Source organism: Strix aluco, chromosome Z (genome assembly GCF_031877795.1).
Source record: "Strix aluco isolate bStrAlu1 chromosome Z, bStrAlu1.hap1, whole genome shotgun sequence".
NCBI lineage: Eukaryota > Metazoa > Chordata > Aves > Strigiformes > Strigidae > Strix > Strix aluco.
In genome coordinates, this window is record NC_133971.1 from 84,621,845 (window position 1) to 84,743,713 (window position 121,869).

Genomic DNA, 121,869 nt, shown 5'->3' on the forward strand with positions numbered 1-121,869 from the left:
GGAAAAAATCTGCCTTGCAGAACTCCTTTGCTTAACCGTGCACAGGAATAGAGAGGATATGCAGTGGCACCTGGAGTGGAGAAATACCTTGAAGTTGGCGGTTCACAGCACACACAGCAGTTTCTGGTGACAGCAGATGCTGTGCAAGTCAGGGAAAACTTCTGACAAGTCCCAGAGTTTCCCAACTAGGAGCCCATCTATCGTTAGTCTTCTTCTGAGTACTGGACAACATACCAAAAGGATTAACAGCTTAATTGTAGCTGATTCATAGACAGGGATCTGCATTATTTATTTATTTAGCTATCAGGTTCTTCCTGTTACAGATGGGGGAAACTGAGGCACGGAGCAGTGAAATGACTTGTTCAAATGTTGCCTGTGACAGGGCAGAAGATAGAAGGGGAGTTGCTCAGGTCTTCTTACACCCCTTTATTACTTCTGCGCTGGCTTAACAGAGGAGTTACGGTTTGTTATTTTCATATCCCTGACTTTTCAGGCTGTAATAATATATGAGTACAATCTGTTGCTCACATTTCCCTGATTTTTCTGGCTGTAAAACGAAGTTATTTATACTACAGGTGAAAGTGCTAGTAAGGTTGATTTCACACCCTCATTTCCCTGAATTCTTTCATACTTGCAGGAAGTTATGTGGTGATCAGAGCCAACGCATCGGCCAAACACTTCGCGAGGGTATCATCATTTTGCAGGTTTGCTCCCCTGGTCCCAGGCAGTTTAACCATAAAAACAGGCTATGGTACAGTGGGCCAGACCTGATGCACTACTTTATCAAAGTCTGTTGTTGTTAATCTGCTTTTTATGAATGGCGGGGAAGTGGTGGCCGTATGCAAGGATAAACAGTCGTCGCAGCAGAGATGCTTTGAACTGCTCTGCTCTTTTGGGAAAGAGATTTAAGATAAAGCCCAATCTGGAAAGCATCAGTGATGGTGCACCGAGAGCCGCTGCTCACCCCCCTCCCCCACTCCCCCCCCCCCCCCCCCCCCCCCCCCCAAGTTTCGTACCTTTCCATCCCTTCCTGCCCCGCTCACCCTGGGGCGGGCACCCCTCCTTCCTCCGTGCTCGCCGCGGTCCGGGGGGCCGGGAGGGGACCGGGGGGACGGGGCGGGGGGGAATGCTGGGCGTGTGTTTGGTGTCCCCTCACCCCCCACCGCACAGCTGCCGCGACCCCGCCACATCTGGCCGCCGCCCCGCCTTGCCCCGCCCCGCCGCGGGGCCGCATCTGCCGGCACATCTGGGCGAGCGCGGCCCCTCCCCGCGGGCACATCTGGCGGCCGCGGGGGGCGGCCCTCCGCCCGGGCGGGAGGAGCGGCGGGTCGGCGCAGCCCCGCCGCCGGCCGGGGCGGGCAGAGCCGGCGCAGCGCGGCGGGGAGAGGCGGCCCGATGGGGCGGCCGGCCGGCAGCCTGGCCCCGCTCCGGCTGCTGCTGCTCCTGGCGCTGGGACACGCCTGGACCTACCGGGAGGAGCCACAGGACGGCGACAGGTGGGTGTCGTCCCCCCCCCCCCCGCCGCGGACCCCCGCGCATTTCTCTGCGTTTCCACCCCCCCCATCCCACCACCGCCACCTTCTTTTTTTAATTTTTTTTTTTTTTTTTTAAATAATCCGACTCCCCGCCTTGCAGGGAGGTTTGCTCCGAGAACAAAATCGCCACCACTCGCTACCCCTGCCTGAAGCCCACGGGCGAGCTCACCACCTGCTTCAGGTGAGCGCCGCGGAGAGCGGGGACGCGGGGGGGTGCGCGGAGCTGCGGGACACACGCGTGGCCGCGGCTCGGGGCTCGCAGCCCGCGGGAGGGTGTGTGCGAGGGACACACGCGTGTTGATGTCAGGCGCGGGGACAGCAGCTGTGACATCTGTTTGCCTCCCCCCTGCTCTGTGGTATCCCACCCCGGCGTTTCTACCACCCCACGCACAGGGGAACAGATAAGTTGGTCACATCCCTCTCGTGTTCTGCATCTCCATTGGCAAATGCTGCTGTTGCCCCAGTGAAAGGTTTTAGTAACCCACTGCAAATGCCACCTCAGAGGCATCGCTGGAGAGGGTGTGTGATTGCTGTAACCTGGCCATCAGACGCTGCGAGAGAGGCTTCCTCTGACCTGGATGTCTAGGAGTGCATTGGAGCTATAGCTGCATCAGTTGTAAGATAATCAGTGAGATCAACTGGATTCATGCCACCCAAAAGACGTTTACGTTTAGGTATATGAATCATACTCTCAGAATGAGTAACTTCTCAGCAACCAGCTCTGTGGGAGACTTCATCAGAGGCCTCTCAAATTAAGTCAGATGAATCCAACCCTGAGTTTTCATTTTTTAGCTGTGTATTTGAGAAACATCATCTGTTTTTCAGAAGAATTTTAAAGCTGTTTTAATGATGACAAATGTCCAGAACAGTTGACAGTAGATGTGCTTTTGGAGAAATATACACAAAGTGTGAGCACACATGTAGTCCTTTACTGATGTCCTCTGATTAGTCCCATCCCCACTGATGAGATGCTTTATCTATGTTTCTTGTGAGAGGTTACTTTGTGGAGGCAACTGTGCTCTGCCTGTGTGTGTATGCTTGTGTGTGTCAGGGAGCCACTTATGTATACCAGAAAAATGATAAGGCACATTAATGCTTCTGAAAAGTGTTACAGAGATCGTCCATTTCTTCCCAGAGTGTTTTCTGTTTGGCACAAATACTAGAGAGCTGCAGACGCACGGTGCAGCAGCGTTGTCCCTTGTTCAGGCACGTGGGGCTGGTTCATGCCCTCTGGCAGCCACAGCCACCTGGAAAGGTGTCACACCACTGCCCAGTTCTCAGCAGCAGCATTAGCATCCTTATGGACCCTGGGAAGGGCTCTGCAGGGATTGGAGACCGCCCTTCCCTGCTTCCCTTATCTTCTCTCTCCTCTCCCTGTGAAGGTGAGGCAGAGCCCACTTATAAGCAGCTCTGTAGCATGCAGCACTTTTTGGAGAGAGGCAGGGTGTAGGTTTTGCAGGGAAGGAGAGTACTTGGTTGGACCTGCAGCGTATCTGTGGTTTGGGAGCAGAGCACAGGGGTGAACAAGGTTATGCTAGTGGGGAAGTTACTGAAAGAAAAAAGCCAGGGTAGGAGCTGCATAAAGCAACACACACACGACTGTCCTGCTGGTTACTGCATGTCCCAAAATCTGTCTGAGCAAAGTGGGTCTGCTTTGTATGTAATGGATGAGGACTTCACAGGCTCCACCGGCTGCTGCGGGCCACTGTGCAAAGAAAGCATGACTCTGTCCAGCTGCCAAGTCCCACTTGTACTTTCTTTCATCCTTTCTGAGGTATTTCTGACCTTTGGGCTCTGGTTGTGCAGAGCCCTGCCTCCCTCCCCAGCTCCCCCCCTGCACAATCCCAAGCGGTATTCACCATCCCAAACCAGCACAGACTGTGAATGAGCATTTCCAAAGAGCTGCATTGCACCCTCAGTTGTTCTGGTTCATGTTCTCAAACCTTTTCTGTATCTATGACTGCTAGATCTGCCTTGCTTTAAAAAATTAAAAAGTCAGTTTCCACGTAATCATGTGTTTTCAAGTTCTAACCTTTAAGGTTGGATGAGGAGGGCTCCATCTCCCACCCCGCGAGCTCTCTTTCATGATGTCCGTGTACATGAGAGCAGGGCAGCATCTCCAAAACAGAGGCATGTGGCTCAGCAGAGCAGCTATGCAGGGAGGACATGCCAGTGCTGCGGTGAGCTGCTGGTCCTGCCTCTTGGAGGTTTGCCACGCTCTGACGCGGACCAGCAGCATCACCCACCCGTGATGGTGAACCTTTGGGGAAGAGCAGCATCCCCGTCGCTCCTGGTAGCGAGGTGTGCTTCCAGCAAGCACATGGGATTAACCGTGGCAGAACACGTTTTAATATAAGATTCATTAATATTTTGAGGTTGAGGTGGCTGTTAACAAGATGACAGGAAACTTTGCAAGTGTCAACTAATCCTGTGGTGCCTTGAGGTGGGTTTTGTTTCATGGGACATTCAGGTATTTTAGGATTCAGTTTTCATGTTTGGCATGACAGTGAACATTTGAAAAACTTCAGCTGGACAGAAACTCAGCTGTGGCTTTAAGGAACTTTCACTCCAGGTTTCTGAGAAACTTGATGTTGGTGTTCTAATTTTTATTACAAAATTTCATTTTTTATCTTCCTAGACAGTCTTTTCACAGTATTTCATAATGGCAATAATTATGAATAATACAATAATTTATATACATTGTTAGAGATAGTTTAAAAGGATAGTTAATGTCAGCTGCTAGTTACTATTAGCATACATACCTAATTTCTTTTCTAGGTCAAAGTACCTTTTGTGTAGAAATTAAACTGACAAAAAATTTACCTCATGTCATAACACATCAGGCACGAGGCAACATGCACCACTACTAATGACCTGCTGTACAATTAGTTAAGTAAAAAAACTAAATACATTTGAAGTCAGATGTCAAAATTCCTGACCAAAATTAGTTTCCCAAAGCATAAATTCTTGACTGAAAGCAATTTCATTCTTTTATTCCTCTTGCTGGAATTTTTCAGGAAAATCGGTATGTTTGCAGAGCACTTCAATAAAAATATCATCTTTTCATCACAAAAAATATTTCTTGAATTTTTTTTTTAACCAGATTTACTCATGAATAAAGATGAGCCAAATGGAGGGCCAAGCCAAAAGTGGGGCCAAGTACTGAGAATATATTGGCATTTTTCCCTGTGGTCATAGCAACCTTGTACATAATTAGATGTATTTTTTCTTTTTGAATGTGTGCAGTCTGGCCCTTGGCTTAGTTTGATTTTTATTTTTTTAGATGTTCTCTGTATTTATTTTCATAAGAGTACAGAGGAACAGATGCAAAAAGCAGTGGGGAGCTTGTACAATGTCTTTTCAGTGCAAATCTCATTTAAACTCTTGTATGTAACTGCATAGAGTACCTGGTACTAATGGCCCCATCGTGTAGGTACAGAGAATAAGTTCTGCAGATCTGTTGATAATGTAATGGTCCAGTAAGCCTTTGAGTTCCTACTGTATGCAAAATTCATCAGATTTGATGAAATTTGGGCAGCGTGAGAATATGAGGCCCCAATCACATGTTACTGTCTTCTCCAGCTATTTGAATGTGCTGTTAACCTGTTTCAGATACACTTTTAAACAATTTGTTGGCATGGTAAATTGCATGAACGTTACTGCAGTTTTCTTCAGTGCTTCCAAGTGTGTGTCACTTGCATGTGACAATTCAGTTTGTATATTTTAGCAGCAGTTCTTTTAATTACATTCCTTCATTCATTTTCATTTTAAACAGTGCTACCATACATTGTTTCTGTGGTCCAGAAGGAACATCAGCATCTTGCTTTATCCTGATCGTGTAGTTGTGTTCCCGTTAAGGGGATGGTAGTGATTATGTCACTTGCACGTTCAGGACGCTCAGTGTCTAGTCTGGTACAATTTATTAACTGGAGTTACTCCCTTTTTAAAAACCAGCAAAACTTGATCACCTAATTAACTGCTATATGTTAGAAGAGCGAAATACTATATTCAGTTACAATTCAGAGACTGTAGTGAAAATGATTCAGAAAGACAATATAGAGACTTAACAGAAACATTTGCTAATGGGAAGCTGTTTGCCAGTCACCAGTTGGAGGAAGACTCAAGCCTCAAGAATATTTGTATCCCCTGACTGTGCAAATCTCTTTGTCTACTAGACACTTAAATAATATTGTAAATTGACTTGAAAGAAATAGTTTTGCCCCTTTTCAGAAATTTTTGATAAAAATAAAGGGCTGAATTAAGGAAACCAGCATGAGTGAATCAGACAGATGAAAACTTGAACCTGGATCTGCATAGCCTGGAAAAACAGTTTAGCCATTGCCTTCATGGGCAAAGGGAGTTTGTCTTTTTTTCTTTTATTCAGCTGAAACTATTAGTGTTATTCCCTCTCAACTTGCAAATAAAATTGACTAAATTAGTTGATTAAACTGATGGTTTTAAACAAATAGACTATTGACCTGGTGAGAGAAATTATCCATCTTTCTCTGACATCATGGGAAGCACTCTCTATTTCTTGCATTTTTTGCTGAAAATGAAGTGTGCATGTTCCTCGAAGAACATATTATACCCTAATTCTGTGTGTGTAGTGATGGAGGCCACTCCTGCTCCTTCCTTCTGCAGGACCAGCAGGGAGTAGGAGGTTTAGAATAAGAGTGCTTGGCAGAATAGTCTAGCTAATGAGGGTAAAATCTTTTTAAAGATGAGGCAAATCTTTACAACTTATATCTGCAAACAAGCCCCATGTTGTGGGGCTTAAATCTTGGCATAGAACTTAATCAGTAACGTTTTTGTAGTATTTTGCAAGCAAATGGTCTTTTAGATAGGATGAACATATTTCAGTGTAGGCTGTCAGCTTCTTCATCTGATAATTAGCAGCTACACGTATTTTGCAGAGGCCCTCCCTACATTTCAGGTTTTAAATTTTGCTGTGAAAGATTGCTCTACGCTTCATAACAAAAAGACAATTCAAATGTATTGCGGAAGAGAATGCGTGTATACTTACACCCTACTTAATTCTGATGCTAACCAGAGATCACATGCCTCAAAAAGCATTTCTTTTTACTCTTTTGAATGCTGATATTGCTGGTGGAGCCTAGTATTTTTATAGACTGTATCATTTTGCACATTCTTAAAAGATAAAAGTAATTGCAAGTAAGTTGGATTGTGGCTGTTTCACAAAGAGCAGCACTTTCACTAATATGCCCTTGGGGACCATATGCAATTCCTGGTTCCCAGATACTTGACGAGCAGTTGCAGAGCTTTCCAACAGGAAAAAAATTGCTGTATACAGTTTTGAAGCTTTCAGCTGGAGTAAGCAAGGATGACATTTTGTTGTTTTATCTTCTGACTTTTGTTTTTAGAGATTTCTTTTTTATTGTTGCCATTGTGTTTTCCCTCTGAAGTTTTGCTGACCATTTCAGTTTTAATAGAATTGAAAGAGCTCCAACTGATATAACAGTAAATGCAAGAAATTTATCTGATTAAAGTACTGCTTAATCTCCAGTTGTCTTGCAGAGAAATGCACTCCATGCTGGAATCTGCTGAAAATTTAAGAGAGGATATGATTTTGAATTTTGATTTTAGAAAACTAAACATACACAACAGCTGTAATGCCACCTTTGCCAAAAGAGTTTCTTTACATTTCAGTAAACTAACAAGTCTTCTTTTACACATAGTTCAGTGGTGAAGAGCCACGAGCTGCTAAATCTGTGATCACTCAGGGTAGCATCAACATCTGAAACGTGCCTATGCAGGCTGTGAGCGCTACTGTAAAGAGCTGCAGCAATGCTACTTGGTGATTGGATTGAAAATGAGGAGTGTCAGAACTTTTTAATTATTCACCCTATGAAGAAGCCTGTGAACAAGCACATAGTGTTGGGCCTTTTGAACTCCGTATCAAACCCTCATCATGAAAATGATGTGTTCAGCATCTCTGTGATGTGGTACATCTGTGGAAGGAGTGCTGCTCTCCAAGCCTCACTAGTACCAACTCTACTAATTTGTTGACTAGCATGGTGTTTATGAAGAGATGTAAGAAATGTAAGTGTTCCCCTAGTTCAAAAGTTTTTGTTGTCTGTTTTATATATGCATCTTTAAAAAAATCTTCCTGAAAATTGTCATCACAGGTAGGTTTATGTACATACGAATAAATAAAATTTTGCTTTAGTACACTACTGTTTTACAAAACAGTGTGTGCTACAATGATGCTGACATTTTTCCCAGCTTTCCTAGAATTTTTTCTCACTGTTGCTTTGAAAGTAGCACTTTTAAGTGTCATAGTTCTGACTGCAGTCAGATTTTTGTTTGATTCAATTTCCTTTGCTGTGATTGCCAAGGGAACAGATTGCTTGCAGTTACTGAGACACATTGTGAATATCTGCTGGTTGGGAGTAACACCAGTGCCACACACGTGTCTGTAGGTTTCCATACCGTATTTGGGTGGCCGTGATTTTCTGGGTTACTTTGCTGTCTCAGATGCTAAGGCTAAGGATCTTAATTCTGACTGAATTTCGATAAGGTTTCGATAGGGACACTTGAGATCTCAGCAGATGTGGATGCTGCTGGCATCCTGCAGCAAAACACAGTGCTGCTGTGGGTTTACTGTGCAGTGTCTCCTCTGTACAGCCAGTTCACTCCAAAATGAACCAATATAATTAGTGATCTTCCAGAACGTTGCATAATTACTGTGAGAGGTGCACTGAGGTAGGACGTGTTACAAGCAAAGGATGAGGTCTGGCAAATGGTTGTTCAGGAGTCCAGAAGTTTTTGATGTTCACATCAAAGCAGTTTGGAGAATTTTAAAACTGGCAAGCCAAGAGCTTTATGATAAGTGCCCTCCTTGGTGGTTTGATCAATAATGAAGTCCAGGTGCATTTCATTATGGTTTTCATCTACAGAATATAGGGTTAAATATGAACTGACTTTGCTGGGCATGTCGTCTAGCTCAGAGACTCCAGACAAACAAAATAGTAGCCTCAGGGCCTCCCGTGGCTGATACGAAATACGTAATAAAAATAGGCCGCCAAAGGGAATATGACTTTTGTAATTATCCTAAGTATTGTATATGCTCCCTAAGGTCAAGCTGCTTTGTCCTTAAAAAAGTGATTGCAGTCTCTCTTTCTAACAGCAGGACGTTATTAATACTTGTATTACTGCTCCCATTGTGATAGAGACCCATTGAGCTGGGTTGTTCTGTACTGATGGCAGTCAAGACAGATTGCAGGCAAGACAGAAAAGGCAGGAATGGAAGGATTAAGATACAGAGCAGCAAGGAGGAGAAAGGAGAAAATAAAACAGGCATGGAGCAGGCAGAAAAAAAAAAGAATGTAGACATAAAAAGGGAAAAATTGCAACTTGCTGGTGGTTTGTGTGACAGATACGTGTGTGATAGAAGGGAGGTAATCACTCCCCAAAGAAGTATAATTTAAATGCTTCCAGGCTTCTATTTAAGTAGAACCCAGGAAAACAAAACATCAGCCAAAACCAAACAAAAACACACACGCATGCACCCCAGGGAGGATGCCAGTTCTCCCAACTAGACTTGGAGCTAAGCTACAGGAGCTGATGCATCTTCCCTTGACAGCCTCTCCCCTTCCTTCCTTCCTCAGTTTGGAAAATCTCCCTCCCCCTCTGTACAGTGCAGGCCTATGTGGGGGCAAGAGGAACACCTTACAGATGGATATTTAAATTGCCCATTCAGTCTTTGCTCAGTTCAGATTGCCTTCGTTCATTGTCATAGCACAGAATTACTGGGAAGCAGTTGAACATGAAATATTTAAAGCGCTCGGAAAAATAGAACAGGCTTGCCAGACATCACAGATGAGATGGGACTACCCGTATTCTGCTGTGAAAGCCACTGCCCTGTATGAAGAGCATGTGGGCGACAGGTTTTCTCTGACTTCTTGTGAGACTTCTGCTATGCTTACCTGTTTTTCTGTCATTGCATGCTCAGCAGAGCACTTACTGTGTGTGTGCAACTAGGTCACACAAAGCAGGTATGTGTGAGATACCTGGTGTGGCCCGTACCACTGATTGACAGATCTGCAGAGACACTGTACCTGGAATATATCACATTTCAGATTGTGCTTGCTCTTGTGCAATGCTGGTCATTTGTGGCATGTGCGATTTTGCGTTTCATTGAGATTGTGCTGAATTCTCACAACCTTGAGTTTAATCTTTTGTTTGTGTCTCCACCGCAGTGCCCTGAGTCCTGAGATGACTTTTCTCTCAATGTGTGAGTCATTGCTGAGTGTTCAATATCAGTGTCACTTCAGCTGGAGCTGTTGGGGATGGCAGAGGGCTTGCTTTGTGCTAAGTCAGTGACAGGGAGAAGATCTGCTCTGGACACCTTTGCTTGTGTTGCTTATGTCTCCTACAGACCCATATGGGTCACTCCAGGGCTCCTCTCTTTAAAATTCATGCTTACTAAGAGGCTGAGACATGTGCCTACCATCCAAATAAGCAGAACTGACTTTGATTTACAGTAAAAAAAACTTTCCTCAAATTCTGCTCAGAATTTTTTTCTCTCTGTTGTCCATTTTCTGTTTGCTTGGTTTCAGTTTTCAAACTAATGATGGCTTCTTCTGTAAACTAACAGTAGCAAATGTCACTCTACTGCTCTACTTTGCTGTTTCTTGTATGTTGTTCCAATTGTAAGCAGAAACAATGGAGAGCTGAATCCATACAGTGCTGACTCGTTTTCTTCTTGGCCTTGGAAAAGCAAGCGATTTGTTTGCATCTCCTTGAGGGTAGCTCTGTTTAACAGTCGAAAAGAAAAACAATTTCGCTTGCAGACAGTAATCTCAGAGCTTAGTTTTGTTTGGAAAATCCTTCTCACTTGAAGAGTGTTTTCCATCATGTTGTGTCGATTTCATTGTTGATCGTGGTTCAAAAAATGAAGTATGAGACTGTAAAGCATTTAGCGTACATCCAGCTATTAAAAACATGTACTTCTGGATTTTTTGTTAAACTTAAGTTCTAACCACATCCATTTTAATTGATGATCTGTGCTGGAATTTAAATAAGGTGACATACACAGTGATTGTATTCACTGTATTAATATTACCAGCCATTCAGTAGTAAATGCAAATCAAATAGAATTTTTCTCCTTCCTTTTCAAATGAGCTGGGAGCTAAAGTGTGCATACGCAATGTTTTAAGTGGGAAAGAGAGGCAAAATCAAAGCTATAATCTGAGTTTTTAATTGGATTGTTCTTGGAGAAAGAATAGGCTTATTAGAAATCAAAGGCAAGTTACACTAGAGAGAGAGTTTGGAGAAATATAGGACAATATTCATCCGGGCTAGCAAGTGTGTGACAAACAATAGTCTTTCTATGGAGAAATTAGTGGTGCATAGCTTATGATGTAAAACAGCAGTATTCATGTTGGTTTTATAGTCTCATTACCCTCCCTTGAGGGGGAAGGTTGGCCACCTAGTTCTCTGTAACAAGACATGTAAATCCAAGAAGTTAGATCATACAGTCTGCAAAATGGATGAAGAAATACATGAAGTATTATCATAATATTTTACGAGTAATGGGTAATGCTGACAGTTTAGAAATCTGTGAAAACACACCGAAAAAAGTATGCTCAGAATTCTTTTTGTAAGAGAGAACAAATAACTTTATTGAATGCGTTATTTCCTTGTAAATAACTTCCTGCCCAATGTCTCAGTGGAATGTTAATATCTCTATGATCACATTCAACACATTTAATATATGTTGTAAATCTGACATCTTGCCTATTCAACAAGATGTTATTATCATACTCAATTTTCATTCTAGAGTTTATTATCATAGCTGCACCAAAAAAGCGGTGTCATTTCCTAAACATTGATCTCTGGAATTCTGACAAAACCCCTTAGTTTAGAGATTATTGCCTTTGAGAGTTGAAATGAGTTATAATTCAAACAAAAATAGCCAAAGGGAAAATTATTTAATCTTTGTAATAGCATCTGTGGGAAGAGAAAAAACGAGTGAAAATGGGGTTGAGGGTCTTTGGTAGATCTTAGTGGTTGAGAAGTAGAGAGTGAGAGAGACAGTTGAGGGACCGGGGGTCACTAGAGCTACTGTTTGGTAAATGCTTGATCCTCCTGGGGATATGTGCTTTTAACTGCAGCTGCCTAAGGCAGGAGCAAGGAGCAGTGGCAGACAGAGATGCTGGCAGTCTGGGCTGGTCTCTGCCCACTGCTTGAAAATCAGTAACATGATGAACCCATCTGTGGTTGGTCTGCTGATCTGCATGATGGCCCAGTCAGTCTACAGGCAGGCGTTGCCTCAGACTGTGACTCTTGTGGTGCCTCAGATGTTGGCTTCTTGATATGTTACATAATATGCTGCTTATATGGAAAACAGTATATTTGCTTAGGCAGATGCGGAAAGATTGTTTTGATGTGTGTTTGAATTTTAAAAACTCATTAGGTTTTTTGTGTTTGTTTTGTTTTTCCTGAAGAAAGTGTATGTGTACTCCACCGGACTTCCTGCTCCCAGGAGGCTACAAATGCATATCCAGAGAGCAGTTAGTGAAACTGCTTTAAGTTTCACAACTGAGAGATGAGGAGCCTATAGCAAATGGGTCATTGTTTTCTTTTTTGGAATTTTCATGGAAAAATTCTCATTTCAAGCTTTTCTGATTTTATAAATGCAGAAACACAAAATGGAATGTGATTAAAAATGGAGAACATGGGATACATTTTTATTCTACCTTGACCTGCTTGCCCTCTAGCTTGCCTAATGGCAAAACAGAAGATGCTAAGATGTTACCTCTGAGTGTGTTTTCCTGCCCACTCTCACCCTTCAGTTCCCTACATTTCTTTCTTCCAGACAAAACCCAGTAAATTAGAGATGAGTGAGGGAGACAGGGGACAACCTGACACTTCCCAGTTTTCAGACCTTTCTGTTAAGAGTCCGCTTTAGGAGTCCAGGCTCAGTCTGTTCTCTCTGTATATGACCAATGGGGGAAAGGGAAAGAGTTATCCTTCAGGCCAAGTTAACATGTCCTATTTCCTCTTAGTTTTAAAACTTCTTAAAGAGAAATTAAAAGTTCAGTGTGATCCAACCTCAGTGAAGAGCTTTACCCACAGAAGTTTTATGAAGACAGACCTGTGTTCCTGGCATCTCTGAGTTCAAAGTAGATTCAGAGTGCATTCAAATCTTCTCCTTGTATCTGATCTTAAATTAGGTCCTTTTCCTGCAGAAATTTATCTGTGTGGCACCGAAGCTCAAGAAAACTACTTGGCATGCACAAATGTGTTTGTAAGACTGGTCCCTTCTTGATTATTCTTAGAAGCTCACCTGTGTTAAAGAATGGCTCTTGGTCCCCTGCACAGACATCAAAGATGCTGTATGAAAAGATTTGCAGAGGGTTGCATTTCCGTAGCTCTACTGACTGCCCTGGATCCATACCAAAGTGCGTCAGTTTGGGAATTCTTCTTGATAATTCTTCTTTGCATTCCATGAAAAAAAAGAACGCAAAAAGTTGTTAAAGCAGATTGAATGCATTTTACCAAAGAAGCAAGTTCTCTGCTTGACTTTTCAAGCAGAATTTATTGGCTGGAGTCTTGTTTGTGCTGGTTGTGGTCCTCTCACTGACCCATATTTGAGTTGCAGTTTTACTGAGTGGGCCTGGAAGGCTCCTTGACGGTGCCCCTCCAAATTTACATCAGTGGGAGCACTCTGATCCTGGGAGGACGTTGTTTAAGCTTAGGATAGACTTGCCAGGAGTTGAGTTGTAGTTCTAGATCCTGGGCTAAATTTCTGTGCTCCTCAAGCAGCCAAATCATGCGAAATTCTGCCTTCAGTTACCCACTAAGGTTTACTATGGGATGTCATTATTAGCTACTTCTCCAGCTATAAAATTGAGAAAAAAGCCTAATTTATGCCTCACAGAAAAAAGAACTTGATAGCTTACACTGAAGATGTAATGTTCCTGTTATAGCAAAGAAGACCACCATAAATTGAATCTTCAAAGAACTTGCTAGAGTTTGTTTACTTATGGTGATTTGCTCTCATTCCAGTTCAACAAAATGCTACTGTTTGAGATAAGAAAAAATGGTCCTTTTTTAAAATATATTTTTTCATATCCACTGAGAGACAAATTAGATTTTTGTGATGTTTTCTTATGTTGCAAAAATATCCAGAATATTTCCACAGTGGGAGTAAGCTAATGGTACATCACTGGAACATCTCCAGTGAAAATAGCTGTGGTGGAGTGAAAAGAACTGCAGAAAACAAGTAGTCAGGAGTAAGAATGGCTAACATGTACATATATATTTATTTACACATCCTTGTTTGCAATATGGGCTGCTGGATATTTTTAAGTACCAGGAAGAAGAGTCTTCAGACATTTTCATTGACCTTACAGCCATTACAGTTATAAGTTGTTCCAATGAAAAGAAAATTGTTCCAAGAAATTTTCCTTAAGGAGTTGACAAAGATTTAATGCAGGACAAATATATTTTCAGGATGAAATAGAGAGGAAACTTTCCTGTGTTCAGATTCTGCTTAACTGTGTATTAGGGCTGAAGACCCTGGCTGTATTCCATATTGTCCAACTTGTTGCTTTTCTCTGTAGGGCTTCTCTTTTGGATGAAAGAACCAAACAAATATAACAATCATTTTATTAAATGGCATCTTGACCTTGCTTCTTGGAAATATAATGGCCCAGAGGATGAAAAATTACAGCAAGTGTTTATTACTGAAATCCAGTCTCAGTTGTGAGAAATTAACTGTTTCAAAAGATTCAATATCCTGCTTGCTACAGTGGGATGCACATGGAAAAAAACTGCAGAGCAACACTGGAGAACTTGAAAAGTCCATGTAATGTCTCGCTCCCAAGGCATGCGATTGGTGGGATGTGGGAAATGCTTGAGAACATGAGTTTCAGAAGTGGGTCTAATCAAATGCTACTGTCCCTGATTGCCCTGTTAGCTAAACAGGGATGCTGTGGAGAAGACTTGGACCATGAATCCTTACATCATCCCAAGCTGCCTGGTGATAATGGCAGAGAAAACCAGAGGCTTCCAAAATTTGTGTTTGGAAGTCAAGTGTCAAACAGCTGGGTATCAATATCTGAATGAAAAGCTACTTTGTTCCTTAAAACTGTAGTTCCTAAGCCCATTTATATAACATGAAAAAATCTGGTTTTGAGGAAGGCTTCTTTGGAGGAGCAGGTTCTTGATAAATACAGAAATGGCTAAACTGCTGGCTTTACATAAGTTCAAGCTTTTCTTTGTTACTGGAGACAAAATGAAGTTTTTTGAAGATACTTTTCCATTTTTTGCCCCATAGCAGGAAGACATTCCCCATTCAGAAGACTCCCTGAAACCTTTCGTGATATCTTTATGAAGTGTAACTGTTAGTTTCTTGGAGAGAATAATTTTTTTGTGCCCTTCTTACTGAAGTATGAGTTTTACAAGTAAATGAAAGAATTTTTTTTATTATTTGGTAGCAGCTGTAAAAATGACAAGACACATAGAGCATGGCAGCTTATTTGCCTGCTTCACTCAGACTAGATGCACTATTTTAAAAGACTTTGAGAGGCACAGACACCTACTGCTTTTTGCTTGCATGGTTTATAGTAAGCCATTATTGTTTCTGTTTACAAATATTTTTTTTATGTCCATCTTAAAAAGTAAATTTTCCACAATGTACCTTTGTGTTAAATGCTCCAAGGTAGTTCATATGTTACAGTTGGATTGTCAGTCATTCCCTTTGTAAAGTCAGTGTTTAAATGGAGGATTAGCCTTGGAGCCCTTAATTTTTCCTTTTATAGCATATAGCTGAAAATCAAAAGGAAGTTATTTATAAACTTAGCACCTCAGCTGTTGAAGTTAGGAAGGTTCTGGCATTGTCTTAGCTGTCTGTAATGTCAGGGCATGAATTCCGTTGGAAGAGGTTTAGGTGCAGATATGACAGCATATACACATAAAAATGCTATATAAATTACTGTCTCATCCAAGACAGCAGGAATACCCCGTGTTTGTTTTCTAGTGTCTGAACAAAAAAGAGTAAAAACCTGTTTTGTAGCACCAGTGCAAATTGGATGTAGCTCCATTGGCTTTGATTGAGCTTCTCTAGATTTATGCTGCTTTAAGTGATGGTGAAAATGAGATTCAGCCCCTGGAATTCAGCTTTCTGAAATGTCTCCCAGTTCCCTTCAGGATGACGTAATTTGATTGTATTTTACAAGGAATTGTCTAACTCAGCAGTTGTTGCATATAAGCATTTAAGTTCTGGGGTTTTTAGCACTTTTCTGTCTCACCATAGATTTTTAAAGTTATTTTTGGTTGTGGGTAATACAGAATTTAAAAAAAAAAAAACAACAAAAAAACCAAAAAACAAACCCAAAAACACCAACCAACAAAAACCAACAAACCAAAGCTTGTTTCTTGCATAGTTTGGATAGTCAGCAGTTCTGGGCTGCTTGTAAATAAAGATGTGTCATTTTTAAAATGTTGGAAATTGTCAATGGACTGGTGTATCTTCACTAGAAAGTATAAGCAGGCCTTTGTATTTATAGCCCTGTCTTGTCAAGATCAGCATAAGTTTATTCTCAGCCCTGTGATGCCCCAAGGGATATCCGTTCAGATGCTTCACTCCATCAGTTTTGGTAGGAGTCGAATGCCTACGTATTATCTGAGGACCTGTGCTCAAGTAAAGGTGTATGGAATAAAAGATTAGTAAGGATGGTTAATTCCTGTATATGCTAGCACTTTGTAACTTACTGACATGAAAAATAATTTTAAAAAAACAGATTACAAATCTAATTTTAAAATATGATCAAGTCTGTGTTCAATATCTTTGACAAGCCAGGTAGGATGATGCTCTGTATTTCCTCACCCTCAGAGCACTCTCCTAGTTCTTCTCTGAATTCTCCTACATTTATCACATTCCTGAACTGCAGAGAGCAGAAAAGACGCTTAATTTTAAGGTTATGTGCACTGCTTCCAAATGCCAAGGCAGAACATACTCTCTCTTTCCCCTTCTTGATTATCCAAGAGTCTCAGCAGTGGTTTTGATTATGGGGCTCCATTTTTTCCTTCCTAGATGTATGACTTCAACTCACACAGTTCTGTACAGATAGCTGCAAAGTTGCCTCAAAGTTTTCTTTTTTATTTGCTTGCAAATATTTTAGCTTTGTTAAACAGTGCTGCAAGTAAGCAGAGAGATGGAAAACACTTCAGCCTTATCAGGAGTCTGGGGAGAATGTGTAAGTCTGCCAAAGCAGGAATTGGATATGCCCAGAAGGGACAAGCCTCTGCCAGCACCAGGACATGGCGGGATTACTCTGTCCTCACCACAGTCCCTAGTAGTGTGCTGTGTGACATGGTACCATGGGGGTGAGTCTGAGAGGAAATTAAAGACATGGATCTGATCACAAATGCAAAGATGCACAGATTTTGAACAGAAAGTTAATCCTGGACCATTTTCATTCTGGGGTGTGTGGAGTTGGAAATGCAGAGATGCAGGATGAGCATCCCCGAAACCCCATCTGCCACGGTGGGAAAGAGGCAAAACCTTGTTAACTAAATAAGGGGAAAATTATGTCTTTGAAAACTCTGGGCTTCTTGCTAGAATTCAAAGAGAAACTGAGGCAGGGTTTCCCCTGGGGCATCCAGAACTGTGAGGAAGTGCTCTGAAATGCCCTTTGTTCAGCAGTCTGAGAAGAGCCAAGGGGTGTGCATCTCAGGGGAGAAAACTGCTTTTTCTGTCTGCTTTAGAGATGTTCACTCTAGTCAGACTTTCTCCAGTGTTTTCCTAGAGGGATATATGCAATCGCTGGAATGTTTGTGCTTTTCTAACACTCTTGCTTGGTGGATCATCACCTCTGGTACTTAGATGTTTGGGAATAAGAGAAAATAAATAGTGGCCAAAACTTGGCAGGAATTGATCCGTAACAGGGATTGCCTAAACCCTTTGCTGTTCCATGTATCATTTAAAGAGGCAGCTTGTTGTAGGTAAAATAAATTTATCTGGCCCTGTGGAAGTACTGGGGCAATTGTCTCTATGGTGCTGGAGAGGCTCATCAGCTGGCCAAGGCACAAGAGGAAAGGTCTGGTTACGGGACAGCCTGGAACTGGAAATGAGAAAGGCAAGTGTGGTGTCACAGCATATGCAGTGAAGTGTTTTCAGTAGTGGTAGAAACTTCTAATACTACTGTGCAAACCCTTGGCAAGACCTCAGCTGGAATAGCCTGTGCAATTCTAGTTGTTAACTTGCAAGGATGAGGAGTCACACCTATGACAGAGCTTTCAGAAACAGGGACAACCCATGTGATGGGAAGAGGGAAGTGGTTTAGAGATGGAAAGAAGCAACATCCCTCTTGGAAAGGTACAAGCTGGTCCTAAATTAAAAGTTATATAGCTATTTGAGTGATGTTGAGTACCAAGCTTTAAGACATTGGTCTTGTTAGGCATAGTGCCATATTCATGTGAAAATCAGCTTCTGGATTTGGAACTAGTTTGCACTGGGAAGTCTGGACATGGTGATGAGGCCTTGCAGGCATCTATATGCAAGGTCGTAACTGGGCAAAGTTGTCTTCCCTCTGCTGCGTAGCTCAGACGCGCTCACTAGCTTGCAAAACTGCACGCGGAGTAATTTTCTTCCTTACAGAATCACAGAATTATCTAGGTTGGAACAGACCTTGAAGATCATCCAGTCCAACCATCAACCCAACATTAACAGTTCCCAACTCCACCATATCCCTCAGCGCTAAGTCGACCCAACTCTTAAACACCCCCAGGGATGGGGACTCCACCACCTCCCTGGGCAGCCCATTCCAACACCTAACTACCCGTTCTGTAAAGAAATGCTTCCTAATACCCAGTCTAAACCTTCCCTGGTGCAACTTGAGGCCATTCCCTCTTGTCCTATTGCTTGTTACTTGGTTAAAGAGGCTCATCCCCAGCTCTCTGCAACCTCCTTTCAGGTAGTTGTAGAGGGCGATGAGGTCTCCCCTCAGCCTCCTCTTCTCCAGACTAAACAACCCCAGTTCCCTCAGCCACTCCTCGTACGACCTGTGCTCCAGACCCTTCACCAGCTTCGTTGCCCTTCTCTGGACACACTCGAGTAATTCAATGTCCTTTTTGTAGTGAGGGGCCCAAAACTGAACACAGGAATCGAGGTGCGGCCTCCCCAGTGCCGAGTACAGGGGTAAGATCACTTCCCTGTCCCTGCTGGCCACGCTATTTCTGATACAAGCCAGGATGCCATTGGGCTTCTTGGCCACCTGGGCACACTGCTGGCTCCTGTTCAGCCAGCTGTCAATCAACACCCCCAGGTCCCTCTCTGACTGGCAGCTCTCCAGCCACTCCTCCCCAAGCCTGTAGCGCTGCTGGGGGTTGTTGTGGCCCAAGTGCAGCACCCGCCATTTGGCCTTATTGAAACTCCTACAGTTGGCCTCAGCCCATTGCTCCAGCCTGTCCAGGTCTCTCTGCAGAGCCTCCCTACCCTCGAGCAGATCAACACTCCCACCCAACTTGGTGTCATCTGCAAACTTACTGAGGGTGCACTCGATCCCCTCGTCTAGAACATCAATAAAGATGTTAAACAGGAGTGGCCCCAAAACCGAGCCCTGGGGGACACCACTCATGACCAGCCGCCAACCGTATTTAACTCCGTTCACCACAACTCTGTGGGCCCGGCCATCCAGCCAGTTTTTTATCCAGCGAAGCGTGTGCCCATCCAAGCCGTGAGCAGCCAGTTTTGCCAGGAGAATGCTGTGGGAAACGGTATTACATATGTCATGTAACCAACTTTCTAGTTGGCTAAGCTGAGCCAGTGTATTCCCAGGTCACGTGGGAAGTGCTAGTGTCAACCTCACGTCTGACAAACCAGCAGTCCCCATGTTGTGGTCACGGTTACTCCGGCCTGGAGGTGTTTGGGGTGTTAGGGACACCAGCTCTAACCTTCACACTTGCACTAGTGCCTCTGGTTTTACCACTGGTGACTTCTGCAGGCTGGAAATCCTCCGTCTTAGAAATCATGGCCTGGTGCCCTAGAATCAGGTGCTCCTTCCTCTCTGGCATTTTGGCTGGGCTTTTAGCTTTGTTATTGAAAGAGGTGAACGTGGGAAATCTTATCTCTTGTCTGAATGACTTCCATAGCTGTACTCAACATCCTGTGATGGTGCTGTCTCTTTATGAATGTCTCCTTTGTCATTGTTAACAGGGAACAAATATCCCTGGAAACAAACAAAACAAGGAAATATAGAAGATACTTGCTATAAAACAGAATTGTGTTTAAATTGAAGGTCTTCCCAAGGAACTTACTAATCTACGCTTAGAGCAGAGCATGCTTTGTCTAGCCCTGAATGTTGACTTTTCCTTCTGAATCCTAGCGGGATAATGTAGGGCTTTTTAAATGTCAGAGTCTCTTTCATGGACCTAAATCATGATAAGTCTCTTGTACAGAATGATTTAGAAGTTGAAATTGAGTTAAAGCTTTAATGGCAGGAACGTGCATGAATTCTTGAAAAATTAGGTTTTTAATTAGTTAACAGTATTTTATTGTAGTCATTTCTGAGGGTGGAGAAAAATGTTTGAGTATGCTTTTCTCAGTACCTGATCCACAGATCTGAGCATCAATCATGTAGTATCTCCAGGGATACAGTTTTGGGGAATAGCTGATGGTGTTGTTCAAAAAACAGAACTTTTGCTCTTTATGAAATTGATCCAAGTGGTGGTTTTGGGATTAGATGTCTCAAGACACATGTAAAAAGAGAACTTTTTGCATGCATGCTGCCTGCTTAAATCTAATCCAGAGGCTGCTGGTATGCAGGTTGGGATATCTTGGCTTTGCTTTCTTTCGTTAGGAGAGTGAAGAGGTGAGTTGTCTTGTTTAGGTGACTTTCACAGATGCTTGTTAGTGAATAGTAACAGAGCAAAGACTTGACCTGGAGGTTGACTCTTCGGTGACCCTTAAAGTTGGAGTAACTGAGAAGGCAGCAGTTGCACCAATAAAATCTTCAAATGAGCTGAGGGCTGAGAAAAGGGAGATTGTTGCTTATAAGAAGAACTGAACTGATGCCAGCAGAAAGCTGATACAGCAGCGACATGAGCGATATTATCTCCCCAACAGACGTGACTGTGTTCCAGAGGCTGCAAGGTCAGACCTCGAGTTTGCTTAAGGCCACGAGAAGACAAAATACATCCTTTCTATACTACTGTAAACAGGGATTCGAAACAGGATAATTAGCATTATTAGAATGAGCTCTCTGCTTCGTGGAACTCCTCCATGTATTTCTTAGCCAATAAGAACAGAAGAGTCTTTGAAAAAGTAATTTCTACCAAGTCTGAAGTGACTCAATGGCCAGAAAAAAAGAGGCTGTGCCTGTAATTTCTGCCATGTGTAGAAATGCTCAACCTAGATGATTATTACCATGAGTAGGATCTTACTATGGAATGAGGATTTACAGGATGAAGTCAAGGCAAACACGCACTTAACTTCCAACCCAATATTCAGAGCTGTTTCCTCCTGACCTTCTGTATTTAAGGGTCATTACCACAAATAGCAGAGGTTTTGGGGCAGATTCTGCCCTTTTTATTATTTTTCAAGTCCTTGAGACATGAGTGAAGGACAGCTCAATCATGAGTCACAGCAGCAGACCATCTCCAAAGGCATTCTGAATGCTTAATGGGAAGAAGCCCAAGCTTGCCAAATATATGAGAGTTACTGACACATTTAGTCCTAGACACGGTCATGAACACCTCTTTAGAAATAGCCACAACACAAGTTGGTGACTAACTGCGAGGTGGGCTCAGGGGTACTGGAAAATAATTTTAGAGTAATGCAGTTGCATGGCTACTTGATTTAGGCATGTGCTGTAACAGTTCTGTAACTTCATATATAAAACAAACAGAATAGAAAAAAAACAAGTAAACAGTACCAACAACTTTTTCCAGATCCTGATGAAATTTTCAAGTGAAATGTAATACTCTTGTCAGTTTAACAACCTAACAACCAGGAGGTAAAATGAGCTAGATGAAACATTTTACAGAAAAGTAAACTAGTGAATTTTAGCTCATGGGGTGTTTTTGTTTGCATGCTTATTTTTCAAAAAAATTAGGATGTTGACATGATGAAGTTACTTGCTGTGGGTCAGTGTGTTCCCAAATGCAATATTGAACTAAAGCAAATCCCATGCCTAAACTACCTGAGTTTTGACAGGGACTGTCCCTGGAGCTTGTGGGGATACCTCAGTGCCACTGAGGAGCCAGCCCATCTTTTCAGATGGATTAGGTGGCTGGAAACACTTCCCACAGTTGTATCCTGTCTCATCCTCCAATTTCACTTTTTTTTTTTTTCCATCTTCTTTCCCAGTATATGTTTTTGTGGCACCTAACAAAGGAAGCTAGAAATAAGCCAAATGTTTTTGATGTAATTACTTGTTAAAGGCTAAGAGCTGTGTCTAGTTCAGGATTTGAAAGTACAGTTCCAGTTCTAAAGCCAATAACTGTATCTCATGCTGTTATTTTGGCAGGGATCTCCAGAAGGGGTACAATTTAGCAAAAATGGGTGGAGATCTCAAGAAACATTGACTTGGAAAAGTCTGAAATGACCAAATACTATGGGAGAGATTTGAAGAACACAATTATCTCTAATCTCTTGAGAAGTATCAGAAGTAAGGTTTTCTCAGGCAATGTACGATCGCCTGTATCTATCAACTGAAATGAAAATCCGAATATAAAATCAAGTTTGGGAAGCACTTTGTAGAATCTGACAATGCCTGATATCTGTAATTTATACCTGGGTTACAGGAAGATGTGATACAGTATTTTAAGCTGTGACAGCTGTAAGCTTGCTATAATTTTTAAAAAAAAGATAAAGTGAGGAAACAGCTGTAATTTTAGTGGGTTTTAGGATCTCTGTTTCACTTGCCTTGAATGTGATCTTAATGCACACTGCAGAATGAAATCAGCACAGGAAACTCTATGCTCGAAATAGAAACTGGGTACGTTTTCTTAAATCCCCAAGCAATGCAGGATTTTGGGGGAAAGAGATCGCTCCATTGTTAGCTGGTATAAAAATTGCTTTTTCCTCCAATATAGATTAGTTTTTACCATCTCACAATCTAGTCCACATAGAAGGTGTTTAGATACTCATACAGCATTTGTTCATTTGTTGAGTTGGGGTGGGTTTTTTTCCCCAAACTGGGCTGGTATTTTTAATTTCTGTTACATAGCACTGGTGAAATAAAGGAAGCGCCACAGAAACCCTGAGGACACAACTGGTGGGTGTTTCATGTTCAGGGGAAGCCAGAGGAGCTGTAAATCCTATAAGGAGGACACCGTGAACACAGTAACCTGTATTTTGAGGAAAGCTGTCCTGAGCCTCCCTAAATAAAACCTCTGGTCTGGGTGTGCAGAGCCCACTCGTCGTCCTTACATCCTTCTGCATGTTTCCCATGGGAAGGTGCCGTGGGCTGTTAGCAAGGGTGCGTGGTGGGGGCTGGATGCATCTCATTGAGGACACTATTTTTTATTTCTCAAGCAACAAGTCTGAACCATATCTGTGCCTGATAATAGCAGCCAGCTTCTGCTGATATCAGCGTCTCCCATCAACTGGCGTTAAAACTGCCTGGGTGGGGAAGATATGGGTAGGAGGTTACGTTAAGTGCCCACGATAACAGTGATCTGTTTCGAGGAACAAAGTGATGTTTACTGTTGGATAAAAACCTAAATTGCTTGCGTTTTCACTGACATTTTGCCAGTGGTGTTTCAGAGCTCAGACCACACAAGGAAAATGGTGTTCCAGGATATATTGCCTCCTTAAAGAGAGACTCTGGGACTATGACCTAATGTTTATAATTGTAAGAGTTATTGAGAGTCAATTGAAAATGCAAAATTCCCAAGTGATTGCATTTATCACTTGTGTGATTAGCATGCTTGTGGAGTATAAACAGCTGAACAAATCCAAATGGTTGATGCAGTTCATCAAGAGAAAGGAAATTAAAAATATGTCAGATATTGTTGAAAATGTAGGTAATGCATGATTTTAAGCTCTGCTTAGAGAGGATGATCAAAGGATTTTTTAATGGGCTTTTCATCATTGCTGGTGCCCATAAATGTCTGGACAAATAGAGTTTACTTAGAAACTGATAGGAATATTGATAGTATCACTGTACTCAGTGGGATTTTACACATTCAGATATGAAATCTTGCATTATGAATTACTCCAGAGAAGGTTTGGTTTTAGCAAAGTGCTCCTAAGACGAGCTTTACTTTTAGCATAAATATATTAAAATATGCTAAAATATGTAGGATGATATTTAAAATTTATATAATAAACTTTATATAATACATATATAATCTTACATATTCATCTCTTTTTTATATATTATTTTATATATTTATAAATAAAATCTCTTTATCATTCCCTAAGGCACCATTTATAGCACCGTATTTGTATGAGTGTGCAAAGGTTTCTTTAGGTGAGATTACAGTTTGAAGTCTGCAGCATTTTGAAAATTGTTTTAAAATTCAGATTTCAGTGTATGTAGTTGAAATAATCATATCTCGGATGACCGAAGGCCAGATATTTAGTGCTAGTCTGTAAAACCTGGAAGACCTGTTTTGCTGTAGTTGAAACACAATGATTTCTGCATTCTAGTTGTATCTTATTTTTACATCTTTGTTGGCTCAAGATAGAACATGAAATGATTTTTTTTTTTTAGCTTCCTTTCAGAAAGATTTATTATTTTTAGGTTTTGGCTAAGGTTGAAGTTAAGGATTTTTCCCAGCTTACTCCATTTCAGTATGCCTGCATCCTGGAAGAAGAATATGGGAAAAGAGGGGAGAAGCTAAAAGTGCAATTACAACTGAAAATTGCAGATAAGTTTCATTGACTTTGTAAGAAGTTTTGCATTGTGCTGTTTCACCCCTTCTTGTTTAGATACTATTTTTAAGACATGTTAATGTTAATTAAAAATAATTTTTTTTCTCTTTTTTTAAACTAATAAGGTAAATAGGGACATGTTCTTTCTTTAAAGTGCTCATCTGTAAAGGGATACTTAGGAAGTTGTTGGTAACTACTGCCAAAATTATTATCCATACTGCTATAATATGGGAATGTTTCACAAGCAATGCCTTACTGCTGTATCTTCGTTCATCTGTGAACGTAAATTCTGCTGATCCAGAAACTGCAGGGATGTCTACAAGGCCTTTTCTGGAAACCCAAGTTGGAAGGTGCTTGTCCAGGGGGTGGCTTTGAGACAGATTTATGCAGCTTTCTGTTTGCGTGCAGATGGAGTTTGCCGAGGGGTTAGGAACGCTGTTTTTATTGGTTTTGTTCTGTTTTTTCTTTTGGCTGACTTTGCCCGTCTTTGTTCACTCAGCCCCGGGAGTGTGCTGTGGTTGGGACCTTGCACTTAATTCACATCAGCAGTTTCAGTAAACACTTAGTAAACAGCAGATCACGCACTTAAGAAAAGATATGTTTTGGGGTGCATTTTTTAACAGCTTTAACACCTGTATTATTGGTGGTTTTTAACAACGCTGTATGTCACGTGACCATAATCCAAGAACAGTCACACATCGATTTTGCAGAGACAAATACTCACAGACCAAGGGGACCCTTTCCATCTGTTGCCTTCTGCCGAGCATCAGATCTGCCTGTTGGCATCACTTATGTTTTGAATGACTTTGTCATGAAACCCAGGGTGATGAGGAGTCAAATGCCTTGTCTGCACAGAGCATGTCAAATTTATGCAGTCATGGTGGTTTGAGGCATGGGGAATAGCCTTAAAGCCACCCTCCCCTCCTGCCAGCCAGGTGTCTCAGCTGGGCTCTACGAAGGTGGTGGTTTTCTCAGTAAAACCCATGACTCACATTTTCTCTGCTTAGATGATGATTTATTCCTCAAAATGTCCCTAACATGCATTTCTTGTAAATGGCCCGTAGCCTCATGAGAGTGGCTTGGCTCATCTGCTGTGGCTTTTTGAAATCATAATGACCATTTAATCAAGTAAATGTGAGATAAGCTGTGAGCTAGAGCCGGTTTCATGGCTCTGCTTGCATTTAACAGTGTCATGGTCTTCAAACGATATGTATCCTAAAGTGTTAAACCATCCCGCTCGATGGTGGCATTAAGCTATTTTCCATACCCACAGTCTAACTGTGCATCTGCAGCTCAGCATGAATTGCCCCACAGTTGGAGAAGTCACAAATATCCATGTACAGTGTCTTTCGTTACACAGCTTAATAAGATTTCCGCATCCCCTGGGAGAACAGCACGTCCCACAGATGGGTGATAACCACATTATTTTTCTGCTGCTACCACATCCCCAATATCTCTGAGATCCTCTCCAAAGAAAAGGTGTAGTTTTGGGTAACAGAGTCCAAAAAAAGAAGTTAAAACAGATGCCAGTATTGCAACTTCATATTGTTACAATGTATTTTAAACAATAGAGGGAAGGAATATATTACAGATTTTTTTTTAGTTTGTTTCCGTAGGAGCCTGCAGGTAATGTTGAGAGGCTGGTTTGTAATTTCTGTTCTAATGGCAGATGCCCAGCAGGAGATAATTACCTCTGAAGAGTGCCTGGCTTCTTTTTTAGGGACTGAAAATAACTGGCCAGCAGAGAAGAAATTGTTCCAAAGTTCCACACTTGGGAAGAGATTTCCTAAACTGCAAACTTATCAAGAACAAGCGAGATAATGAATGAACCTGAGGGCAACCATTTAAAATCTGACTAAAGGAAAATTCTGCTCCAAATAACACAAAACAGGAATGTGTTTTGTTGAAGTCACAATTCATTGAATTAAAATTTCTCAGAGCTGACTGTTCTCCCCTTCTCATAGAGCACAAACACAGAACTTATTTTTCCATTTTCGAACCCTCTAGGTCTGGAGTCTACATAGCCATCAGAGAGACAGGAGCTCGATCCTGTAGCTATGATGGAGAATGCAAAAGTTCTGTCAAAAGTTTCTATTAATTTACATCTGCACTGTGAAAAATGTTGGGATATCAATTAGATAGAAATAGAGCATCAACTAGGTCACAGAAATTACAAGTGACTTTTATCTTCAACAAGGTGTGAATAGATCCTTCTGCAGTCACCAGACTGCAGTCTGCATTTTACCAATCCTAACAGAGCTCTTTCTACATGATTGCTTATAATACTGATATAATATCTAGCATTAAACCTTGTATTTTATATAATCTCTTTTCAGTAATGCTGCAAAAACATTAGTTACTAAAAAAAACCCCAAACCATCCCAAATTGTAGAAAGGTAAATGTCATTGAACATCAAAATCATTAAAGATGATGAAAAAATTGTGCTCAAGACTAGTATCCTTGAACCATTTTGTATTTGCCTCTTCTTAAACACATTTTTTTCATCTTTTATCAATAAGAAAGCACAGGCTACTTATTTCTAAAATCATAATTCGAAGTTATGTAATTTCTAAGTATTTTAAAGTGAAGAAATGTTTAGAGTAATTTCCTGTTTCCATAGGATGCCATGCCCAGAAATGGGGAGAAAAATCTGTTTCTCTACTTGCACTGTGCACATCCACAGGACATCCCCGGACAGCCAAGCACTGTTCCAGGCTGTAAATAAAATGAGACTGAGAGCTAGTACAGGTCTAATAGGTTGTGTGTGCTTCAAGTGTTAATAACACAACCACATTTTCTCCAGATTAAAAATACGCTTTGCTATGCATAAGATTTTCTATGGAATTGTATTTTTTTTAAGGTGGGAGCCCAGTATTTTTATGGTCTGCATGGTATTTTGAATATAGGTGTTTAAAGGGTGTGTGATTTGATTATTTATTACTGGGCAAAGTATAGCAGGTGTTTTGTAACATCTGGTTTTGGTTTTGTGGTGATAAATGACTGCCTGACAGATATGTGCGATAGGAAATATGGTCGTGTCCCAAACAAGCCAGGACATCCTCTCCTTGGACATAAGCAGGAGTGATCTTTCCTGGTAGTGCAGAATTAATAGGGTTAAGTTCTTGACTAGGAGATTTTTGTGTGAGCAAGAACTTTGTGGCTTTAAATATAGCCACAGGAAATGAAGTAGTCATTAATGAATGTAGAGTAGATGAGTATACAAACTGAAAACTGAAGAGGACTCCCTGCCCTGAAAAAGTTAGCCAACACTGGGTAAAAAACTATTTTGTGAGGTCTTTGGTCACACTGGAAGCTGCAACATCAACTTTCGGCTGCTGTATTGTTACCCAAAGGGCTTGCTAATAGCACACAATTAATTGAGGCTACAAATAGATCCATAATCCTCCTGTCAGAAGTGCTGCTTTTTTAAATGTTGCTATATGTGAATGATATTAGTCTTTCCATTTTTGGATAAGATTATGTCCATTACACAGTCTGCTAATACTTTTCCAGTGGGAGGCAAATCCTCACAGACTAGTGTGATCTCTTGGGTGTTATTTCTCATGCAAATTCATATTACGTATTTAAAGACATTTTTAGCCTCTAATGTTGATGATGCTTGGTAAAATGACACTGTAGTGAGGAATACAACCCATTCAGTGCCTCCCCTGAGCCAGCAGGGATGCCTACAAGCCATTTTCTTACATACTTTTCTCATCTGTGCCCTGTCTTTGGTCTATGAGTTAATTGATCCAGTATCTTCTGAGATAATTATCTTAAGCTTTGACAATTTGGTCAGGAAGGCAGTTGCGCATGTAAATCAAAAATAAAACCCATCTGCTTTCAGCACTCTTGCAATTAGGCAGCAGTAGTATGGTTGACTTATCAGCAACAACAGTGGAATTTTTTCTTCTTCAGTTGAGGACAAGATTGGCACTTGATTACTGACTTCTTGGGAGTTCAAAGCTCTAAGAGAGACCTTAAGTATCACACGTGCTGTGATTCTTTGGTGCTTCTCAGTGATGGTAGATGGACATATTTGCACCCCCAAGTTTAACTAATTTCTCAAGGATTTATATGATGTTGAGAGAAAGGCTCGGTATGAAGTTCAGACCAGATCTTTAACTCGTGTGGTAGGACAGCACAGTGTGTTTGACCTCAGCAGAGCTTTAGTCTCTTTTTCCTGTTGATTTACCATAGGACTGTGTATTTGGTGGTGTCGGTGTCGAGGTTGCAGTCTGCCTTTGGAAGAGAGTTCTGGGTGCAGCATCCTTGCTGCTGTGGGGTTTTTTGATGTTTTGTACTCAATGAAAAGAAAATGCATCAAAATAATAGTAAATCAGAGGCTTTGATTTGGTGATGGTTTAGTAGTATTTATCAACATTTAGTGAGAGTGGGGACAGTCATCAAAATATAATTAAACTCCATTTAGAGGATTTAATTTGTGCTTTGGTGTTGAGGGAGTCATTCCAAAGCTTAGAATTATAAAGGGGATTTAATCACAAAAGATTAAGTAAATCCCAGCTACATTTGACAAGTATTTCACTCTTCAGTAAGTCATATGATCCATTATTATTCTCCAAAAGCCTAATTTAGCTCTATTCCTTATTTAAATTGTATCTCTTCCACAAGACTCTTCTGGTGTGGCTTGATCTGTGTTGCCTTTTTGATGTGTGTTTTGCTAATCAGACTTCTCATCCAGACAGTTCATCAGCCCTTCCCTGCCGCAAAACCCAGCTGCCATACTCCCCATTCAGCAAGATGCTTTAGACTTCTCATAACCTGGCCTCAGAAAGCTTGTGTGGCCAAGTGCCCTGGGGCAGGCAACAGCAGGAGTCAAAGGCCAGCGTGATGGAAAGCAGCATGATTTAAACCTGTCTGAAGAAACCTCTGAAGAGGTTTTAGCTGGAGGCTTTCATTCCACCTGTTGCCCTATGACCTCCTCTGCTGGGACAGAGACATGCTTCATCCTCTTCATTGAAACTTTTATTTTCTTCCCTCAAAACAATACCATTTTCTCTTCTATGTTCCTGTTCTTTTTTTTTCTGAACAGGGTTTCTAGCAGGAAAAACTGGGGGTATATTGCCTGAAGGTTAATACAGCTTCAGTATCGTACTGAGTGCGTGTCACTCTGCCAAATGTAAATACTTGGCTCAGGAAAAAATCAAATCTTTTACCTAATCAAAAATTCCTCAGCCAGAGTGCATGAACTTTTCCAAATACTTGAAATTATTAATGGAGATGCCTTCTGAAGTGTAATAGCAAACCTGCATGTTCCTGTAAGCGGATATGTAATCTGTTCACATCTAATAGTGCTGGGGAACAACATTTGTCAAGGTTCATTTGGCTACAGTTATCCCTTGTTTTTCCCCTTTAAAACTCAGTTACAGAATTTCCACAGTACTTTCTGTTGAACAACAACAAAGAAATAAAGGAGCTCTCATGCATACTGATGGCTTGCATGTTTTGCCTGAAATCTTTAATGGGTGGCTGCACCGTGCAAACGCTGTTTCCTCTGCACCAAGAACTGGTTTGGAGCTGGAGGCCAGATCTCTGGAGAAAGACTCCCACATTTTCTATGGCTAAATTCCTTTAAAGGAGGCTTAAACCTCCCCATCTGACTGTTTCTCACCCTACTTTAAGCTCAGCTGAGTGACTGGACTGCCTGGGAATGGAGGTGTGTAAACCCTGATACAGGTATTAGAGCAATGCTTTGCAATTACGTCTTAATTCCACTATGCTTGATTTCACTGATCAGTCATGTCCCACCGATTTTTTTCTTATTATTTTATTTCTTTTTTATTCTGTGATGCCCCAAGTAGATACCAAATAATGTAGCTGTCTAGAAAACCAACCCAAACCCTGCTGCTGGGAGAAGCGCTGAATGGAGCAGGATTGAGTTGTCAGAGCTAATACTGGACAACATTTTTTTCATTTTGCTTCATAAGATTGCTTGTCGAGACCAAGCAAAAGCCCAAGCGAGGTGTTCAGTCCAGTCCATGCTCACACAGCAGTGCAGTCTGCCCCTCTCTGCTGATGGTGTGTGGGCTACAGAGGCGAATTAACGAGCTGTGCTTAATAGAGGCTGCAGGTTTTCGTTTCATATTGCATAGGCTCCACATGAGAGATTGTGAGATGTCTGTCTCCATCAACCCCTTTGGGGGTCTGTTGCACCACCAGAGCTGGTGTCAACGCAGACATGGGGCCCCTGACATGACTGCAGCTCTGTACGAAACCTCCAAGGGTAAGAGCAATCCCCATGAGATGGTGATCCCTGTGGTTAGGACCAAGGAAGGAAAAGCTTATTAGCAAAGCCTGGGGCAGAAGGACCCCCTGGCAGCAGTGGTTTGGCAATTCAGAGCTGCTGTGTGCACGGCCAGCGCTCTGCTTTGATTGTTTTTCAGGATATCGACTCCTGATGTATCTGTCCCAGTCTCCTGACCTCTAGGTGACTAAACTCTGCCAGCAAAAATCTCATTCAGTATACACCAAATCATTCAACACTGGAAAGTTTCCTTAAAATCAGTCTGTGCTCTCAGACTTTTGCATAGAGAGATTTCCCAAGTGGTCACAGCAGATGTCAGATGTTCTGCTTCTAGCATCTTCACAGTTTCACCCTTCCTTAAAACAGGGATACACCAAGATATTTTTTAAGTTGCAATCTATAGGAGAGGGGTACTATTTTGCTACATTTCTGCAGCTAAAATGTTTTTCTGTGAAGGTATGATATGAACTCAGTTATAAATTTAAAAAAAACAAATTTAGAAATAAGGAAGTCTGAGTCCTGAACCTGAAGCAGTCAATGGCATGTGGACATAAATTCTCCTTACTCAGGTTCTCTTTGTTATCCTGTGGATATCCTGTGAAGTTGAATCCGAAAACAACAAAAAGTATGGCCAGACCTGAAGATGAGATACGTCACTGAGAAATAAAGAATGTTGGTTAATTTGCCTGAGAACAGCTTGTTATAGGCTTTTCTAACAACAGCTTTAAGCATGCTAAAATTTAGAACACAATTTGATTTTTTTGAGGGCTTTAAAAAAAAGGGGAAAAAAAAAAATTGCTCAAAGAAACATTCGGTGTTTAGAAAAAGCCACAGTACTGCAGAGGGCACCTCTTGTTGTGCTAGGTCCACCCTGGCGCAGATGAGGAGCAATAGCAGTGGCGTGGACAGGGCAACATGTTGCTCCTTCTGGTCCTCTGTCTCAGTGGACCATCTCCTTTGTTCCTCTGCACCTTGGGCTGTCGTTAGTCCCCAGAGAGGAGAAGTTTCTTACTCAGCCTGAATTAATGCACTCTGAGTCAAGGGTGTCCCCCTCATCCCTGTCATGCTGCAGCTATTCTATGTGGGCCAGGATTATATGATTTAGATACATGCCTCCAAAGAAGGATGGAGAGGAATAGGGACATAGTCCTATTATACCACTAGGGACACATTGTAAAGAAGGAGGACAGTATGAAGTGTAAGAGCCAGGGGAATTGGTAGCAGAAAATACAAATTCCCAACTCAGGAGAGGCATCCGATGAGAGGCACTTTACTCCCTGACACAGCATGCCTTTGCAGCTGCAGTTTAGTCCCAAATCCTGGATGAAATGTTAAGAAACTTGAGGTTTTTCCAAGATTTCAGAGTGGCTTTGTTAATGCACCAAAGCCTTTGTTTGACCTTTTCCTGTAATCCCCCAAGTGCAGCATTGTTTAATAAAAAAATAATAATGTCATTATTTTGTGAATAATTATAATAATAATGATAATTGCTATGTGATTTCTTTTTCACAATTTTTAAACCAGCTGTCATTTACCAAAAATAGCTGAGGTGTTTACATAATTGAGAGCTTTTAAAAAAGATACTGTCTACCTCATTGTCCTGGTCAGTTCAAATATTGAATAAATCCTATGCCAAAGAAAGCTACAGGACATTTGAAGTTGTGTGTGGTGGTAAAAGGAGATTAGTCTCACTGGCTTTGGTGAAGCCAAGATTTTCAAAGGCAAATGAAGTCTGTTTACTTATTTTTTTGGATCTGTAGTCATTGATAGGAGTCTGACTCTCCTGGGCTGGAGTGGGGAACATTTTGAAAACCATGGGAGCCAGGACACAAAGATGTGTCAGTTCCCCAGCCAAACTCTTTGCCTGAGCAGTGAAGAGCTGGCCAGGTGCTAGACCCTCTGAGGGTCAGCTTTGCTGCGTGAACAGGCAGAGACGGCACGTTTACTGGTGACCGTGTGGGTTGGCTTTCCATCAGCCATAAGGGCAGTTTAGGGTGCTTTAGGGAGACAGGGATGCAACTCCCTGAGGAGCAATGCTGGCCCTGAGCACAGTGTCCAGGGACTGCATATCAGGCAGGGGCAGAGCCCGTTGGGGTGTCCCAATTCTATACATTTTGTCATCTGGAAACACTCATATGGCAGAAGACAGCTCTGGTGGTAGCTGTTAGACTCCACATTGTGGATGCCACCTCCATGGGACGCCACCTCCTTATTGCTGGAAGAAGAAAGGGATGCAAAAGAAAAACCATGCAGTGCTTGGCCATTTGTAATACTCTTTCCCTAAGCTATTGCTGGAGTCAGGGCTGGGATAGATGGATTTTTGTTTTGACCTACCTATGGCAGTTTTCTGGTCTTATCATCACTGGTTATTTATGCTGCTCTTGTGTCTATTAATTTCCAGAGTAGTCTTGTTTTACAGTATTTCATCTTTCCGGGCATTTGGAGAACACACGCATGTACTTAGTGAGGTGATGGTCTGATTTAGTTTCCTAGTAAACTGAAAATAAAATATACCTCTTAAAAAATCATGAAAGATTTGAAGAGCCAAAATGCTACACTGAGAAATGGCAAAACACTGAAATTTGCTTCAGCAGTTTGGATTCACTAATACATTCCTTTTATCTCTCCTAAACTTCTTGGCTTACTTAAAAGATTCCTATCCAAATTGTCTCTAACAAATTCATCCTACAGATGGGTTGCACAATTAAAACCAATCTTATTTTTCTTTCTTAGGCTTTCAGTGTTATTATCAAATTCTGGATTGACTGTTGTTTTCTAATCTTAATTATCATGTCATTTTAAGTGCACATAGGGGTTTTAAAAATAATTTGAGCTGGGATCATGCTGAAAGCTGCATCTGGATTCCTGGAGGATGAGGGAAGCTTTGAATCAAACAGCTGGCAAGTTTGCTGGATAAAGGCCAGCACAGTGCTCTCAACCTGTGCAGATATCAATGGGAACTCTTGGCTGCTATGGCAGAGTTGCTCAACTTTGTGGTTTCATTGGGAATCTTGTGTCCAGGGCTTTCCTCAACACCTGAGCTGCTGATACCTGGCTGTCCTGTGAAAAAGCTCTGCTTGGTGAGGGAAGGATAGATGTTTTTTTGTTGTTATTAGTTATTTTTAAGCTGTTGTACGCAGAGGCATTCAAGATGAACCCAAAATCCAAAAACAAAAAGTGAAGCAACCCCCTAGCTGTGGGACACTGCAGCACCCCAGAGCCCTGTCTCTGAGGCAGTCGAGGTGGTTTTCTGGTTCCTGCTATGAGGGTGTGAATGAGCCCCTCTCATCCCAGATCAATGAGGAAACTTAAAACCATAAGAAGAGACTGCAAGCTCTGCTCAGTGCTTGTGGATTTCTGGAGATATGTCAAACCTGTGGGGTTCTGCTGGCTCAGGTGGTACTACGTCCCTGTGAGCCCAGGTCAACCCTTGCAGCTTTAGGGGGCAAAAGGGAAACTGTGGTTGAAGATCGCTTCCCTCTCTATAGCTCTTCTTGGACCTGCTTGACGTGACATGCAGAATGGCCTCACTTGTTGCTAGGAAAAAAGATTACTCCATCATGGATGGCATCATCATGAGCATCCCATTGGAAATGTCGTGTTTGTTCTGCTTGTACAAATTGGTGTTTTCAAGCAGAGTTTCATCTGCAGTTTCATGATACAGAGTACTTGGTGGTACTACAAGTTTCTCATGCCTCCCCATCCCCTGGTGCCATCCCCACACCGCACTGCCTCAGCTCTGCCTGCATGGCAGCTTCGTGCTGACAACCAAGAACTGGGTCAGGGAATGGATCTTGCCTTTTTATTGCTGGGTTTGGCTTCTTTTTCTGCTTTATTTTCCTTTATTTTGTTTTTAAGTCAGAGAGGTCCCTAATGTGGCTAATGGAGTGGCCTGTGTCAGGGCTGGGGAAACGCTGTAATGGGTTCAGGGAATCCCATGAGAGTACCAGGGCTGCCAGGGAGGCCGTGCCCACAGTGTCATTGCTGCCATTTACCCACTGAGTCATATGTTTGTGCCTTCAGAAAGGATCCCTAATTTTTTTTTTTTTTTAGTATGTTCACAAGCAATCCTATACTTCCAACCTAACCTGAAAGTGCAATGTTGTTTGTTTGCGAGCAATCAGAGTGTTGCAGGGAGCACACCAAAAACTTGCTGGCTACAACAAATTCCTGGAGTTCTGTGAATTTTCCCCTAAATGATGCATGTCCAATTCTACCCTCCTTATCCCAGTCCTCACGTGAACAGCATGAGGCAACTGGGTTAATTCCAATTCTAAGTGTAAATGTGAACGTTACCTTTGGGGTGACAAAGCAACAAGTATATCTCATTGCAGGAGTGACCAAGGTTACTAATAGGCATTTAGGGAAGACATGTGTGTATATATACATTTAGCATATTGTATGCTAATGCCAGAAGGCATTCTGGAAGCTGGATGAACTCGCTACTCTTTGTGTCACTAAACTTAATACCAAGAAGTATTCTCCCTTAACCCCAAATAGCAGAAGTGCATTTAAATAAAAAAGTTAAATAAATAAATAAATAAATATTAATTATTGAAATAAATAATAAATCATTTTTATAATCAAAAGCATATTTAATTTCAAACTTCTGATTGTCATGCAAAAGTTGAGTCTAAAGTACTTCCCAAGTTTTAAAAATCATTTTAGTATCTAAAAATAAGAAGAAAAATAGCTTGTGCCCAACAATGCTTATTTATAAAAACTTTAAAAGAGGAAAAAAGAAGGAAAGTAGTTTTTGTGACCTGAGCCTTTGGCACCCACCCAAACCCGTTTGCATGCTGAGCCTGTCCATTATACACTTTGTCAAATCTTTGATATAATCCCACTGTCTCTGGTCTTAATCTTAAAAAAATAGGCCTTTGTTTTGTATTCGACTCCAGAGGATAAAGAATAGGAGACTGTCTGCAGTGTTGTCAAACCTGGGTGGGCATTTTAATGTGCCTTATACATTTTTCTATTGTGTAAGTGCATTTCCCTCTGTGTGTGCGAGTCTGCTGGGTGTCCATTGTTTATATCCTCTGCTGGTGTTATCTGCAAATTCCTCCTCTTCTCCAAGGGAGTAGATTTCTCCACAACAACTTCTCTTCCAGGCTTAGTAAAGCTGTCTTCATGGGGCCGCTGGCAAGGCACGCAGCTCTGCTCGTGGGCTGCCGGGGGGTGGGCGCTCCTGCAGGGAGAAAGCCTATATTAAGCTTTTTTTGAGAAATAATAGGAAAATTGCAATACCTCAGGAGGAAGGGGGATGCCAGGCTGCTCTGCCAAGGGCAGACCTTGCACACCAGGCTGTGCAATCCGGAACCGACTCTCTGAATAGACTGAAATCTGCAACCTCCATTTCCACTGATTTTAGCCTATACTTATGAGTTTCAGTATTTTCAGTGAAGGAGCACTTTGGTTGCAATAGCCGCAGCAGACTTTGTGTGCAGCTGTTTATTACTTTTTGTTGATGCAATTGGTGATGTCAAGTCCCATTCTGTATCTTTGTATCTCTTGGGACAGCAAGACACATTCAGCTGTCAAAATATCACATTCTGGTGGGGAGGGAAGAAAAGGCAATATTTCGTCTTGGATTTGTTGAAACTGTTGTTTGTCACCTATCCCCTCCATTTTAGCTCACAGTTCAAATAGCCTCCTAAGCTCCCTGTGGTGCTGAAAAAAATGCAAGACCTTAGATGCTCTGTTATTTTAAGATTAAAACAACATTGAGCTGGCCCACATTATGCAACTAAGAATTGTACTTCATAGTTTAGTGAGTTTCTATACCATTAACCTTTTTTTAGCTAACTACATTCTTCTTGGTTTTGCCAAATGTCTGTAGCTTGAGAGTTATGGTCGCTGATACCCTGTAATATGTATTGTGGAAATATTCAGAACTATGCTCAGATTGGTATGGAAGTGATAAAGGGATGGGTTACTCCCTAGCAGCATCTGTCCAGAAAAGCAAAAAGTATCAGTTGGTTGGCTGCAAGCATCTTGTCAACTCGTTATAGATGTTTCTTTTCCATGCAATGTAATTTCTGTTCTTTGTCAATGCTATTGTCATTGTGCCAACTGAAAATCGTTTTATACCTGCTGTTGCAGCTGGTCCCTGGGATCAGTCTAGGTCCTGTGTTTAACTACCTCCCTGTAATTTGGCCAGGCAGGGCCAGTGTTGTAGTCCTATCTCCATGCTGTTTCCCAGGTCATCTGTTAAGAGGATGATTTGATTTTTACGAGTCATTTGATGAAACAAAACAGAACTGCAGTGCAAGCCACTGCCAAAAAGTATGTGACTTAAACCACAAGAAAGTCAAGCCTCTGCAAGTTGCAACAGTGGAGGCTCGCTGTGTTTCACCTTGATGAGGGCAGCAGAGGTGACACCAACAGGAATAGAAGAAACCACTTGGTGTGGACATGGGCTTCAGTTGTGGGATGTGTGGGAACTGTGATACTGGGTAAAGATGTTTTTACTCCTTTAACTGGAGCAGGTTCTTTGGTTCCTATACACAGAAATGGTCTGTGCCTGTTTGCTGGTGAATCCTCCCTCTCCTAGGTAAATGTGCATGTGATGTGATTACTCAGGGGGGCTGGGGTGAGCAAGCTGCAGCTGCTCTACGCAATGATAATGCTTACTAACTCAGCTCTTCTGGCACCTCCTGTCCACTAAGCTGCGAAGCCACAGCCTAAAGCACTGCCTAAAAACACCAGAAACATCTTGCTGGGTGATGCTGATGATCCACCAGTCCCAATATGTCATCTTCGTGGGTAGTCAGAGTCACTCTCCTCAATACTCTTCTGTAGTTTTTCCCCAGTTTTCAACCATTTTCAGCTCAGGGACTCACTGAGAAGGAGACAGTTTCTATATATTTAGTCAAAATAATGGATTTCTCTTCTGCGAGTTTGTTCAGTTTCTCCTTTGACAGATGAAAACTTTATCATCCCTTGGCAAGTAGCTCCACAGTTCAAATAGCTATTGTGGGGTAAAACTTACATTTATGTTATTTGTACCTGATTCTTACTATCTTCATCTCATGCTCTCTGCTTCTTATAATGTGCCAGTGATGTAATACCGGATGGTACAGTGTAGTCACGCATTTTGAGGGTTTCCAGCTTGGCAGACTCCAGTATGTTTTATGGACATTTATTTAGTAAAACTTATTCCAGCACAAAAGGTCCTCCTATAAAGTCTCTGTTTCTAATTTCTCATATTGCTTAAATCTGATTTCTGGAACAAACATCTCTTTAAAATATATTTTCCATTAAGTAAAAAGTTTTTCATTTGTAGTCAATTAGGAAAGAAATTATTGAGGGACAGCCCGGCCGGCACAGGGACAGTTGACCACTGCTGTGACTTCCTGAAGCCTCCTTAGCTGCCCACTGTGGCATTGTTATGGATTTGTGAGACTTCCAGGCTTACTCTGGCTGCCTTGCACTACTGAGACGATGCACTCCTTTCCTACAGCTGTTTCTCCAGCCCCGCTGGTGGTTTCTGTACAAGAGCTGTAACCTGTCCTCGATCTCCAAAGTGCCTCAGCTGCTTTGGGTTGATGTGTGAAAGGCTCTAGCGTGCCAACAGCCCAGCTCCAGGGCTTGATCGCCAGCCCTGGGGCAGTGCTGCCTGTGTGGTCACAGCTGGGGCCAGCTCCCGGCATGAATCTAGCCCTGAAGGCAAGTACCTCCTGGCCAGGCTCTTTTCAGAGACCCCAGGAAGCTGTTTCACCACTTGGTTCTTGCAACAAACTCATCCTCACCTCCCCTTTACCCAAAACGTAGCCCACAGGTAACCTGCAGGTTGCCTGGTTCTTGTACCCACTGGTGGACCTAGCATTGCTGATGCCAAGGAGCAACTCTTCACTCATCCTTCCTTAGGCTGGTGTATCACCATGCTGGGGCGAGCAGGGAACGTGGAGGCTTCTGGCCTTTGTCAGCTTCCTGGAGAGGTGGGAACCCAGCAAAGCAGCTGCTGGTCACTGGGCTGGGTGTGCAGTGACCCTGCGTGAGATGGATGCACACAGGGACTTGGAGAGAGGCGGTGAGCCAGGGAGTGCTATGGCTCTGCCACAGGCGTTTTCCTTAGGTGACTTATTTACACAGAATGGGGATCATGGGATTTACTGATAAACTGTAGGAAAAGGGAGAGCTGGTGAAATGAAGGCTTCTTATCTATGCATGATGTGGCATGCAACCCAGGATATAAATTACAGTTTTCACCAAGTACTAATGTAGAGGCTGTTCCTGAAAAGCAAAGGTAAAGCCCGTGAAGCATGCTAAGCAGCTGTGTGCTTTTTAACGAAACTGCTGGTAAATGACTCCTCAGATAACTACTTAGTTTGAGTATCTGTAAGCTGTGGGCCTCATTTGGGTGGGAGATGTGGGAGGCTGAGAAAAGGGCTTATTTCTGTGCTTTCCGGGATGTCCTCCGGGTGGCTGTGAGAGGAGACACAGGCTAGATGCTAATGAGTTCAGCAGCTGCTGGGAGTGATGTTATTTTCCCACTGTCCGCACAGATGCTGTATTGCCAGGCTGGGTGTTTTTTAAGATGATGGATACCTGTGATGTATGCCAAAGCTCTTTCAGTCTTAGTGGGCTTTTTTTCTTTGTCCCTTCTAAGACTTAAACCAGTTCTGCTCTTACAGAGTCTCTCACCTTCTTACAGGTATTTGACATCATGGGCATAAACTGTGTACTGTTTAAACTCTTGACAGCATCTCTTAAGTTTTGCTAGTACCTAATATTGACCTTGCCAGTGGGTTGTTATCCCATTCCGTGTTGTCCCTAGTGCCATAGACACAGGCTGGTGTGCCATCAGGGACCTGCAGAGCAAGTCTCACCAAGTGCTCAGATATCAGGGGTCTATCTCTCATGTGGCCATCCTCTCTTGTGATGACAAAGGATACATATCCCTCTTGCAGACCAGGTTTTCTGAGAGGTTCAGAACAGTACACACAGTTGAATCATGTTTTCCCCTAAACGAGAGTTAGCTTTTATTATTTCTAGAGGTTCAAGCCTGTTGCTAGAATATTAATGCTACTAGTTTATCTTTCTTGAGGCAATGTAATATTTTCTTGGCTATGTAACCCATCTTCCTGTGCAGCAAACAGATGTTTTCACTGGATTCCTCTCATCTCTGAGGTCTCTTTCCTGGATGTTTAACATCCAGTTAGAATTTATGAATGTGTAGAAGCTCCTTCTGGGATGTACTGCATTTCTTCCCAGCGAGTTTCCCAGGGCACTGGGATGTCTGTTGACTTTCTGGTGTCTCTCAGACTTGTGTGAACGTAACTTTCCAGAATGCTTTGTCAGCCACCTTATGCAGTTGATAATTAACAGGCATTAATTGTTACTAACATCCAAGGCAGGTCTTTATCCTACTATTTCACTTTCTTCATATTGGAGGCCACCAGCATTTTCATTCTCAATGTTTCTCTCTGGTTTTGAACTTTTCACCCCGTAACGTAACATCCAGTAAAAACAGTGAATCATTAATTTTTACATCATAGTGCATGTGAAATAATGAGGGGGGGTGGTTTGCTGGTCCTTAGTCTTTCAGCTTTGCTATACCAAGGCCTGTGGTTTTTTGCAGGCGTAAATATATTGCTGTCCCTCTGGGTCAGTTTTGGGTTTCTACCCTTTACTTAAAGGTGCAGCTTTTTGAAGGTGAGTATCTGTTATCTGTACTGCGACGGGCCTGACATGCCTGCGCTGCCCCATGAGTAACAGCAAGTACAGCTAATCCGTGCCGTTCCTCATATGCTTTTCCAGTTGAACATACGCAAATAATTTGAGCTGAAACTTCGGCTTGGCAATATTTGGGTAATAGAACTGCATATGGGATGAAGCAGTCTTCCGCTACAGGATTACCTCATGGGAGAAGTCCTTCGATTCATTCCAGTTTGGCCTTAGAAATACGTTCTGGTTTAGTTGGTGAATTTCTAAAAATGAAGTTAAGACAACTAGGGCAGTGGTTTAGACAAATGATTAATGAACACTGATCCAGTTAAAGCTGTTCTGTGCAGCTTTTTCATTATCCTAGCTGTGGAATTAAAAAAGAAACAAAACATTTGTATGTTATTTTACAGCACTTGCCCAGAACTAATGCTTAAGCTTACTGATTTAAAAATAAAAGTTAAGCTCGTATGTTTACAATCAAATTTATCTTTTTAAAATAGGATTTTTTGCATATTTTATCTGTCTTTCCCTGTCCTCTCTTTTTCTGGAGGAGCATGTGATATGTGTTACGGAGATCATTTATCCACTCTAACACATTAAACAAACTTGACAAAGGGAGGCATCAGTTGCCTGCACTGACTGCACACAGAGGACGTGCTTTGGGCTGTACCCTGATCTTTTATCTCACCTGATTATGCTGTGCTGTCCCCCAGCTATGAGATCATGAGCTTTAAAGCAGTCAGCTTGGGAGCTTTTTCAGACTTTGCATTTCAGTTTTCAGAACTTCTCAGCACTCCTAAATCCTGGTTTGGAGTCAGAAGGAGATGCATGTTCTCAGCACTGAGAAGATGGGATGCATCTGTGTCTTGTTCTGGAAGGTGCTGCATACATCTTTAGAAAGCAGGCTGTTTGGTTCAGGAGTGGGTCCTTCAATCACATTTGACAATTTTGGATCTTTCCTGGCTTAGATACAGCTGCTGGGTGTCATTAGGCATGTTGCTTTGGGCTAAACCCAAAGGGATTTTGGTATTGCAGTGGCTGACTTCTAGGCACCCAGCCATCTAATGAAGTCCAGATCCCCAAGTCAGACATCCAGACACATCCAGGGAAAACAAAGAGCCTGTGAGAGGGAGCACCGCGAAAGCCCGTGGGATGGGGGTGCTGCATGAGCAAACCAGTGGGGAATTATGTTAAGATGTTGCTCAGGGCAGCACAAGCTGCTAGTAGCTCTCTCCTAGAGCTGGGTGCTTAAGGCATTGCAGGCACCTTTTCTTAATGGGAAACGCAGAGAGACCCCTGCGATGAGCCCTGCATGACAGTGGGAGGTTTGCCTCAGGTGCTGGGTGCACAGGGGCTTGGTGATGGCAGGAGCACAACGCTGGTGCTCTGCTGCATGCCCCAGCAGAAGGGTTAGGGACCCGGGGACAAGCGGCAGGGTTGCCAATGTCAAAATCAGTGCTAGACTTGCACGTTTAGTCCTTAAATTTATCTCAGCTTCAGCAGAAGATTGGTTCTTCTCTCCAACTGCTTTGCAAGGGACATGGCTGGATGAAAAAAGCTACATGGAAGCTAGATACCAGCAAATCAGCATTTAGATACTTGGCCAGTAAAGCTGTTTGAACAAAACTGTAACACGTAATACCCTCCATCATTTCACAAGGCTGAAATACCTCTTCAAATAAAAAGCAGCCATACTGGCAAATGGTCTTCAAAGGTAGCAAAATAATCCCTAAGGGGAGATCTGCTTTTGTGAGGAATTCCCCAGCAGACGGCTGGGAGATCTTAACAAACAAGTCCTTTTAAACTGCCATGTACTTTGAAGCCTGAGTGAGCATTCATTCATTTGGCACAAAAAGCAACAGTGAAGAGGGGGGACAAGGGGTGGAAAGGCTTAGTCAAGGTGAAAACGAAGTTGGGTCTTTACCCAAAGCCATTGTGGGTACAAATGAATTGCTTCAGTGGAGGTAATAAAAGATATGTTATCCCACATTTAATAAAAAGCAACAGTGAAAATACAAAGAGCTCATTTCGGGCTTCAGTTATCTGATGTTTATTGCACACAGCCCTTTCTACCGGGACAGAGACCCAAGAAGTGTATTGCCCTTTGAAGTGTGGGCTCTGTGGCCAGTTGCCCATTCGCTGTTTTATGGCTAAATCTGCTTAATATGATCCACTTTCATCTTTACAGTGGCAGAGGGCTCTGCAGAGGGGAGAGGGCAGGCGACACGCTTTTGGAGGAGCCCCCAAATGTGCACTGAGGACAGGGCAGACCGGGGAGCACTTCATCCTGGGGTGTAGGTAGAAAGGAGGATGCGGGGTGAAGCAGAGGCTGGGCTCAGTGAGATGCAGAGCACACACAGCTTTCAGCAGAAGTGGGATGCTTGGCAGGACTGTGGGGACCACAGGCTTTACAGTGAAAAGCCCTGAGCAGAACTATTGTGGGGTGAGTTTCTGTTCCCTTTGAGTAGCAATAATACAACCTGGTTGTAATTTTTGCTTATCCTGTTAATATTTTCAACTCTCATTTGAAACTGTTATCTCCAGTGGTTAGATCATGGTATTTGGAAAAAAAGCTTCTTGATGGTGCATTTCCTGCTAACAACAATATTAAAGTCTGTGGAAGAATCCCCACTAACATCAACAAGCTTTGGACTGCAGCCATAGTCCACTTCCAGGCAGTAATAAGTACTGCACATTTTTTCTATCAAAGCAATTATTTTACAGATGAACTGTAATAAACTGGCTGAGAAGTTTACCTTTGTAATGCCATATAGGAAAAAACCCACCAGTGGACTTGAATCACAGTCATGTTTAAATTTTCTTTATAAAACAGTAACATGCTTTTAAAGCTTATCTTACAAAATATTTTTCCTTATGCTAAAGCTTTTTGCACCAGCCTCATGTTTGCAAGCAAACCCAAAAAATTTCAAGCAAATGGAATGGATTAAGATACACTTTTTTCAAGGAACTGTGTTGTGACCGTTTTTAAAATAACATCTTTCTTTCCTCAAAAAGTAGATTGGTGTGCTGTGATATCATTGTGGAGTCATGACTTTGAGAAACAAACTTATTTATATTAATGAAAAATATTTCAGTTGAAAACGCTGTCAAAACAATCTCCAGGAAAGTCATTGTTGTGGACTGGAAAGAATGCTACTTCACATGTGTTTAATTATTGGGGGAAAAAAATGAATCTTGCCTTGCATCACAAAAATCAATCTGCAATAACAGGAAATCCTGAGCCATTTATGTAGAGGTTCCTCTTTCATTGTAACTGGCAATTGGTTCCAGCTTCTAAAACCTGTCTAATTCTTGACAGCTACAATAATACTGCCTCAGCTGTACTGTACACAGCAATGTTCTCTGATCGTGAGTCTGATTTAATGTTGTAAATCAAAAAAACCAACCAACAATGGAAGGGACTTGTTGGTATGCAGTGATGCTCTGTTACTTTTTGATTATGAACACAGAGGTCAGTAAAAATAGAAAAATGTCCAAATCCATGGGACTTGGGGCTGATTATTATCCTTTCTTCCTTAACCTGTGCATGCCTGTGCTTATACAAGCTAAGGAAATAAAAAGTGAGGTCTGGATTCCTGTTATTTGTGCTGCCCCAGAGCCCTGCATTTCCAGCCCTGGTGGAGAACACTATTGCATTAGTTACTGCACAAACACAGAGCAGGAGGAACAGCCCCTGTGCCAAAGCATTTGTTTTTTGGAGTCCAGATCAGCAAGATGCTGAGAAAGGCAGCAAGATGCGGATGCAGGACATTAGGGTAGTGCAAGGAAGCCACGTGATGGTGTTGGTGGGACCTCAGCAGCAAACCCTCTCAAAGGCTTTGATGCACACAACAGCAAAGAAAGCAATCAAGGAACTATATAGCAGTTACTGCTTCCCAAGGGTCAGACATGGGGTTAAACCAAGACTGTGCAAGGTCTTCCTGCTAGTGAGTAGCATCAGCTGTCTTGTCTGTGAGAGCCACTGGTGTCTGTATGACGCCTTGTTTAATACTAACATATGCAGTGTCTATATGACAGCTTTTTTGTCATCTCCGTAAATCATTTAACTAGGAAGTAATTTCACCAGCTCTCTTGTAGCGTTCAGTGTCTCACCCACGTGTAATGGAACTGATCTAACATTGCTGCATGTATCTTGACATGGATGCTTTCAGTCTTGTCAGTTGATATACTGTGTATTTTTTGCATTCTGCTTTCTCTTTATGTTCCTTGGATTTCATTTTCTGATCAGTTCTCTATAACATGTTTTTTTATCCTCCTCTAATCCATTTTTCCACCTGTCACACACACACTTACAGATAGAGTGCTTGCTTAAAAAAAAAAACAAACACAAAGCTGAATTATTGGGATCTTGGCATAGGGTAAAGCTTGCACAGGGAATCAGACCTCTCAAACAGGACAGTCAGTCACTGACTAAATGGTGACAGAAGTCTCCATTGCAGGGATCTTGCAGTGGCCTTTCAGTGGAATGAGGTGAGACTCCCCAGACTGCTGTGCTGCTCAGTTCGTACAGTCCTGCTGGCCATGCTCCAATGCATGCATGACGCATTGCTACCAATTATCTTAAAACTACATACAAAACATCTCCTACCTGCCTTAAAAATATACAAAAGTCTTTCCTTCATGGCCATTTCTGCATCTCCAAGAGCTCTTTCTACTGGCCATTTGCAAGTATCTTTCCTACGTTCAGCTTTGGCTGCATTGGGGAGCCTCTGGGACAATCAGATTCTCCATTCTGATGTTAACCAGCATATTGAAGCATACAAGGAGGATCTATCAGCTGGCCTTTGCACGGCAGGGACAGCCTGGGGGAGTGTCTGGGCTGTCTGAAATCCCCACCTGGAGCTCCTCTGCAGCAGAGTCAAATGCTGTGCTGTGAAGCCAGCAATCCCCAGGTCTCACTCCAGGTTCTTGTCCCACCATGCAGAGGCACACTGGGGAGATCCTGGACCACCCAGGAAATGCATGACTAAGCACGGTGGGCATGCACACAGTCGCGATCCTTGCACCACAGCTGCAACTATAAGACAAGCTTGAATTTTATCCTTATATCACAATCATAACTTCAGTTCCATAGATCTTGCCACGTGCTTTGGAGCCTCTGGATTGAAAGGCAAGCGCTGGCTGCTGTCTTCCAGATCTAAGGCAGGTGTCTGCTTCATCACTGCTTGTTTGCTAGTTGATAAGAGCAGCACACTCCTTGTGTCACACTCATTGGTACCTAGAGTGACTCCAGAAAAGGATGATCTCTGACGACTTTATTTTCAGATTCATTGTGAAAGACTTGCAAACAGCAAGCCATGTCCACACTGTTGCATGCTTTTCCACAGCCCATAAAGTTCATGCTCTGCATCAGCTGCCATTTAGCTGATGTTGAAGGATAATTTTCCAGGCTGCAACATGACTCGCATATGATTTCTCTTTCCTTTGCCTGACCCAATTCCTCAAGCTCAGCGTTTGCTATTCATTTCCTCTCATAATGTTTGTACTGTGTATTTAGGGAAGACTATGATTGTCTCTTCTCTTTGTACATGTGGAGGCATTCTCCTTCTGCAGGGGTTTTGTGAGGAGCAATCTTCCGCTTACAGGGGACACCTTCTCTTCCTGCACTTTGCTAAGGAGTTCATAGTCCGGCGTCCAAACGCTGTCCTGCATCAGCATCAGAAACCACCACATCTGCAGGCAGGCAAGACTAAGGTAACCCTCAGCCTGGATTTCTGCCATGGCTGGACTGCTCACAGGGACAAGAGCACTGATCAGAAGTATGGAGCAGTTTCCATACGGGGAGGGATTGAACAGCTAAGGAAAAGAAGCAACAGAGGAGGAGTAACAGAGGTCTCTGAAGTGAGGAGTGAACCGTGTGCTGCTTTCCGTAAGGCAAAATCTAGATGCATTTTAGTAGATGTCTAATAAAATTATCAGGTGGTAGGTTCACAGATGATAAAGTATACATGGCTTCAGAAGAAAATTTAATTCAGGGAAGAAAAGTCCATCCTGAGCTCCTGAGCATCTTGAACATAGACACACCAGCTCTGCCTTGCCTGCTCTATTATTTTTATGAATGATAACTTCAGAAAACAAATAAAATTTTGGACCCAAATGCTCCTTTTGCAAACAGTGGGTAAAACCTCTGCCATGCAGACTGGAGTCTGTGGTTTATAAATAATAGAAGAAAACAATATAGCAACCCTGACTGTAGGACACCAGGCCCCATCCCTCCTAGGGACAAGCTGAAGACTTGTTACAGGATTTAGGGTGCTTGGGACTTCTGTTTTTTCAGAGGGGGCAGGAAGACAACCCCCCTCCCAACATCAGCTGGATATTTTGGTATTGTCTTATTCAGAAAAGAGATTGTCCAACATCCTATCAAACCACTGACTGACGTGGCTTGGACAGTTAAACTGCAGCTATAACAAGATCACGACAGGGCTTGCCAGATGTCTTTATTCATTATTAGGTTACAGAGTCCCCTTTCTAATATTCAGATTCTGCGCTTGTTTACCCAGGGATTTATTGATTTATTTGTGTTGTGAGTCACTGCCTCTGTTTGGAGGGCAACTGGGCACTGCCCTGTGGTGTGCTGGGAGCTGGACATGGTTAGCTGCACAGTGACTGTGGGGCAGCTGGCTGCTGAACTGCACCAACAGCTTGGGGCACTGAGCTGCTTAATGCCTTTTAAATACAAATATGTTCACAGAACTACTTAATTTCAGGTCTCAAATTGAACACATGGTATCTGTCCATATTATACATTATGTCCAAAAGTATGGGGTGGCTTGAAATATTGCCATATGAACTTACCAAAATTAAATTGTCCTTTCTTAAGATAGATTAAAAGCTGGAGACATGTTTTCAGTGCTGTCCATTTAGCTAGTTGGTGTCGGTAATGAGTAGCACTTTTTGGTGATTCACAGTTGCTGTTCTGCCATGTTTGAAAATTAAACATGAAGTAGGAGCATGAAGAAAAATGGGTGACTGCGGTATGTGAATGAAGCATCACTAGGTCAAAAATAACCCATGGAAACAGGACACTTATTTACAGTGTATGTAAAGGTAAATCGTAGCAAATAAACCGGCCAAATCAGTGCTGGAGAACGCACAGATGGTTTCTCTGCTGAAATAAGTAGGTGAGCTCATGGCTAATTTACAGGCACTAGAAGTAATAGGAAAACAGAGTTAAATGGATTGTTTGTAGAAAACAAATGCACACTTTATTCAGGTTCTTCTTGCAAATAGAATGAATTTTTAAATGGGAAGATTTGACATTCAGGCATAAATTCATCTCTTAACCATTGCCACTGAGGTTACCTGAGATATCTGGGAGCACCACGAGCCTGGCTGCAGTGGGGAGAAGTTTCATGTTCTTGGTGCTTTGGAGAGCAAGGCTTGTCATTTATGCTGTCAGGAGCAAACCCAAGGATTTGGAGTTGGTTGTGTACCAAAAGTCAGGAGCAGAGACTAATTATACCAAAGGGTTCACAAACAAATGTGTCAAAAATCAGGAAATAACAATACTTGGGGCATATTTTCTCCTGATTTAAGGTATAAATTAAGAATTGCAAAATATTTTGTTGCCTGAGACATTTCTGTGTAAGAAAACTTGAAATGCTCTTCAAATTACCTGGGATTTTTTCTGTTGAAAATGTCATCAAAATTGACACAGTCATAGAAAACACTTGAATTATGATTAATCAGCATTTTCCATTCCAGTGCTGGATTGGTCTGCCTGGAGTTTTTCATCTGGCCTGTTCAAGTCGGAGACAAGCCATTTAGCAGGGAGCTCCTGAGAGGTAGTTAAAAAAGTGGGATTTCATTTTCAAATCCTGTAGTTTATCTGTGAGTATGTGAAGGCAAAATTCATCTGATTCACAGTTAATCATTTAACCATTTAAATGGATGCACACATACATAAATATGTTTACATGATACTAGGACCAGATTACTTTGAAAATTAATAGAGCTGAGTCAATTTGTTTCACAATATAGCGCAGCATAGAGTCTCACTTCTTTGTGTAGCACAATTACAGTAAATACTTCAAGCAACCCCATCCTCTCAGTTACTGCCTGTGAGCCCTCCCATGACATGAGTGAGTACTCACCAGTCATATTGTGGGGAATAACCATGTTGGGATCAAGTAAGAGATGAACATGATGGTGAGGGGAGGCTCTGCAAGATGGTAGGAGAGGCTAGTTGAGAATAAAGCAAGTTGCACAGCATTGCTGTAAAGCAGTCGGGGCAGGAGCCTGTGAATGCACCCTGCCTGCCCCACAATCTCAGCATCAACAAAGCGCTATTAATAATTTTCCTGGGAGCTTGGAACACACCATTGTTCTACATAATGAAAGGAAAAGTAAATAAAATAACTCCTATTGTAGCTATTTTAAAATACTCAATCTGTGGAATGCTGCGTTTTAAAAATACTCTGGTTTGGGTTTTTCCCTCCATGTGGGCTGACTCCGGCACTTTTCTAGTCAAAGCTGTTCAATCAAAAAGCTGGCATTGATAATATAGAGTCATTAGGGGTAACCTCTTCCCTGCTGTAATTCCACTGGTAATAATTTAATTACATCAAGGATAGCTGTGGAATTTAACTTCTTGTTTTAATTATTGTATAGCAAATGAGGCATTAGTCAGTCCTTGAACATCCTGCTGAGTTGTGAACTTCCACAGTGTGTGTAGGGTTTTTTTTCCCACTTTTTCAGTGATACTGCATGTTTGGAAGCAGTTGTGGTTCTGACACCCGTGTCAATCAGATGAGGTAGGTAGAGATATTAAAAATGCACCCTACTGTCTTTAAAAACAAAGATCATACAGAGCATCATTGGCCTGTATCACACTTCTTTGTCTCTGAGGTGTATATGAAACTCTGGATGGCTGGCAGCTGCAGCAGGACAAGAGAGTAACATTTTTGGCAACCACCAACATGATTGAAACAGTCTGTGTGTTCACCAGAAGTCCAATCCTTTTTTATTTACTATTTTTGCTCTGTTATTTATAAAACATTGCAGCAACATAAATATCCTACATGAAAAGCTTATTGCATCCTGTTTAAAATGGTTGTTTTGTTGTGTACAAGCCATATTTCCTGGATACTTAAAACCAAATTTGCCAGCCAACTTTCCCCAGTGCTTATAGGAAGATTTATACTGACGAACGCAGATTAATGTGCATGGACATCTCTTAAGTGGCTGTAGTGCTTGAGCCTGGATAGTAAAATACCTTTGCTGGGGATTTCTGCAGGGATGCTGCCATATGGGACTTCTGATTGACTTTGCTGGATTTTACAAAATTTAAGTAGGTCCATAGTGAATGGTGCAAGAAAGCCGCCACGAAGCACGTGATATGAAATGGATTACCAAAGAGCCTTTCTGCTGGCTGTGGTGCTCGCCTGCCTACCTCCTGGAAACAAGCACAAGAACATTCTTCTGCAAGGGGAAAAGAACAGCGTGTTTTCAGAGAAGTATCATAATTTGTCCCCTAAGGGTTCATTGAAGAATATTCTTTAGAATAGTTATTTTTCACTGGGATAAGAAAGCCTGTAGGATTTTAGATGTTGTACGGGTTTTGGAAAAATCCCAGCTAGTGAACAAACTCTTTTTTCTTTGTGGTAAAAGCTTATTATTCACAGCAAAGAATTCAGCCCGACAAGAAGCTCAGATCTGGCTTCCATTTTAATAGCCCTCCTCCTTCTCCTCCTCCTCCTCCTCCTCCTTCCCTCTGCTCCCTTCCAGCAGACTTTTGTGTTTCTTGCAAAGGTTTTCATTTTACCACAAGCGCAATTCCAAGATGCAATAACATTGTTCTCTTTATTGGGTTGTTTTTAGTTGTTGCTGAGTTGGTAATGCAGGCTGGCGCTCTCAGTCCGTGCTGTGACTCACCTCGGAAGAATGCCCCAAGTGTAGCTGTACCCCAAATGGGCAGTGGCTTTCCAGCCTCGCCAGGGCATTGCAAGGTGTATTTTTGTCCGTTGCATCCCTCTGCTGCCAGCACTCTGCAGCTTCTCTGGGACTTGGAATTCACCTGGTATATCAGTATTTTGGCTTTGATTGATAAAGGACAACAGGAGAAAAAATATCTCCAGTGCTAGAGGAACATCTAACCCTTTGGATCAGAAAGTAAGGTAGAAATGAAGACGAAAGGAGATGGCTTCTATCTCGCATTTCCAAGGTAGTGATCTAAGCAGGCAGCCCAGCAGTGCCGGGAATGCTGAGCATCCAAAGGGCAGGCGGTTGACCCTGCCCTCCTGCCAGCCCAGGTCTCCCCTTTGCTCCTCTTCAGTGAAGCAGCTGTTGGCTGCTTCCTTCCTTACACAAACACACGATCTCGCTGGCATGTCGTCCTCAATTACAGCCGTGCAGCTAACGGTTTGCATTCATTAATCATCACTCAGGAGGAATGGCGGGGAGGGAGCTGTTGCGCAGTTCCCTCTCTCATGGCCTTGCTGATACAAGGTCTTCGCACGTTCTGGTACTAAAAACATGACTCCCTCTTTATCACTGTCTGCAGACAGGGTACAGCTGTGGTCAGCAGCTCCAGCTGTCCGGAGGTGCAAAGAGCCTCAGACTTTCACTAGCCCCGTTTCTCGTTTGTGGGTGCAAAGGACAACCCCATGGGTGGTGCCACAGGTGGAGCCATGTGTCCTACACCAGAGCAATCATGGGTATCCCAGTCAGTGGAACGGGCAAGGGGAAACCTGAGGTAAAAGCTGCAAAGAGAAAAGAAAGGGTGTTAACACTCAGTGTGTCTCTGTAGTGTTGGAGCAGGGTGTTTGCCACGAAGACACAGGTTACTGTGACTTAATAAAAACAAGCAGAGGGTGAGCTCTGTGCAGGTCCTCAGAGATGGCTGAGCACCAGCATGTTCCCTCCACCCCACTGGGGCTTGAGACACTCAGCTCCTTGCAAGATCAGGCCCTACAGTTAGTAAACACAGACAATAAGACTTGGGTTTTCCCCCCCCTCTAGTGTTTTCACTGCCAAAACCAAACTTTATGTGTAACAGATGGAGCCAGTCTGCAAACTCTGAGTGCCTGCTCATCTCCAAGGCTTGACCTTCGCATGTAGAAAATGGCAGGGAATTCATACTAGCTATTTTAGCAATCTCTGGCAGTTTGATTGATTTTTAAGTGCTACAAAACATGTTTTGCATTTAAAACAGAGGTCATTAGAATTGCTGGATTTGCTTAGCATTGCGGCGATGTGTTTAAAAAGAAAACTAAAGAGAAACCTAATAGTATAGCTGACTTTCTGGCTCTGCCAAAGGTTCAAGAAGTATGAAATTAAATAATATTCTAGCACAGAGTCAACTGCTAGGCTTCAAAGCAGGACCTTATTTAAATTCACTTTGGGGTAGTGGCTATTTTATTGAGCTTTTAAAGCAAAAAGAAAAACAGTCAGCTGTTCCTTGCAAAATACTCCACTGACATGAGAAGTTATTGTCCCATGGCTTATGGTTCCCCTGTGTCCGACAGCATGAAAATAAAGGAGATGGGGAGCAATGTCTGTCAGTCCTCTACATGCAAGTGTGTGAGGAAGAGGGTGCACCCTTATCCTGTGTGGTGCACCAGGAGCCACCTGGTGCTGTTGTACCCATACATGATGATTGCACAGGAGGACCCTTTGTGGAGGTGGTTCATGGATGATGCTGTGCCAGGACATCTCTGCTGCCAGCCAGTGTCCCAAGGAGGGGTGTCTGCCCTGGGGAGAAGGTGGGGTGGAAGATGAAATCCTCTTTTATCTGCACCCCCAGCATCCCCCTTCCTCCTCACCCCCCCTCCCTCCCCTTCCTTCCTCTCGAGGACAAGATTGAGAGGTTTTTATCTGTACGACCCTTTGGTTTTGGGAACACTGGAGGAGGACATGTAAAAATGAAGCAAGGGCTGCAGAAAGGAAGGCTGGGGAGAGCTGGAGCTCCTTCTGGTACAACTGTTGTTTTGAGCCCTTTTCTCAGGTGACGCCTGGCTGGGGAACTTAGTTTGCATTTGCAGTAGTAGTGAACACTCACAGCTGCATCCAGTGTCAGTGGGCTTCAAACAAACACAGAATGGTACAAATTCTCTGAAAACTCAGTCTCTTGTGATCACAAATTGCTCCACAGTAAGTGGAGATTTTTTTATCTTAATCTCCCAGTGTTTCACCTTCCTACCTGGCAAAGAAAGGAGGAAACTGTTCACTAACTTCACAGAAACTGCTTATTTTTTGTGTGTATCTAGAAGTGTGTGTACCTAGCTCACTACATAAAATTAGCTATATAAAAAGAAATACCTAGTCATTAGAAAACAACTCTTGGACAACTCATTGATCTTTCTTTTCTCACTGGTAAAATCCTGATTCCGGGTAGTCATGTTTTGTCTTTTGCCCTCTATGCCGTGTTTTTAATCCTGTAATCTTTCCTCTTGGCTTCGGTTGCTGATCTCCAATCTGAATCCTATAAAATGCTTTTTGGAAATGTAGGCATGTTGCTGGAAATGTATGTATGCTAGTAAATTTTCTTTATCTCTCATAGCAGTAATACTTTCAAAAAACTCTGTAGCCTAGATAAGGACATGCTGCACATGAATCTGTCCTTAGCTGACATGTGGTTTTAAAGTGTTTTCTTAGCCCATCAGTAAAATCACTTCCAGTGTTTCCTTTGCATCTCATTGTGCTTGCATTGGTCAAGAATTTATTGCAAAAGGTGAAGTGTCTTTTTCAAAAATGCAAAAGCACAGATCTCCAGTCAAATGCTACAGAGAGGTCTATAAATACCATGGAGATCATACAAATGAAGAAGTGAATGAATTGTTTGAGCTCAGTGGACACACTGTCTGGTCATTTTTGGGGTCCTTCTCTTCCGTTCACTCTCCTGGACAGGGTTGTTTTTTGCAGGCTCTTCCTATCTCCTTTCTGGAGCTGTTTTTGTCACGTAGGTCCAGCAGTGAAGCAGCTGCTTGCCCGAGCACACAGCAGTGACCGGCAGCACTCCTACCTCCCTCTTTCCTCTTGCAAATCAATCCTATCTTGTTTGTCTTGCCTGTGTCTGAGTTTTGCTTTCGTACTGCAGGGCCGATAGCACAATCTTGCAAAATATTTTCAATTTTAAGAAAAAAACCAGCAATGCTGTCCCGTGCGGCACTTTCAGCGTACATCATGTTGTGGTGTGGATGTCGCTGTGTCTCCTGTAAGCTGCTAGAATTATCTAAAGATACCCTAAGTCCTTGGCAGAAGAGAAACAATAAACATCACCTGGAATTAGAAATGTGCTAGTCATGGCATGGCCACTACCTGCAGGGTTAACACTTTTTATCTGTTTTTTCATCTATATGAAGGACAGACCCAGAGCAGCCCTGTTTTCTTTGGCTGCTGTGCTATCATGGGGCTGTGCTTCTCACCAGCGTTCTTCCACAATCCAGCCCTATTTATCTTTTGGGTCTAATGCTTTTGTTAAATGGTTCTCCACTGCTGATACTTATGTGGGGCAGAGTGTGCTCAGGAGAGGCCTGCCGTGATTTATATCCTGTCATGTAAAGCATGTTTTTGGAAATAATGGCATAATTGACTAAGAAAACAACTCCCTTTTGCAACAAGCCAGCCTGTTGTGATGGTTAGCACAGTGACCAGCAGCCACTGGTGAAATTTCAGCTCTTGAAAAATGACTGCTGTATTTATGATGTAGGGAAAGCTTGCCACGTGCCTTGTTAAATTAGCAGAAGTATATTGGGGCATAATCAGCACTCAGCTAGTAAAGGGTGTCAGTACAGCCACTAATTCCTCTAATGTTTGAATGATTTGCTTTTGGGTGATGCTTTAAGGATCGTTCCTTGACTTTGGTTTCTGAGCATGACACTGCTGAAAGCATCAGCAGTTTTGGAATTTGCAGCGTGTTGTGTTCTTAAGCAAAAGCTGAAAGTTGCAAATTAGTTGGGAAAAACAGCAGTAGCTTGGGGATCTGAGCTGACTGGGGTTTGAGGTTGGGCAAGCACCGATTGAAGTGTTTTTTCCGGCACTTTAATGTGAGCATTTGCCACACAAAGTGCTGGTCAGAGAGAGTGCTGTGAATTGCAGGCACTGCTGCCTCTGTCTCCATTGCAGTGTTCAGCAGTGTGTGGTTACTGACTTGCTGTGCTGTTTTGTTTCCCTGAGTACCGAGACTGGTGACCGTGGGTGTCAGGACAGGATGGCTGTGTTTGAGACCGAAGACTTCATGCAAGTGCCTGCTTTTTTTGTGTGTGGTGATCTGGAGTACGGGAGGTCCCTGCTGATGTGATTGCTTTGCAGTGAGCCTTTTCATCATGCCCACCTTGTGAAAACCCGTGAGAATCATGTTGCAGGGCTATGCAATAGGATGCTTAACCATGTGGTTACAAGAGTCTCTGACTCCTGAGTTTTCTCAAGGAGGACAAGGACTTACCTGTTTTCTTATACATTTATCTATGCCACTGACTTAATGGTCTGTATTAGTACACACTACTGCCTCCTTTTGAGAGCTGCTGAGAAAGACCTTCTAACCAGGACTTTGTTTTTGGTCTTGGTCTTTCCATGCTGCCTCTTATTTCCTGTTGACATTACACAGTGCTAGCAAAGCCAATACTCCATAATTTTTTTCCAGTTGCATTGCCACTGCTGGATGGTTTTTAGACTTTCTGCCAGCCCTACCTTTCTGTGGGTGCCATGACAGCAGTAGATGGGGTCTTGGAAGAGGTCAGCCCTGGAGTTGGTTCACATTGCAGTGGCCAGAATGGAGGTTCAGAAGCCTCTGGGTGAAGTCTCCTTGCTGCAGCTCTAAGGCATTAAAAGCCCTGGTATGATGGCTTGTTGCTTGTAGAAGTGCCAGTTCATGTATCTGTCTGTCCATACGTAGGTATATACTGGACCCCTGTGAGCCCCATGTTGCATAGTCATTGAGACCAAATCCAAACCTAGCTCATCGTTCAGGTGGGATGAAGAACAAGCTGATGTCCAGTCTTTGCATGGAATATCTGCTGGCAAAATAAATACTGCAACAGCCTCCTAAACCCACATTTACTTTGCACCTATAGGTTGAATTATGATATGCAGTGAATCCCATTGCATACTTCACACGTTTCCTGTTGACAGTGAAGCAGTAGAAGCAGGCTGGTATCCATCCCCGCTGCAAACATTCATGTCAAGGTTTCATTCCAGGAAAATCATTTGGTTGTTCTGTAAACTAACTGAGCTGATCCATAACCTTTCGTCAGGCTGTGCCAGGGACATGCAACGCAGTAAGGGGGGAGGCCTTTTCTACTCCCCACACTTGAGAGCGCTCTCTGGGTCAGGTATGATCCAGGAATGCAGTTGTAATCCTCGTTCAGTTAGAGGAGACCATTTAGCTTGCAGGGTGACATCGGAATTACTACTCCTTTCATGGGAGAGAGATTATGGCCATGTGGTTTTCCTTTCAGATTTGGGGTTTGGTTTCCATTTACAAGCAGTTCTTGTAAACAGAGTCTCTCTGCTTCATTTTTGCTAAAAGACTTCTTGTCATAACACTCAGGGGGCTGCTTTATTTTGCCTTCAAACAAGCCCAGGTAGCTGGGCAGGCTGAGAGCAAGTCACTCTTGCTCAACATTCCCGTTTAGAGCAAGAGCTTCAGAGCAAATCAAAGCAGACCATGCAGCCTTGGGCCACCAGCGTTCAGCTGATAGCAGTTTCTAAGGGGTCCAGATAGCGTGACGGTGGTAACTTAGTGTGAGCTCAGATAAAACGCTAGCAGATGGCAGCACAAAAGCAGTGCTGGGGAGGACCTCTGCTTTGCCTGCCTCCCGTCTACAGCCAGCAATATCTCTACAACTGCCTGTACCAATGGGGACAGACAGGCTTGTGCCTGTGGTCCCCACCCAGAGCCAGCCCTCGTGAATTTGTCTGAGTCCTGTGTGAACCTCCTTAATCCTCTAGCCTCCACCTCACCCCAAATATTGCAGTTTAGTGTTGCAAGAAAAAGTACTTGTTATCTGGTTTAAGTCTGCTGCCTCATCATTTCCTTGGGTCCTCCCTGGATTTGACGAAGTGAGACATGGCACAGCACTGCTCCATATCTGCCTGTTCCCCACTGTTCTTGAGTTTCCTCCCTCTGTTCCGCCTCCCTTTCACTATCCCTTTTTTTATTTTCACTGAAAAGACCTTACCTTATTTACAAGTTTCCCTTCCAGTACTGTTCCACGCTTTTGAACATCTCTGTCCCTTTTCTCCAGACCTTTTACACCTGAAGATCCTCCCTGCACAGTGTGCCTGTAACGGTGTCCTCTTGCAAGCTCCTTGGGAGCTGGGGATGCAATTCATTTTAGATCTAGAGTTGTCTTCAGGAATTTTGTCCCAGAGCTGTAGATCCTGGGACCCCCTTTCACCTGCTCATGAGTTAGTGGGTTACAGAACAGTCGACCCCATAATGCGTTTGGGGGCTGCAGCAGAGGGAGGGCTGCTGGAGGCTGGGGTTCCTGCATGGTGCTGGGTGCTGGGCGTGTGGCGTTCAGCTGAGGAGTGAGGAAGGGATACCCAAGCTCTGCTCTTTGGGCATCCCCATACAACAGCCCTCTGTGCTGGCTGGGAGCGGGACTCCTGACTCCAAACACCTCGGTGGCCAGGGAAGCAGGTCACTGCAACAAGGCAGCAGCTCCACAGTGTCACCCCAGCTACAAGGCTGCCTTGTTGCTGTCCCACTTTCACAAGACAGTGCCATGCATTTCTAGGTGCTTTGGGAATGCTGGAGCAAAGAAAGTAGGTTAGTGCCTTCCGGGACCCTTGTGCAGTCATGCAGCAGGTAGATGCTGAATTTCTGTGCAGATCAAGACTTGCCTTTTCAGCTCACCCTTCACGTGCTCCCCTGCTTTCAATTCAACAGGAAAATTTTGCTTTTTTTAATTACTATTATTTCCCCCTTTCTGTGGGGATGCCATGCCAGACCTTATTTCCTCACTTTTCTTTCTGCCTGCAGGTCCACAGGGACAAATCCAGGCATGCTGAGGTGGGGAAGGCAGACAGGACTGTCCAGCACATACTCTGCTTGGTGCAGTTGCCAAGCTCTCCTTCCACATCCAACGCACGTTGGCTAACCCAGGCTCTGCGGATGCAGGGGAAATCTGGATGTGATTCCTCATCTATTTAAAAAGCCCAACTATTTGAACACCCTGCTGAACCCAGGACAGGCGGGTCTCTAGGGCACCGTGTATACAGTACAGTCCAGCACCACAGTGATGGTTTTGTTTTTAACCGCACTGATGATCCCATTGTGTTACATAAGGGTTTTGGCCATCTCTGTGTGTTTTCATGTGAAATGGTGCCATTCTCTCAGCTTCCTAGACATGCCTACATCAAAATCTATTTGCTGAGTGAGAAGCCATTAGTGTTTCCAGAGATGATCCTCAGTGCATTGCTGGCTGATGCATTTGTTCTCTCCTCCTGTGTTTCTAAGTAGCAAAGAATGTATAAGTAAATAATGATTTGGGGGGAGAAATTGGTAATGGAAAAAATAACTTGAACAAGATTTGATAAAAATGCACTGTTTTGATTCAAACTCATGGGTTACAAGCATTTCCTGCAGGCCAGTGGGAATTGGAAGACTGTCTTTGTGGGACTTCGAAATCTTAGACATTTCAAAAGTGAGACAATCTCTGTGCCTGTTACAAAACATCAGACAGCAATCAAGCTGTATCTTAGCAAACAGCTATTTTAGGTAGTACAACCAGCAGAACAAAATCCAACCTCTAGCTTAGAGATAGGCCACACCGTATCATTTTTTTAACCTGCCATCACTTTGAGTATGTTAATATATTTTTAACTTGTAGATTTTGAACCCATAGAGGGATTACTGAGATCTTTTAGTAAGCCATGTTAACGAGAGGAGATTAACCCCTATTATTAGGAGTTGAGCTAAATCTAGGGTGAAGGCATTAAGCTGAACCAAAAATCTGTGCCACTGGCAAAGTCCATAACTCCCTAACTGGCAAAATGTTTTGTGTTGCTTGGATTTAAAACAGACCTGCTCAGAGGAGCGTTGCTTATCAGACTTGTTGTCCCCTCGCTGGTTGAATGATGGACTGTAGCGCTGGGTCCAGGACCCCCCGCTGTGCTGGGAGGAGAGGGACGAGCCAGCCAATAGTGGGTGTGAGTACCTGGCAGCTGAGCCTAAGCCAAGCTTCAGTCTTGCTCTGGTGCTCTAGGTCTGTGCAGCTGGGGAGGCTGTGAGCATCACCGGGCACTCCTGGCCAAGCAGTGCTGGTGGCCGGCTCCAAGCTCACTGAGCCTAGCTGGCCGTGCCATCATCACAGGGGTGAGGTGGAAGCGGGGATGAAATGAGGTTCAAAGACTGTACTGGAAGAAGAATCAAGGAATGCAAAGTCTCCCCACAATCCCATGCTTGGGAGTTTGGAGTCTCCTTTTTGCATTTGAGAAGCAGTTGGTCACTTCTGATTTGCAAACATCACCTCATCACAGTGAGGAACGGAAACACGTTGGTGTTCACTTCGGGTTCTTCTTATTTTTTCCTTAAAATCAGTCATTTCCTGAAACAGCACTGTTGTTGGTGTCCTGTCCCCATCCCCCCCGCCGCCCGCACAGTGAACTGTTTGTCACCCTGAAAAAAGAAGAAGTTCCCCAGCTCAAATCCCGGGTGTCCTCAAGGCCAGAGGAAGAGTCACAAGTTTTGCTGCAGCTCTTCAGCCTGGAAGATGCACTCTCAGATCAGCTGGGTCCAGCCTGGCGCTTCCAGGCTGCCTGATCGGTCATGCTTGATTGCTAATTAGCTATCTCCAGCCCTTTCTCTGTGAATTATGATAATGAACATAAAGAACTGTTTATTCTAAATGAGACTTCCCAAGGGTAACAGCCTCCTCAGTGGCTGTAGAAATGGAAAGCAAGCCTGAGGAAACACCAGGGCGCTGTGGTTTTTGGCAACAGATGATAAACATTTCTTTGTGGATGGAGCAGAGCATGTAATTTACTGCCCGGCTCTAACAAGAGCAGTCTTGACCATTTTGCTATTCTTTGCCATCGATGTCAAAACACAACAGCTAAATCCCAGTCAGAAACTGTGCAGTTGATGTTTTTGTAGGTAGCAGCATAAAACTTACTGGATTTTATCTGTGGAAAATGAATTTGACATTTTTATAAGATCTCAGATGTTCTCTTAACTGCTTCATTGCTCATGGATGGACAGACAGGTCCTGCACATCCTCTGTAGAGGACAATGGTGGTGGGATCAAGTAGCGCCTAGACAGTTGTGTGGATTTGTTCAAGAGCAGGAGGCTTCTGTTGGACTCCCTGCTAGTTTTGCATTGCACAGGTAAAAAGTAATCATCTAAAGCCACTGAGCTTGCTTCTCAAGCACAATCATCAGTCATTTTTATCAATCACCAGCAGCATTTACTTCAAAGATCATCCTCTGACAAGAACTGATTACAGTGGCTACTTTACTGCAATTTTGGTGACATCCCAGTGGGCAATAAAAGTCCATTTGTCCCTGTTTTATCCCCAGTCATTGGAATGTATCAACACAGAGCAATGCCTGGGCAGGGTGGTGGATACAGGCAGCCATCCCACTGCCAGGCCCACGCTAGCACATTCAAAACTGTCTTGGGCACCTTTGAATGCTACTGCACAGTATTGTGTGTGAACAGTGAAGTGAATTAATTAAAATTCAGAGATTCAAGTTGTGTGCCAGTGAGGGCAGTACCTGTGCCATCTGGTAATGAACGTGGGAAGTGCTCTCAGCTCCCAGGCACAAGCTGTCTGAGAAGCATCGGGCAAGCCAGGGTCTATGCTCAGTGGTGGGTCACCCTCAACTGGTTCCTCAGGGGGGGTTGGTTCCTCAAGGAGGTTAATTCATGGACCCTGATACAGGTATATGAACTGCACAATGGGCTAGAAAGAATCCCAACCTAGAGACTGGAGTGCCTATTCCCATGATTTTTCAACGCAGCCTGTGTTTTACAGTTGTCTCACCTTAGACATCTACCAGTACTTCTGGAGGGTGTATGGTCCCTGGGCTGGCACTGAGCTACTGCGGCAGCCCATGGTGTCACACTGTGATGCTCTTGACTACATCTTCTGCAGGACTGCATCGTTAAAACATTATGGCAGATGAAGTTGGACATTAACTGGAAAAGTACTGGGGGACAAGATCTCTGTCAGCTTCCAGGAGCACTGAAAATTAATTTGGTGTGTTGGAAACAGTGATCAAATAAAGTCACTGTTGCACACAACAGTGACCTTGTGAATATGCAAAGGGTTCAGTGCTTACAAATTAAGAAAAGCCAGTGTTAACCACATGCCAGCATAATTTTCAGTGGACTTCTGTGGTTTTCTGTTATGATTCAGCATTTAATTACATGATTGTAGTCTGAGTTTTTTTTGTAGTTCCGTTTCTCTCGGGTTTCCCGAGAGGTCCAAATGCAATGAAGTTCTAGTATTGCAACATCTCCCTGGTTTACAAAACAGCTTAATCCACAGGGAGGGTCGGTAAAGCTGCACAGCTGAGGGGGTGGCTGCTCTTGTCTGCAGCTCTGCAAACAGGGTTCCCCTAAGAGCTCCCTCAAGGCTGACCCCTCTCTCTAGAAGCTCTCAATTCACAATGCTTGGCTGTCAAACCACAGGCGCATGCCCAACCTCCCACGCAGGGTGATACATTTGTGCGTGGGGGTGCTTGGATTGTCTCCTTCGAGGAGGTACCTCCGCAGGCTCTCCCCGTCGCAGGAGGAGGGCTGCAGGCTGCGGCTGGAGACCGTCAGCAGAGTGAGCAAGGAGGCAACCTCCTCCTCTTGGTTTTGGTGCAGATTTCCCCATTTTGTGTCCTTTGACCACCTCCCATAGCAGTGAAGCTCTGAAAGAGTTTAAAAAAATCGGATAACCCTGCTGAAAATTGGGACATTAAAGCACAGGTTTTCTCTACTTATATTTCTCAGTTAACACAGGCACCGGAGTTAGGAAATTTGTCGCGCCATTGCTAGGTTGAGCCATTCTCCAGAAGTGTCCGTCCCTTTCTGTTGCATACAGAAGGACCTTGTGCTTAGCCAGGCCCTTTGCTGTGCACACTGATAGGGTGAATTTCTGAGGAAATTCAGCTACTTCACAGAAAATCATGCATAGTTATAACAAGGGATGTGACGGCATTGATTATCCTGCACTCAGTGCACTAATGTGGGGAACTCTGTCCTGGTTCATGTGTATCTGCCTTCTGCGCCCTGTCATAGCTGTGGCTTGAAAATATATTGGGTCAGGGATTATTGTTTTGGTCAGGGTTTACATAAAGACTTGGGATTCCGGCCCATGCCAGGGATGCTTTGGTGTCAGTCTAGTATAAATACCAATACTTTTCTTCTGTGAAAGCTGAAGAGTGGTGTTCATTTGGTTAGTAAGTCTAAGGAATTATCTGAGTGAGAAGTCTAAGAAATCTAAGTAAAGAACTATTGGTTTTCTTGGAGATCTCTTTATGTTGAAGTTAGTTTCTATTTGCAGCATTCGTACTCTAGTGGTTAACATCATGGAAGTAAAAACATATTATTACTACTACCACTAATTAAGAGTGCGGAAAGGTCCAGAAATCCAAGTCAGATGAAAACTTGTAATATGACACATTTCTAAATGAAGGTGTACTTTTTATTTCAAGGAAAAGTGGGAGGTTTTCTGCCAGCAAACACCACACAAGCTCTTGGTAGAAGCTGCAAGCTCTGTGTGCAAGTAAGAGAGAGTGGTGGTGTTTTGAGGTTATGGACCCTGCTACACATGATGACATTCATTACTGCTGAGCACCAGTGCTGTAGAATTTGCTGGATCCTCCAAAGAATTAACAGAAATATGGGCTTGGGGCAACCCACTGCCCTGGCACTGAATTGTTTCTTGGTGTCACTATATCATGGATTGCTTCAGTATCTCCATGTTACTAAGGCCTGCCTGTTTTTCTTCCGCTTGTAATGCAATCTGCAAAACTTCATCTGTAATGAAGTACTCTGCTTAACATCCTGTTATACCTTTCATTTGATTTTTATTGTTGCACTTTAGAAGATTCATCCACAGGAGTGTCTGTGTGGGCAACAATAAAAAGCCCAAGATAAATTTATTCTGAATTATTATCTGCAGTTGTAATAGATAATAGAGACTGGATTTCTGTTAGTATTGTGATTCATTTAAATAAAAAACATATGCCCGAAGTCAGCACCTTGGAGATAAGTCAGACATCTGGCTGAGATTCCATGTTTGGGAATGTAAATGATGCAGATGGTGAGATTATAATACACACTGTGCCCATCGGGTTGTAACAGTGATGAACAAGCACTTCATTAGGTAGAAAAGGCAGAAAAAAATTCCAGACTAAGAGGTGAAATTTCTCAAGGAATGCAGATGATATTAATTTCAGTTTGGAGCTTGCACACATGGGTTAGGGGGAGTCTGCTTTACACCGCATACCAAACCTTTATTCCAAATATTGTAGAGTGCGCCAGATATAATATAGTGCTTTCAAACAACTTTGCAGAATCAGATTGATATCTCAGGCTATAAAAATGTTGGGTTTTCTTCCTTGGAGTGTTTTGGGAATCAAAAACAACTTGTGAACAGAGTAGGAAAGAAAACAAGTAGTTTCTTTTATTCTGCATAAAATATTACCTTCATGGAAGTGCACTGGTGTGAATTGCAGAGTGGGCTCAAAATCAACGCACAATTATTACATGTAGATAAACTGGTGGGAATGTAGAAGCAGTCCAACTTGCCACAAAATGTATGTTCTGAGAGGAAAAGAGGTATGAATCTTGCAATGAGAATCTTGTCTTTACTGATAGTGATTTAGCCTCAGATCTAAATTTAGCATTGTCTCTACAGGCTAGCAGAGACTAATGCCTTGGGTGTACAATGTGTTTACCTGTGATATCACTTTTTGGAGACAACATGCACTTTCCAGGGGGACTTAAAATTAACTTGGGGAGAGCCAAAGTGACTGTCACCCACAAGTCACACCAGTCATGATAAGCCAGTCAGAAAAAATATGCTACTCCCTTATCTCCTAGACTTCCTTAGCAGTCACCCTATATTATCCTTATTTAAGTACAACATCAACTTGAAAGTTTCTGGAAGTTTAGTAATGATGGTCATAGCATGAAACAGAGGACCATAAGTTAGTAGGAAGAAATCACCCAAACTTTCCCCAGTTGTTTGCTTTAGATGAAGGTGACGACTCTTGCCTATCACCAGGGTTGTGGTTCGTCCTAGGCAGTTGATCAGTGCCGCATCTGCCATTGCTTGTCAAGGCTTCCCACGTGATGGGGCCCCGTCCTGCCACTGGTCAAGGCCACAGCCATAACTTCCCTGCTGCAAAAACCTCTTAGTGCTGTCACTCATTTTATTTGGAAAATAGATCTTAAGAGCCCAAGGTATATCACATTCAATCAGGCCAAGGCAGATGAGACCGTCAGGCACCTCTTTTGCAGTGCACCTTCAGTATTCATCTCCTGCATACCTGCATTAGCCTGTCTTCTCTTCACCTTGCACTGAAGGCAAGAGGTCTTTCCTTTTCAAACAATCCATCCTGCTCTCCCCAACATGAGAAGATGCCCTTTGTACCTGTCAGGATGTCCTGGAGGAAAATGCTCTCCTCTCAACCATGGCTGCTGTGACATGAAAATTCTATTTAAGTACTGATAGGGAATAAAACACTAGCAGAGATGAACATTAATGTTCTAGCAGTTGTTCAGCCTTCGTGATAACACCAGGTTTGTCAGGTTTATGGTATGGTTCCAGTGAGGGCTGCATAGGCAGGTTCAGGTCCCTTCATGAGTATTCAGCCTTCCCCATATTTCCTAGGTATCAGCAGGCATTACAGTAGTGAGGCATTTATACTGCAATACTGTAAATGTGCTAATGGTAAAGGAAGAACAAGCAACATGGTGCTGAGCATTGTCAAGAAACAGCAGACTGAGCTGTTCAGAAAGGTTTTGCCCAGGAGGCACCGTAATTAGCCTACAAAAAAGTGACATTGTGAGAGAAATGCCAAAAGCCAATGGCAGACTGATGGGGAGAGTTGGGTTCCCACAAGCAAACAAGCACATGGCCAGGAGCAAGCACGTCTTAAAACCGACACCCAGCAGGATGCTTGCCTTCATCGCGGCTCACGGAAATAAGGCAGACAAAGCAAAATCGAATCACCAGAAGAAAACAAACGTTTGCAAGTGAGTTGAAAAGACCCTGTGGCGGCAGACGAAACCACTGAATGCCATGACTGGGCTGGTGCACAGGACAGTTGTCCAGGATGATCTGCAGGGAGGAGAAACATGATGAAATGAGGCAAACTGAGAGACATTTGTAAAGAAAACCAGCATCTGACACAAACAAAAGCTCTGATCCTGTACAGATGAGCTCTTACAGAGTGCCTGCAAAGGCAGGCTGGAAAGGTCTGAAGCCAGTAATCCTCTGCACATGCCTTCAAGGAGTGATGTTAGCCCTAGACAACAGCACTACCTGTATATATCCTACCCCATCTTCTGGGTGAATTGGTCAGGAACCCTGATTCTGATCTCATTCTGATCTCACTTTTTTTTTTTTTTTTTTTTGCTTCTGAGACCAAACTTTGAGCCATTTGGATGTTTCAAATGCCGGAGTTGCTCCAGTGATCACAGCTCTGAATTGCTGCCTGTAACCAGAACTACTCCATCAGCTCCAGCAGAGTCATCCCTGGTTTGCACTGGTTTTAGGAAGGCGTGTAGTAATATAAATCTGATATGTGCCTGCAGGCACTGGTATCTGAAGACATAGCCCTGTTTCAATTGTGATGCATAGCTAATACAAGGGTACTTGCACAATACTGCAAGCCAACAGGGAGGAAAGAAAAAGAATGAGATCTTTGGGTTTACACCAATAATACCAAAGTGACACCTAGAAACATCACTCACTATTTTGCAAAGGCCTCAATAGAACAGTAAAATTAGACAAATTGCAGGAGAAAAACAAGCACCACAGAGGAATGGAACCTCCCATTTTGGATGAAGTGAAACAGCCCAGAACAAAGCAGTTACCAGAGACAAAGCACACCGTAATGCAGAGTTTTAAATGTGCTTTTGTATGGGCCACCCAACTGTCCATAAACCCTCCAGTTACATGTTGGTAATAACTTCTAGATGTAAAACACCTTCATCCCAAATGGACACGATGGGTATTTTCTCAGGTATTTACTCACTGAGGACATACATGCACTTCTGCAGGACAGCACAGCAGCAGGTTAGGAGCACACCTCAGCACACTCCACAGTTCAAACCACAGCAAGAATACTGGGTCTATTTTGACCTTTGTGAATAATTCATTTGCAACTATGAGTATTTCCCTCCTATTTAAAAAAAAAAAATTACACAGTAGACCAAAAGTCTAAAATTGATATGCTTCATTTCTTTACATGGAAATATGTATTTCTTAATAGGGAAAGTGAGAATAAAGCTTATCAAGCAATAAAAAAATAAATTTTTCTGAGTGAAGCACATACCTTCACTACTAGCTGTGCTCCAAGCCAAACTCGTATGGCTTAGTTTCTCTGATTAAGGGGGTAAACCAGCTAAAGCTGTTTTTTTCTTCCCAGGCAGCACAATGTTGGCAATGTCACAGATTCTGATGGTGCAATTTTCCTTTCTCAAGGAAGATCTGTTTTAGATGAGCAAATTTTTTAAAGATGGGTAGAATTGGGGGATTGGTGGTTGTTTTCCAGCATCAAACAGCAGCGTGAGAAGTTGTGCAAGTTTTCTCCCAGAAGTCATCACGCTTGAAGCTCCCCATACATTCGCCACAAGTAATCCCCACCAGCTCAGGACCACATCTTACTGGCCACCTGAGGATGTGAGGGTCCAGGTTTGGGTTTGTGACCTTCCCCCTCAGGTCCCTTGTGCATCTCAGAGGTTTTTGTCTTCACGTCTCCATCCCAGCAGCAAGGGCTGCCCCACAGCGGGTCTGCTCTTCCTTTGGCTCATTTCCACCCCTTCACTCTCGGTGTTTCATTGCTGGCCATAGAAAAGTGCCTCTTGGTCCTATCTCAGGCTGCCCAGGCATCATGCCTGGTGCCAGACCCCATCCCTAGTTTTGGGGCAGTGGGTTAGAGGGGGCTGGGGTTGGAGGAGAGGCTTTCTTTCATCTGGAGTTTGGTTGCAAGTAACAAGCATGCAGGGTGAAATGGGGGGTGAGTTGATAGTATTTTAGCATCTCATAAAAGTCTTGTGTTCAACCTCAGTAGGTCATTCAGAGCTAAAACCATCTTTCAGCAGCAGGGTGGAGAGAGAGGAGCCGCATCCAGCGCCAGCTCTGTTAAATTAGGCAATAGGAAATGGCCTCTCTGCAGGCCTGGGGCTGCGGTTTGCTCAGTTAGGGCACTGCACGGTCGCTCCTGCAATTAGTACTTGGCTAACGGGCAACTGACACCAAGTTTGTGCTCTGGCTTGAAAGCTGAGCCCTGTGTGGGACACGGCGCGGTGGGGAAATGGAAGGAAGTTTCTGAAAACAGCTTTGCTTCTTATTTTTAAAACTGATCCCGTGCCACCCATTTGCTCACAAATTAAAGAGCAGGATGCACTGACTTTGAGAGGGCACTGCGGGTCTGGCGCACTCCGTGCTAAAATCACAGCAACCCATTCGTTGGCCGGATGGCATTCCTGCTCTTGCCATTTTTAACAGAGGAGCTAATTGCCACATCAAAAAGCTGCTCCATGAACTTTCCATCATCTGCTGACTGCAGTCTGAGCAGAGTAGCATCAGCTACACAGGCAGCCCAGATACCACTGCCACGTCCCAGACACCAAACCTTCTAGTGACACCATATAAATAACAGCTCGTTCCAGTAATGCTTGTCTGCTTAGTGAATTGTTTCAGGATTTACTCCATCCATCCTACCCTGCAACAAATAACCTGCAGATGTGTGGCTCTAAAAATAATCCTTGGCATTAGGGCCATGGTATAGCATCACTACATAATTCAAAAACATTTGTACTGAATTGTTTTAAAAATGAATCTTTTCAGTATGCTGGAAGCGCTTCATGAAGAGAGATTCTGTCCTAACAGAGACTGGTCTGTATATAGAGTATTTTGATATGAACTCTGTGGACAATAAACATGGATCTGACTTGTGAACATGTTATGTTAAGAATTATTTCTTTCCTTGTCCAATTCATTAAGCCTGTATACTTAATAAGCAGTTTCAGCTTTTACAAGGTCTTCTCTGGGAACAATAAAACAGAGGGAAAAAGGAGAGAAACATCTGGATCAGTGAAACACTCTTGAACTAATATCTTTTTTAGTGTCTTTATAGAGATTTCCAAGGGCTTACATTAAGAAGTTAATTCCATTGCTGCTATTAATTTTGAAAATATATTAGAAGCACAATTTTAACTTGGTCTTGGTGCTTAGATAGTGATCAGAGCTGGCCAACTCTTTCGTTTGAAAATACTCATGACAAATAGCATTGTTTGTATTTCATTCAAGATTTACTACTTTTTTTCAGTTTTTCTCCTTTTAAAATTTTATTGTGAAAATGGAGAGAAGAGGGGAGAGGAAACAGTGGGAGGGGACCAAAGCTGCAATTCCATTGCAATTTAGCAAATAACTTATTTTTTCTTCTTTTTTTTTCTGTTTGTTTTTTTGTTTGTTTGTTTGTTTCCCACTTCATTAATATTTTTAAATAATATCTGCTAGTGATTTTTGATTTGATTACCTACAGTTTTGTACACTTATCAACAAGCTGGAGCTAAGATGCTCAGGGGCTGGAGCACATTATGTTCAAGAAGAGCCCCAGGGAGCTGCATTTGCTCAGCCTGGAGAAGAGGGAAGTAAGGGGCAAATTTAATTGGTGTCTCCAGCTACCTAATGAGGAGTTGCAGAGATGACAAAGCCAGACCTTCATCAGAGGTACACTCCAAAAGGACATGAGACAGAAGCCACGAGTTGCAGAAGAGACATTTAAAGTAGATGTAAAGGGGGGAAATGCGCAGTGAAGTGGTTAAGCACTGGAAGAGAGTCATAGAGAAGTGAGGCAATCTCCATCCCTGAAGACGTTCAAAACTCATCTGGAGGAGTCTCTGAGCAGTTAACCCTGCTGTCAGGTGTGCTTGAATCAAAGGTTTCCAAAGGTTCCTTGGAACTAAAATTATGCTGTGAATCTATTTTTCTAAAATTATGGAGGGGTTTTCCTACAATTTATATCTGCTGCTTATAGGATGGCTGAAACCTTGATTTGAAAAATTCCCTTGACTGCACTGAAGCAGGATCCTGCCCTGGTAACTCTAAGCCAATACTGGAAGGATAAAAATCCTTAGGCATAAGTGGCTGTTAAGCATCATTATGTGATTCATAATGTATTAAATTAGATCGCTGTGCTTTTTGCACTCCTGTAAAGTGTGTGCTCCAAAAATAGGAGCCATTTCATACCCCTTGTCTGCAGATGGTATATAGAGAGTGCCCAGTTTCGCATTAATCTGGGACAATTCACATAAACCTCCGTACCCAGTGTGGTGTCTTGTCCTTTCAATGCAAGATTTTCCACACCAAAGAGGCAGAGTATCCAAACGCAGACATCTTCCTCATGCTGTCTGTTAGATTCCAGCTCAGTGCTGGAAGCCAAGGTGTCATCTGGACATTGTGGGTAGCCAGCATAAAGAACGAGGTGCTCAGAGCTACATCTTTCTTAAATTATTTTTCCATGCTATTTGACTTTCCTAAAAGCTGATGGCTTTGTCTCTGGCTCTCCCCACTTCTAGACTATGTAAATCAGAAGGACTAGCCTGGCGGGACTTACTTGTTTGCTTTGTTCCCAGAGCTGAATTTCAAGAACCATCACAAATTAAAGTATCTGTTAAATATTGTGTGCCTGTAGGGGGAGTACAGGAACAGGGGTACATGTCAAATCGCAAATCCATCAAAACCAGGAAGAGGTTTGCAACAGTTTTCAATGACAAATGTCAGCCAGACTTAATTAAGTTTATGCCACGAGTGATTGTCTGAAACTGTTCTTTGGAGAAGTCCGGTTGTAGCACATCCTCAGAGCTGAGCATGTGCTCACCCATCATCCTGAGTCTCGGTCCAAGCCTGTTCCCTACCTGACACATGTTCATGGCAAATTTGCCAGGGATTTCTGCAGAATCAGGATAAGGTCCTTACATGGCAGCTCACCCCTACGTGAACGTAGACCGAGTTACTAGCTTGTCTCTGAAGGTTAATTGGGATTTATGTCCTGTTTGGAGAGCTAGCTTTAGAACTCTGACTTCCTTGCATAGTTTCTGTGATGTGATTTTTCTGTGCATGTGTGTGTAAAAGGCGCTTGCCTTTTTTTGTTTATCAAAAGGAGTTTATTAGGCATTGCTTAAGCAGCATTTTAGTGATCTTGTTGATGAAAGATGCTATATAAACGGGGTTGGATTGGACTGGATTCAGTAAGTCTAAGAGCTTGCCAGCAATTTATTGCTGTTTGACTCCAGTGACCGAGCACCAGCGCAGCAGCCAGCAAGCGAGCGCAGCTCCTTGCAGCACTGCTCTGGCTCTGCCTTCCGTACTGAAATGGAATTTATTACTCTCTATCTCACATGGATATTTGGTAGGAAATTGGAGCTACAAAATGAAGAGTCATGGAAGTTTAAAAAAATCCAAGAGACAGGACAGATGTGCTGTGATTAGTCCTGTACTCTGGCTCACCTTGGGTTAGAAAAATAATTGAATGTGTGCAGTCATCAAGACATACTATTTACAGACTGGGAAGGAAATTTGGCTTGCAGTCCTCTAATTGGAAGTCAGAGGTGGTGGAAAGAAAGATTTTTTGCTCGCTTTTTCTACTTTAAATCTCAAAGTGGTGAGTTATTTTAAAACACAGGCTCAATCTTGGATCATTTCATTGAGATTTAGAAGGCTACCTGTTCTCAGAAATGACAATATATTTATGAGGATGCATTATACTTTGCCAGTTCATCAGACTACACCGTAAATGCAAACAGAGCTATCTTTGTATAAAATTCTTTTTTTTTCTTCCCCTCAAATTTCACACCTGTCAAACATTAATTTGATTCTGCAAGATCCATGCCAACTTCACCTGCAAAACTAAACAAAATCATTTTCTTGGTACAATGCCAGAAAATAAAAGAAATTTGTAAGAGAGCAAGACAAAGCTGACAGCGTGTATATAAAGCTGAGTCTAAGCAGATGAGAACAGTCAAAAGTCTTTTATTTAATCATTCTGCTATTTTTGACATGCTGTCTAGTGATAAACCACATGAGCATTCCCTTGCATTTAAAAAAAAAAAAAAAAAGAAAACCAATGAAATAAAAAGTCCAAGAAAGAGGGAAAGAAAGTACAGTCCAGCACTGAAGGAATCACATATGTGATTTTTGAGGATGATGTTCACATGCATGTAAAATGTCTTTTCCAGTGGCAGCAGGGTAATTACCTTTTTGACGTTGTGTAATATTTTCCTTCTGAGAGTTTCCTTCTTTGCTTAGAGAACATTCACAGGCAGATTTTTACTTAGTCATATTTGGACATTGTTGTGGTAAGTGAGATACAAGCACTGATGCTTACCAGTGCCGACAGTTGGTCTGTACTACAGAAAAAAATGCTGATTAGTCTGTGGTTAGTCGACGTGTTTGCAGCACCAAGGCTCTGGCTGAGCTCGAGACTGACAAGGGCCAGCATTAGTCCTGTCCCTGTAGCACAGTGCTACTGCTCCCCTGAAAATGTGAAGTCCTAGTCTGTATGGTTCACGTGGAAATCCCAATATGACCTTTTTCTTTCATTACACATCAGAAGGAAGGATCACAGTAAATATTTCTAAAAGTCTGTATTCATTGACCCAAAAAGCTGAGTTTTAGTTGCTACTTCCTCCTGCAGCAAGGTCATAAGCTCTTTTTTTCTTATGGAGCTGCCTGCAGGGTTTTCATACTAACCCCTTTCTCTGCATCCCAAAAGTCCTAAAATAGTCTAAAAGCAATGGGACTGCTGATCTGCTGACACAGGGGGATGGGTTGGGGAAGCGGTCTGCCTGCCCAGATTTTGTTTGAACACTCTACTGAACACCCCATCATGGCGAGATGTCCTGCACTGTGTCTGTGGAGAACAGAGGCCCAGGCACTGATACAAAATTGACAGATGTTTTTGGTGGCTAAATCCCTCAGACCTGTGAAGTTTTGCTTTTTTGTGCGTTCTCCAGTTTTGTGCAGGTCAGCACCTATCGTAGCTCCAAGCCCCACTGATAGCCATGCAGAGTGGAGGGTTTCTTGCATCACTTGACCTTTTTTTGCTCTTTTATAGAGGTATGAGCTTCATGCATTCACAAATACCGTGCTCTGCAGGGGCTGCAAACCATCGTATCAGTTTGGAAGGTCCCTTCTGAGAAAAAGGAACCACAGTTCATACTCCAGCACCATAAAATTCCCTTTGACCATAAAAAAGATGACATGAAACAGCACTTTGAGGAGAGGAGAAGTCAGTTAACAATACATTACAGTAAGGAGCAGCCAAGGAGCGTGTCTGAGAGCTTTCAAGAGCATTGGCCAGAGCCTCTTTGGGTAAGCGCTGGCACGGTTCCCTGGAGTCAACTGAGGTATGTGGCTTTTGCTGGGGGAGGATCTGGTCCCTGGCTTGTGTTCACGAAAGAGGAGCCCAGGAACTGTGACCCTTATCAAAACCTCCCCATTAGCACTAACTGGAACAGGATTTCATTTCTGGTGTCTGTCTTAATAGCCAGAGCTGAGCAAAAGAACAGATAGCAGGGCTTTTTTTTTCTAAGAAAACCATTGTATGTGAATACATTTATTTGACTTAAGTAGCTGACGAGAAACATGGCTTAGACGCAGGCAATGCATTAATCACTGCAAATCTGACTTTCAGAAAAATCAAATAATAGGTTGCAGTGATTTGCTGTCAGAGGTCTGAGTTCCAGCTTTGCTGGTGAAGGGTTGTCTCTGTGGTTGTCCAGGAAAATCCTGCTTTATTCAATCAAGAGAAATAAAGTAGCGCACATATACATGCAGTGGTCATAGGGGCTGCAGCACTTCCTAGGCAATGGAAAACATCACCATACTTGTGTTATTCACTCTCAGCTGGGACGGTGACTGGAAGGGCTCAGACTGGCCTTGGACCTTGCATTACACCCAATGAGAACATAAATTGTCTCTTTACAAAACTGTGAAAAAGGACTAAGTCTGGAAATCATGGCAAAGTGTATGCTGAGCAAGTGTCCGCAGGGAGGCCATCCTCTCTTACTCAAGATTTCGGTATGTATCCCACAGAAAGGCAAACAAAAATAAAGTGCATTGCTTCAGTTTTACACCATGTTGCCATAAATCTTCTCTCCATGTGAATTACAGCAAAACTGTGCACAGCTACTGAGCTGCGCTGCTTCCTTAATACACTTGCGCTGCAGATGGGCTTTGTCTGTGCGTGCTTTGGCAGACAGACCTATCCCTCACTTGGATTTTATATAGAATATGAGAAAAACAAGGGTTGGGTTTTTCTTAATGTACCTTGTTGGCTTGCTTTTATAGCTGTCTAATTATTTTTTGCAAGTTAATTGCTGTAGTTTATATTTGCATTTTTGCTGCACTGTGTATTTCTCAAAGTCAGGGTGATCAAAAAGAAACACTGGGCAGGCACAATAAGAAATCAGTCTAACAAAGACCCCTTTGTGCATTAAACACAGCCGTGCTGTGGCCTTTGCTGACTCAGGTCTTCAGGATATGGCACAAGTTCTTCTGAGTTCATGTTATGACATTGTCTGAAGAAATCTGGTTAAAATTTTTTTTTCTATCTTTTCCCAATAGGAAATTGGCTTTTTGATTAAGTACATTTGTTCGCTGTATTATCATTACTTTCTACCAGCACCAACCTGGGAGAACAGTGTTGATATATCTAAACCTACATAAAATGTTAAGCAGCTCTTAGGCCCCTAAACTGTGACTCTTCTGACATCCATGGGTCAGAAGTAACGTGTCAGAGAGGGGGGATTTGACCTGCTTGACCACCTGTGAAGCTGCTATGTCTTCCAGCAAAGAGATCTCAGGCATCAGCTGAGCTCTACAAACTGTCCATGTGTGTGCTCCTAGCCCTGATGAATGGAAGGTAAAGTGCTTCTGCTTGAGCTGCCTCTGTCTGGATGGAGCCATCCTGGAGGCTGACTGTCTGTCTGAACTCCAGCGTTGTAGGGATAAAGAGTAATATTTTAGCCTAAGAACTCACTTTCTGACTCACTGTAGGGATTTCTGTGTCTGCTTTTCTGCTAGGAGGCAAATATTTCCTAGAGAGGACTCTTCTGTTTCTACTTTTGACACCTTTAGCAGAAGTTTCCTTAACGCATTATGTTCATCTGACGCCAGTATAAAACTTTTCTTTTTCCCTTCCCTTTGCATTACCTTTGCCTTCCCTTTTTTCAGTCATTAAATGGCCATCACGTATCTTTTTCAACATAATTGTCATGATAGAGCTTTGGAGTTGCCTCTTTGCTGAAGTTAACCAAAACCTCAGTAATGCATGAAGCAGCTCTGAGCTAGCCATTGCCACAGCCCAAGTCACTGCCATGTTACTGCAGACAGATACAGGTTAATTATCACTTTAAATGTTTATCCTCTTATTGTTTGCATTTCCAAAGCATTTCAGCAGCTGTGGAACCCTGAATCATTCCCTTCCCTCTCGCACAGTATTTTCATGGTTCAGCACATCCCGGTCACTCCGGCACCGCCGCCAGCCGCAGTGTCCCGGTGCAGAACAGGAGGTGGGCTGGGGGCAATGGCAGCCCTGCACAGGTGGAAACAATTATGGGAAAAAAACGTGGCCTGCACTGGATGAGTTACTGCTGATAGCTGCCAGATAAGCTAACTTAATAAACTGGTGGCTTAATTAAGCCACATTCCTTGCATCTTGCCTTTCGTCCTGCCTGTCTGGGGCGATGCTATCAAGCAGCTACCGCTTTGTAAGACAGGGCAGGGGAGTGCTCTGCGTCCCGCAAAGGGGGGACCTGTGGGCAATGGGACTTAGGGGTGCTCCTGCAAAGCTCAGCTCCCCTTTCAGTCTGCAAGGTGATGGGCCACAAAAGCCTGCAACAGAGGCAGATGCGCTGCTTGACTAGTCACGGATGTGTTTATTGGTATCAAAGGTTTGACCCTAAATCCCATCTTCTGACACTCTGTGATCCAGGAGCACCTTGACCTCCAGAGCAGAGGGGAGTAGCTCAACATATCCCTGCTTCTCCTACAGCTACCTGTCAGAAAAAGGTGACTTTGCTTTGAGAGAGTCCCCATGCCTATGGATTTTCTTACAGATAACACAAGAGCTAGACATTGCAGTGACTGAAATAATGGTGCCCAAAACCCTCTGTGAATTTTGGCTTGTGCATGTTCCTGAGTGAAGATTGCACAAGAATCAGAAGTTGATAAATTTTTAATAGCTGAAACACCCTGTTAAAAACTGTAACAGATAAGTCTGCCAGAAGTTTCTCCTTTTGGAAACCAGATTTAAATTTAACGAAACAACTTAATTTCCCCATAGATCCAGATTTTAGTGGTTGAGCTTCTTACACCGCCATGTATTAGTTTGTGTTTGATGCATGCTCACATGTACAGCTGCGTAGCAACCAGCTCCCTGAAAGTTATTCAGTAGCTAAAATTATCAGTGGGGACCCCCTCTTACCTCTCATTATGTATAACGAGATCGCTGCTGTGCAACGTTGATTAGACATGTCAACCTGAAGCTGGATGTCTGAAAATGAGTATTGCTATTAAAATGCCTTTGCTAATGATCAACTCATATGTCCATCATTTTGACAGATTTCTCTTTAAGAATGTAAAAAGCTAAAGCATGCAGAAATCCCAGGGTTGCAATGTAATGTTCAGAGAAACGTGTATTGTCGTATTGTATTTCCTGTGCATTAACCCTAAAGTAGCGGTTTCCCTGGCAAAATCATGCTGATGGCTGAAGCTTGCTGTTGAGTATGGGCTGCACTAATACAGAGATCTGTAATCTTGAATTGGGAACCGATTATCACAGGGAGGTGGTTTCTGGAGTGTGATCCTGAGAGCAGGGCATCCCTCCTCTAAACCACTTCTTCAGGTGTGATTTGAAGCTTCCATTATATGGAAAAATCTTCAGGTATTTAAAGAAAATATTTCCAAATCTCCTTACCAGTCAACCCTGGGAAAATTCAACAAAAATTGAAAGGGAGTCTGAAAACAAGGAAATAACTTCTCAAAAACATCTCATCCCCCTGTGGAACTCACTGCTGCAAGAAGCTGTTGAAGAGACGGATTTCATCAGGGACTTGGATATCTTGCCAGGGCAACACCATTTTCCGATTGCTTTAACAGGAGCAACCCCTGTCAAGGCTACACAAGGCTGTGCTTGCTTCAGGGTGCCAGGGCAGTATTTAATGGCTGTAACTCAGTGTGTGGTGGCTTCCCAGTGTGTGGCAGTGGGAGAAGTGTTTGATCAGGGCGAGTGCTTTGGCTATCAGGAGAATCCAGGAAGAATCCATAAAAAATCACAATTTATCCACAAGAAAGCCAGCAAGTCCAGACAGAAGCCATTGCTGGCCAAGTTGAGAGGAGAGAGGCAGCTCCTGCAAGGTTCCCAGCAGATGAGCCCTTACCCAAGAGCAAGCTGTGCTGGCTGAAGTTTGCATCTGCTGCCACAAGCCACTTCAAGAGTGGGAGTCCTAAGGGTCCTAAGCCTGAAAACCAAGTGGGAATTCCCAGGGAGAAGGGTAGAAATGATGAAAGCTACTGCTGCCTCTTTCTGGTTAGTTCTGGCTGGCACAACCTCATGGGTCAGCATCTCATGGCAGGGATGCCCTCCCCTCCTTTCCCATCTCCCAGCCCTCTTTCAAGCCAGGCTGTATCTTCCTCTAAGAGTGGCTACAAGCAAGCCTTTATCAGCCTTCCTTCTTCCACAGACAGGAGGAGATGAATGTGCACTTGGAAAGCCAGCAGCATGGCTTGCAGCATATGAACAGCCTCCCCGATGCACCTTTGAACTCATTCCTCCTGCATTTGTTTGTCTTGAAGATAAAACCTCACAGCAGTGTTTGGAGAAAAGTCTAATGAGGGACCACTGTTTGCATAACAAAGCAAGGCTTCCTCTTCAGATGTTCAGCCTTCATTAAGCATAATTTATATTCCAGCTAATCTTTGGAAGAGGGTAAAATATGGAGCCAAAGTTTGTTTTTACATAGTTTGGAGTAATGTATTGTTTGTTTTAAGTGGTCAGTTCAACTGATAGTTGATTTAAATTCAACATAATGATGATTTGTGATGGATGCGTGTTGTCCAGGGGAGTGTTGTGTCATTGACTGCCGTGGCTTTAGCACTCTTCTGTGTCAGTTATTGAATTAAAGGGTAAGACCAAATGAATGGTTTCCCAGTTTTGCAGATATTTCAGCATGTCCACAAGGTATGAGAAACTATGAATTTGTAAAATGTAGTGGTTTTTTTCCCCTCAGTCTTATGTAGACTTGATGAAATAGCACACTGAACAGCAGTTTGTTTCTCTTGCAGTATTCCTGGTAGCCACAACACGGGACCCTTTGAAGGTCACCAGGTCCCTGCAATGAGTAGCTCTCCGGGTGATATGGGACACAGCTGTTTGTAAAGGCTCCTCAGCGCTGCTGGGAGTCCTGGTGACTTGATGTGATTTGTTGCCTAGAAAGCAAACAAGCAGGTATAGCTGAATGTCTAAATGTCATTACAGGCCAGTGTGTAAGAAACATTAATTTCTCAGCACTCAGACTTTGTTCATATCATAGGCACAAGTATCTGATCCTATTAATTCTTCACTCCAGTTTTGTCTCCCTGGGGGAGATACTCTCCCTTGCTCAGCTGAAATACCCAATATATTTATTTCACTTACCACCTTCCAGGTTTATTAAAAGATGAGAAATGACTGATAACATTTATCTTGTGTGTACTCCTCGCTGAGACTTACCCCTTTTTTCAAGTTTACATTGTAATGACAGATGTTTGAAAACACCCTTCATCATATCATAAAAATTATGACCTGAGTTGTGTATATAGACAGCACCAAGGTGTGCTGCATCCTTTCAACACAGGGGAGCAGGTTTTCAGAAACTACTTGGGATGTTTTTGGTCAGTGTTGGGGTGCCCAGCCCCATGCTCCTGAGGCAGCTGGCCATGCTGTCATTTAAAATGCCTCGTGAACTGAGTGGTGGGTTTCCATGTTGTTTTCTTTAATGCTGAGTTACTTCCAACTGCAAAGCTCAGGATCCTCATCTTGTTTGGTTCATCACATCTGTGATCTACCCATGACTGTTTTTAAAGGCAGCACCAACCTTTAGAGAATATATTTATTTATTCATTTATGTATTTTATTGTTTTTCAGGAAAAAATGCTGTAAGGGTTATAAGTTTGTTCTTGGACAATGCATCCCTGAAGGTATGTGATTTCACTGTTCTTACCCCTAATGTCCCTGTGCATTTGTCTTTCCTCACTTGCCCTGTTCTCCACACTGCCAGTTTGGAAGAGCATCCTTATATAACCACAGGCTCAGCCATATCTAATGTGTCAGTGGGGGAACTGTTCCCAAGAAATTGTTGAGAAAATAAAAAGAGCAACATCTTCCAAGTTTTGCTTAGCATGCCAGGTCTTGATCCTCCCCGAAGTACACGTGGCTGCACAGATCTTGTACCGTGACCTGCTGCAAACTCAGCATTCTGCTCTTGGCTAGGTACCTGGGAGCACTCTCTGCACCCAGGAGCACACCTTTCCTGGCTGATGGCTTTCTCTTTGTACCGCTTGGATCTGGCACAGCCAATTTGGGTTGTAAGCGCACAGGGAGTGGGTGACTAGGAGAGTTAGTCCTGCCTTTAGTTACCTATTTCCCGAAGACATCAGCAAGGGGAGAGCATTGACAAACAGTGTCTGTCTTCCACCACCTCTCCTGGTCGTGGGCATGGCTTCCTTGTTACCAGGGGCAGAGGGAGAATTACTTGGGGTAGTGAAAAGGGAATGATCCCCTCCTGGCAGAGGGGAGCTGCCCGTACACTTGCAAAGACAGTAGAGGGGTCCCAATGCTCAGAGGCTGCTGCAGCAAGACCTCATTTAGGAAAAGACTGAGCTCTGCCTGCCTTAACTTTGGGGTAGGCCTCTGTTGGGTCTACCCAGCTGATGGATTCACATGAGCAGTAGCAATGTGACTTCTTCAATCACTCCCACCACTTTGCCCAATCTGGATGAAATTGGCTCTGAAGTTACAGAAACATAGGAACTGTCAGGCAGAAGCAAATGGCCAGAGACTGTAAGCCAATAACCTTGTTTGCTCCAAAAATCAGGTTGAAAAGTTGGTTTATGGTAACACATCCTTCTATCTGATGACATATGGAAAGCCTCGAGTTAACCTGGGAGTTTTCCCAGTTTGGGATGGTGATGTTTTGAAAAGAAAAGTAGCAAATTAATACTGGAGAGAGCTGGTTTTTGAGTTACAGTGTCCAGTCAACAGGGATTATAACCCAAACACTGATCCTGCTGCTTTTTTTTTTTTAAATATGTATCTTCTTTGCTGCTGGCTGGAAACACAAGAAGACTGCTTGGGGGGGAAAAAAAAAAAAAAAAAAAAAAGCCACAGCAGGATTTGGGTGAAATTGATGCTCACAGGGAGTTCCTCGTCCCATAGTTTTGTAGTTCTGTCTTGGTGTGTGTGGCATGAGATGACAGCTGCCATGCAAGACGGACACTTGGAGGAGGTGGTTGTGCTGTGTTGTACAAGGTGGTTGTGTGTGTAGGAGGCAGAAGCCCTGAATCCTTTTGTGGTGGAAAGAAGCCAGGACTCTACAGTCTGGCCTCCAGCTTTCCTATGGATTGTAACAATTTTATACACTGGTTATTCACTAAATATAATGGATACAGTAGAAGTAATAGGAGCAAAAATAAAATGAGAGCTACAGCAACATGTTATTTTAGGCTTTTAATTTTAATCTCTTGAGGTTTTAGGTGATTATGAAAGCAACTTTTATTATGTACCCACTGACTTTGCTTAATCCTGTCTATTAACTGCATCTCAGTAACCTGAGAGTTTCTGCCACCAATTTAATTTCTCTGCTGGCTGTGGCTTCTCTCCCTTTGTATCTCCATTCCCTCTTTTTCAGCTCGCTCTATATTTTGTCTTCAACTTTAGAGGCCACAGGAATTGCTGTAACATCTGAGACGATCTTGGGCCGTTGGTATAGGGAGGAGAAACATGATTCAGTGAAGCATTCATTTCACTTACTCTGTTACAAGACATCACTTGGCTCTTCACACATTGTTTTGGCATGATCTTGACAGAGTAGCTGTATGAAATGCATATCTTGACACAGGCACATAAATACATTACAGATGTGAGTATTAGAGCACATCTGCACCTTTTAATCCAGTACTGGCAAGTGAAAGCCATGAGAAGTAGTTCCAGCCCTGTCTTCTCCTTGGTTTAGCAGTGGCTGCAGGCAGGAGGTTTGGGAGAGGGATAGACCCTCCCTTGTCCACCCTTTTATGACTGCCTCGGAAAGACACCGATCTCCTTCTTGGACAGCTGTTATTTAAACAGATTCTTTCCCAAAGGGTTGTGTCTTTGTCCATGTCCATCTTTGGCTTCTGTCCTGTTATTTCTTCTCTGCCCTGGAAGAGTAACAGAAATCAGTGCAGTCCAGTATGAATCCATGCCCCCGGGTTCTGCATTTCATTTGCTTTGGACTCACCTTCACACTCTGGGTGTCAGCTACAGAAGCAGGGAGCAATGATCCTCAGGAAACATCTAGAGGAGTTTGCTTTGCGTGTCTGATTCCCATTGTAGCGTCTCTTCCCGCTTCACCTGACCAGTGAAGCAGGTCAAAAAAGAGCTCGTCACCCTTTTCTCCTGAGTGATCTCCTTCTTCTTTGTTTTGGAGACTCACAGCTCCAGCTAGGTCCTGTCACCAATAGTAAAGCAGGGACAGATGTAGGCTGAAACAGCTTATTTTGGAGAGCACCCTCCTTACCACTGGTTTGTTACTTGAGTTTCTTGGCTGTGGATTAATTCAAGGCAAAATACTCTATGACAGGCAACCACTGATCAGATCTGCTCTTTCCTCACTAATGCTATTTCAGAAATTTCTTTGGCACAACTCTCCATGCTGCGTTGACATTCCTGAGTTCATTGAAATATACGTAGAGACACATTTGTTATGCTGCTTCAGTTTTTTGTATTTTCCTGAAGCCTGGAGCAGCCTGATCCTTACTGTGTGGCTTTGATTAATCCTCAAATGACATCTCTTATGCTGGGCTAACAGACAAGGGGCTTGAATGTGGAGGGCATGTGCATCCTCAGTTCTGCAGAGCACATGGAGCTGGTGCACCAGCTTTTGCCCAGTTTCACCCCAGTTATGAGGACTCCCCTGAGGGAGTCATGCTACCTGGGACCAAAGCCCTGGGGATGCACAGCTCTGTGATGTGGGACCTGCCCACAGCCATTGTGTGATTTGGGCGGACTGTGTGGGAACCACCAGCACAGAGATTTCCACTTCCTGAACCCTTCCCTAGCTTTGTATGAAAGTAAATGAAGCAATGGTCTTGATAGAACTCTCCTAAAGTGGATGTGAAAGCTATATTGAAAGACATGAAATATGGCAAAAGAGAGATGATTAAAAAGAACTTAAAGGTGTTGTTTAGTCTAGAGAAAAGGAGGCTGAGGGGAGACATGGTAACAGTTTTTAGGTATGTGGCTGCAAGGGGGAAAGTAAACTGTTCTTCATGGCCAAGAAGAAGAGGACAAAAATAATGGGCTTAAATGGCTATAATGGGAGTTTGGATTAGATATGAGTAAAAAGCTTTCTATCCGCAAGGATATTTAATCTTGGGAATAGACTGCATGGTGGGGCATATCTATCCCCCAGGGATTTCTCGGTACAGGTTAGATGAATGTCTATTAGGAAAGGTTTTGCATAGCTAATCCTGCTTGTGATGGGAGATGATCCATTCCAGTGCTGTTTTTTATGATTTTATTCATGGAAGCAGAGGGAGGACAGAGCTCGTTTTGCCTCCTCTCTGAATAGGCTGAACATGGCACAGGCCAAATCCAGCATCTGCATGGGCATGCTGGCCAAGGAGCAGGCATGTTCACCTCAGTGCTGGGCATACTAGCCTGTTCTCCATCTGATTTTATTTCAGTGGAAAATGAAAATTGCAACCGTGCCCAGGAAAAACACCACTAGTGCTTTATACTTGGGACTATTTAGTAGTGCCAAATGTAACAGGAGTTTACAGCTCCATCATCACCTAAAAAGCCCAAACTAACCCCCAGGCTGACCGTTTGAAGGCAAGGGCCATGTTTTTCTTCCACACTTGTGCAAGGCTCTGCACTGTTCAACCCTGGTTACTGCTGGGGGTCCTGGCACTGCCATAGCACTGTGGGCAGACTTTAAGAGTTAAAGTCAACACAGTTGTGAAGAAAGAAGAAAGAAAGGATGCTTGCAATTCAAAAGGTGACAAGCACAAGGGAGGAAATGCTTGGCACCATTACAATAGTATTTTTTGGTCTGAGGGGCTCTGGTGTGACATACAGCAGCTTGTTAAGTCTCATTTGGTGTTTTTCTGTACCTTGGCACACTGTCACTTTTACCTCCAGTGCTACACATGTGCTTTATATACTTTATACAGAAAATGTGGTTTCACTTGTTTTACTGTCTATTAGTTCATTTTAATCATTTGGAAAAATCATCGTACCCAGAGATGCCTGCTAGTCATTAGTGTGAGTCAGTATTGAGTTTGGGTTTTAATTATTTTATACTTTCTAATTATTTAGAAACTAATTATTTTCTATATTTCCATATGAATATATGGAAACACAGTGCATTGCTGGGAACTCAGTTGAAACATTTAGGTTTTGTTTAGATGTATTTGGTCTGGAGCAGGGACAGGACATTTCTGCTGTGGCCCGCAAGTACCCAGTCACTGGATGCCATGTGCAGGATGATGTTCCTCTGAAATGATCACAGAAATTCCCACTTGCTTTGGCATAAAACCTGACCTTCGGCAGGATTTGCCTGAGCTGATTTTGAGACTAGATGCTGCTTCAGCTCCTGTCTTCTCCTGACAAATGTTCCCCATGGTGCTGCAAAGCCCTTGCACCCATGGCTGGGGGCTGCCCATCTCCCCCCAAGTCCTGACACCAGCCTGATGACAGGGGCCAAATCCAGCCCCTGGCAGGGCAGGGATGTGGATCAGACCCTGTTTTGCTGTCGTGTCCATTCCCCGGCCTTCAGCTCTGCCTCTGCATAGTGAAACCAGAAACAGGTTTGCCCTCCTTCATCTTTCAAACATGGACTTCAGTCTTTTTGGATTTCAGTGACAAGCCTGGCCAGTGACTTACCATGCGCTAATCTGCACATTGCTATTATTAGGAGTACTGGTGCTTTTGTAACAATGTGTTCTTTGCTAGAAGGGTTATATCTGGCTTTGAACAATTACTGTGTGATTTTAAATAACTTTTCCTTGTGATGGACTTTCTGTCTGTGTTTGGCAGTTAGCCTCACAGTGTTTCACAGTATTCTGCATAGGAAATGTTGCTATCAGCACTTAAAAATTTGTGGAAGAGAAAAAAACTTTTAGGTAATTTAACATTTCTGTGAAAAGAATTCTGAATTTTTGTAAACTGGAAAAGTGGCCCTTGCTTAAAATCCGACTTTAAGAAATAGTCTAACTAGTGTAAAGCTGTGATTAGCAGTCACAGTCTTACTAGAATTCTTTGCTTAAGTCTCGTGAATGTTTTATTTCTAGGTTCCTTCAGTCCTTAAAAACAATGTAACTCAATTTTGTTAGTTATCAGAGAGGTGAAATACTTGCTGTCAAAATATCATCCAGCTACTGCCATTGGTATTTTTCCTAACCACATTTTTCTGTCTCTAGACTATGATGTCTGTGCTGAAGCCCCCTGTGAACAGCAGTGCACAGATAACTTCGGGCGCGTCCTATGCACTTGCTACCCAGGGTACCGCTATGATCGGGAGAGGCACAGGAACAGAGAGAAGCCTTACTGCCTGGGTGGGTAGAAGTGTTGAACTGCTCCCTCAGGTCTTTTAGGAGTCAGTTTAGATCTGAAACCTTTCTTATTCTCTTTACTATTACAGAAGAAATGTGTTTTTTAACTATGTTAAGGATTGGTTCCCAGAACTAAGAGATCTAAATCCCCCTGAAATTATTAGGAGGTAGTACCTAAAATGAGACATATGCACCCAAACACTTTGAAGTGTTGAGCTGATGTAATTTTCCCTTTATTAATTCCTCCTGCAGGTTTTGAGCCATATTGGAGGTTTTGGCCTGAGACGAGGGACATGACTCTAACAGTAACCCTCAAAGCACTATAGTCAGACCTAATTATGAAAATAAATCCTTGGGGTTTGATTCAGATGGCCAAGGTCTAATTCAGGACTGATCATTTACATGTGGTCCTTGTGTGGCTAGTCCTGCCCTGCCCTGCGTGATTTGCTGTGCCAGGGAGACAAGGTTTGCAGGATCAAGCTTTGCTTGTGAGTTTTTCAATGCAAAAAAAATGGTCAAGAGATGTTCAGTGATAAAATAGTGCAGTTTGCACAGAGCTTCAGCCCAGAGCACCAATCGTGCTTCAATTACTCATTTATTTAACCACAAAATCTCCTGATACCTTTAAAAGAAATCTTTTATTGTAACTGAGGTCTGGAACCTCCAGCTTTAGGACATTTTGAACTCTTCCTTCTCTCCAGATATCGACGAGTGTGCCACGAGCAATGGGACGCTTTGCTCTCAGATCTGTGTCAACACCATGGGAAGCTACAGGTGCGAGTGTCATGAAGGCTATACCCGTGAGGAGGATGGCAAGACGTGCACCAAAGGAGATAAAGGTATATGCTAGTGGACGTTAAAGGTCCTGGCCCAAAGGGCCATCTAAAAGGCTGATCTGTCATAAAGAGAAACTGCTCCCTGTGCTAAACTGGGAGATGGGTGTCCAAAGCTGGGATGTAGCTGATGCTCCTGGAGAGGCCGCGTTGTTCACTGGGCCCCCGAGTGCCTGTGGAGCAGTCCTGTGCACACTCTCCTCCTCCCCGGTTTATGAGCTGCACACACAGAGCAGTAAATCAGTAGTCACATCTATAAAGAAAGAGCACAAGTACATTGAAGGATGTAGGAAGCATCTTCCCCTGGAGAGGCAGAGTGGCTGAATGGTGAAACTTGCCGTTACAGCTTCGGTTAGATCATTTCTACTGGATCCTCCTGCTAAAAGCCATATTTTACCCCCATACCAACCTGGATTATACCTAGTTTGTGGTCCAGAGCTCAGGAGACATAGGCAAAAAAAATTACCAGATGCTGACCCGTATAAGCCTTCATTAGTTTCATTTGTTAATTAAATTAATTTCAGTAACTTTCATTTGTATTTACATGCCTACATCTGAGATTAGCAAATGGTCCTGGGTTGGGTGGTTAGTGCCTCTAGGCACTCAGAGGCTCAGAAAAGGTGTGCCTGGGAATTTCACACACTTTTCAAGCATTGCTTAAATCAATTGCTAAATTACATTGAGTAACACTGAATTCCGCTGACCTGCAATTAGTTTGTGTGTCTCGTGACTGCGGTCAGACTTTTTTTCTTTTTTTTATGAAAATAATATGTGATGAGAAAGGGGTAAAAGTGAGGGCTTGTTCTTGCTTTTCACTGTTGGTTTCAAAGTATATATGTGTTCTGTGTATAAATTATTTTAAAGTTTTTGACCTCATCCCAGTTATTAAATTACAGCATTTAGAGTACTGCAGATTAAATACTGATATGATAATTTAAAAAGAAAGGAGGAAGAGAACAACCTGTGCTGTGGTGAAAAAAATCAACCTCTTTTGATGAATGGTGACTTACCATAGGTTCATCAATTAATGCTTGAACACATGTATCATTGGGTGCTCCAAATCCCACTGGATGACCAGAGCAATTTATAATTTTGATTTTCCTCTGAAAATGTGTAACTGGAGCCACTCCACTAACTTTTAATTGTTTCCAGTAGTTTTCAGATTTTTTTTTTCCTTAATAAGTGGGGCGTGTGTGTGTGTTTGTGTGTGTGATAAAGGAAGAAGATATAACCTATGTAATCCCCTTGCAAATAGATTTTTTAAGTTAAATTTCCTCTGGCTAGTTCAGATTTCCTGACAGAGCAATGTCCAAAGTATTCAGGATAACCAACCATTCAAAATATTCAAGAATCTGGAAACAATTCTAATATTTGAAAAACACCGATTTTACAGTGAATGTACGTAGCACATAAAAATGTCAGTTCCAATAGTTAATCTGGAATGAAATACCCACCATCTCTCAAGACATCTCCCAAATCAGCTGTGCAAAGCAGAGAAGGACAACTTCTGTTCTGTTACCCCACTGTACTCTGACTTAATGTCACTAATTGCCAGACCTCTGGTGCAAATGAAAGAGCGGTTGGCCATCGCTGTTTCACAGGACTTGTGTCTGTAACTCATCCTAAAGAAAATCAAGTTTTTCAGCAGCCATGAGGAACCGGCTGTAGCGACGCACCACCCCGTGGTCAGCCGCAGCCCTGCACCGCCCCGGAGAGCACCGCATCTGTGCTGGAATGACTTCCGAATAAACAGATTGTTTTCTTTTCATGGTAGCTGGAACACTTAAATTTTATTTTAAAATTTAGTGTGAGAGACATGAAAACACATGTATCCCTCTCCAGCTCTAACCGTGTTGCAGGTTTCCCAGGGGATACTATTCACGTTTTCGTCATGCCATGCCTGAAGGCTGCGGTCCAGGCACTTTTTTGGGTCTGTAAGTGGGCTTGACCAAGAGCTTTGGGTTTGTTAGTGGGCACAAGAATAGGGAGCGTTTTTCCCGCATCCACAGTCGTGTTGCATTTGACGGAGACAATAGCTACCCGCGCAGAAGTAGGCAAATGAAACCATCTCAGCAGGCTGAGCCTAGATAATACAACACAGATGATCAACTCAACAGTCTTCATGTGAAGACCGCCTGCGGCACAGCTCCCCGCAGAGCTCTCCCCCGCCAGCATCTCCTTTTCTTCCAGCAACAGCAAGTCAGAATCTTCGAGCACATGCAAAGAAAACACATCACTCCCCCAAGCAGATCTCTTATCTATAGGCGCCACGGGGCTCACCGGTGTCTGGCCAAGATGAAAGGACCCCTGTCAGGACAGCAACGTCATGCATGAGCTAGACTTCGTGCTTTGGAAAGCCTTGATAAAATGGGGCTGGTTTAAGCCTTCTCCAAAATAATTTTAGTTTCCTGGTGTAGGTCTGCGAAATGGAAACAGGCTATATAAGTCCTTGCTCAGTGCTGGCCATGCTGACCCTGGTAGGTGACCTCTGTTTCTGCACCACACGTGGGTGGCTCTATCTAATTGCTTCCTGCCCCCTCTGCCCTGTCCTAGGTGGCTTCTGGATTCATCCGTGCTTTATTCTGGCTTTATTCATAGTTTGGTCCTGATACAGGATCGGATGGGGGTAGAGTGAATGTTTGATGGATGACTCCTTCCCTGGGCAAATCATCACCTCTCTCTGGTATGAGTTAGGGGGATTCCACCTCTCTTCTGGGACACAGCTCACGCTTACTTATGTGACACTGTTGGACTTGTTCCTCCGACAAGTCAATCCAACTGGATTTTTAGAAATCTCACTGGTATGATATTTCCCAAACATTAGCTGACCCCCCTAGCATTCATCTCCATGGATTGTTACAGCCCTGTTTTATCTATATTTGTCAGCCCCGTGTGCCACATCCTTCTGGAAGATAAATAGGATTTTATAATGAAACACGAGGCCAAATTCACTGCTTCTTAATCTGCACATAATTCCACTGATTCTAGTGGGATTGCATTAGGTTTCAAATAGCAGAGGCTCTGGCAGTTTCTCTCTATGACTGTATGTTGCTTTCAGCAACATTTCTTAACACAATATGAGGGAACTCATTTGGTAAGATAGCTACTAAAAGAAATTTTGGTTAAGACTAGTACAAAATGCAAACTTTATTTGAGTTTGAAAGAAAAAAGGTGGTTTTTCTAATGGCTCTATATATGTGCAGTAAATCATACACAGGTCCAAAAATGGACATGTCAAAACACTGATTTTTTTTAAAGAAAGATGAAAAATTGGAGAGGGAGGAAGAACTCCATGAGGGAGCCACAGTACTAACTTCTGGTAAAGAGCAAACTTACCTATAGAAATATCAAGAGGTGTCTTGATTATAGCATATCAGTTCCTCGTTAAGGGGAAAAAACCCTGCATGATGCAGATTCTTTAATCTATCAGAGAAAGGCTTATGGGCAAAGAGGGTTTAGAAGGAGTCAAAAGCAAAATGATCAGCATTAGAAATACATCAATGAGAATGTGTTTATATATATATATATAAAATACAACAACCCCCAGCAGCGCTACAGGCTTGGGGAGGAGTGGCTGGAGAGCTGCCAGTCAGAGAGGGACCTGGGGGTGTTGATTGACAGCCAGCTGAACATGAGCCAGCAGTGTGCCCAGGTGGCCAAGAAGGCCAATGGCATCCTGGCTTGTATCAGAAGTAGCGTGGCCAGCAGGGACAGGGAAGGGATCTTACCCCTGTACTCGGCACTGGTGAGGCCGCACCTCGATTCCTGTGTTCAGTTTTGGGCCCCTCACTACAAAAACGACATTGAATTACTCGAGTGTGTCCAGAGAAGGGCAACGAAGCTGGTGAAGGGTCTGGAGCACATGTCGTACAAGGAGCGGCTGAGGGAACTGGGGTTGTTTAGTCTGGAGAAGAGGAGGCTGAGGGGAGACCTCATCAACTTCTACAACTACCTGAAAGGAGGTTGCAGAGAGCTGGGGATGAGTCTCTTTAACCAAGTAACAAGTGATAGGACAAGAGGGAATGGCCTCAAGTTGCGCCAGGGAAGGTTTAGACTAGATATTAGGAAGCATTTCTTTCCAGAACGGGTTGTTAGGCATTGGAATGGGCTGCCCAGGGAGGTGGTGGGGTCCCCATCCCTGGAGGTGTTTAAGAGTTGGGTCGACATAGCGCTGAGGGATATGGTGTAGTTGGGAACTGTCAGTGCTAGGTTAACAGTTGGACTGGATGATCGTCAAGGTCTTTTCCAACCTAGATGATTCTGTGATTCTGTGAAGGTAACCAGTGGATGGTGTGTATTCAGGTATCTTCACGGAAAGGCTGGAGTCCCTCTGGGAGATATTGCGACCAAATAGTCTTGGAGCCAGCATAGCTGCAATCTGGTGAAATTCTGCTATAAGTTACATAGAGTTCATTGGAAAACCCTAAGTAGTATCTTTTGGCCTTAAATCTTTGAGCCATCTGAACACAGAACAGAAAGCTGTTCAGGTATTACCAAGCCGTGTGCTATCAGGAAGGGCTGGGAAGCTCAAACAGCAGTGTGCTTACTGCCATAAAAACATTAAATAAATCATAGAATCACAGAATGGTTGGGTTTGGAAGGGACTTTAAAGATCATCTAGTTCCAACACCCCTGCCATGGGCAGGGACACCTTCCACAAGACCAGATTATTACATATAATATTATATAATTATAATAAATTGTGTATTATTGTAATGCCATTGGACTGCAGCTGTGCGAGCAGGCAGCTGATGAGTGGGGAAAACCCACAAGCCTTTGCCCCCTAATCTTCTGATCAGTTCAGTGCTAATACCAGTCTCAATGCTGCTGGCCATTCCAGCATGTTGCCCTTACTGCCCTTTCCTACCCAAGTAGGAGATAAGAGAAATAAATCTTTGTCTTCTAAAAGCAAACATATCTGATGTACCATTATATCCAATGGACTAAACGTACCAGAAATCAGTTTTTCTGAAATTTGTGCACTGGTGGTCCATAGGTGACCATCTGATGGATGCAATATTCCTTACTGGACCCTGCAAACATTTGGAGTCAAGTACCACATAATATCTTTAGTATTAGAAACTTCTGTTTTTATTTAAAATTATGCAGATGTTTTCAAAATCAATATATATTTCTGAAAGATGAAGGACATAAAAGTGTGTGTCCAAGTGAGAAGTATAACACAATAGCTAAGCATATTGTAGCTGATCCTTTTTGAAGATTTTGAAGATTTGCTGGCTTTAACCAGAAGCACCTGCAGAGTTTTTCCATTACAGGACATGGTCTGAAAGGTCAGTGTTCAGTTGTGTCCAATAAACCTTCCAGTTAACATCGTCCAAGGCCACACATCATATGCAGAGCCTCAATACACTTTATGCTTCTCAACAACTACATGTGGAAGGAAAAAAGCTCACCTAGAGTTCACCAGTATGTGTAACCCTGTGTTTTGGAAACCACATTTCTCTTTAAGCTGACATCTGTTAAAACGATGTTTGTTTGTTTGTGATGCAGAAGTGTTTCACTGTGTATGAGACTGGAAAAATTACAAAAATAAGACTGCGATATATCTTACAGTTTGAATAATTTAATGGATTCTTGAAAAGATCCCACTCATGCATAGTATCAGCAGGTGTGACCCTTTCTCTTGTGTGGATTTAAATCCCTGTCATTAATCTCAACCCCCATCTCTGCTCAGGCCGATTTCATCACATGGAGGAATAACCAACGATGATAAAGAGCATTTTGTGCAAAGTGAATGAAATGACCATATTGTGAGGGATTTTACTGTAATTTATAGCATATGAAAATTTGCCTTTTGGGGGACTGTAAATCAGTTCAGATCTATAGGGTTAGTCTACCCTAAACACAAAGATAAAAGAAGGCGTGTAAACTTTTCCAGGTATTAAAAAAAATAAATTCTTTGGGGACTGTTAACTGGAAACAGCTGCTTTAAAAATGAGCTCAGAGCTGTCCCTGCAAAGTTTCTCAGCCTTACATAGCAATTCACATTCAAAGAATTAATAATGGCAAGATTCTGTCCTCTTTTCACAGTCTGGGAAAATGTAACAACCTTCAAGTTGCTTTTGCAATCACTTTATGAATTTCTTTCCTTTGGATCTTTATATTTGTATTGGAAACTGCTTTCTTTCAGCTGGGCTTCCTGAGAAATCTGAAAGTGTGGCAAAACCGGGGACATGCTGTGCCTCTTGTAAGGAATTTCATCAAATAAAGCAGACGGTTTTACAACTGAAGCAAAAGGTATGAACACTGACCAGCCATGTCTTTACCAGACCTGCACGTTTTATGACAACTGAGATTAAATTTAAGGGGTGCTGTCACTGCCCTGTGGCTCTTGTGCCCATGAAGATGATGGCAACATATTTTAAAATCATGTAGGAATGGCATCTCTTCCTTATGCTTCTGTATTGCTTGTAAGCAGATTGCTAACCAAGCTCATGGTAACAGCATCTGGCAAACACCCATCCCGGTCTGAGCCCAGGTTTCTTGGCAATCTCTGCTGGCCTCAGCTTTTCATTCATTCTGAATGCACAGGATTTTGGACTTGATCCACCTTTAGTATAAGCAAGTGCGAGACATTCTGCAGATGTGGGAACATGGGAGAATATGATTTTGCATTAATAGGGTGCTGATACAGGAATCTTGTCAAATAAGAGGTGTATGGGTAAACAAAAACATCAGTAGCTTTGGTTTTTTTAAGAAGAAAAAGCCTCAGCCGCAACCTTTTTTGTTTTCACCTGTGTCCATACAAGTGGACTTAAAAACTTCCCCTGGCCTTTAACTTTAATTGCTATATGTGGCCTCCCTTTGCACCTGAGTAGGATTAAAATAATCCAGAGATCCAGCCTAGAATTTGGAGGTCCAAGTGCAGGGATGAAGGTGTAATGCCTTTTCTGGTGACATCTTTGAACATTCAGATTCTCTCAAATTGAAATGTTCTGCAGGAATATTCTCAGCAATTCATGTTGACAGGCTGTAATTATTTCACCCAGGGTGCTCATTTAATATCATTGTGTCAAAACACAATTTGGTGTACTCACTTGTTGCATTTAATGTTATTCATACAATGTCATTTATCTTAGGAAGAAATCTGCTTCACTAAAATGAAATACACTGAGGTTAGAGATTCTTCTTATTTCAAAAATCTCAAAATGTCATGTTTTCCTTCTGAATCAGCACAAAGACAAATGTGGAAGTGACAGAATTTCATGTGTGGTGGAAATTCTTTTTTCAAACAAACGGTAGAAGACAGGTTAAAAAAAGGATCTGTGCTTTTGAGTGGCCATTTGTCCAGCTGCAGTCAGTGATGCTGAGCAGGCTCACAGTGACCTCCAGGGAGGGATCCGGGGTCACACTGTTGGCCAAGTTGTTTGCTGCAAGAATTGATGGAAACCAATGGCCTGAATTAATGGAAATTTTCTGTGTTTAACTTCCACTGTTAGGTGCCTGTGTTCAAAACCCACTCCTGGAAAAATAAGGCCATTCATACCTGTCACTGTGGGTACTTGTACAGTAGCTGTGGCCAAACTAAGCAGCTCACTCTTGCCTCATAGCTAAGTCTTGTCATGGTCCATAGCATAAATTTTCCCCAAGTATCTTCCTGGTGGGGCTTGATCCATTTGGCATCCTCAGAGGGTGCCCACTGGGTTGTGCCTCACACCGACAGAGCTGGAAGAGATGGTCCCCTGGTACCCTCAGCACTTTTTACACCACAGAGAGGAGAGCTTTTGTCCATGCTGAGATGACATCTGGCCTCATGCTGCTTCTCTGCCCAGGGAGACATGAACGCTCATGTTTCACCAGCTGCTCCCCATGACCAGGTTTTTCTGTGGAAGACATCTCTTAATATCTGTGGTTGAAGCAGTTCTGTTTTGCACAGAAAAATTCATTTCTGTCTGCCAGAGCGACAGTTTATGGGAATGAATCTTCAGTCTTGTGGTTAAGGCTTTCAGATTTTATGAACTTTATGCAAAATTATGTTTAGCAGAGGAGTCTGTGATGGATCCAATCCAGCAAACCCTACAACTGGGAATTGGGGTATGCTTCTGGAAGTGGGAGGTGTGGTTTTGCGTCTCCTTAGGAAAGGACAGGGGTGAACTCAAGTCCTGCTCTCTCTGGTGATGGCACCAATACCTTTTTGGAGGATTGCAACATCCATTCCAGATCCAGGACACGAGTCGTTCTAGGACCAGGAGTGGAAAGTCACCTTGCATGCTCATCCAGAGGGATGCACTCTGCTGATATACTGGGGGGCTGTGGGCAGTCCTAGGATGATCTCAGACCTTGCCGGAAGGAAGAAGAGTGCAAAGCTGAAAACCTGGGGGAAAGATATCTGACATGCTGACACACAACCAACAATTTAAAGGAAATCAAGTCAGCTGGATCCTATTGCACAGATGTGTTTAAACAAGTTAATTAGAAAGCTGTGTTCCACATCACTCCTGTCAAGCACTGTCAAAGTCATTTAAACCACAGATCTCCTAGAAACTACCCCAAACTCCGGATGCAGCTTACAACACAGCATATGGGAGTCTTATTTCTAGTACTGTCTTTCTTTAAAGTTTACCCTCGCTAATATTTGCACGCACATGGAAAAAAAATATTTTCCAAGGGCCATTAAGATGTGGATGGAGAAAGCCAAGGTCACCCTGGACCAGGATCCTGATTCAGTTAAAAGGTGAAATAGTAATTAGGCTAGTGAGTAGAGCCAATCCCTAAGAGGATGTGAGTCAACATCAAAAACACATGGTTTGGCCCCAGTTTATGTAACAACCATTTTCTGGCCAGAAGATATCAAAGAGCAGTGAGCTAGACCAGAGCCTGGGTATTTTGGCACTCCTAGTATATGCCTTAAGTCCAGCTGACTCAGTGGGGAAGCATGTGTAGATGCTTTCACAGCAGCTATGTGATTTTTTTTTAAACTTACTAAGTTGTTACAACAGCCTTGCTGGCAGGAACAAGTCAATATTTAAGCAACAGAAAAGAATACACTTCCAAATCATCTTCATGATGAGTCTTCACCACTAAATGTACCTTTTTACTCCAGCCTGGCCATTTGCAATATAACCTGAAGAGTATTCGTGGCAGGGACTATATACTAAGTGACGTTTATTTATCAGCTGGGATAGCAATAGATCCCCAAAATAGGATCTGGTCAGAAATTTAAGTACAAGCTTTACAGAGGACATCAATTAATCTGTCACTCAACTGTGGCCACCCCTAAGGAGAAACACTCACTGATGACACTGAAAATATTCCCCCCAAAACTGCCCAAAAAATATAATGGTCTCAGGTAGTCACAGGATTTAACTCTGTGTCTCAGTTTTAGCATGGCAGCATTGGCACTGCAGAGCCCTTGGTTGATTTGTTTCACATAGCAGAAGTTTTGCAGCATGATGGTCCTTGCAGCCTTCCATTCTTATCCACCCAGAACTGCGCTCTGGACAGGGTGGATGCACCTCCAGGAAACAGAACTCTGCAGTATGCTGATCAGAGCCAGCCAGTAGACCTCCCCATGCTGGTCCCTGACCAATGTGGCGATGAGAGTCCACAGCTACTGAATTTCCTCTTCAGCCCCAGGTGTAAGGTGCTGTGACCCATGGCGTAGCCCTTTATCTTCAGCAGTCCCATGCTTTGGTCTGTGCTGCAATGGCTGGGATGTTGGGTGAGAAAGATGCAAGGTCATTGGTAAACAAACAATTTTTCTTTGGAAACTGAACCAAATGCCCATCCCAGAGCAGTAGGTGTGCTGGATCCCCATTTTCTATGAGAGCAGATACATAGTAGTAAGCACATAAGAAACATCCTGTGGGGCTTCTGTGAAGTGCTGACCTCATCCAGCCACTGATTTCTGTGGGGGTGGAGTGAATCTATCAAATTCTTGTAAGACTTATATCATGTCGCTTAATGTGCCTTTAGTGCAGTCATCTTTTCTTTGGAACAGCAGTGCTCTCCAAAACCTGAGTCACAAATGGCTGATTAATCCTTTATTCCTGTCATAGTATTTTGAATTACAGTCTGAAAAATCAAACCAGTGTTTCAGAAACACCACTCAGCATTTCTAACCTTTTTTTTCTCACTTTTGCTTCCTTCGGAACTGTTCGATGCATCCAACCACAAACTGCAAACAGCACTGGCTGCCCTTGAAGTGTATTCCTTAAGTAATAACTTGTTTGCCAAAAGAAATCTGCCGAGTTATAGTATGTACTGCAAGTGCATAGCATTATTTTTTTCTGTGCGTTGCAAACATTAGGTTTGCACTAAGGGCAGGAGGGTGTACATCAAATAATTACAGAAACAAGTATGAGTCTTGAGAACAGGCCAGTGCAGGGAATTCCAAATAGCTGATTAAACGCATTGTCAGATAGCAGGAGTCATCATGTATTTTATTTAATGCATCTCTCCCACGCAAATGTTGCAGAATCCAGCATCAAATTGTACAGTGAGCCAAATTCATTTAGGGAGCAACAAAGCTGACCCAGGGATAGATCTGCGCTGGTACTGCTGAAATAGCTCTTCAGTTCCGTTTGGCAGAGCAAAATTCGCAACTCTATAAGCAGCCACTCACCACTAATAAACGTCTTTCCTCTCTGCAGACCAGCCTCCTGGCTTGTCATCTCCCTTCAGCTGCTTCTGGAGAGACTAAACATTTACAGAATATTTCTAAATACATTTAATTATTAAATATATTCAATCTGGGCAGATTAATGTTTCATGGATAATTAAATATCTGACATAATGGATAATGACATTTTAAGCTATAGTGTGCAATTCTGCTTACATTCTCACTTCCTTTAGCTTTGTGTCTTTATGCAGAGCAGATCCAGACTTCTGTTGGGTTAAATAGTACGGTTATAGGGCCAGATCCACAAAGGGTTTGGGGCTTTCATTGAAACCAATGAAAAGTTAGCGGCTTGTGCAGCAATTGAGAACTTAAGTATCTGAGCAAATGTTGCCCTCAGAAAGGGCAGTAAATTAATAGAGAAAACTTCAAATAAGGAAAAAGAGGTTTCCTGAGAAGATCCAAGCAGTTATGAGACTTAAGTTTTTGACAACTTGTTGCTGTATCTCTTTTGAATTTCTCCTGCCCTCCATTTGGATTGGCTTGCAGTATTTCCACAGTGACTTGAAAAGTGAACAACCTCACACAGTAACATTTTTTTAATTATTATTTCAGTGAAGGATATGAATAAACAATTTATATTTTCCTGAAGGATTTAAATATGCTGTTTGTCCACATGAAATCTTAACCAAGACTGTAATTTATCCAGATGAATGATGACGGGCTTACAGTGATTTTTGGTTTTGGCAGGTTGCTTTGCTACCAAATAATGCTGCTGATCTTAGCAAGCAAATCACGGGTGAAAAAGTGCTTGCATCTAATGCATATATTCCTGGCCCCCCAGGCCAGCCTGGCCAACAGGGCCCTCCAGGTAAGATACAGACCAGAGGGATGTGAATGTGCAGTAGTGCTATGAATAAAAATAGTAAGATTCAATCTTTCAGTGTGATAGGATTTCATGTGTTTCATATTTTGATTGTTATTATAATATTTGCATTTGTGCTAAATTTAAAAAGAAAACTTTCTGGTCATTATGATCAGCCTCTGCCAACTGTCTAACATCATCCATTGTGTTTTAGTCTCCATGTGTTTCTTGGCATGCAAGCTGTGTTTGTCCTGTATGTGTTAAATTTCTCCCTCTCCCTGGGATATCTCACCTGCTTCAGTTGTCATTTCCTGTATTTTAACTCTGTCTTAAAACACTTTCCATTTCATTTCAAGAATACCTGTTGCTTTAGCTCACTGTCATTAGTAGAGCAGAAAATGTGCTTTCAGTTTGCAGGGGTTTGTGCCAACTGTTTTAGTTGTCTTCGTCTGGTTTTGCAAGGATTCATTTGTTGGTTTTATGTTGTGTTCCAGATTCAAAGGAATCTGAAAAGAAAAGTAAAACTCTACTCACACCTTCTTTGCTAAGGTATAGCTTCCAACAATGAGAAAAGCAGAGAGTTCCTAAAGCTCTAACTTAAGCCAGACACCTTGCAACTGGCAGCCAGTCATGCTAAAAATTTTGCAAACTCTGATGTAGATCTAATTTTGGATTGGTAATAAATCCAAAGAAATTCAGCATTGTGCTGGATTTCAGGAGGATTCTTACAGAGAACTAGCAGATATTCCTTATAAGGTTTGATTTACTCCCTACTGAGCTGCCCCCTCACTTATCCCGACTTTTGCAGTCTTACTTTGGTTTTCGAGACTTTATCTCATTTTCTTGGATGACAAGTATCTTCAGACTTCAGTATATCATAAGTGCAAGGACAATATGGTTAGAGACTCTGCGTCAGAGTCTGAACTGTACAGTGCATCGCCTTGCAATCTCTCTAACGTAGGCCTGACTGCAGGTCTTCCATCTGGTTCCCCCCTTGACTGAGCTGTCCAAGGTACTGTAGAATTATCTGTTCGCTTGGAAACCATCCCTGCCCACCTCTTCCTCTGCCCGCCATTAGCAACAGTGCAGCTGGGTCTTCAGGAGGAGTCGCAGAGTTTCATCACTGAACTTGATTTTACTCCTTTTGAAAACCCTAACTGAACATATTCTGTCCTGCTGAACCCTTTTTACTCTCTGCCTTTCCTTTTCCATGTCTTTCACATGCTTTCTGTATGAAGAAAAGAACTTTCCCCTCTAATTATAAAGCAGTTCAGCTTTGGTCCTTATTTTGTGCAAATGTTGTTTCAGGTGCCTGATTTTCTGTCTTTCTTTTCATAGTGTTTCTCTTGAGCTAAACATATGCTTTGTTGCCTGGGTACTTCCTAAAAACTAACATTCTCTGCTGAACCAGCAGAAGCTGAAAAGGCTATAAAGCAAAATGCAAGAACAGAGCCTTTTTTCCCCTAAAACATTGGCTACTATACTGGGCAAAAGAGAGGTGCGACCCACCACTGAAAAGGGCTTGCTTCTATGCCAGTCAGGTAGATGCCTTTGACCCAACATTCCCATGAGTTTTCTGAGGCTTTCTTTTTATGAGATGTTCCTCAAATGTGACTTGTTCTTTTCTTCTTTGTGTGAAAATGAGGCATTTCTGCTTTTCTTTTCATTCCCAGCCTGTGTCCCTAACCACCTGGTAGTGGCAGTCTTGGCTTCTTTGTATACACAAGGTTTAATTGTTTTGTGAACATCTCTTGTAGCTACTGTGACAAGGAGTAATGTTGTCTCAGATGACTGATGTGTTAGTTGTGTTGTTGTGGATTTGGGTGTGTTAAGGCAACCAGTCCATTGGGTGGTTCAAAAATTGATCAGTCCCCACTGCTTGCATTGATGAAGTGTCCTGAAGACTTTCCCTGGCAGGTAACCATTGCTGTTGTTTGCAGGGGCTCCAGGACCAAAAGGGAGTCAAGGAGTTCCTGGGTCACCTGGACCTCCCGGACAGCCAGGTCCTCGTGGATCAATGGGACCTATGGGCCCATCTCCAGACATATCACATATTAAGCAGGGCAGACGAGGCCCCGTGGTCAGTATTCTCATCTCCCGTCATGCATTGCACAGTTGGCCTTAGCTCCACAACTTCTCATGTCCCTGTGAACACTTTCTTTTCTCTTGCAGGGCCCACCGGGAGCCCCAGGGAGAGACGGTAGCAAGGTGAGGAGAGGTACTGCTTTCCATAACGTGGGCACAGGCACATGTGAAGTGCAGGCTTGATAGAGAGACCCTCTACACACTTGTAGTCACACCCTTTTACCATCTCACTTCCTTCACTAAGCTGAAAACATCCTGTTGTCCCATTCCTTCATGTCTTCCTTCTGCTATTTCATGCTTACCATTCCTTAAGTCTTGCAAATAGCCCTGCCAGGCTATCTGTCAGGCAAGGTCCTTTCCTTTCTCTGCAGCAATTTTGGCTTTTCCATGAAGAAACATTGATGCCTTAGCCCATTTCATTAGACTGCTCTTTTGTGAATTTCTCCTGTTAACTAGTTTGCTTGCTACGATCTAGAAATATCAGAAGTGCCCAACTCTGATCCCACTAGAATCAGCGGCAATTTCCTTGAGTTCCTCTTTCACTTTCTTTTCTTTTTCCGAGCAAGCGTAAGCTGATGATTCTTGATCTGGGGACAGTAAGTAAGAGAGTCTGCAGAGGCAAACTGTTATATTTTCTTTTGTTTCCTCTAGTCACAGTAAACTAACTGAGGTGGTATTGATTACAGGGGGAGCGAGGCGCACCAGGACCAAAGGGGATACCTGTAAGTATTGCTCACAGAAGGAATTTCCACAACAAAGTGATGCTGACTACTAACAACAGGTTGGCCAAAAGTCAAGACAACAGTGAAGGATACTTTACATGCACAGAAAATGTTATTGGAAAGGAAGTGATTACCTGTTTTCATACAAGTGTTTTTTCCTACACACCTCTTCCCTTGCTGGGTGGGACACTGAAGGCAGTAAGTGCCCCTCTGCCCTACAACAGCAGTGGGACATCGTCAGAAGGCAGTAGCATGAGATCCCATGCAGAGTGCTAGTTAGTACAGTTCAGCCACCGCTCCTAATGGAAGTTTGACCCCTGGAACATTTTAAAATCCTGCCCTTCGTCTCTCTGGGATTTGGGAAGCTATAGGCTTTGAGCGAGTCATCAGGAGAAGGATGAGTATTTACAATCTGTTTTCAGGTGAAATTGTTTAAAGATTTGTTTCTTACGGTGTTTTCTCATTGGTGGAATGGATTTTTAAGAGTGTGACCACCAGGGTGTCCTCGGTATTAAACAGTGTACTTTACTATGTGAAATCAGCTAAAAAGAAATTATTTTCTAAAATTAGGTAAAACCAGATGGATACTCTCTGCATTGTAATTATCAATATATTTAGTAAGTGATGGACAGCAGCAAGGTTACCGTATTGAAGAGATACCTTCCAAATACCAACATTCTTGAGAAAATTTTTAAAATAAATAATAATTACTGATTTGTTAGTCATTCTAAGAATGTAATTTCTACCAGTTTAATAAGAAGGCACACAGGGAACCAAGATTTATCTCCTCTGTTCCCATGAGATGTCAAGATACTCTTAGGAGGCAGATATAGCAAAGGAATTGTTAAGTAACAAAAGGGCTGAGCACCTTGTAAATGTAGGCTCTGCAAAAACATTTGCCTTCTTTTGAAAATTGTTTCCTGAGCAAGTTGATTCAAAACCAGACTGTTAACTTCTGGCAATTGATATGAAGCAGTATTTTACTGAGTTACCCCTGAAAGAGTAATTATATCAACCTGTTTGAAAACTGGAGGAGCGAAAGTGGATTATTATTAATGACTGTGCCTTGTGACTGCAGGGCCCACCAGGTTCATTTGATTTCCTATTGCTGATGATGGCAGACATCAGAAATGACATTGCTGAGCTGCAAGAGAGAGTGTTTGGCCACAGGACTCATTCATCAACAGAGGAGTTTCCATTACCTCAGGAATTTACAAACTATCATGACACAGTAGATTTTGGATCTGGAGAAGACTACAAACCACGGACAGCACCCAGAGACTCCAGGATACAGAAGGCAGCTCATCCTTAGCTACACCTACTGAAAAATAGAGCCCCTTTACAGTTCTTCAATATAAAAATGCACTGACAATGTAAAATATATATATATAATTTCCCAGTTTTCTCTTTGCTTTTACCCAACCATGCTGCCTGTACTGTAGCTTTCCTGGTTCATGGTAGCCTCCTTGCAGTAACTCCATACCATCAAGCCTGCACTGTGCGTTGTACCTAGACTATCAAGAAAACCTTCTTAATATATAATACAATTAAGGCATGCTCTAGCTAACAGCACAGACCACAGCATTTCATCTGCCTACCTTGCATTCTATGTCCAAACGACCCAGTACCCAAATTTTGCCAGGGGTAGAGTGGTAGCTGAACATCATCCCTGAATGACATCAATAATGCAAACCTTAATTCACAGTTTATACATATAAATGTATTATACCACTGAACTCAAGTCTCCAGCTCCTGTCCCCAGGCTTAGGAGAACATGAAAAGTGGATCCCTGTTTCACAGCAGAGGCCATCTGTAAGTGAAATGTCTTCATCTATTATGCCCCACCGTGGCAGGAAAAGGCAAAAAACATATGGTGAAGCTGTGATACAAGGGAGCTGCTTCTTGATCTGGAAATTATTTGGCTTTGTGTGGCTAGAGTATCATTCAGAGACAGTTGAAAAGATGTGTTTGTCCTAAACTAACACTACTTTTCCCTTACCGTTCTCCCACTGCTCAGTGTGAAGGCCAGTTCCCTTCCTCGACAGATTCATGCTGGACACATTACTCAAAGATGAGCAAGAGAAAAGGGGATATATAAAACAGGAAAACCAAGCATAAGTGAATCAAGTAGGCTTACTGGCAAGCACAAAATCAATCCCAGCCTTGCAGAATGAGTCGGATTCTGACTTCCTGCAGGTTCATGTCTTCCTTGGTGAAATGCTGAAGTCCAAGTGAAATCAAGACCAGTGAGAGGCCTCATGTTTGCAAAGAGCTCCCATCTGTTTTGTTCCTCTGCTGCATGAGAGCAACCTAAATGGCATTCACGGAACTGGAACACAGAGCTGCAGTGTGTTTGGCTGGGTATACAAGGAGTATCAGCAGGTGCACGAGTGCACACGACAAAACACTTCAACCAGTACGAGGATGGCTAAGGTGAGGTACTGTACCTGGGATCCTGTATTTGTGAAGAGGGATGAAAGGGAGTGCCCTTCTTTTACACTGGAAAATTGGATGCACAAGTTAGACCATACCTCATGGATGATGTGTATTACCATTTCTTTTGGATTACCACAGCTGCTGAGGACTTTGCCATGCTTAGAAGATAAAGGAGTATATTAAGCACAAAACTTCAATGTTGTATTTGTGTAGCTGCTACTTCTACAGTATGTTTAGTGCTGGGTCATGTCCCTGTTACAAATGCAAAGAAAAACTTCTTATTCTGCCATGTTTATCAGGGCTTGCATGTTCTAATAGAATAAATACAGGTAAAAATATAAGCAGGCCCTTTTCAGATAACCCATAAAGGTTTGGATTCCCTTCCATATTCTCTGGGCCAAAAGATAGTTGGTGTAATCCCTACACCACCAGTACAGGTCATGTTGTACAAACAGCTGGCTGTCTAGACCTTTCATATCTTTTGCGTATTATCTTAAGAGGATGTGTTCATTCATGTAACTGTTTCCCAATTCCTCGCTATCACTATGCCACAAGCAAGGGCATTAGCTCTAAGAACCTTAACGTTCTGTATTCCTTTTCATGTTATACGTATATCAATATTTACAAAGCAATGACTACACCACTGGGATAGCTTGGAAAAAATTATAGCACTCTCACCCTGTGGTCTTTGGGCTTCTCTTCTGGAAGGAGCTCTGCCAGCAGCTGCAGATCCAAGTAGTCTTGAGAACCAGGTAGTAAGGAAATCAGTGAGGCTTGGGAAAGGAACTTGTGGCCAAAAGAGTGATGGTCTTATACACAGCAGGCTGAAAGAAACCTCTAAGACAGCATGAACTGGGGCATTTATGTCTTATTTTCTTAATTTCAAGCAGACAACTAGGTATAAATAACACATTCATGAATATGCAATTTTAAGTAAATTTGTTAAATGTCAAATGTTATATTTGTAACTCTTGCCAATTATGTAACTCTTGCATATGTTTACCACACACCCCATCACCTGCTGGATCAGGTTGATTCCCACTAGAGAAGTAGTAGCTGCAGGGTTTTTTGACCATTGGATAGTGAATAATGAGTTAGATGAATCACTTCCGACATACCAACTAAATTCTATTGCCCCCTGCCCACAAGAAGATGTGTTCTAAAAAAGGCACTTATTTTAGTTCTAAGCTCTGCTTTTGCAAATATAGACAAATACCAAATGAAAAGTTCTTACAGTTTGACCATCAAATTCAGGGGCGGGTGACAATTGCCCAGCTGTGCATAAGTATCCAAAGAAGGGAAATTCTGAGACTGGACCAGAAAAATAGATAAAATACATGCTTCACTGTAAGTACAGAAAGCTGTCCTACAGACTCATGAACATAAAATATGGCATGTGTTTACATGCCTTTCTGAATGGAAACCTCAATAACTTCCCTTTCTGGAGTCTGCACCATTGGTTTTCACAGCCTAGAGCTGGGTTTCCAACTGACATGCCTCCTCCATAAAAAAAGACGGTGAAGGAAAGTGCTTCTTGGTCCTTGTGCTTCACCCTCCTCTTTCCAGACTCCCTGCCCCAAAGCTGTTGGCTGCAAGCAGCAAGGAGGGGATACTACAGTAAAGATAAGTCCACTTGACAGGAATTCTTCCAGCAGGGAGAGCCCCTCTGAGCACAGCTGGCTGGGAAGGTTCAGCTTTCTGTCTGCATCCAGCTAAGATATTTGCATAGACTTTTCTCATTTTATTTCTGATTAATTGTATAATAACTTTCATAACACACTGTATCAGAAACATTTCATTAAGATTTGGGGATAAACACATAAAGACACTCGGATAGAAAAGTGACATTTTCTTCAACATACCCAAAGTTTTATAAAGCCACAGAAGAAGCATCATTTCCAATCTTAAGCTTCATTACTGGATAGCCAGGGAAGTCATTACCTTGTAAATTATTTATTACTCTGTGGCTCCAAAAATAACAAACTCCCCCAAGAACCCAAATTAAGAATGTAGAAACATCTACATTCGTGCCTAGTTTCATTACCAGGCTCATGCACATGACAACTTTGTTTCATAGAAATACTATGTATAATTTTATTAGAAAGAATTATTATTTTGATGTTAAGACATCAAGTTATAAGCAGAAGGATAATAAAGAGTTTGTTATTTTATTAATATTAGAAATATATTTAATGGAAACATTTGCAAGAGTGTGTAGTGATGGGAAAATGCTGATTGTTAATGGGTTTAACAAGATCGTAAAGCTTGGAAAAAGTTTTCTTTCAACACTGTGCCAAGTACATACAGGATTATAGTCTTTCTTGTGAAGCTGGAATACTGACACAGGAGAATTCCTATATAGTCAGGCTAAGCCAGGAAAAGAAGAGGAAAATTGACTGTAAATGGAATTAAGGTAATGCCTGGAGTTATTGTTGGCATCAGCTTGAATAACCTTCTTCCTAGAAGTATTTCAGAGTTAATACGCTAAACCCCAGAGAAGCAAAAAGGTTGGGGGTGAAGTCCGAGCATTTGTTCGTTTCACATTAAAATCCGTATGTCTGTACCTATTACACATTCCAATAGCTATACTGTTCACTTTATTTATATATGAAATACTAAAATGTGTATAAAATTATTGTGATTTTATGATGTATTCATAATAACAAAGATATTTTTTCTTACACAGTTGGTAGCTGCTTTTGTTACACATTCTTTCTCTGAAATTACAGAAACGTTGGCTGGAAGAAACAAGTAGAAGGAAACCTTTTAGCATTTTTCTTGGGAGCTGAACCGTAGGCACTGCCAGGACTATGGGGGTGTGAGGTCTTGCAGAACAGGGTGGGTTTCTGTCTGTGGAAATAAGGCGTGCACCCACCTCCACTATGAGGACGGCTGCTCCTGCGCCCCGTGAGGGCTACATGAGGCTGGATCCACCAGCCTTACCCCATGCTGCTGGCGCATGCAGCTTCTACACTGCCTCAGGATGCGGTACGGGGGCCCACAGGTCTTCTGGCATCCCACCACCGGTACTGGGGAACAAGGGAGAGTAAGAGAAGGGCTCTAGCAGGCCCCGGCAGGCTGAGCCCCTCCCCACAGCCGCAGGGGGATCCTGTGAGGGCGCTGTCCCACCCCGCCTAGCTGCGGTGAGGGGCAGCAGGGAGGCCGGCTGTTCTCCTTCCTCCCTTCAGAGCCCACCCTGCGCCGCCACGGCCTCACCCCAGAGGCGCCCCGATGCCGCAGAGACATCAGCAGGGCTGTTACACCGCCCAGCTGGCTGCGGCGGCAGATGACGGCCGACACGGCGGGGCATGGAACTGCAGCTCCCGGCATGCCGCGCGGCCCGTCCTCGCCCAGAGGGGGCGCGCTCCGGTGCGCCTGCGCACTGCAACGTCACCGACGTGAGACGAACAGCCCCCTCCCCCCCCGACCGCTTCCCGGGAGACCGGGGCCCCGCCCGGATTCCCAGCCCCGCTCAGACCTCTCGGTACGCGGCTCCGGGCTTCATGTCCCGCCGAGCCCAACGGCGGCCCTCTGACCCGCTCTATGCCGCCGCTGCGGGTCGTGCCGGCGGGTAGGGGCGAACTACAATTCCCGGCGTGCTGCGCGGCGCGCGGGGGCTGCCGGGAAGTGCCTCCCAAGGTGCCCCGCGGTGGCGGCGGCTGGGAAGAGGGCGAGAGGGAGGCAAGATGCGGTTGTCGGTGGTGGCCGCTATTTCTCATGGGCGCATGTACCGGCCGTTAGGGTTGGGCCCGCGCTCGCGCCTCGACCTGCTGCGTAACCTAGTGACAGCGCTGGTGCGGCATGAGCGCATCGAGGCGCCCTGGGCGCGGGCCGACGAGATGCGGGGCTACGCCGAGCGGGTGAGCGGCCGGGCCTGACCGGGCCTGACCGGGCGGGGGGACGGAGGGAGGGGGGCGAGGGGCGGCGGAGGCACCCTAACGGCTCTGCCTCCTTCCTCCCCGCAGCTCATTGAGTACGCCAAGCTGGGGGACACCAACGAGCGCGCCATGCGCATGGCGAATTTCTGGCTGACGGTAAGTAAGTACTGCCCCCGCCAAATCCCTCCTTGCCCGCCACAACCGTGGTGCTGGAGCTGAGCGTGCCGCCCCGCAGGAGAAGGACCTCATCCACAAGCTGTTCAAGGTACTGGCACCCCGGTTCCAGCCCCACCCCGGCAGCTACACCCGCCTGCTGCAGATACCCAACCGGGATAGCCTTGACCGCGCCAAGATGGCAGTCATCGAGCTCAAGGGGAACCCCTACCCGCCGCTCATCCGCCCACAGCGCAACACCGAGAAGACACTGCTCAACCAGCTCCTGAAGGGCTACCGGGAGGACATGCAGCGAGCGGCAACCCCAGAGGCCCCCAAAGGCACCCTTGTGTAGGCATCCCCCACTGCCCTGAGGGAGGCCCCATGCACGCACAGAGATGGGTCTTGGCGTGAGCTGCCCGTGCGCCAGCCAGCTTGTTGCTGTGCTGGAGCACAGGACTGGAAGGTGTCATAGGAAGTCTGAAGGTTGATTACTAAGCTTGAGTTGCCATGATGGGAGGCATAAACTCAAGGTTTACTTGCTTCTTCCTGTGGTTTGAAGCAAAAGAAAGAAATCAAGCTGAGAGCCCTAATGGTTAATAGTCTCTGTGTAAATAAACTGTTCAGAAAATGTGTTCACTTCTATTTGGATTATATTCCTGTGCACACAGAATCATGGAATGTTTTGGGTTGGAAGGGACCTTAAAGATCATCCAGTTCCAACCCCTCTGCCACAGGCAGAGACACCTTCCACTAGACCAGGTTGCCCAAAGGCCCGTCCAACCTGGCCTTGAACCCTTACAGGGAGGGGGCAGCCACAGCTTCTCTGGGCAACCTGTGCCAGTGTCTCACCACCCTCACAGTGAATAATTTTTTCCTTATATCTAATCTAAATCTACCCTCTTTCAGTTTAAAACCATTACCCCTCGTCCTATCCCTACACTCCCTGATATAGAGTCCCTCCCCATCTTTCCTGTAGGCCCCTTCAAGCACTGGAAGGCCGCTATAAGGTCTCTGGGTAGGGGAGGTGCTCCAGCCCCCTGATCATTTTCGTGGCCTCCTCTGGACCTGCTCAAGCACATCCATGTCTTTCTTACACTGAGACCCCCAGAGCTGGACACAGCGCTGCAGGTGGAGTCTCATGAGGGCAGAGTAGAGGGGGAGAATCCCCTCCCTTGACCTGCTGGCCACGCTTCTTGATGCAGCCATGGGCACATTTGGCTTTCTGGGCTATGAGTGCACATGGCTGGCTCATAATCAGTTTTCCATCCACCAGTATTCCCAAGTCCCTCTCCTCAGGGCTGCTCTCAATCCACTCATCCCTCAGCCTGTATCTGTGCTTGGGATTGCCCTGACCCATGTGCAGGACCTTGCACTTGGCCTTGTTGAACTCCATGAGGTTCACACAGGCCCACCTCTCCAGCCCATCGATGTCCCTCTGGATGGCACATCCCTTCCCTCCAGCGTGTCAACCGCACCACACAGCTCGGTGTCGTCAGCAAACTTGCTGAGGGTGCACTTGATCCCACTGTCCATGTCGCCAACAAAGATGTTAAACAGCACTGTCACGTCCCGCTCAGAGGGAGACAAGTGACTCAGATTCGCAAATCTCCAATTGAGCAGATAACGGTGAACCAAGTCTCGAAGTCCAAACATTAACTACCCACAATGTACTACTTGGACACACAATAATTGACTAAGTATATAACGAGTTATGGCAAGCAGTACAGTATGCCTTGTGTTACTTAATGGTAGTGAAGGAAAAAGGGGAAAAAGGAAAGGAGGGAGATAGAGAATTGTCTAGGTTGGAAAAGACCTTGAAGATCACCAGTCCAACCAATACAGATCACCGGTCTCGGTTTCTGTGTCGATCCCGCCAGTGAGGGTTACAGGAAGCATCCATCTTCTTCACTTCACTGCACTCTCTGGGCCCCTGCCCCCCTCCTTCCCCCCCTTGATTTATACCCACTTTCCTTGGGTCTGTCCCCTAGGTTGGCCCACATACCTATGTATCCCATGTATGGGGAGGGGTAAGGTGTTTCATGGGATGATGTAATTAGCATGATCATGTTAGTCTTTGTTAGCATAATCAGGGTGTCAACTTTAATATGCACTTCATGGATAATGAAGCAAAGGTCATTCACTGGACAGATGGTCCTTGAAACTTTACAAGATGCACCAGAGAACTGTCCTGTCTTCACAGGGGTCCCTCCTCCAGCTAGCCAGGCAGCCTTATCAGCTTCAACCTCCACACCGTCCACCCCGTGACTATAGTTTCATCTTGCAAGTGTTTGAGGCATTCCTTAGCTTGGAGGTTCTCAACTTTTATCTCAGGCTGTTTTTCTCAGTCTGTGTTTCTCGCAGGCCTGTTTTTTCATCTCTCCCAAGTACCAGTCCCAACACCGACCCCTGAGGAACACCACTGGTCACTGCTCTCCCCTCAGACATCGAGCTGTTGACTGCAACTCTTCGAGTGCGACCATCCAGCCAGTTCCTTACCCACCGAGTGGTCCATCCATCAAACCCATGTCTCTCCAATTTAGAGACAAGGCTGTTGTGGGGGACAGTGTCAAATGCTTTGCACAAGGCCAGGTAGATGGTGTCAGTTGCTCAACATGAATAACTTATTCCAGCAAAGACTGAGTTTGTTACAGCTTCTGGTCCAGCAGCCCTACTCTGGGGCAGTGTCTCCACTTCGCTGTGACAGAGCTACAGCGTTCTCTAGAAGCCAGCTGGAGCAGCATTCAGTGAAAAATCAGTGGGTTAGTTTTGCTGTTTCAGAAGGGTTGAATGCAAGTAGAATGGTAACACTGAGTAAGTCTTAAAAGAGGCAGTATCAGAGGGACTTGTGTTATAATAAGGAGGGAGTACGGGCAGAAAGAGTAGTCATCTCTACCAAAAACTTGCACCTTAGCCACAGGTGTAGGATTGCAAGAAATCTCAGTATTACCCTATTCAAACAAAAAGGGATGGTAGCAGAACTTTTTCGGAGAGTGATATAACTGCTGGGAGATAAGAAACTTAAATTGCTAGCTTTGTCTTTGTTTTCAAGTACAGCTAGTACTTGAAAGGTCTAGCTGTAGCTCTGAGTGAAAAAAAAAAGAAAAACCCAAACCCAAACATGTTGGGTTCCTTCCTCTCTCCCAAGTTTCACAAACTTAAGACAAATGAGTGATCCTATGTAGTGAGTTAGCTGTATGGAAAAACAAATTTTAAAAAAAAAAAAAATGAAGTGATGTGAAAGAACTTAAAATTTGGTAATTCTCTCTTCAGGACACTTATCTCACACAGTACCACTTCTCTTTTAATGAATTCCAGTAATAAATTAAAGGTGCGTGGCACTGCTTAAGGAAGAAGAGAAAACAAACTACTAAAAAGTCAGAGTTGAGACAGACCTTAATCTTTTATGTTTCTAATGACCTTGAGATTGCCCTCTTTGCCGCTGACCTAGCATCTTGTTCAGATGTTTTCCCCCTCAATAGATGAATCCAAACTGCTACTGCTGCAAAGCCTCCACATTATTAAAAGTCCATGTTGAGGCTTCAGTGAGATACTCAAGAATAATACCTTATCTATATTTCTTCCTTAAGTTCGTCTTTCAAGCTAGTAAACGGAACCCTAGCACATTACCAGAAACTGATGGCCCAGAATGCTGACTGTAGCCCTCTGGAGATTTTCCCTGTGCTTCAGGAGCAGAGGTGCTGCCCAAGCTTTTCACTGTAGCATTTCAAAGCGATAAGGCTACTGCACACCTTGAAGGTAAAGGTGAGTGCATCCGCGTCATCTCTTAGGATTCAGATCAGAGATGTGAATGCTGTTTGATAAGCATGAGTCTATGTTACCTATCAGTTTATTTCAGATAATTCAGCAGACTAACTTTTCTGTGGGACTGATAAGAAACTGAGAGGGATTTTAACCACTGAATCATTTTCCCTTATCCGCCGACCTGTCACTTTCTTAGAAGAGGAGGTACAGAAACTGTCAAACCATTTTGGTAGAAAACTCAAGGATATGAACGATAAAAACAAGTCAAGGAAGGAAGATGACTGCAGCCCCGTAGCACTAGCTGAAAATAGAGCGTTATGCCCATGCTACCATTATCCAAAACATCTGGTTTGATCAAAGGACCCAGAAGAAAGAGCCAGCAGACATATGTAGACAAATAAACGTGAACACACTGATTTAGAAACAGTTGGATAAAAACATTTAATGAGAGAAAGCAAGTCAGGCTCTCTTCTGCTTGTCCTTAAATTAATAATCTGAGGGGAAAAAAGTTTAGAAAAGCTAGAAGCTTCTAAGCTACATTGGGGAAAATTTCTGATACAGATTTTTTTATACACAAACCCTTAGTTTGCATACCCATATCTGTATTAGGATTAGGACTGCTGAAAAAGCATTCATCATCTCACAAGCATGGTGCGTTCTAAATGCAATTCTACTATGCATTCATCATCTCACAAGCATGGTGTGTAGTCCCTCTAAATGCATCTCCTGAGATTGTGTAGGCTTCTACTAAGAGAGGTGATTGTCCTGCCAGTCTGTCTTGTACTCACGTGGGTCAGGCTTTCAGCTGCCTGTAGGGGAAAACAAAGGGGAAGTTCACTGTTAATAAATGAAATCTGTTCTTACTGTTCCCTTGTATCCTGGCTGCCAGAGTCAGGTCTTCTCAATCAGCTTTATAACCATGTAATACATGCAAATACATGTTGGTACTGTCATTTTTATGTTCTGCCCCCCTCCACCTCTGGAAAACAGGTGCCTACCTGACTGCAGCTGTGAGACTCTGATACCAGTCATTAATATCTTGTTGGTCACTGGACATCAATAGCAGTGTCTTGTGTGGAAAGGAAAGCTGAAAGGCAAACACAATCTGGTACCACTTTGTGGCATCCTTACCAAGGCAGCAACTCTGATAAAAGGAGCGTCATTGCCACTGAGTTCAACTCAGCCCTGCATGCTGATTTCCACCATTTTTTCCCAGATAGGAAAATTTAGCATTGGTACTGGGAGAAGCCAGAGGCTGGGTGGTACAGAGCAAGTGCCAGTCTTGTCCATTCCTTCCAGCCACAGATGACAGCTCACTCTGACTTAATAGGGTGTTTGGAAGTGGGCAATTACGAGTTCTCAGCAGCTCTTCAGCCAGCTTGCTCCCATACTCCGAGCTGCCCCTAGGGGTCCTTCCACTACCACCATCTACAGATCACAGCTTGCTCAAAGTCTTCCCTGTCATAGCTCACGAGGAACGAGCTGACAGAGCTCCCAGGTGCTGCTGCCTAGGAAGACCTGAACTTGAAACCCTTACCTAAGGCATCAGTCCCAATCACAGACCCTGCAGCCCTCAGGGAGTTAGATGCACGAGCAATAACTGTTGTGATAATACCCACACCTTTTTGCATTCTCTGTTTTTCAGGATTTTCTATAAACTCCATCCACAGTCAATCAAACGCTACATATTCATTGTCACATGATTGTGGGGCTGTCCCCTCAAACATGTGGCTCTGATGAGGGCATGTCAAAGTCTTATCGCACCCTCCTCACCTAAACTAAGTAAAACAACCAGAAACCTGTACCCCAGAGCACTCAGGAGGGCATACACCATGAAGGGAAAAGGACCTACATCACTCAAGGGGAAGGGTTGCCCTAACTCAGACTAGTTCATTGCATTTACCATTGTCACCACTCTCACCATGTCAGTCCTGGTGCTGCTGAGACAGCTAGAGACCCACTGCACAATTCTGCCGCCACTGATGCTTCTGCCAGCCAGAAGTGTGAAGACTTACACTGAGGAGCCCTCCCTGGCTCTGCGTGTGGCCGAACACTTTATCCACTAAGCACTGGTGAAGTGGGTAGACAGCCTGGCATGCCAATTTGTTCGAGTTCAGCGGGTGCAGTGGGTGGCAGGGCTTCGTTGCAATAAAGATATCAGAAAAAAGGAAGAACATCCTGCGCTTCAGTTCTCCTCCCTTTGAAGGCACCACCAAAAGCCAGCCTTCCCGGATATACCAGCGCCCTAGGCATGCAAGGGAAATAAAGACAGTTGTCAGATCACTACTGGAACAAAAAAAAAAAACAAAAAAAGAAAAAGAAGGATGCAATGAGACAAAGAGGAATACAGTAAGCTACCCTTGTAGGTTAGCAGGTTCTACATCAATTCCAGCCACTAGAAGGCACTATCAACTGAGGCCAGATCACCAGCACTCATTACACTCATGCAGAAATAGTAAATCAGCCCAAAACTTTTAGTATGTGAGGAGCAGACTGAAGTTGTTATAAATCCACTACGTTAATTAAGAGGACATTATGAAACGCAAGGCTGTTTAAAGAGACCAGAACACAAACATGGTTTGAAAATGGCGTGCATACCTTTAAATTAACACAAACCTCCAGAAAACATAGCAAACTATGAAATTGTGTTGTCCAATTGTTTGTCATTAGTGGTGAAACAGAAGTTAGCCTAAGCATTGAACATTTATTGTTTTTCCCTTGTTTTGTTTGCTTGTGTGTTTAAAAAAAAATGGTTCACAGGTCATCTAACCATATACAGAGCTCCAGTAGTTAACAGAGTACAGAATGCAGATTACTGTTCTAATGAGAAGACAGCAAAGGGGATACAAAACAATGTATTAAAAGGAAGGTCTGAATAGGCAGCCTCATCAGCCTCTCACAGAATAGTGCCCAGCATCATCTACCCATGAAATGAACTGCAATAAAACAAAAGGCAGTGAAATCAGCAGGAAAAAAATCAAAACAATTTGATAAACCTAACTGTAAGGAGCAATAAAAAAAGTGGCATCTACACAAATGGAATAATTAAAGCAGTGCCTCTAACTAGAAGGACTACTGTACAAGACAGCCACCAACTCATGGGAATTACAAAGACTCTGACAGTAAGTTTATTTATAAAAATTTAAAGTCATAATAAGGTATTGTCATCTGACCTGGTCTGAGAAACACCTGCCAGAGAATTTCAGTCACTGTTTTTTGTGCCTTAGTTCTGGCTGAGCTAGTAAAATACCTTTTAGAAAACAACACAATTTTGTTTTAATTACGGATTGTGTCTTACTTCATATGCCACAGTCACAAAACATAGAGGCAAGTGAATTCCTGCTTAGCTTACTCCACAGGAACCACTCCTCTTGTCTGAATAAGAAACTGAGAAAGACAAGGGTGAGATGCAGGAATCAGTCTAAGCTTAAAACACAAATGGAAAGAAGGTGTCAGCAGTGTGGGGCTGGGAACTGTTTCCCTCAGACTAAGCTGTGATCAGACTCCCTGGCGTACAATCTGAGCTGAACGTCTTGGGATATAGATCTGTGTTCAGGAATCCCAGGGGCATGTGATTTAGGAAATTCTTATGAACGAAGGGCAAGGAAATCTCCCTAGGGAAGCTAGGGATGACCAAACAGTGTGCTGTGTTAAGAAGGCATTTCCAGCTAAGATTGTATTTGCCCTATATTTGGAAGGCAGCAAGGAAATCAGGGTCTCTTTCCATTGGAAGCAGCACATCTCAGAGACACTGCCAAATGTGAAATACCCAACTCCAAAGCTACTCTTTTTTTCTGAATCTATATAGCATTGTTTTCTCACCTCTTCCCTCCTAGTAATAGGATGCAATCTTAACAGTTCTGCAAAAGCTAGCTTGTTTTAGTCCAGCTTTCCAGAAACTAGAAAGCCCCAGCTGCCTCTTACTTTTCTGCTTCTCACATCCAACAGTACCTATTTTACTCCAGCTAATGGAAAACACAACCATCACAATTCTCTGTCCTAGATAACGAAAAGGTGTCTATAGACATCAACACTTGTCCTACTAGGTCTCAACATCTGAAGTCAAAAAGAAAAAGCAGGCCCAATGCTTTCAAACGATGGCTATCTCTGGTCTAACTATAGTGTTTGGAGGTTGGGTTTTTTTGTCATGGGGTTATCTTATTAGTTTTGTCATTCAGGATAACTGTTTTACCTTTTTACTTATGCACTACCCCAGTGTGCCCAGGCACTCACACACATGCTTATGCTCAGTGTAAGCAGAGCACACATTTGCTAGCTCCTTTTCAGCTAGCATCACCAGAAGGATTCTAAGAAAAATGGGAAAGAGAATTGTAAATTAATTTGTCCATTGACTGAGCATCTTTGAGAACGATAACTTCTGACAAATAACCTCTTTTTCTACCCATGCTAGTCTGTCTGGGTTAGAGTTCATTGTCTCCATAGTAGCTGGTATGGGGTTCTGTTTTGGATTTGTGCTGAAAACAGTGTTGATAACACAGGGATGTTTTAATTATTGCTGAGCAGTGCTTATACAGAAGTCAAGGCATTTTCTGCTCCTCACACCACCCCACCAGGAGTAGGCTGGGGGTGCACAAGAAGCTGGGAGGGGACACAGGTGGGACAGCTGACCCCAGCTGACCCAAGGGATGCTCCATACCATATGATGTCATGCTTAGTATATAAAGCTGGGGGAAGAAGAAGGAAGGGGGGGGATGTTTGGAGTGATGGCATTTGTCTTCCCAAGTAAACGTTACATGTGATGGAGCCCTGCTTTCCTGGAGATGGCTGAACAACTCCCTGCTGATGGGAAGGAATGAATGAATTCCTTACTCTGCTTTGCTTGTACAAGTGGCTTTTGCTTTACCTGTTAAACTGGTTTTACCTCAACCCACAAGTTTCCTTACTTTTACCCTTCCGATTCTCTCCCCCATCCCACTGGGGGATTTTTTTTTCACCCAAAACTCCACATGTATGAATTACAACCACAAGTACCTGGAGGTGTGCCTTAGAGAGTTTTACACACAGTGACTTTAAACTCCCCTCCAGCTGCAGCACTGCTCCTAGATGACCTTCGCAGTGTTTAGTGAGGGCACAGGTGAAGCCCCAGGTGACCATTTCATAATTGTCCAGACTGGATACATTTCTTACAATATTCCATACCTAGCTCCAAGCATGCATGCTCTGGGCATGGAGAGCACCCAGTCACACAAGAGGTCATAAAGAAACCTGTTATCCAATTAGATTATCACATGCCAGTGACTGTGACATTATGTATCTTAGCTATCAACAGAAATACTCTGATTTCTGGCTCAGTTTAACCATGCAGTTAGAAAGATACTTCATGTGAAGGGTGTGAGCGAAGTCCATGAAGCTTGTAGCTTCATGTAGCTTGGGCCCTTGACACTCGGAAATCTATAGTTGCTGCAATACAGTAGGGACAACACCACTACTTACACTCTTTCAGAATTATTCAATGTCTGTCTTTTATTCTCACCCAGGACTTACTCTCCTGATCTCCTTAGACAGTTAGTAACAGAAACCTAACTACATGTCATCAGTTCCTCCTATTTGAAAGTCAGGCAGCTAGGCTGCTGATTAGCCTCACTCAAAAATTCTTAATTTAAAAGAAAAAAGTGCTTGAATTACTAGTTATATTCCTCCACCACCTATCTGTAGAATTTGGGCAGAAAAAGGGAAAACAGATTAATATGGGTTGAGTCAGAGATGAAGGCGAGCATATCTCCTCCAGTTATCTCAGCTTGGCAGAAGAAAAACAGAGCTGTCAGTAAGACCCACCTGGAGTCAAAATCTGGGTCTTCTGTCCTTTGAGCAGTTTCTGAACCCGAAGTAGCTGCAATGAGTTCTCTCTCTTATGAATGATGTCTTGGACCCACCGAGATACCTCAGAAACAGATTTCACAGCCTCTGAAATTATAGCAGTATATTCTGAAGTTATCACAAATGAATACTTATTACACTTTATCTATCTTGCTGTGAAGATAAGATAAAATTAAGCAGCAGATGTTTTAAACCAAGTATCAGCAACAGATTTATTCAGTTATTTCAGCAGGAGTTGGACTGTAGAAATGTTGATTGGAGAGAGGCCTCTGCAGTTCTAGAAAAACATTTATTTGCCAATGAAACATTAGACAGAAGAATAATTTCCTGCGTTTGGAAGCAAAACCAGGAAAAATACCCCACAAGTGGTGTTAACTGCTAGTAAATATGGCATGAAGAACATGATCTAGAAAACTGAGGCACGTGACCAATAGTCATAGAATGGTTTTGGTTGGAAGGAACCTTTAAAGATCATCTAATCCAACTCCCCTGCAGAAACATTTTTTACTAGATCAGGCTGCTTAAAGCCCCATCCAACCCGATCTTCAACACTTCCAGTAATGGGGCATCAACAACTTCCCTGGCCAACCTGCTCCAGTGCCTCACCACTCTCATCACAAAAAACAGAGCTGTCATTTCTCCAACCTAACCCCTAGGTCACTTTTCCAGTCAGTTACTCTACATTTTTATTCTCAACGTGTTCTCAGGGACATCCTGATCAAGATGGAGAAAGGAAACAGTAGAAACCCAGGGAGAGTAAGATTTTTCTTCCTGTGGAATTAGACAGAAGATGAGAATCTAATTATTATCAGCAAGGAGGCTAACACTGATCAAAGTGCCAGCATCTACAGGTAGACTCATACTTGCAAGTTGCTGGTACTCTGCACTGTCTGGGCTGGTATTCTCCTGCAGGTCTCTGATGAAATGCTTGTACCTAAGATAGAGAGAGCAGGTTTATTTCACAAAAAAGATGCCAGGAACAGCAGCATCTCCTATCAGTCACAGAATGACAAAACAACATTCCACCACGAGATGGAGTACACATCTCTAAGCCTACCCAAGCAGCTTGTGGTCACAATTCTTCGATCACATTCATTTTATCTTCAAATTTATCAACTAAATTAACTCAAGTATTTTATACATTTGCAAGCTTTTGGCATTTCCTGGGGAATCTGATAAAAGCAACCTCACATGTTACTTAAGTCCATGAGACTCTCTTAGCATTCACATAAAAATGCCTTGAATAATAGACAAATTTCTCTTTGAACTATTTTTTTTTAATGTCTGAATGGTAGCATTTATACCATATGTTTCCTGCCCACACAAGAAAATAAAGGCATTTCTATAAGAACTAGGAACTGCCTTTTTCTTTCTTTCTCTCTAGTCTTTACTGGAAAGATCAGATCTCTGCAAATGCTTTCTCCCAATAAAGTCAAATTATTTTCAGTCTGAAATGACAGAAGAAATATCACATTGAATAGATTCATGAACTGGCAGAACTCATATGACCTGCAGTATATGTAACAGAGTTTTGAAGAAACTTGAACATGAAAGAGCTGATTAATGAAAAAATTAGACCTTCTGTTAAAAAGCCACCATTTTTCCAAACAGTTGGACAGCAACAAATATACTGCTATTTCACAAATTTAAAGGAGCAATGCAAAGAATTACAGTAAAAAGAAAGCTTCTGTTTATACCTGCCAAGCTGATTAAAAAGGTTACATAAAGCTACCTGAAAGACTGTGGTATGCTTGCTCTGAGTTATTTTCAAAGAAGGAGGCTCTCAATATTGCAAATTTGCTTTAGAGTGGATAAGACCATGGTTGAAGAGCAACTATTTGATCTACAGTACCATCAGCTGGATTCCCAACAAACTACCTGTGCTGTGTATTACCCACATACCCTCCCCAAGAAAGGGCAGCCCTTGAGTGCATGCAGCACTCACTTCATGCACTCAGCCTGCCTCCCTTTGAAGGGAAGATGATGCCTCAATGGGGGAATGCAGCAATCCAGACTGGATCTGTCCAGGCTCAGACAGCTGCGATAGGCACCAAATCTGAGGAAAGCATACAGTCCTGATAACCAGAGAAGGCAGAAAAGCTCCTCTGTGTTCATTAATCTCATCTCTATCTAAAAGCAACCATCTACAAGAGAGAAGAGTCACAATGCTCCAGGTCAGCAACCTGCACAAAAGGAGAGACCATCTCTGGCAGGGGGCACCACTTCAGACAGCTTGCTTTTGCTCAGGGCCTAACTTCAGTAGCTTACCAAGATGATAGAAAACCTCCACTTCCAGATGAGATCAAGATGAAGGGCTTTAGGAGCCAGTGCTAAACATAGCTACCTTTCTGCATCATCTCCCATCCGTGTACAGTGATTCCACTTTAATGGCATGTCTTGAGGTCTGTTTCATTGATGTCTATATAATCCAATTTTGAGACATATTAAGCAACTTTACCTCCCATAGCATGCCAAAAACTCATGTTCTTTTTTCCCCTGTCATACTAACACCTTGAAGACTCAGAATTGATGGCTTACTGGTGTAACCTCTGCAGGGGCAAAGGAAGCAGATCCTCCAGCTTCCTCCCTTGGAACTGAGGTCGAGTCTCCTGGAGTTTCTTAAACCGTCGGAATGACTTAGTTTTCCTCAGTTGCTCCTGTGTGCAGCAGAAAAGGCATATAGCTTTGAGACTACAGAAAGCAATACGGGCTCTAGTCTGCACCAGAGCTTGGCACTCTTAAGACCCTTTGAGTTTGGAACTGCAGTCAAAAACACAAGCATCAACAACTTCTCTTGTGACCATGGTCAAGCAATTCCCTTTCTCCTGACCACGATTTCCCAGCGGGTAGTGAAAGCAACATCCCTTCTTCATACATGCACAGCAATATAAAGCTAGTATACGCAGCAAATGGAAATAAAGAAAAAAAGGAAGGTTAACTTAGATAGGAAAACAAGGAGACCACCTGTGGCTCTTTGCCACTCATTTCAAGCAAAGCAATGCAGACCCACATTCCAAACACCTCAAGGCAAGTATCCAAAATGGCTTTTTCTTTTGGGAATTTGAAAGTGTGAATGCAAACAGAAGGAAAACTTCCCAATACATGCTGCAGCAGGGAACAAGCACAGACAAAAACTGGAAGTCAGGTGGTTTAAATCCCAGATACAGCTTTCAGGACTTTAAAATAAACAGATATCCTTCTGAAATTTCTTGGAAGACAGGTTGTATTTGGAGAGGTTAAGTAGGAAGGAAAAACTTCTCTTATAGGATAGAAAAAAAAATGGGAAGGAAAAGGAAATCCTGTTGTTAGGATACAGATAGTGGTAGTGGGAAATATTAGGACATGTGATAATTCTCCAGGAAGAGATCACTGTGCCCTAGTGTTCCCACTGCAAACTCTCCAGGTTTGCCAGCCACAGAGGAGTGGGAGTAAATACAGAACTCTCTTTGAGAAAGCTGTGCTCAGCATATGCACATATACATACAAACACCTGAAACAAGCTTCAAAAATTTGAAGCTCTAAATAAGCAGAGAAGTTTTCACCATGCTATTATGGAAGACTGAGAAAATAGCAGCAGTCCAGAAAAAGGAAGAAAACTGGTCACTCCAGAAACAGAAGAAAAAGGGAAGGATGTAACTGTTTGACAGAATGGAGAAAGAGAGGGAAGAAAGAACATGAAGAATAAAGGAGATATTTACCCTCAATGTTTTATTTGCCTGCTCCAAATTCTCAGCATAGTGGCCATAAAGCTCCAGATTCTGACAGAAATTTTCCAGTCCTGGTCCCAGATTCCCTCTCTCCAGGTGAAGCGACAGAACACTGTGCACAAGGAGCAAAGACTGCTCATGAAGGGTACTGATGGGATTTTCACAGCTCCCTCTGGTTCACTCTTATGCTGACCTTCCTTTGTCAGCCTCCAACCCACATCCAGTTTGTGTGCCAAATACATGCTTGGTGGTCACAGGGTAAGCTACAGAAAACATCCCTTAAAAACACCATGCAGCAGACTTACTGGGTTTAAACCACTATCCAGAGAGCAACTGGACATCTGGATACGTGGATACAGATCAGCAGTTTCCTGGGTACACCTGCAGGTACCACCAAGGCTAGCAGTACTAAAAGTGAAGGCCTGTTTAATAAGCTATTAGCTTTATTTCCTGAAATCTTACTTTTCTATCAATATACGGTCCTCCCCATATAATTACAGGAATCACATCAGTGTGTTCACTTACTGGCTGGCCGAATATATGGATTCCAGGGGTCCAAATATGGTTTCCAACACAGGAGGTTTCAGCGTCCCTTTGGCCTTTAAAATTGTCACAAAGAACTAAGTAGAAAAAAAGAGAGAATTTCAAACAGGTAAAACTCACAGGTCACTCAAAGGTTTTTCGTGGCACACAGGAGAAGTAAGAAGTTGCATGCTCTTTAGGTCAAAAAGACATCAAATACTGTGAATGTCTACTTAAGATCTCTATCATCAGATTAAGCCTTCTTGATAACTTTGACCACAACTGTAAACATGCGGAACAGCACTACAGCACTGATAGTCTACTTCAGTATTGCTAGATGCATCTGTTTTTCACCACCTTGTTCATAATCTATCTTTGTCTTGTCTGTGTCCCTGCATTTCATACATCTCAGGCATCTTAAGGGTAGTCCCCAATGTAATCAAAACTTAAAGATTTATGTCTGTGTACAGACCAAAGCCAAGGGTCCAAACCATGAGCTATTGGAAATTACAGACAAGGTAGAAGAAAAACAACAAAAAAAACTTTCAGCCCCAGCAGTCATCCCATGCAATAGGTATGTATCAAAGTCTTCCTCTTGACCCTTCCTCATGACAACACAAATAGGTACGTGCTGTCTGAAAGTACCCGCACATCAGAAGGGGCCAAAATACTCACTGTGACCACCAAATCCAGCTGCTCAAGGTATTTGTGTTCGGTTTCCAGCAGCTCTTTGGCTGTCCGGCTGCGTTTTCTCTCCCAGCGAGCCCTTTGCTCTTCCACAGGGTTTGCTCCCGCCATAAACAGCAGGCACGAGTCACGCATGGCAGCCTCAGGCTGATGTACAGAAAGGTAATGATCCTGAAGAGCCAAGAGAGACAGACACACAACAAAAGAATAACCTATGCTGCAGGGTAGGATTCTGAGCTATGAACCCTACACTTTGCTATGAAATAAGGGAAGTCAATCGCCAGCAACTACAATACATCTGTAAGATCAAGTGTGCAATCCCACTCACAAACCACTGCTTCCTGTGCTTTGCCCCATTCTTCACTCAAAATTCTCAATAAACCCAAGGAAGTTAGTGGGTGGAATAGGTACTGCATGTAGGAGTAGAAAACAGCCATAAGAGGGGGGGGGGGGGGGGGGGAGGCAGGCACTGTCATTTCAGTAGTTTGTGGTTTCAGAAATGAGAGAGACTGAGCAACTGCTGTGAATCACACTATCCACTTACTAACCAGCTTCGAGGCTGCTCTTGTCTCCTGCAAAAGCATCATGCTTTTGTTACAGGGAAAAAAAACTCCCTCTTTTATCATCCGCTCTCAGAGAAGAGGCATGTGTTGGCAGAGCACCAGTTAAATATTGCTGTACCTTTTGATCAAAAGGTAGTGCAGACTCTTGTGCACTTGCAGCATGAAGTCTGCAGTTTGTCTGGAAGCTGAGCTACCTCTACAAAAGTTCTGGCTTGCGCATGGATGAGCTGTATTAATACATAAAGATATGTCATTGTAGAGAAGGGAATTGGTCAAATTCCAGAGACATTTCAGACATCAATGTGTGAAACAAAACTTCCATGTCAAATAAGTACCAAGATCACTTAATGAGTTAGCAAAAGTCCAGATAACTGAGGGGCATGTACAGTATTTTATAGTTGCAGGAGCTTCTCCAGAGGTTTATCCTCATATTGACAAGCAGCTGAACATGAGCCAGCAGTGTGCCCAGGTGGCCAAGAAAGCCAACGGCATCCTGGCTAGTATTAGAAATAGTGTGACCAGCAGAAGTAGGGAGGTGATAGTCCCCTTGTGCTCTGCACTGGTGAGGCCACACCTGGAGTATTGTGTCCAGTTTTGGGCACCTCAATATGAGGAGAGATCTCGAGGTGCTGGAGCAAGTGCAGAGGAGGGCAACGAAGCTGGTGAAGGGCCTGGAGAAAAAAATCCTGTGAGGAGAGATTGAAGGAGTTGGGACTGTTTAGTTTGAGGAGGAGAAGGCTGAGGGGAGACCTCATCACTCTCTACAGCTACCTGAAAGGACATTGTAGAGAGGTTGGTGTTGGTCTCTTCTCACAGGTAATTGGTGATAGAACAAGAGGGAATGGCTTTAAACTGCAACAGGGGAGGTTTAAACTGGGCATTAGGAAAAAATTTTTCACAGAAAGAGTGGTCAGACAGTGGAATAGGCTGCCCAGGGAGGGGGTGGAGTCACCTTCCCCGGATGTCTTTAAGGGTCGTTTGGATGAGATGTTGGGGGATGTGGTGTAGGGGAGAACTTTGTAGAGTAGGGCTGATGGTTGGACTCGATAATCCCAAGGGTCTTTTCCAACCTGAATGATTCTGTGATTCTGTGACACAGCCACAAGCCTAGCCAAGGCCACGTCTTGGTCAAAGAGGGCAGGCCTGGCACCCCTGTGAATGGAAAGGCAGCACTGCAGGGAATACCACACAAGAGCTTAGCATTAGCATGCAGTTGCAAAGTACTCACCAATAATAGACTAAAATGCTACCATTCGTGGAGTGCCTTTAGCCAGGGTAGGTTGCAGCTATGATTTTCATCTTGCAGCCCAGTTTCTTTTAACAAATAACAACTAAAAAAAGTTAGACCAGGTTTGACCATTTCCCGCTCACACAATAACAGCGCAAACACTCCCATTATTCCAAAATTACATTCGAACTGTCTCAGGTCTGTAGGGTGAGAGCTGTCTGGAGCTCATGGGTTGACTAGAAATACTTTAGCTCCGTGACAGAAACACTGCAGCTTGCTTCTGTCCTCTCAGGCTCAGAACAGAAACCAGTGAATGCTTTCTGTACAGTTAATGACATTAGCAATATTCCCTGTAACATTTCTAAAACTCCTCTTTTGCATACCTTCTGAAGCCGCCGTTTATTACGGCAGCACAGCCGCTCTCGGTGCCTCAGAAGCGCTAACCGCCTCGCGGGCCAGCTCCAAGGGCCGCGCAGCTCCACATGCCCCCTCCGAGGCCGGTGGCTGCTGGGGAAGAGGCCGCAGGAAGGCCCAGGGAGGCCCCAGAGCGGCTCTTGCCTGCTCCTCCCCCTCCCGCTCCCAGCCGTCCCGCCGCCGCCGCGAGCCGGCCCTTCCACCCGGGGGGCGGCTGGGCGTGTCCCCCCGGGCCTGCACCGCCCCCAGCCCTCGGCCACCCCGCACGCTCCCCTC

General features: G+C 43.3%; 3 protein-coding genes across 3 annotated transcripts; 2 read left to right on the forward strand and 1 right to left on the reverse strand.

The window, feature by feature from the left end:
* The first annotated feature begins 1,388 nt into the window (after window positions 1-1,388).
* Window positions 1,389-103,523, forward strand: CCBE1 (collagen and calcium binding EGF domains 1). Its single transcript, XM_074813276.1, has 11 exons — window positions 1,389-1,496; window positions 1,636-1,716; window positions 77,653-77,705; window positions 83,187-83,321; window positions 84,020-84,157; window positions 90,303-90,409; window positions 95,481-95,601; window positions 97,536-97,675; window positions 97,768-97,803; window positions 98,367-98,402; window positions 99,481-103,523. The coding sequence occupies exons 1-11, from the start codon at window positions 1,396-1,398 to the stop codon at window positions 99,712-99,714; spliced, it is 1,182 nt and encodes a 393-aa protein (XP_074669377.1). The 5' UTR covers window positions 1,389-1,395; the 3' UTR covers window positions 99,715-103,523.
* Window positions 103,524-104,465: 942 nt separating this feature from the next.
* Window positions 104,466-105,504, forward strand: MRPL17 (mitochondrial ribosomal protein L17). The gene is made up of 3 exons (XM_074812135.1): window positions 104,466-104,698; window positions 104,804-104,872; window positions 104,952-105,504. Exons 1-3 carry the CDS (start codon window positions 104,525-104,527, stop codon window positions 105,222-105,224), a joined length of 516 nt encoding a protein of 171 aa, XP_074668236.1. The 5' UTR covers window positions 104,466-104,524; the 3' UTR covers window positions 105,225-105,504.
* Window positions 105,505-109,050: 3,546 nt separating this feature from the next.
* ARHGEF39 (Rho guanine nucleotide exchange factor 39) lies at window positions 109,051-119,534 on the reverse strand. The gene is made up of 9 exons (XM_074812776.1): window positions 119,377-119,534; window positions 118,705-118,799; window positions 118,171-118,291; window positions 117,011-117,129; window positions 115,336-115,406; window positions 114,431-114,559; window positions 110,650-110,879; window positions 109,633-109,721; window positions 109,051-109,443 (listed from the first exon to the last, which is right to left on the reverse strand). Exons 1-9 carry the CDS (start codon window positions 119,521-119,523, stop codon window positions 109,428-109,430), a joined length of 1,017 nt encoding a protein of 338 aa, XP_074668877.1. The 5' UTR covers window positions 119,524-119,534; the 3' UTR covers window positions 109,051-109,427.
* Window positions 119,535-121,869: the final 2,335 nt, after the last annotated feature.

Coding starts and splice junctions, on each gene's coding strand:
- MRPL17 (XM_074812135.1), top strand. CDS start 104,525: ATGCGGTTGTCGGTGGTGGCCGCTATTTCTCATGGGCGCATGTACCGG. Junction 104,699..104,803: donor TGCGGGGCTACGCCGAGCGG/GTGAGCGGCCGG, acceptor TCCTCCCCGCAG/CTCATTGAGTACGCCAAGCT. Junction 104,873..104,951: donor TGGCGAATTTCTGGCTGACG/GTAAGTAAGTAC, acceptor GCCGCCCCGCAG/GAGAAGGACCTCATCCACAA.
- ARHGEF39 (XM_074812776.1), bottom strand. CDS start 119,523: ATGCGTGACTCGTGCCTGCTGTTTATGGCGGGAGCAAACCCTGTGGAA. Junction 118,292..118,704: donor TCCATATATTCGGCCAGCCA/GTAAGTGAACAC, acceptor CCTTGTGCACAG/TGTTCTGTCGCTTCACCTGG. Junction 114,560..115,335: donor AGAGTACCAGCAACTTGCAA/GTATGAGTCTAC, acceptor CTATAATTTCAG/AGGCTGTGAAATCTGTTTCT.
- CCBE1 (XM_074813276.1), top strand. CDS start 1,396: ATGGGGCGGCCGGCCGGCAGCCTGGCCCCGCTCCGGCTGCTGCTGCTC. Junction 95,602..97,535: donor TGGCCAACAGGGCCCTCCAG/GTAAGATACAGA, acceptor TGTTGTTTGCAG/GGGCTCCAGGACCAAAAGGG. Junction 97,804..98,366: donor CAGGGAGAGACGGTAGCAAG/GTGAGGAGAGGT, acceptor TATTGATTACAG/GGGGAGCGAGGCGCACCAGG.